The 144179-nt window shown below is 40.6% G+C and overlaps 3 protein-coding genes across 5 annotated transcripts in view; 2 read left to right on the top strand and 1 right to left on the bottom strand.

Annotated features, from left to right (window-relative positions):
* The first annotated feature begins 9818 nt into the window (after window positions 1-9818).
* On the top strand, window positions 9819-54776 carry ZC3H12C (zinc finger CCCH-type containing 12C). Of its 2 annotated transcripts, none has more exons than XM_033052764.1 (6): window positions 9819-9896; window positions 29108-29874; window positions 42874-43013; window positions 45690-45924; window positions 46802-46908; window positions 47642-54776. In XM_033052764.1, exons 2-6 carry the CDS (start codon window positions 29180-29182, stop codon window positions 49036-49038), a joined length of 2574 nt encoding a protein of 857 aa, XP_032908655.1. In that variant the 5' UTR covers window positions 9819-9896; window positions 29108-29179; the 3' UTR covers window positions 49039-54776. The 2 variants fall into 2 exon arrangements, with proteins under 2 accessions (XP_032908655.1, XP_032908654.1); XM_033052763.2 differs by lacking the exon at window positions 9819-9896 and adding an exon at window positions 23797-23923.
* Window positions 54777-62492: 7716 nt separating this feature from the next.
* On the bottom strand, window positions 62493-107785 carry RDX (radixin). 2 transcript variants are annotated; one of them, XM_033051324.1, is made up of 15 exons: window positions 107696-107785; window positions 99622-99693; window positions 90861-90944; window positions 85109-85204; window positions 82675-82949; window positions 81421-81504; window positions 80829-80975; window positions 79336-79432; window positions 78543-78706; window positions 77787-77917; window positions 75559-75719; window positions 74551-74643; window positions 73469-73711; window positions 72318-72478; window positions 62493-63185 (listed from the first exon to the last, which is right to left on the bottom strand). In XM_033051324.1, exons 2-15 carry the CDS (start codon window positions 99631-99633, stop codon window positions 63149-63151), a joined length of 1785 nt encoding a protein of 594 aa, XP_032907215.1. In that variant the 5' UTR covers window positions 99634-99693; window positions 107696-107785; the 3' UTR covers window positions 62493-63148. The 2 variants fall into 2 exon arrangements, with proteins under 2 accessions (XP_032907215.1, XP_032907216.1); XM_033051325.1 differs by lacking the exons at window positions 62493-63185; window positions 82675-82949; window positions 85109-85204; window positions 99622-99693; window positions 107696-107785 and having other exon boundaries at window positions 70040-72478; window positions 90861-90919.
* Window positions 107786-137838: 30053 nt separating this feature from the next.
* FDX1 (ferredoxin 1) overlaps window positions 137839-144179 on the top strand; it is a 16524-nt gene continuing 10183 nt past the window's right edge. The window contains exons 1-2 of the mRNA XM_033052601.2: window positions 137839-138002; window positions 143592-143716. Coding sequence (XP_032908492.1) covers window positions 137839-138002; window positions 143592-143716 — 289 coding nt within the window. The remainder of the gene's footprint in view (window positions 138003-143591; window positions 143717-144179) is intronic.

Here is a 144179-nt window from a genome sequence, read left to right on the forward strand (position 1 = left end):
ACACGAGTTTATTTCATGCGAAAGGGGGTCAGGCAGGATTCTCTCAGAACAAAGGGTAGACACCTATATTTATAGGTTCAAGAAGGATCCAACTACAACCAATAGAAGTTTATACAAAGACCAGAAACTGACCAATTGAACATCCTAATTTCTAACCAATTATCTTCCGAAGTGTTAGGAGAGTAACCAAATTCCTAAGGCATCTGGCTCAGCCTTGGTATCTAGGATATCTTATCTATTACAGCAAATTCCAAGGGCCAGAGGAAGATGGCTTTGGAGAAATTGTATCTTCCACACATCAGGAGTGCTCTTTTCATCTCAGACAGGTCTGAAGGCCCATCTGTAGGCAAAGAACAAGCCATATCTCCATTTCTAGCAGAAACTTAGAAGCCTACAGAATTTGTAGATATATACCTGTAGACACACATTTGAAAGGCATGTCACAGGGAAACTATGAAAACAGTACAGACCAGTCAGTACTAGAGAATTTTGCCTACAGAGTATAAGGTGTCTGCATCAACACACATTATCTAGAAGTAGGACAAACACCTTCAGCACTAACTTACATGGAGATGATCCTTCTGTGAAGTATAATGATGGGCCAAATAATGTCACTTCTCGTACTGTTTTCTATGATTTCTATGATCCTGCTTATAATCACAAAATCATAAAATGATTTGTGTGGGAGGGACCTTAAATACCATCTACTTCAAATCCCTCTGCTGTGGGGGGGACACCTTCCACCAGACCAGGTTCCATCAACCCTAGCCTTGAACGTTTCCAGGGATGGGGCATCTACAACTTCTCTGGGCAATGCATGCCAGTGCCTCCCCACCATCACGGTAAAGGACATACAAAAGTGGCCAGGAAGTGGGGGAAAAGCCTCCAAGACACTCAAAGACTGAAGCAGAGTGAAGGTAAGTGTCTAAAGTCAATGTTGCCCCCCCAACTAAAATACAGATACTGTAAAATGTTCTGTTGGTTCAAGAATTGTTAAAGAAATCAAAGTGAAACAAAGTCTGACAATATGGATACTCAGTCCCAACCATCATAGCATTTCTCTCTCAAATATAATTAATTAATAAGTATTGAGACAATTCAATACTTGCTTGCTTTCAGGTCTTTGTTCAAAACAAGAGGGCAGAAGATTGTATAAATGGAGGGAATAAAGAAAGCAGAGAGTCTCACCTCCAAGGAGATGAGCATAAAGAACAGCAATCTTTAAGAGAAAAGATATTACTGCTTCCTCATTAATGATATGCAAAATCACTAAGAAAATGATAGCATGTTGTTAGCAGCTTTTGGGCAAATTGGACAGTTCCTGAAAAAACGTATTTTCACTGCAACCAAAAGCCATTTTGTTTATTTCTGGTAACTGTCATGTTCATTTCTGAGCCATTATGAAACAGAACTCTATAGGAAATAACATTAACCCCTCTCCAGAAAGGAAAAAAAAGCACAAGCATTGGTGTTTGGGGGGGAGGATTTTTGCATCAGTAAGATCAGGTTTCACCAGAATGAAGGAAACAAAATGGTATCACTTCAATTTAAAGAAACACCAACTTCTCATAGTTCAGAGGTATAAAACTTATAATAAAAATACTACCTGGTGAAACAGTAGAATGTGACTAAGAGTCATACTGGTTGCAGAAGAACAGAAAACAGCTTGTTCCTCTGTAATTCTCTGCCAAATTTTGCCAGCTGTGAAGAAAATAAAACATTTGAGTACGTGAAAATTATCTCCCAAGTGCTTTGTCATTTGAATTTTTAGCATTTAAAATATTTTCAGATAAACTAAAGGAAATTTCAGTGAAAATTTCTTCCTAAACAAGGAGTCAAAACCCCCAACTAAAGATGGAAGCACAAATTATTTTATTTAACAAAAATTCTGTAAAATGTATGAATACAAAACTGCTTAATGTATTAAGGTTTTTGTTTCAAAATTTGAAATGTTGCAGCAATGACTTTTGCTTGTTATTATTTCTAAATTTTAATTGCTTCAAAATACAAATAACCAATACTAAATACATGGCATGAGGTCATTTTACGCTCCCATATCCTTCTCACCTTATTCACTAAACCATAGCATGACAGCCACAATAGATGAATATACATAAAGAAAGACCTCCCTAAACTATTTTTTGACTGCTAGGTTACTCTACTCTACTAGTGTTTTCCACAGCCCAGAGGGGGTCAGAGGTATGAAGAATACCTCACCACTGGCTTTCTTCCTCTGCCTGTACAGTCTCACAGTTTCCCAGTAAGCTGCTGCTTGACTTCTACCCTTCTTGGTCTCCAGAAGCCAACACGTACACATCCTCCTGATTGAAGGGCTGTATAATACTCCTTTCAGACTTTTTCAAGCATCAAATTCATACTTTCTTGTGTTCTGCAGAGAACAAGATTCCCATGCTATTTTTCAATCATACTTCTGGATATGCTGACAACAGATACTTCTCCCTCTTGCTGATGCTCTGAAAATTTTGAAAACAGTGAGCATGACACCTGCTCTGACCCACTTCAGGGATGCCCTGTGATGTCTTCCACCTGCAGAAAGTAGTTTTGCATATGCTTAATTCATTCTCTGTCAGGCACACAAGGGAATTTCTTCACTCCTTCACCTTCCCCCAGCATTATTGACCATTTTTGTGGCTTTAAAGTACCTTAAGAGTTTGCATAGTTTTATCAGGATGCAGGAGAAGGTGATAATGGAGTCAGGCATCTGTCCATGCTTGACTGTGTCCAAGGATGCAAGAAGCAATCTTTTCTCTTTTTTTTTTTCCTTTTTTTTTAAGTTTACATTAAAAAAATCACTTACCAAAGGCAGATAGGAATCTCCTGCTTATTCTTTTGATCAGTGCTGTAAGATTGCAGAAGCACAGACCCACACAAGTCAAAGGATGTCAGAGACTTCTCAGTCAGCAGTCAAATTAACAACAAAGTAAGAATGCTCACTCTGGGGCACACGCCTCAGTCCAGACAAGGATCTTTTTCTGACAGTGGCTAGCTGAAGATGCTTTTTGCAAACACAAAAATTAAACAAATGTGTAAAGGCTCAATCAAAGCTAGAAGTTGGAACTGCCTTAAGGACAAACTGAAATATAGATCTCTACACTTTAGATTTTAACACCTCTAAATGGATATTCATTCTGTGGCCATATCCATTTCCTTTCTGAAAACTTGGATGGTTCCAGAGAATTTCTCATTTTGTGTCTCCCAAAACTACATGTGAAATTTTTATCTGACACTCCCCAGCTCAAATAAAAAGACAGAGGAATCATGTTGTGGAAGTCCTGTGTTCCCTTCGGTATGCCTTTTGTAGCTGCTGTGTGTGTGGAGCTCTGGCCTTTGTAGTTTTCTAAAGCCTAATCCTAGGTATGACCCTAATTCTAGGCCGAGCAGTAAACTCAGCTTTGGGCTTTTGGAAGCTGATGCCAAGCAGAAAGATGCTGAGGGAGCAATGTCATGGCAGTCATGTGTTCCCCTTGGCATGGCTTTTGTAGCTGCACAATCCCTGGAGCTCTGGGCTTTGTGCTTTTCTGAACCCTAACCCTAGAAGAAACCCTAACCCTAGGCAGAGCAGTAAAAGCAGCCTTGGGCTGAGGCTGGTGCCCAGTGGAAATGTGTGGAGGAAACCATTTGGTGGCAGTCTTGCATTCCCCTTAGGATGACTTTTGTAGCTGCACAGTCCCTGAAGCTCTGGGCTTTGTGATTTTCTGAACCCTACCCTGAGGTGGAACCCTAACCCTTAGGCGGAGCAGTAAAAGCAGCCTGGGGCTGAGGCTGGTGTCCAGCTGAAATGTGTGGAGGAAACCATGTTGTGGCAGTCCTGTGTTGTTACAGATACTCAATTCATGGGGTTTGTGCCATCCATTATTCACACACATCCCTCTCATGACCTCTCTTGGCTGTGTCCTTTTAGCAATAAAGAAACTTTTAGTCAAGGCTCATGGAAAAGATGTCCCATATCTCTGATTATCCATATTACTTTTTTCTAATTCTACTGTATGTCTTCTGAGGTGTGAATGGAAGAACTGCTTGTGGCATTAAAAACCTAGATTACCATAAATAGGGCATAATGACACTGTGTGTTTCCTATTCTTTTCTGAATATGTGTTTCTTTCAGCCACATTGACACTTCAATTCCTATATCCTTGGCTTTCCATTAAGTCAGTGGTTCTTCCTTTTAGCATTTCACTTGTATGACCTTGAGAAATCCAATATTATAATAAATTTTGTCACTTTTTCCCCTTCACCTATGAATAAGTGGACCAACCCAGGTACATGAGCAATACATGTTCTGCGTAGAAAAGCACACTATTTATCTTTAACAAAAAATCATTACAGAAAGAAAACCCTCATTCTCTGACAGGATAAAACAACTGTACAATTTTGCAAAATTGTCCTTAAGATGAAAAAGAGTAGGTTAAAACTTCTGATGGGCATTCTCTTAAAAAGCTCAGTAAATAAAGTATTTAGCATTGGCAATTGTTGCAACAGGTTTTTTTATGCCTAAACCATTGGTCTGCTCTGACAGAGATGCTGATTTAAGGCTATAAACACAAAAGTTTGTAGAAAAAAGTAATACCTACTTAGAAAACATGATCAGAAAAAAAAAAAACAACAACAAACAAACCAGAAAATCTATCAGGAATGTTGTCTGTTGAACAGATCTGCCAAGTAAATAAATACCAATTATTCTTGGTTATAAGCTATTTATTTTAAACTGAAATGTAGAAATGAATGGAGCTTTTTAAATATACAAGATATTTCAAAACCAAATCATGCCTAAAAAAACCTAACATAGTACAGTTTACATTAAAAACGTTTTGTGCTCCTGTGAGTGCAGATCAGAGAATGTGGGGTTACATGCATTAAACTGGTCTGGAATACAGTAACACTTTATGAATTAGGTAACTTTTTCTAGTATATGACTAGAGAATCTCAGATAAATGTTAACATTTTGTACAGTTTATGTAGAACATGTCTGAATAAACTGACTAAAATTTTGCTTCATGTTCGACTCACGTGTAATTATAATAACTATCTCTGCAGTAAAATGCAATGTAACTCATCAGTTTGTGTGTGTTGTGAGCTACCAAAAAAAAAAAACCGAGAAAAGCTTTGGTCTTCAACTCCACAGAAAGAAAAAAGAGACAAAACCTTATTTTGTCCTTCAGAGAACAGAGAGATGACCAGGGATCTGACTTGAAAAGAAAACAGAATGTACAATGGGACTGTATAAAGAAACGATGATTAACGAGAAGCTTCGGATTATATGTAATCACAGAAAAATAGGTCTGTAACAGACCTTGATTAGTCACTTAGTCCACCCTCCAATTCCAATGCCAGATCAATAGTACTTAATATTTGTCCAGTACGTACTTAAAGACATCCGGTAACAGACACACCATTACACCCTGTGATGTAAAGCTGTGCCTCACTAATGTTACCATTAGAAAAGCTTTTCCTCCTTGATGCAATTTAAATCCATTACATCTTACCCTACCCACTAAGAATAGATGATTCCCCTTCTCTTTGCAATGGCCTTTTAAGTATATGAAGAGTCTTAGCATGTCTGTCTTCTGCCTTCTTTTCTCTAGCCTGAACAACTCCAGCTTCCTCAGTTTTCCCAGTCCTCTATCCATCCTTGTTGCCAGCTGCAATGACTCCTGTTGGTTCACATAGTTCTTGAGCTGTGGTGCACAAAATTAGCCCTTCCACTGATGTCCTACCAATATTGCATAGAGCCCACTGAATTCTCCCCACATCTATATCTTCCTGGAGTATTTACTGGTTTTGCCAGGAGAACACATCCCTGACACATACTCAGCTTGAGACTTATCATAGACTGCAGATTCCTTTCTGGAAGATTACTTTTTCACCCCCTGTTCATTTCCTGAATTTGTGCAATTTTTTATACCTGTCTAGACTCATTGCTTTTGTGTCCCCAACCTGTGTCTTATGTTTTCTAGACTAGTTTTCTACACGTCAAGCTCCTAATCCCCTCTTTCAGCATGCCTACAATTCCTCACAGAACTGGATTTAGATTCCTACAGGATCCTACCTGGTAAGGCCATTTTGGCAGCAGCTATTGATACCTACCCGATAGGCATGGTTACCTACCTAGTTAAGACCCAGCTCCATAGCAGCTGCACACAGAATACATTGCCCTAGTTTTATCAGAACACCAAAGTGCAATACCAGACAGTGGAACACTACATTTCTGTATGACTCAGTTGCTGTGGTAACGTAAATTAACAAAATTTACATTGTTGTAGCAGCTTTGTCATATAAGTATGTAGGTTTTTCACACAAATAATGGTAGAAACAGCGTAAGATTCTTAGATGAAAAAATATCTGGACAAAATGTGATGGCTAAAAACGGTAAAATAATGCCAGGTGGAGGCTAAACAAAGCTGAAAAACCATCTGGTTATTTCAAGTATGTCAGTTTGGAATCAGGGACCATAATTGTGGTTAAGTGGAAGGAAAGGATAAGTGCCTACTTGCCAAAGGTACTCAAACAACCAATGCAGGAAGCCAACAAGAAATACACTTAATGTACAGGATCTTCAAGTAAAGGAGCAGTTACTTAAGAAGACAAAAGCAACAGGCACTGATACTGATACTATGCTGAAATTAGTTATCTGCTCCGGCATATCTGATAGTCTCAAGCACAAGGTGGATCAAGAGAGTTTGAGGGGTTACATTAGAATCAGATTGTTGTGGATAGACACACAATATAGGTTTCCCAGCCTGAGAGAGTGAGGAGTGGGTGCAGTTACAGGGACTGGCCAGTGCATTGGACAACTGAAGGAATAAAAGAGCCATTCCCTGTCTGAGGCAGAAAATATTCAAGTCACAGAAAATAGCTGAAATGCACAACATAATTGAGAAGGTAAAGAAATTCTGAAAAGATGCATGTGCATTTCCTATACAAAAAAGAGAGATATCTGATGTAGAGCTCGTAACGAAAGTTTGACTTGACAGAGATTGATAAGGAAGACAGAAGGGAAATCAGAGTTAACACATATAGGAGATCAGTTTCACAAAAAAAGTACTGCTTATAACTTTTTTGCTATTCCATGTTATGTTGTAGTTATGCCAATGCAGGTATTGGAAACAAAGGAGGTTCTGGTTTCCAAAGAGGGCAACTGGTCCCGTTTTCCCTTTTCTTACTTTTAAGTACTGACTAATCCTGTGAGTACATTCTCATTTATTAATGGCTTTTTTTTTCATTAGCTGACCAGGAAAGTGTTGTGAAGCATGTGAAAGTCCCAAAGAAGCCATGGAAATCCTGAGTTTCAGCAAAACCTGAAGAACAGTGATGTAGGAATGACTGGGGACATACAGTGGGGAAGGAAGAAAGAGATGTGGGAAGTTCTGAAGGCATATAAATCCCCAGCCCCTGACTGTCCTTCCCCAAGAAAGTCTTCTAACACTTACAGTCCCTCCTTTAAAAGTACTATTATAAAAGTACTATATTGTGGGCGTGTGGTCACAGCACAGAAAAATCCTGGTTTCTGACTGCAAGTCAGAATCCTGTTCCTATTTTGAGAAGCAAGTTGTTCCCTAAGGCATTGAGGAAATGAGGTTTTACGAACAAGCAGTGCAGTGACATCAAGCAGCTCGCTTCATTTTGAGTAGCCCTCCCATCTGAGCAGACGTAACTCATGCCTATGACTGGCATGTTTTACTCACTCACCATGTACTGCAGGCTTACAGAATCACAAGATCGTCTAAATGGGAGATGAGGTAAAAAAGACCCTTTAGACAAACTCGGGAGGAGTATACTACGGAGTATACTAAGAAAAAAAGGTTAGTGTGAAATTCTCGTGATTTTAAGTAGTTTCAAAATCAATTCCACATTGCTCTGTTCTCTTATTCTGATAACTGAGAATCATTTTCTCCAGCACTGCAGTGCTTTTAACTGACTCATATGCCCCTCAATCACCAGCAAAGGCTTCCATAACAAGCAGCAAAGCAGCATTGCAAGTGTCTCATTCTTTCATCTTGCTTTCACCAATTTCCCCTATTAAATTAATATTCATAGTCACTTTGGACATCATTCTGGCTTTGAAACAGCATCAGCCTACGGGCAACAAGCATTTTAATTTTTTAAGTAGAGGCCTCAAATTCCTTCTGTACAGCAAAGTAAATTAACCAGGGGATAGAGGTGGTCTTTTGCATCATGAACTCTCCAAACTCATGCCTAGGATGGGGATGAGATCCAGCGAAAAATTCAACAGACTTTGTGATTAATGAGTCAAAGGAACAACATCATGCCATCATTCTACAGGCTATGTCAGCTCTAAGAGGGAGGGTTTGTGGAAAATTATAAAGGAAAGTAACTATAGCCCTGTGCCTCCAGAGTAATTTGTACAGGCAAATCTATCACATTTTATTGAAAAAATAATCCCTGCAAAATGGCTCTTTGGGCTCATGTATCTGTGCAGGATTTGTGTAAACTGGACGCAAAATATTAAAAATTTAGCCCATCTTCCACTGGGTACCAGAAGAGGTTTTTTTAAATAAATTCCAACAGTAGAATAGGAGCGGGAAACAGTTATACATCTATATATACACACACACATTTGCAGCCTGTGAGTAGCAATGGCTGTATGTCTTATCTTGTATACGATATGCTCCATCAGCTACAAGCCGTAATCACACCACCAGACTTTCATTCATATCTTCCAAGCAGCTCCTGGCGCTCAGCCGCCTCGGCAGAAGCACAGAGGGCCGGGTGGGATGGTGAGAGGTAGATTACTTCAACTGCATTAAAGTAACTGCGGGGTGGGAGGAAACATCTCGTAATTAGAACACGGGACGGAAATTAAGGTCTCTCTGTCACAAAGGGAGTTCGTGATCCTTGGCGAAAAGCTTTCCGACCGCCCTCTCTCCACCTGCACAGCCGGGGCGGTGGGGCACAAGGACACTTGCACAGCGAGCGCCCGTGATCACCCGGAGGTTTTCTCCGATGGCGGCAGGACCTTTGCCGGGCCGGAGGACCAGCTGCCCAGGCCGCGCCGCCCAGGCCCTGCCCGCTGGCCCCAGCCGGTAACGCAGCGGCGTTTCGGGAGGGGGGCACCGCGGCAACCTTCGGGGATTCAGGGCGGAACCCACGGCGCGGGGGGCGAGCCGTGTCCCTCGGCTGCCCACCACCCGCGGCCGAGGCCGGGCCGGGCGGTTCCCCCCCGGGTTCCGTGGAGCCCCGGCACCAGGTGCCCCCGGCCGTGCCTGGCGGACGGCGGCGAGGGGCGGCCCGGCGGGGCCCCAAGGAACACCGTGGGGTGCGGGCGGCGGCGCCGCGGCAGGCGAGGTGAAGGCGACCTTGCGGCCGCTCCTCCCGCCGCAGCGGCGGCTGCCGGCGGGCTGCAGGTGGGTGCTGCGAGGCCGCGGGGGCTCGGCGGCTCCGGGAGGGCCCCGGCGATGGCGGCGGGGGAGCGCCGGGCCGCGGCCGCCGCGCTCCGCGTTCCCGCCCCGGCGCCGCCCATTGCTGGGGCCGGGCCGGCGTCGCGGCCCCGTGTTGACACACGCGCCGGCCCTGCCCCCGGCGCCTCCCCGAGGTCGCCCGGTGGAGGTCGCCCGGGCGGCGGAGGCCGCGGCGCGGTGGCGCTTCCCGGTGAGGGAGGAGACAGCCCCAGCCCTCTGCCCTGAGGGGCCGGCGGGGTCGCCCCGCGGCTCGGCAGGCCCCGTCCCTCCGGAAAGTTTTCCCCGAGCTGTTCGCTGCCGGGAGCGGCGGGGCGGCCGTGCCCCCCTGCCCGGCTCCGGTCTGGCCCGCCCGCCGCTGTGCCGCGCCCCGCCCGCGGCCGTGCCGGAGCTGCGGCTGCCCGGGGACACGCGAACCCGCGCGCACCGCGAGCCTGACAAGGAATTTAAAACTTGTTTCAGGTACTCTGCCTACCCTGCCGTTCCCCTGCTTCTAACTTTTGGGGTTGTTTTTGGGGATGTTTTGTTTTTAATGATTCTGTGAGGAAAGTGCGGATTTATTCCCTCCGCTTTTGTGTGAGAGGACAGGCTGCAGAATTTGGCTTGCTCTATTTATCGAACCGTAGTAAGTGTTGGTTTCACCGTTCTCAGATCTGGCTGTGGCTTCTAAGTCGTAATTTCTCGTGAAAATTAATTTTCAATCACCTGTGTGTTTTGGGCGTAATTCTGCAGGCATGTCTGAGTAGCGCCGGGCATGTAGGGTTGTATTTGTGGAGCGGTGACGCTATTTTATAGTGCCCCGGGGGAGGAAACTCCGCCGGGCTGTGCTTGGGCAGCACCTTCTGCAGCCAGACCTGGCCCGGGTCGCACTCCCCTGCCTGGCTCCGCTTTGGTAGCTCTGACAGGGCCAAACAGCCCTTAACTGTTGGTGTTGCCGAAAGTTGGGTTGAGTAAATCCATCCCCCTGAACGGCAGACCACATTTCTTGAACAACAGATGGATTGAAATGTCGTGTTTACTCTGTCTTGTCCTCTCGATCTGTATTTGCAAAGCGGAGACATAACTCATAATTGCGGCTCTTAGAGTTATGCAATTAACAACATACTTAAGATAGCAGTAGCACAGCCTTTTGATCTGGAAGGAAAATAAACCATTCAAGTATGTCTGTGTTTTCAAACTGGCAGGGTACTTCCTCTTCCAGTGTCTCCTTACCATGTAGCATTTGCCTATATAGCAAGCCAGTGAGCTGACAATAAGACTTCTTCATGGATTGTATTAAATGTATTTCAGTCAACTAAATTTTCTAACTGGCAGTGCTCCAGGGTGATACTACACTTCAACAGGGTGTAATCTGTCATGAATGACTCTGAGCTCAAGCATGTTGGCATTTTAAAGAGAATTTGTTATGTCAGTGTAAAACACATTCGCAACTATTTTAGGGAATTAGAGGGGAAATTTTCTGTTTTCCCTCTCTCTGCTCCTCCTTCTTTCTTCATTAATTAGACCACTTACTCTTGAAAATTCAAAAACTGACTTTTTGTTTTTTCCTGATGGATGTAGTTGAACCAAGTCAAAGTGTTTCATCTCTCTACAAATCTTACCATGGTTATTGCATCTTTATTACTACACCAGACTTCTGGGCAGCAGTCACCCAGTGGAGCTGCAATTACCATTACCATTTGCAATCCTTTTAAAAAGGCAGTTATTATTTATGAGATCCTGATAGACAGAACTCCACTAACAGTATTTTTACACATCTGCAAATCAAAACACACATTAAGAAATACTGTCTTAAAATGTGAATGCAGAGAAGTGGAGTTTATTGAAGGTATGCAATTTAAAAACAAACCCCATACTCTCAACCTGACAGAGCATGAAGGGATTATCCAGACTTGACTCATCTGTGCAGATTGTGCATTTCATGCTGACTGCTGTGCTGAACAACACTCTGCTGCAGTGATTTCACTGCCTCCTTCTCTGGGTTGTACTAACATTTAAAGACATTGGTGTTCCAGAGCTGTTGATATTTTTGAAGAAAACTAGGCTTGCAATTGGTGAGACTTGAAAAGATTGGAGATGTAGTTAGATATTTAATAAAACATATTGACTATATATTTACTGTTCAGTTTTACATAGGTAAATCAAAAACCTTACGAAATTTTCTTTTGTGAGGTCTGATACATGCTACGTGCAGTTGAAAGTACTCTTTAAGCAGTCTGAAGAAAAAGCAGTTCAAAGTCAATGTAAAGTGAAATGAGGAACTTGTTTGGCTCAGGTCAGTTTTTGTATTCAGAAATGGCTACAGCTAAGCAACTCCATTTGGTAGAAAAGAGATGTGTGATTTAGTTTGACTTCTTGCATTACAGAAGTCATAAAATCTTGTTTGGCATTTTCTACATCATCTGCCTAACTTCTATCTTGAACCAGTTATTAAAAAAAAAATCTGCCCTTGAGAACTAGAGTCTGTTTTTGGGGTTTTTTCCCTGGTTGTTCTTTATTTTTTAGTTAAACAAATCATAATCTGGATTTTGCTAGCCTCAGCCTCCAATGATCAATCTCTTCATAATCTGTATTTTAAATAATTCTTAAAAACTGAAATGCTTCAGAGGGAGTAACAGTAGTAAAAAAGGAGGAGAGAGGTTTATAGTAACTAGGAAAAGCTTCTGCTTTTACTCTTCTGTATTATTCTGCTACTTTTGCTGTTCTCTGAAGCAATGTCCCACATGTGGCTAGGTAGTCATAGATAAGAGTTTTTCTAAGTTATTCAAGAGATATTTCATCATTTAGTCATTTCCATAGTGTTTGTTGCCATGGGAGCTAGCCAGAGGCCTTATCAATGATGGAGGCGATTACACTTTGTTTTTTTGACTTGGGGTACTGAAAAGTATGTGTGAGCTACTGTAAGAAACAGATGTTGTACAAAGTTTGTAGTGAGTTGTTTCTGTGAAGAGACTGAAGTGTGCTCGGACTGAAGTTGTAGAGTGATGCTTTATATCTCTTACTATGTATAGTTATGTGTAAAATGCCTCGTGTCTCCAAGCTTGCTAAATATTTACAATAAATGTACTACTTCTACCATATGTTTGAATCAAGAAACCCATTAATTGAACAGACCCATATTTTTATGCTTGAAAGAATTGGCACTTCCTTTTAATTGCTAAATTATATGTTAAAAGTAGACTATAAAAAACCAGAGGTGAGATGGTGTAATAAGAATCAGAGTCATTTTTCTTACTTCCTGACCTCAAACTGTAGTAATTTTCAGTTAGAAAATAGATAGAAAATCAATTGTAATCTGCTATAATTGCCTTCCTGGTAGAGTTATGAGGCATTTCACTCCCTCTTCCCTCCCCTCTCCCCCATTCCTTTTTCTTCATGTCTTCTTTTTTTTTTTTTTTAATGTTTTTTTCCTCACTGTCTGTATTTTTTCCTCTGTATGTCTTGTGGAATAGGCAGATCTCCAGAGCTAGAGGAAGTTTTTCATTGAAAAGCTCTTAATCTTTCAATGTTTTTGTGTAACAGCTTGAGGCTCTCTCAAAGAGCCTGTTCCTTACCACGTTGTTTAGTGGTGAGTAGAAACTGACAGAGGTTTTCATAACCTTGGGGCTTTCTGCTTAGATGAACCAGACACTTCTCTTTTACCTATCAGGATTGATTACTTCAGGTTAGATCACATGTCTTGTGTAAAAAGCTTAGATTGCACGCACTACCAAAAATCCAAATCGTGTTTTACTTACCACGGGGTGCTCGGCTTGTCGTTTGACACAGACTTTCAAATTCTTCCAGGATGTTGTAGTACCCATTAGAATTATTTTAGTGCTTTGGTAAACTCAAACTCCATTCATTCTTGAGTCATAGCTGCAGAATGAGAATGCTTTGAAAACATACCTCAGTTTTAAGACTTGCACCTCTCCTGTCCCAACTCAAAAGGTCCAGACAAGACGTTTTCAAAGTTTCCCCTGGAGAGTAACGTAGCTCACCCTCTGCAGCTCTGAGCTTCATCATTCTTCCAGGCTTCTGCCATAGCATGCACCAGACTACCCCTCTTCATTGCTTGACCATTTTAAGGTGCCATTTGCTTGATTTATGATACCAGTGTAGCAGTTAAAATTTGCCATGCATCATGTTCCTCCCTGGGCAGGTGGGTGTCTATTTATATATTTATATGTACTTGCATGTCTGTACGGGTAGGTGGATACAGAATAGAATGCTGGACCGTCCCAGGTTCTGCTGTCCTTTACAGATAGAAACCTTCTATGTGCTCGTAAATGTAGCTCCCAGTACCTCTGCTTTAGACCAAAGTGATTTGGTTCTAAATTCTTTCAGGATAAAGATGTTCTTTGCATAAAATTTCTGCAGTATTATACTAAGTATTTAAAATGCGTTCTTTCTTAAAATTACAGTTTTCTTCAAGGTGGATAATGAGGAAACTAAAGCTTTATTCAGGAGGAGGAATTTTGCTTTATGAGAAGTTGGTATTTTGAGAAAAGAGTGGGTAGAGAGGAGGGAGGGGCAAGACATTCAGTGGATGGGAGTGCAGAAAAGTTTAATGGATGTTATTAATCCTCCCAATGGAAGAAATAGAGTAATTTCTTTTGGTATGAAAGGAATTTCTTGGGAGGTGGTTAAAAATTGCAGAGGAGTGCCAGAGATTGGAGAATCAGTGAAGCTGGAGGTGTTCAGTAAATGTGACACAGGTTATTGCAAATACCTGAAAAACATTTTGCTTACTGTGTGTAGCTAAAGCTCACAGTCTGGGGAACATCTTAAGGAGTAAAATCCTTGAGCCCTTTACTGCTTGACAGAAATTCACATGATAATTCCTAAGTGACCATTTGTGTGAGCCATGCTCCCCTATGAGCTGTAAAAATAATGTGCTAAGTTGTGAAATCAATGAATCAATCCCATGAAGCTTTGAAGTTTTATGATGAACTGAAAATTTCAGTGTTGCTATGACTTAGACCTTTCATCTTAGGATTAATGAAATTTGGTGGTTTGGCAGAGAATGTTTGGAAAAGGGACAGATTGCATTTCCTTTAGCAGAAGCTACTTTCCTAGTCTACTTTTTTTCTTTAAACTGTTAAGGTAGAAACGGGTATCCCATTCTTCCTCTCTCCGCTCTCCTAGTTACCATTATAGTTGTTGCCTTGACTCTCAACAGGTCTCTTCAATCCTTTGTCATCTGTAAAGCTTGTATTTGAATTGCTGAGTTATCTGATCTTTCCAGATTCGATGCATGACCTCATTCTTGATGAGAGACAGTTCTCTTATAAAAAAGTGCCATAAACCCTTTCATGGAGATCTCAACTTTAAGTGGAGAGCCTCAGAGCCTCATAGCTTGCCGCAACATCCTCTAAGGTTTTTCCACCTTAAAACATTTAACTAATTTGGAAACCTCAGATGATTTTTCCTTCAGCAGTAATTCCAGTACATGCTACTTGTCATGCCAGATCCACCTGTGGAAATGGTTTGTTCTGGCTAGGGAAGGACTGTGATGTACAAGTTCCCAGAGCTGTGCACCTGGGCTCACAAGTCTCTGTAGCAGCTGCTTCTGGGGTTTGTGCTGCCACTCTTGCTGGGCTGCCAGCTAGGCTTTTTCCATCCTTGCCAAGATGTGAGTTGGACTCATTAGAGTTTCTGAAACTGTCACCGTTGGGATTACAGTCTGGGTTTCTTGAAGTTCTTGAACTACAGCACTCATGCTTTCTGGTGAAAGATTAAAATCAGAGTTTTCTGCTTCAACTTTTGTTTCCCCGGCCACTTATTCACTTGTCTTTTCATGGCTTTTTACTGTAGCTGTTCTGTGGAAGAAAATAACATCTGGTATCATGCATACATTGGTGGGACTTTCATCTGGTTCCAGCAAAAGACTGTGTGACTAAATGTGTTTAAGTAGTGCCTACTTCCTGGAGCTTGACCTTACTGCCAGAACTCATTCAAAATCACAACTTCTGTGTGCGCTCTTTGCCGTCTTCTCTGATGACATCTTCTTCTTCTTCTTGTAAGTGAAACTTGGTAAACCACCCTTGCCTGATAATTTAGGGGAAGCTAAACGACAGATTTCACAGAGATTTAGTGTGTGTTTGCATTGTGAAATTATGCAGCCAGATTTTTCAGGAGTGAGAATAGTTGTTTTTTGATAAGTTTTAATGGTGCTGGTACAGTGCATGGTCTCTCCCTAAGGTTTTGTTCAGTACTTGATGATAGTCTGCCATCTGATTTGTTCATAAAACTGGCTACTCCAAGCTTTTATAAGGCTATGGTAACACTCTAAAATTCACATGGAATGCCTTGATAAATTTTGGACACATTAGGATGTTATAAATCAGTTAGGTTTTGATATATACGTATATTGCAAGAGAGATCTCAGATAAGCAAACTCATTAGTGTGAAATAAGCATCATCATCTTAAAGTTGATCTTTTTACTACTTCTGTGAGCAGTTTGAATTGTTCATCTGCCACTTAAATGCACTCATCATTATGCCTGTGAGATCTCTGACGAGAAAATGTTTGTAGTGGCCAGACTGAAAGCAGATGCCTCCAGTGGGCATTGTAAATAGGGTTTAGTTCATCTGCTGACATGGGATCCTTTTGTGGAAAGTAAAGCCTCATCCCTTGATAAGTGCAAGATGATGTTGCAGAAATAGATAATAAGGCTAAATAGGGCATATTAGCAAGAGGATCGCCATTGCACCAAGTGGAGTGATCATTTACCTCTTTTTGGCACTGTTGAGGTTGTTTTGGAGCACTGAGTCCAGTTTCGATCTCTAGAGGACAGGAGAGGACACTGCCTTACAGGGGCCTGTCTAGTGGATGGCTACCAAGTTCATTTGAGGGCTGGGGTACATTGTGTAACAAGGAGAGACGCTGGGAGAGCTGAGTTTGTTCAGCCTTCTTTAAGAAAAGACGGCGGGGATCTTATTGCTGTCTTCAGCTCTGTAACTTGTTTGGAGAAGAGAAGGTACTCTATTTGGAGGCTTGTACCGAAAGGACCAGAGGCAGCCGTTGGCAAGCTATAGTGAGATATTCTGACTGAAGATGAAGAAAAATGTCACCATGAGAATACTTATATACTGGTGCAGGTGTTTGGGGAAATTGTGGAGTCTGCAGCCTTGGAAATGCTCAAGAATTGACTTGGAAAAGACACAGAGCAGCCTACTGCAGCTGACCCTGTATTAAATGGGGGTGTATTGGACTAGCTGATCTCCAGAGATTCCTTCCAAACTAAATTATTTAATACTAAATGTTAATAACATCACCAGTTCTGAATGAAATATTCCCGTTTGCATGTCTTTATCATATCTGACTTCTTGACAAGGCCTGAAGAGCAAAGTATGAGCACTGGGGGCTCAAAAGGGCTCAAAATGTTTGCCTTATGAAAGAAATGCGTGTGTGAATTCACAGGTCTGAAAGCTAGCTGTCTTTTCAACTAAATACAAGAAAATTTGGTCAGCATATTAATTGCTACTTTAAAAGCTGCAGACATCTGAGCTCAGAATGACTTTGAGACTGCAAATAGCTGGAAAAATTATGTGGAATCACTAACATGGTTTGTCTCTTTCCGATGTACTAGGTTATTCAACATGAGCAAGCTGTTTTATTAATGTGTAAAATACTAGGATTTCAAAGCCTGTCTGTAGCTTAGTGTGGAGACTTTCTGATGGTCTTTAGTGAGTTCAGGAATACAGTAAATCTGAAGAAAAACTATACTTAAATGACAAGTACTAAGATAGACTTCTGTGCAGCTATTTTCTTTCATTCCAAGAACCTACGTTCATTTGGAGCTTTGATTTGCAGCTACAGTAACCCACTTTGTGTAAGATCTGGCTATTGTTGCCACTTGTCAGGTCTGTTAAAAGCTTCCTCAGAAAGTAAGAAACAGTTATGTGCTAAGTGTGTCTGGACAAACCACAGGATCATCTGTCTTCCCTTATTCTTAGCTTACTAAATCCGGGTAGAACATGGAACCTTAACATGTTCTCTGACTCTTTCATCCCAATAGAGAGTAAATGGCAAGGCTGAAAGTCGTGCAGAAAATCCGCTGCTGGCAGCTCTCTCGCAGAAGGCTTCAGGCCAAAAAGACAACTGCAGCCGTGTGGTACAGGCATAGGAATTGTGTCTCAAATAAGCATAACACTGTGAAGCCATTTAGGGCGACACAGAGTCCAGCAAACACCTTGAACTGTGTCCAGGAACCCTGGAGATTATGGGGCTCTATTGCCAGCAACATGGCCTGAAACACAACCTGGCCATGTCTCTAGACAGTTTGAGAGGCCTATTTTCCTCTGACGAACCTTTCAAACTCTTAACAATAGTCTGTGGCACAGATAAAAGATATTAAGTTGACTAACTAAGTGTATTTAAATGAAAATAATACTTTTTTTTCACATAACCATGTTAGTTTTGTTAGAGGATTTTCTTCTGACAGAACAAATTTGAATAAAAGTACTTTGCTAAGCATGATGGTATACACTTTGTACAGTTGTAGGCATTGTCTGGCCCCCCAGTATTGTCACAGGGAAAGTTAATTAGACAGCTCAAATTTTCATGCTCAGAAGGCATCTAGACAACGTGACTCTTTCTGGAAGTGGGAGGAGATAAAATTTAACATGTGTGTATTGAGGGAAACTTTTTTTTCCCCTAGAATGCTTTGTATCTCAGTGTCTGCTTCAATTCATAAATAATAAAATTTAAAAATAAATTAAACAATTACTATCTTAAAGTAAGCACAGTTCCCCCATTTGTTGCAGAAATGGACAGTGCATTTGACACTTGAAGTTTATGAGATGGTGTTGATGAGAGCAGTTGCCCAACAGCCACCTTAGGGCGTAGAAGGGGGTTTCAATGCTTTCTGGCTTGCAAATTCCTGAATACTTTTCAGTAGAGCTTTGTGTCTATTCCCAAAAAACCTCCCCAAGAATTTCTGGCCATGTGACTTCCTGCCCTCACACACAAGACTTACGTGATTGCCCATCTGTGTGCATGCTATGGTGTGCTTGTGCAGGTGTGGTTACAGTGGCTTGTATGTTTATGCTGGGGTTTAACCACATTTGAGTTGGAGCATCAACTTAAAGATGGGGAAATCATTGAGCCTATTGTATATTGTTGTGCTGGAGGCAGCCAGCAGTGGCCTGGTTGTGTTAGGAAGGGTGGTGTAGCAGGGCAAGGGAGGTGATCCTTCCCCTCTGCCTGGCACTGGTGACATAAATCTGAGCCCTCCAGTATAAGAGAGACATGGAGTTGCTGGAGTGAGTCTAATAAAGGGCCAGAAAGATGATGAAGGGACTGGAGCATCTCTAGGAAGGAAGGCTGGGAGAGCTGGGACTGTTCTGTCTGGAGAAGAGAAGGCTTGTGGGTTTCTTATCAATGTGTATAAATACCTGAAAGGTGTGTGCACAGCAGGCAGAGCCAGCCTCTTTTCAGTGGTGCCCGTAGATAGGATCAGAAGCAGTGGGCACAGTCTATTCCTTCTGAACATTAGGAAATGCGCTTTTACTGTGAAGATGACCAAGCACTGGCAGCTGCCCAGGGAAGTTGTGGAGTGTCCGTTCTTGGAGATGTTCAGATGCTGTCTGGACAGGGTCCAGCAACTGGCTCTTGGTGGTCCTGCTGGAGCAGGGGAGTTGGACTTGATGTCCTACAGAAATCTCTTCCAACTTCAGTGATTCTGTGATGCTGTGAAAGGAGCACAGCTTAGGAATCCATGCTTACAGTCAATATCTGCAAGTTACAGTACTGAGACAACGACCTTTTCAACATCCTCTTTGGTAAAGGTAGTAGAGGGGTTTTTTTTGTCACACTATCAAAACTATTTACTCTTAGAATCTGCTTCAGAAAATGCATTTCATTTGAGGTGCTATGTCTCAGTGTGGTAGTGAGAGGTGACGCCAGTGGTTTTTGGTGTCGCAGAATGCTGCTTTGTGCTTCCTGTGTACTTGGCTGGTGTTGGGCTCCTAACGTAGGCAAACTCTGCAGCTGCAGGCGGGTGCCTTGTCATGTTGTGATGAACAGCTCATGGTCACTGCCTTTGTCTACCAACAGAAAAGCAAAGACTGGATGTGTTTTACCCGTGCTTAGCAAAAAAAGTAATTGCTACTTATGATAAACCTTGGGGTTTTCTGCTTGTCTTTAAAACCTGAGAGGACACCCTGGTAAATTTTGCAATGGTTTGCTCAAGTCTTGCATGTAGCCAGTGTACTGATGATCTAATGGGATTATACCAGAAACTGTAGACATTCTGACCTTCTTTTAAGATGATGCCTTGCTGGAAAATGCATCTCTGCTTTTTTAATTTTAAGGATCGCTAAAGAGAGATGAGTATTTTTTTAAGGAGTGAAAGAAATCCTCACCACTTTATTTTAATGTATTTGAAAGTGCATGTTTTTCTACAGAACAATTGCCCTGCATTTGAAAATACAGTTGAACCTTGTTTTAAAATATGTTAAAATGTTTTAAAATATTTTGAAAGGTTAGTTATTCTCTAGGCAAAACATTACTCATCTTTATCATAGTATCACTTTTTTTTTGAATTCTAGGCACTCTTTATGGGTCATTTAATTCACTCCTTTGTGTGGCTGTAGAGTGGTGGGGTTTTGTCTGGTTTTGACTGTGAGTAGATCCAGTCTAGAGCACCACTTAACACTTCTCGAAACTAGGTGAGCTTCTTTCAAGTGTTCTACTTAAGTTAGTCTGTCTCTTCATTTAACTTGAAAAGAATACTTTTTTGTATTGCCACCTTGTAATTTACAAGTTAAGCATCTCCCTTGCAGCTCCCAAGTCCAACAGTAAACATAAGTTTTTTTTACTTTTTTGGGGCTGATTTTTGTCTGTAACCTATAGCCTTAATTTCTATTTCATAAATACAGTGGTATGTGATTGATTTTACTTGTGCAGGGTGTTCTTACAAAGGCATAATTTATTACAGGAGGCTTAGCACAAAGTTGTAAAATAAACATGTTATTGGGACAAATTGTCTTTCTAATTGCTGCAGTAATACCACTGGAGTTACAGAATATCAGAATGACCATTTTGTATGCTTGCATAAAATAATTTCTTATTTAATAAGGCTTTGTTTTCAGTGTGTTTGAAACAAGATTTGGCTGGAACTAACAGCTTTTTTGGGGTTTTTTTTAGGGTTTTTTTCTGCCTTACAGCAGTGCTTCCCTAATATCTTCAGCCTCTGCTTGTCTGAATTTTCCAGCTGCTCCAGCTCTCCCCGCTTTGCTCTCTCTGGTCCTTCCATTTGTGCTTTTCACACCACACTGGGCAGTGGGGAGGGCAGGGAGAATTGGGGATGCTCTCCTTCCCACCCCTAACCCAAACCAAGAGACACCCTGGTCTGTGCCTCTCTGCAGCATTCCATCCCCTTCTGGTGTGCCATCCTGAAATCTCCTTCCACCTTGGAGTCTTCAAGCTCATCACCTCCAGGCAATTCAGGATTTTGTGCTGGCTTACTGTTTAATCAAGTGGCACTAAGGACCTGACAAGCACTGTACAAAATGTCCCATACCTAGCAGCCACAAATGCAGGTTTTTATAGCTCGCTCACCTTGCAAGACCAGAAATTTGAAGGAGCTGTTACATTTGTTGTGTCTGGATTTAATTTACTACCTCTTTGTATTTTGGGCATCGCAATACGAAGCTATTGAACTTGTTACTGGATTTGGAGGTTTTAGCACAAGAAGAAGAACTTGCTTTGTCCTTTTGTGCTGTATACCTTGTGCTTGCTTTGTACCTGGTGATGCTCTTATAGCCTTTCACGGGTGTGATGGCAGAGCTCCACTGTTTCATACTGAGTGTCTTTGGTGAACTCATCGTTCCCACAAGGAAGCCTCATGCACTTGATAAACCTTAATATGAATCCTTTGCTGTCATTACAAACATGATGTAATAGGATGATCTGACACCTTGTAAACCTTCAACATCCCAACTTCTTTAGGGAGGAGCTGAGAAGATGCTTCCAGAAGAGGCAGCTGGTTTAAGTAACTGATATTGTGCACAAGATAGAATTAGAAAATGTCTTCTTAAGTTACACAACTGTATCTTGCTATAATATCTTCTGTAAATTTAACAATATAATGTAAGTCTTCAGATTGCATCTATTCTCATTTTGGTCATGGTGCTGCAGCGTGGTGTTTGCATGAGCTTTAATCTGAAGCTAAACTAAAGTTTATCCCTGGTTCCCTGAAGATATGCATTGGGTATGTAGAGAGCTGGGGATACACAAAACAGGGTGGTATTCATATTGTTGCTGTAGAGGACATAGAGGGGGCAGGTCTTTGCAAGGGAACTTCTTACAGCATTATTTTTAAGACAGTTTTCTAAGCTGGGTAATGCACTAGTTGTGCTGGTAGAGCAGTAAATGCAGCACTTCTCTGCCGTGGAGTTCTCTGTTATAGATGTGTGTATATAAAGGGTATCGTCTGCAAAGCAAGCATCTCTGCATTGCAAAAGAAATGCCTGGCTCTAATCAGGGAGATGACAAATGACTAGCCGAGTGATCCTGCTTGCATTTAGGTGCAGTTCTTGGACATAGGTGAACTGGACTGGCTTCCAATTTTGCCTACAGAAGTTTTAATATGCTTAATGTTATCCAATACCGGCAACTGAGGTAGTCTAAATACCACAGCAGGGACTGATTAGCTTTTTCAGATCACTGCTTTTATTCGCTGTTTGCAAAGAGGCTTAATCCAGTGCTGGGGATCAGGCATCCCACTGTGCTCGTGGGTAGCTTTCTCTCAGTCTTTGTGTTCACAGTGGCAGAAATTAGTGTGGAGTCTCCTTCTGCCTCCGACTTAAAAGCTCCAAAATTGTGGTGTTGGTAGTTGTTTTAAGGAGTGTTTAATGGACAGAGAAACTATAGTTGGGGTTTCTTCTTTGAAGTTTAGTATCTGGGGGCACCTGATAAGTACATCAGTGTAATAGCATGACAGTATGTAATTTCATTTACATACTGTGTTGAATTGCTTTAATATCCAAATAAAGCTTGGAAAGTTACTCGAAACAGTTCTAACAACCTATTCTCATTCTTTTCTTCTGTTAAATCACAGTAGATATTTCCCAGCAGTTTGCCTGTCCTCGCAAGCAGAGGAGGACAGCTGCCTCTGTGGTTCTTGCTTTTACTTATGTAATCATGCTGAAGTTCAGTAAATACGCTTTTCTAGTAGTCATTCAGATGAACATTTGCAAATGCAAAATCTCCTCCTTCTGTATGTTAACCTGTCTTCAGTTGAAGTTATCAGCAGTAGAAAATTCTTACTTGAAAGTCCACAGTGCGCCACCTTTTTTTATCAAGCATCAGACCTTGCTAGGATTATGTTACTAAATGTCTGTGTTGAGCAATGGAAATGCTGGGCAGTGAGGGGAGATGTGGACTGGAGTTTGTGTTTCTGTGTGAATTACTTCAATTGAAAATAAAAACAATAAAGAGTTGGCTATAGCCTAGCTCCAGACTTCTGTTCAGATATTCTATCATCAAGAAGAGATGGAAAGATCTTGGCATCTAGAAAAGATTTGTGAAAAAATAAAAGAGGAAGACAGTTCTGTTGCAAACAAATACAAGGGACTCCAGAACAAAAGAGTGGTTCACAGTTCCTTTCTATCAAATGTTCTAATGTTGCTTAAAAATATCCATTATTCCATATATTAATATTATGTGGTTTTAGTTTAAACACTTTCATCCCCTCCGTTGAAATTACCCACAAGTACCCTTAGAGTTGTGTGTAAATGCAAGTTTGTTGTAATTATTGACTAATGTAGAAAGGGGTCAGAAAATTCAGAAAGCAGTTCCTGAATGCATTTTAGTGTTTAGTGTGGGCTCCTTTCATACATGCTTGTGCTTTATTACCAATATGATTAATTTTGCTAACAAGAAAAGAGGACTACAATAGCTCCTGATAGATTTATTTTTCTTTAATATTTTTCCTGACAAAGAACTTTTTGTTTCCATAATAGAAGGGGTTATATTCCTTCAGACTGATATATTTTAATAGAAACTCACAATTTTTACTACTGAAAAATAATTCTTTTCTTTGTTTCATGAATTACAAACAATGAGGAGAAGCTGAAGTCTGCCCAAGCCAGGTGTTTCTTGTTGGCAGCCTGCTCCCTAATGACTCTGGCTCTCATACAGCAGCTGCCTGCTAGTCTCTTTTGTATGGCCTATTGTTGCTGCACACCCCTCGTTAATACACATGCTGCCCGGGGCAGACCCTGAGAATGACATCAACTTGCTTATCTTAGAAACCTCCGAACCTGATGCAGGGTGGGGAGGTTGCCTTGCATCTGCCCAGCCAACTAATTGTGAGCTCTGCGGGCCGTGATTGGCTCCGCGGCCGCTCAGTAGTAGGTTAAGCAAAGACATCGCGGGTCCATCTGTTCGTCCATTCATTGTTCTGCCTGCTTGCCTGAAGTCTGCAGCTGAAATCGTGTTAAGGAGTTGCTTCTGGAACAGCTACGAGAAACCAATGTCTGTGTGTTTTCCAGCCAACGTAAGTATAGGGGCTTCTCTCTGCACGAACGGGATGGCTCACCTTGCTGGTGTTGCAGCGCTATCAGTTTGCGTTTGGACAAGGAGCTGGCCTGCGTGGCGGCTGAGATTTGCACACTTTGGGTGTCTCTTGGATAAAAGAGGGACAGAAAAACACTTACGTGCTAAGATTGAGTGTATTAAAGAGCATTGATCTCACACAGTGCGTTCCATTAAGGAACTTTTGAAAGCATCAGTAATGGTGCATTTCTCAGAATTCAAAAATGGTAGCCAGTAGCCATCAATAGAACGAATTCTCTAGCCCACTGGGGAGAAGGAGAGGTTTCAACTTTTAAGTTACAGGTATTTACCTTTTTTTTTTTTTTTACAAATAAGCTATTATTTAAATTGTGACTGGTAGAAAAAGCTTGTAAAGAAAAACAAAACTAGAGACCTTTTCCATTATACTACACCTTGGGTGAAATCTACCGTGTTTGTAGAAATAGCCCATAATGGAGCTTCCCTATCTGAAGATTCTGTAGTGTTAGATTGAGCATCATGGTGCTCTCAGGTAGGAATGTGTTACAGTAAAAGGTTTTGAAAACCAGTTGTCACTGTGTCAGATCTAGTCTAGCTGTTTTTATAAAGTTTCTAATCTATTTTGTTTTATGTTTTGAGTTCATATGTTAGGCTGAAGAACAAACACTGTGTACTCCACGAGCCTGTATTCCAAGGATCCTGTTAAAAAAAAAAGTCCAAAACAAAGACCTTCATATATCAGTTGAGAGGGAAAGAGAGCATATAAAAGGGTTAAAAAGAGGTTTGCATTTCTACCACATGCCCTATTGTGTGAACATATGCATGAGTCTATTGAAAGTTTTCAGAAGATGGGCAGGCCACCAGTTGCTGGTCTCCTGCAGTTCCAGTAGACATCTGTTGCCCCAGAGCATTAACCAATCTGTTCAATGGGACATCCCTCCTTTGTTGGATAGAATGATGCAGACAACAGCACTCGCTCAAATACAATGGTAATTAAATACATAGAAACTACAGCAGTAGGTATTTATTACATATTCATTATTTTATTTGCATTGTTGCAGTATCTTTATCATTTGGATAACAGATACGTTCTTTTTTTTCTTTTCTAATCAACTCTGCACTTCTGTTTGTGACAAGCAGTGAGTGTTTCAACAAAAATATTTAAATATTTTACATTTTGTGTTTATAAGACTTAGAAAAAGTCTACCTGTGTGAAAACATGTTGAACTATTTCCTTGTAGAGTGTATCTTCAGAAACTTGTTGATGGTCTTTTGAGAATACACTTTTCTGTTATGCGTGCCACATGACTACTTTACCCTGTTATTTTCCTCTGTGAAATAAATTTGCATTAAATTACTTCTTTTATGCTCAACTGTAAGTGGAAAATATTCTGAATGCACAGTAAAAGATTAGGTGGTCTACTTGCCCACATCCCTTTGAGAAATATTTCTGTTTTGTGTGGAGGTGAACCGATGGGCTGGTTGTTGTTAATGGTTAGTGGAAAATAGTGGCAACTTGTAAGAAATGGTGAAAGATTATATTTCTGCAATGAAGTGCTCATCTGGATTATTACATTTATACTTGATAAATGTATGTCCAGTACTTTACACCTTTAACAGTGAACACAGTGTGAGATACTGCAGTTTCACACAGGCTACAGTTTAAAACTTATGTTATCATAGGTATGTCTAAATTGGGAGTTACCCATTTTTTTAACTTTCTCATAAATACAAATTCTTTTACTGAGCTGTGGTGAGCATAACTGAAAGGTGAAGACTTTCGTGTCTGGAATTTTTTGGACCATTTTTGTTTGTTTATCTCTCTCTTGAGTCCGAATTCATAGTAGATGCTTCTCTTAGCTATATTGCATTGTATCAGTCAGCATACGTTAAAACAATATGTGTGTAATAAAAGCTCCTTGTAAATAAAGGAGTTCTTAGCTGATGTTGCTCCTTAGATAAATGTGACCTTTTCTGGTTTTCATGAGCTTCATTGTCTTGTATATAGGTACACTAGTGTTTATTTGGAATACAAATTCATTCAAATTGACTGCCTGGCATGTTGCTCTTCACTAACCAAACCAAGACAAAATAATCAGCAGCATTCAACAGTGACATCTGATTTTCATGGTTCTAGTCAATGAATCTCATAAAGGACATCATGATGGGAGCACCAAAGTGTAATGTTTCTAAGACATGCTACTGGCCACAAATAGGATATACAAATTCCCAGGCATTGTAAAAATTTGTCTGAAAATAAGTGCAGTTTGCTTACAGGGTTTAGGCCAAATACCAGGAATAGTGTTCTGCTTATGCAAAACTATTTCAGAAATATTTAGCTTTGGGTTTACAGTACAAATACAAATATTGCTTTTAAAACATTAGCATAATGACTATATATTATCTGAGGGAGATGTTAAAGCTGCTGCTTCTATTATTCTGTTCTTTAAATAGTTTCTGAGAAACAGTAGAGTTCTTTGCAAAACAAGCAATTATATATTGGAGCATGATGGAGATTGACAGGAGAATTAAAGTAGGTAGATGTGAGGCTGATTATGTATATATTCCTAACAATGGGCCAAGCTCAGGCTATGGTCATTTTTCATATGCAGTTGATGTGCAAATCATCTAAAGTACGTTTCATATAATGCCTGATCTTCAGACACATTCATATGCTAGTGACTTCTTTGAATCACTGGAGGGTGTTATGATTGTAGTTGCTGTAAAGCACTTAAACTTCAAGAAAGAAGTGATTGGAGAATGACTTAAGTATTATTTTAACCAACACTAAAAAAAAAAAAAAAATCCTCTTTCTAATCTATGCACTTCAGGCTTTCAGTATTTCATGCTGTTAATATGCAAACTCTTCTTCCCCCCTTCCAGAAAAACCCTCCCTTCACTTTTAGTTCAATACTAAAATGACATTTCACAGTACACGGATTTAGGCAGTGACCCATTATCTCCCTGTATTCTGCAGCGGCAGTACATGAGCCAGCTCAACTTTTCAGCCCAGCTTAAAAGTATTGCCCATTAACTAGACTTCCTCGAGTCAGAGCAGATTGTGGGGTTGGTGGAACAATGATGTCGGGGCTTCCAGATTGGTTTGGCAGCTGCATTGTTCTCCGAGGGGAAACCAGACGCACTTAAGTCCCGCTCTCTTTCATGGGCTTTTGTTCATACCAAATTATTCTTTGGCTGTGCTAGTATTCATGATGGTATGTTAAAGGAGTGCATCCTAGCAACTAGAGGCTGGTTGCTAAGCAGCCTGGCTTCCAATAGGGGCTGCTTGTTTGCGATTTGTTTTAATTTTTGTGTGTGTGTGTCAGCTCTGCGAAGGCCACAGTGTTGGTTTTTTAACTGTATCTTTTTATTGTAATATTGTGATTTGTTACTACCTCTGTGCTATCAAGTGTATTATCTTAGTTAATAAATCACTGTGTGAAAAGGTCCGTTTCCTAAAATCTTGTTGTGTTTAATCTGTGGGTTGCTTGAAATCCTAAAGCTTTGTGTTAAGAGAAGGCAATAGTCATTAATACACTGCCTGAGAATTACAGCCCCACTGCCTTCTAACAAGATAAGATCTATGTTTTCTTCCCTATCAGTCTTGCTGGGAGTAAGGTGTTGGAGATGAAAGCACTGATGATAGATAAAATTTATTTATGTTAACTAGAAATGTTTAGGTAAAGTAAGATTTTGTGCCCCATAACCAGAACGCTCTATCACAATGGTAATGTCTTGGCACTCCCTGCCTATAGAATATACTTTTACTGAACCATGGATTGAATTGTTTGTTTGATTTTCTCTAATCTTAAGCTTGGATTAATTGCTCTCGTGCACACTCTCAAATCTTTATTGCAAGAAGAGGAAAGTACACTGTATTTTAAAAATACTGTGTTAATCTTAAATGCTCACCTGTAAGGGAATGGGAGAGTTGATGTATTTGCAGACAGAAATTTTAAGTTCAAGTGAAGTCCTTTTTGCTTTATATCCTGCTTTACAAGATGGAAGTGTGAAAGAACTCTTTGTTTCATAGTCTTTCCTTAATTTAAATTCTTTTTTTTCTTGTAAACTTGCAGTACAATTGGTCCATATGGTCTTTTTTTATTTATGAGAAATATTTTTTGTTTTATTTTCTTTATTGAAGCAGTTAGCAAAGATTCCTGTTTAAAAGAACACAGTAAGGGAAAGAAGTAGCAAGCTGCCTTTAAATGTAGGTTGTTGAAGTAATGTTTGTGATGAAGTGGGTAACTAAATTATGTATAACTACTGCTATGCAAAATTCCTCAAGAAAATCCAATATGGCAAGTATATGAAGTCCAGAAAACCGCAACGTTTTTTTTCCATTCCTCCTAAATGGCTCATATCTGTACATGTATAGTTTTGGTTTATCAAAAGGCTTGCACAAATCTAGTGCAGGAGCTGAAATCAGCTTGTGATTTTGTTGCCTTGGCTTGATGAATGGTCTTTTGGAATTAGTGCAAAGACTTCCATTGGCTTTATTGGCCATTAGATCAATCCATGTCCCTAAATGCTGTACGTGTTAGTAATACAACACTCTGTTGAGAGCAATTAGTCTTTCTTGACTTAATTATCACTTTATAAGGGAATTCAGAAATAGTTTGAATGTGTTCAGTTGAACTGATAGTGTCTTTGAGGGCCAATAAGTTTTTATTTAATCATGTTTTCTGTTACTAATAAGCCAGAGAATCTAGCACTGTGCTAATTTCTTTCTGTTCAACGTACTGTAAGGTATTTAGTTTGAAAACCTTTTCTAGTGTATTTTATAGTCACTTTTTTTTCATTGTTACTGCATACTCTAGAAGAAATATCTCATTGTTTTTAAATAATGACTGTACTCTGGTCTCTCTGCATTACAGTAGGTAAATTTGTAGTCTTTGGTTTTGTATTCTTTCATAAATCCGTTTCTAGGAATGTATAAGTAAAAACATTGGATACATTCAGAATACAGGTGGTTAGTTATTTACCCACTTAGCTATAGATATTCCTTGGGAAGAGTTTTTCCCACAAAAAGCCTTCCATATTTAAGAAAAGAAAAAAGTTCTATTTCTCTGCTGCAAGAGAATAAATGCAGTTCTGAGGAAGCATCAAGAAAATAGAAAACAAGTAATGCGTGTAACCAGTTGCAACATTTTTGTTTTCTCTTTAGGAATACGGAACACTTTATATTCAGGAATACAAGAAAAACAGCAAAGTGGAGTCAAGTACATGCAGCAGCTTCATGGGCTTGAAGGATCATCTGGGGCATGACTTAGGCCACCTTTATGTGGGGAGCACTGGCACACAAATAAATGCAATTGTACCTTGGTCGATGGCGGAGAAGCCAACGATGGATAAGGTTAATTCTAGGAAAGAAGACAGAGAAAAGGAGGCATCTGAAGAGACTTCTGGAAGCTCCAGCTGTGACTCCGAAGAAAGCACAAATTCTGATAATGATTCAGAGAGACTGAATAATTCTGCATTGGAGTCACATTTATTGCCTAAGACTCACCGACAGCTGTGCCGATCTCCTTGCTTAGAGCCTCATATACTAAAAAGAAATGAAATCTTGCAAGACTTTAGGATAGAAGAGGCTCAGATAGTACCTAAGGAAGTCAAAAAACCTCCGGATGTGGTGAAAGAATATCAAACCAAACTGGAGTTTGCACTTAAGTTGGGTTACTCTGAAGAGCAGGTTCAACTTGTACTAAATAAACTTGGTACTGATGCTTTAATAAATGATATTTTGGGAGAACTTGTCAAACTTGGGAATAAAACTGAGACTGATCAGTCTGTAACTAATGCTAACACTAGTGTAATGCGTGAAGCGTCTTCCATAGAGTCTCAGAGGTCAGAGTCTCCACTGCAGGAGGATGTGACAGAGGATGGAGACAACCTGAGGCCAATAGTTATTGATGGCAGCAATGTTGCAATGAGGTATGTGACCATGAAGGTTTTGCTTTTCTATTTAAAAGGAAACAGAAGGGTCTTGCCCATCAGTTCAAGCACTGATGTTTAGTGTGAATGCCTTAAACTGTATGCAGGGGCTCTTGTAATTGTCTTTGTCAATCACAGTGTGCTGATATTGTTACCAGGCTACAGGTCTGTAGGACTTCAGTGGTGTACTACTCACTGTTAGAACAACCAGAAGTTATGCTAATCTCCCTTTGTAGGCAGATGTCAAATCTCTCCTTCTCACTACCTCTCTAGTCCTTAGTTTTTGGTTGTCACCATGGCTACAGTCAGTTGCTGGATGGAGTTACATACAGAAAGTTACAGCAAATGTAATATTCCTTAAGATTATACAACAGTGATGTAAAATTAAGCATCTTAAGGAATATTTCTTAGTTGGCTAATCTGTGAGAACTGATCTGTCCATATTTGTCTTGGCTATCAGTTTTGGAGCTAGGTTTTATTGTCGTTAATTACTGAGTTTAGTGTGTCAAAGATGACTTTCACTTACCTGCCCATGGATAGCACATTTACTTACAGCATTCACTGATCCTCACCCAGTCATCTGGGTGCATAACAATAAATTTACCTGTGAAGGTGAGAGGTTCATGCTTCCTTGGTCATTAAAGCGAGAAGGAAATGGCAAAGAGATGTGCTGAGAGATTAGGGTTTTATGGCAATATAAATGATTAAATGATAAATTAATTGGTAACTGTTTCAGTAAGTCATAAGGATTATCTCGTTACTAACAGCAAGGTTTAGGAGGTCAGTTTTAGTTTTCTGACAGCTTGATGTGGTTTTCATTAGCTTAGGAGTAAAAGTTAATGCAAGACTTTCCCGAGGTAAAAAAAAACCCTGTCATTTCCATGTGACTTTTTTTTAACTTCTAATCTAGTAAAGTCCCTTTAAATGAAGTTTTTTAAAATTAAATTTAAACAATCACTTTTTTATACCAAATGTGATGGGTTTTGTTTTTTAAGTAGAGGATTTAGCACATAAGGCAAGGATATTTCTTTTTTTAATATGGTATATTCCTGTGAGTTCTTTCTGCTGGATGTGTCATTCCTTATCTATTGGTTCAACTTAGGCTCTAGAGGAGGCATGTCCAGTTGAACAAACATGATTGTGACACTCAACCAAGAAGTTATCCAGAGACTTCTAAAATGGATTTTTATTGTACTTCACATAAATCCAAAGTGGTTGTGTGTTAGCTAGTCAGCGCGGCTCAGACTTGGTGGGTGGACTTAGGTTCAACTTCTACAAACTGTACTGAACACATTCCAGAATTAGCTCCAGATCTGTAATTTTTCCTTAATATTTATTCAGCTATTAGCATAAATATTTAGGATCTGTCTTCCTATGTTCAACTTGCTTTCTTGACCACCTGCGTCAAATGAACCAACTATGAATGTATGTGATGCATGCTGCAGGGCCCTAGAACAGATTAAATCTATTAATAGAACAGTTGTTCTATATCCAAGAATCAAATTAACAGATCTTTACTTGTTTTCTACCAAATATAATCACAGAATCATTCCATTTGGAAAGGGCCTTTGGAGATCCCTACAGAGAGCCGTGTCATTTCAAGGCCATGTCCAGTTGGGTTTTAAATGTCTAAGGAGATGGAGACTCAGTGTATCTCTGGGCAAGTGTTTGAATGCCCTAATTGTGAGAAAGTTTCCTTATTTTATGTTTAAGCAACATTTCTTGTATTTTATTTTGTGCCCAGTGCCTCTTTTTCTGTCGCTGGACACCAGTGAGAAATCAGTTTCTGTTCCCTTTATTTCTTCCCATCGGGTATTTAGACTCATGGATAAGATCTTCCCAAGCCTTCTCCTTTCTAGGCTACACAATCCCAGATCTCCCAGCCCCTCCTCTACTTGTATGAACGGTGCTCCAGTCCCTTGTTGTGCTTCACTGGCCTTTCTCCAGTACTGTCTATGTCTGTCTTATATGGGGGAACCCAGAACTGATTCCAGCCCTCCATATGCACGAGTAGATAAGGATCTCCTCCCTCCACCTGCTGGCAGTGCTTTTCCTAATGCAGCCCAGGAGACTGTTAGCCTTCTGTGCTGCAAATGCACGTCAGTGCCTCATGGTCAGCTTGGTGTTCACCACAGCCCCAGTGTCCTTCACTTCAGAGTTGCTTTCCAGGTGATCAGCCTCCAGCCTGTACTGATGATTAGCATTAGACCTCTGCAGCTGCAGGATTGCCATGTCCCTCTGTTGAATTTGCTGTTGGCCAGTTGCTCTACCCTGACCAGGGTCCCTGTGAATGAGAGTACACCCGTCTGGTGTTCTCCTCCCAGCTGAGCATGCTCTGCAAACTTGCTGAGGGTGGGCTCTGTTTTATTATCTAGGTCATTATGGTCATTACGAAGATGTTAAGCAATGCATTCCCCTGTGTCAGTCCCTGGAATACACAGATACTGATTGACCTTCAACTGGACTTTCTGCCACTAATCACCTTTGAGTGCAGCAGTTCAATCAGATTTCAGTCCATATCTGCCCTCTAGCCTTGCCCCTACTTCTCTAGTTTGTCAGTGAGGCTGTGACAAGAGAAGGGTGTTACAAGAACAAAGCTGTCAGAAGCTTTGTTAAAGCCACAATAAACAGTGTGTCCACTGCTCTCCACATCCATCTCCTCACCTTAAAAGGCTGTGAGGCTGCTCAAGTATATTTCTTCTTCATAAATCCATGTTGACTGTTCCCAGTCACCTTCATCCACTCTACATCCAATACAGAAAGGGTATGCAGGACGATTTGCTCCATCACTTTTGCAAGGATCAGGGTGAGGCTGACCAGCTTTGTAGGTCCTTGAATTATCCTTTTTGCCCGCCTTTAAAATGAAAGGGATATTTGCCCTTTTCTAGACATTAGGAACACGCCCAATCACCACAACCTTTCAAAAATTGCCAAGAGAGGCCTTACAATGTCATTAGCCAGTTCCCTTAGCCCCTGTCAGGGCTCAGCAGCCTGGCAATATCCCATTTCAGTGTTCCCGAAGGTTGGCTGAGGGAAAGTCTTGTCGTGTTACCTTTGCCCAACTTCCTGCACATTGCTATGGGCCGGTCTTGAGCTTGGCATGGGTGATCCTTGAAAAATCCACCACTCTGTCCTGTGCACTGTTCTCTGCATGGGTTTCTCCTCAGTAGGCAAAAATCTGCTCTCCTCAATTCTGAGCTCGTAATCCTTCTTTTTGTCTTGTTCTTTCTTCACAGGATCTGCCTCTCATGGTCACTGCAGCAAAGGCGGCCCCTGACCTTCCCATCTCAGTCTTGCTCTCCCTTGTTTCTGGGTATGAGCCCTAGCTGGTGAACTTGTTAGGTACTCAACCACCCATGTTAAGAAGTTACCTCAAAAGCACTCCAGAAACTTCCTGGATTGCTGATGCCTTGCTGTGTTGGTCAGAACAAATGCATCTTTGCCAACTGGCTGGTTGGTCCAGTGCATTCCACCTTTTTCTAGAAATCAGTCCTTGATTAGGAAAGCCAGTCCCATGTATGTAAAAGATGAGTCTCGGCTGCTGATGCCAGTTGGGCAACCAGTTGTTTGCCCACAGGATCTGTCCTTTCCCCTTCAAGAAAATAGGTACTAGTAACTAAGAACTTCAGATACTGGAAAGATTTCTTCTTTTACATGCAGGAGAGACAGGAGTTCACTTGCTGTTTAATCTTCTTCAGATTTCTGTATGTAAATGGTCCAGGGTCCTGTTACAGGTAGCTATAAATTGTTATGCTTTTGTCTTTCCTCTTTGCTCTTCTAAGCTGTGGCCAATGAGTTCACTCTGGAATTGCTGAAGGGAAATGGGCTTGTGCCCTAAGACTGTGGATAGTCTTTTGAGAAGTGTTCTTGGAAGCTTTCTCACACATTATCACAGGAATTGTTAAACTGTGATCTGTATTCTTACTCCCATGTTGTTGTAATGCACATACTTGGTAATGCCATTTACTCTTATTTATCTTATTCTAGATAAGAGCTACTGATTTACATTTAAAGGATGTATTTGGGAGGGAAAGTTTTTGGAGAAGGTTAACGTGACTGATGTCCAATAATACAAGTAGGACGAGACAGCTGTCCTCTTCTGTAAGGATCAAACACTGTGCTACCTCTTGTCTCCATTCCATGACTAATTAAGGATGTAGTTTCACAAAACATCCAGTGAGTGACACAGAGTGATTTACTTTTAGGCTTGCCTCTGTCCCACTGCCAGGGATGTTTTCTTGTCTGTATCTCATCTAGTGACTGAGTGGCTGCAAAATGAGTTGATTCACATTTCTAATTCAGAGAACAGGGGTTATCAGAAAGGATTACAGTAATTTCACTATTATAAGCCGCACCATTTTGACTAAAATTTTGGTCCGAACCCAAAGTGCGGCTTATAATCAGGTGCAGCTTATATATGGACAAAGAATGAAAAGTTTCTGATTTAGTTTGGAGGACAGGTATCTGCTGAGAAAGGCAGGAGCTTCTCTTTTAAATGGAGAATGTAAACCCCCTCCCTCCAAATTATTACAATTTTGAAATCAAACAGCTCTCCGGCAAAGATATGGGAATTAGGAATAACAGTTCTTTTCTAGGGAAATTAAAATAGAAATACAGTACTACAAAGAAACAAACTCCAAACCCTGACAAAGTCAGAGTACAGCCTGACACCCCATCAGGCAGGGTGTTGGTAGCAGTCCCATTAAATGGTGGCTGCATCCTCCTGCAGTGACAGATGTGATTCAGTTGGAGCAGTGCTCCTGCAGAAGGTGCAGTTTCCCTCCGGAAGTCCAGTGGTGATGTGGAGAAATCCGGTTTTCCTCTGGAGTCCCGTGGAGAAAGGGGCTCCCTTAGTGTCCCAAAACCTCTGTTTTTATCTTGGTAAGAAATGTTGGACTCTTCCCCCTGGCTGGAGCAACTTTCAATGGGATGCAGTAATTTTATCAGTCCCACAGTGGGACTCAATGGGCCATGAGCAGAAAATGACTCGCTGGAGGAAGGATGGGTTGTGAAAAGATAAAGAACAATGCCCTGCCTGGTTTCAATGGATGGCCCATTGGCAGAATATCTGCCGTGGAGATAAGGATCACTGCCCCCACCCTGAACAGATGGTGATAGAATAGATACCTTTTATCACACCCTGTATTGTCATGTGTGGCTTATAATCAGGTGCGGCTTATGTACGGACAAAGAACGAAAAGTTGCTGGCACCCAGAAGTGTGGCTTATACTCAGTGCGGCTTATAATCATGAAATTACTGTTTTCCATTAGACGTATCCTGATGTTTTTGTCATTGGGAGAACAACTCGGTCCAACATGAAGGAGGAAGGATATGTCTGATTATGTGTCTGGATGTTCATATTTGTGAAACTGGTTGCATCTAATGAACTGATGGATTAATGAATTCCTTTAAAGCAGCACAGGAAAAGGCTTGGGTCAGAACAACTTATTCTGGCAAACCAGAGCCAGCATGTATGCCAGTCAAGTCTGGTGACTCTCCTGTTACAGACAAGCTGCTTTAGCAAGCTGTAGATTCAGAAATACCCAACACTCAATTTTTCTGCCTTTTGGTAACATTTGGAAAGATTTCCTTAAACTTTCGTATGACATTACTTGTCATTTGTGCCTTAAACTGTAAATGAGTCATCAAATGTATCTTGTGTCTATCAAGTTTAAAGCTCCAATATGGTCTAAATAATATGAATTGGCTGAAGTTTTAACAACAAAGAAAAAGCCCTCTTTCAGCTGAATAGCAGAGAGGAGGCTTTTGCAAGCTATGACTTAAAGAATTGGTATTTAGCTTCTATAGAATACTTCTAATCTGATCTTGTTTTGTTATTCTACCTTTCTTGGTGTTGACTTAATCCTTTTCCAGAAGAGGAAAGATGCCCACAGTTTAAACCTTAAATATCACGTTTTTTTGATAGAATGCTGTTGCAGGTGAGACTGACTTTTCAGTGAATATAAACTTAAAATGAGATCTGAACAGCAAATTAGGTAATCTCCTAGAGCTATTGTGGACCTTAACAGACCCTTCCCACAACAGGGAGTGAGTCTGAACTAAGTGGTAGAACCCAGAATTCAGTTGTGCCATACCTGAGCAGTGACCTATGTCAGTTTTCCAGAGAATTATGTAGTTCTAACTCTGCTTCATAAGGTGAGTTGGATGTTTTGCATGTAGATGATAATATTGTAAAGCAAAATCTTCATTTAGAACTTTGGTCTGTGTGAGTGAGAGAGGCATTTGTCCTCCATAGAAATGCACTCAGGACTTTATTTAGTGTAAGCTGCCCAGCATTGATACTAGGTAACACATTCCAGTCTCTAGTAGTTCTTATACCTCCCTGTGTGGTAGGATTTTAGCTACCCTACATTTTCCTTTTACGTAATTGCGGTAAGAAAAAGAAGGTGGTCTCTATCCATCTAACAACAGCATATTGTGAGCTCTTTGTCATCACTGTCACCCTTTCATCTGTCTGTTCTTCAGTGAGTTCTTGGACCTGTTCTGTCATGCATTTTTAGCTTCCTCAGCTGTGCCTCCCTAGTTTGAGATCAAGAGGGGAAGGTCCTGTTGTTCCATGAGGCAACAGAGGCAAGGTTTTAAGGTTCTCTTTTGACCCTTTAAAGCTTTCCTTTACTGCTAAGATTGAGAACAAAGGAGTTCATTCTGAAGAGAGATACATGGCAACATATTTGCACAGTCCTTTGCTTTTGCTTGTGCTTTTCAAGGATAAGGTTGGGATGTTGAAAATGGCCTAAAATTGGTTATTGCTGTGATACTTTTCTTTACTGGAATAAAAGTAAGGGTTTTGCCACCAAGAAATAAGGACTAAAGAAGGAAGTTGTTAGTTGCAAAAACAGTGAGACAGTTATAACCATTTTATTAATTTACTTCTGCTCCATATTAGTTTTCCCTGGATATGCTGGATGCCTTCAGACTTTCTTTGCTGAGTATGAAAAGAATGTTTCAAATATACATAAAACTTTATGGTGAAAACTTACTGGCAGAAAAAAAAGTCTGCTGTGCCTAGAGAGAGTGCAACATGAAGATAACACAGATGTAAAATTATTTATTTTACTTGCTTTATCCTTAGTCTTGGACAACAACTTTCAGAAGTTTATGGGCAAAAGAATAATAGTATTGTGATCATGTACTGTTTTGATTTGCAGATTGAAATCAGTTGATCTTGTTTTGGGCAGTTAGAGTCTTCTGAAAACTTCACCTGTGGGATTCCCAGGCCATGGAGGTGATGCATTTCAGCTTCCCTTTCTGGAAAACCTTGGCCTGTGTATTTAAATGGTCCTCGATGCTACATCATTGCACAAGGGAAAACACAGCATGAGATAAATAGTGTACTAATTTTTGGGAAGAGGAAGATGTTGATCTGGGGAGTTGGTTTTTAGTTTAATACATTCCCACTTTTAAGACAGGTATTTTACAATTTTCTTCCAGCTTTCATGCCCAGCCATCCCACCAGCTGTGGATGTTGTAGGTGCTTGGTGGCACCAGAAATATACACCCAGGCCTGAGCAGAGCCCCCAGTGCTATTCAGGAGTGGCATTCAGCTGGAGAAAGTGTCCCTGGGGTGCTTAACCAGTATTAGACATCTCTGTTCAGGTAACTGAGCCTTGGGCCCTTGTATTAACCCTGAGGCAGGGTAAAAGGTGCACTGTTATCCTGCCACACAGAAGGTTCTCCACTACTGAACATTGTGTAAGTCAAAGGATGGCTCAGTTGTCTTATCTCTGCCATATGGAGTTTTCATGTGACAATTTAATTGCTCATTTATTTTAGCAAACTAACAGTGTAGCTGCATTAGCTTCTCCTCAGATTGTGTTGCTGAGTTTGGTAGACATGGTTGTATTGTGGTACCTTGATTCAGACATTCATCTTTCAGTAGCATTATCTGTCTATTTTTTCGTTTATTTTGAGAAGTCACTTTAAGGAACAGATAAAAATAGGGTTTTTTACCAGCAAGTAACAATCACATGTGTAGGAGATTGTCACTGGCAGCTTTGAGTGTAGCTTCTCTTTGCCTGTTTTGACCTTGAGTGCTGAGTGCTTGGACAGAGACCCACGTGCAGTTCTGGCTGGAGACAGCACTGCTGCACTTGCAGAGTGCTCCTGCTTTGGAAGCCCTACAGGCAAAAGGTATCTTGAAATATGTGACAGCTTCCAAGGCTTTTTTCTTTAAAACACCTCAAAGCATTGAAGTAATTTGGGCTAATGGAAGAAAAACCAACATTTAGCACCAGTTCTATTTGCTTCATGTCAGCACCAAAATATACATATATAGAGTAAACAAATGCAGACTGATAGAAGGCTGAGGTTAATGAGAAATTGTTTGGGACAAATTATTTCTGTCATTAGGGGATTAGTAGAGTTTTAAAAAAAGTAATTAAAAAGGGATGAGGCTGTTAAAAAACCAGGCAACCAGGGTTATGAGTGACTGATATGATACAGGGTGGAAATTCTCTCTCTGTGCTATGGACTGAACATGCTTCCTCTCCTGATATGATAGAAGAAAATAGTTTGGTAACTCTGTCGTAACTCGTAATGGGCAGGTACATGTTTTAGTTCTGTTCTTGCTTTTAGTCAATATGCTCTTACATGGTGTGTGGATATGTCCAGATTTCAGTTGTATAAAAACCTGTATGCAACAGAGGTTATTGTAGACCTCACCTCTTGTCATCATTGTGCTTGTTTTCTGTAGCTTTCAGAATCTGAGTGTTGGTTTGGATATTGTGTTAGAGCACACTAAAAGTCTTGCAAGTATTCTAAAGAGTCTTTTAAGCATGTGTACCACAAGTCTTCCCAAGACTTGTCTCTAGGAAATCTAATTTAGGGTCTAGGAAGGTGACAGAAAATGAAAAGTGCTCTCATCAGAAGTTTTACACTTTTTGCTAATTCTCCTAGCTTAAAAAATGCTTGATTGATTTTTTTTTTTTCCCTCAGGAAACATGCTACTTTATTTTCTTTCATTTAAAAATAAAACTGCAACTATCAACAGATCAAATATAAAAGTGGTGGTAAAAAGAATAATTCATACATGATATGAAAAAGAAATAGGTGTTTCTTAAGGAATATACCTTTACCTTGCAACTGAGAGTGGTAGATGAAACATAGCAAACAGAACCAAAGTACTATAAACCCGGGCTACAGCTGTCAACCTGACTGGTCTGAGCTTTCTCATATTCCTCATAACTGGAAAGATATTTTAAAAGGAAGTTTCTTGACAAAGAAGTACAAACATTTCTCATCTCACAACTAAGAAGAAGGAAGAGAAGTCAGAAGCAGTAGCATGGTTTCAGTCTTTTCATATGACGTATCATAAAGCTGATTAAGTACAAAGATCGCCAAATGAAGAGCATTAAATCTGCATATTAACAAAACAAAATAACAAATTTTAATTGCACATCTCTTTCACACACTTTATCACTAATGATTTAAATTCCTTGGAATTTGTGTCCTCTCAGATCCAAGCTTGTCTGAAAAGAGTAAAGATTTATACAGGTTACAAATTCACTTGCTCAGCAGTGCAGAATAGCTGGTGTGCATTGTAATGCATTCCCCACTTCTGTTTCATACAGTCTAAGTGTATTTAAAATTTCTGTTCTGGATGAAAGAATTTTAATAATCTGTACTAGGCAATAGAAAACTAAGGAGCTGAACTGCCTGGCCCTTCCTCTGCCTTTAAAAACATGGCTTGAACTACAACCTGATGGAAAGCAATAGGAAAGAACATCCATTTTTTTCCAAGAGTCCAGGATTTGTTTCTTTAAATTATTTCTCATATTTCCAGAAAGAAACCTAGTGCTGCTAAAATGTAGCCTAACACAGCACTTTTTCACTGTCAGGAGTGAAAAGTGGATTTATCCTCTTGAAACCATGGAAATGGTGTAATCACAATACAGTGATTCCACTGGAATTTAATAGCTGCAACAAAATCTTCCTGACTGTTTTAAAATGGATTACAGTATGTTTATGGTTGCACCCAGCCTGGTGATAGCACAAGCAGTAACCTCTCGTCTCAGGTTTTGCAAAGGAGGCCTTATGGCTGCCCCCTGGGCATGAATGTGCATCAAGTGCCCCAGTCTTGTGTTGTTGAGGGAAGATGGAGTTAGACCATGGATGAAATACTGTTGGCCATTTTTGATATTCGTTGTGTGCCTGTGCACTTTAAGTGTGTCACATCTGTGTGTGGTTTGTTTTCCCATTCCTGGTAAGTTTTGAAATACACAGAGATACTACTCTTGCAGCCAAACAAGTACAAGGATAGTTGTATATGAAGCAATGCCTGGAAAAAAATACTGATCTGTGTTTTATCATTACAGTGTTATTATGATGCAATACTATATTGTGTGATCGTAGAAAACAGGGAATGCATTACTGCAGAGGCCTATAACTATAGCTAGGATATTGAGGACATAGATATATTGTTCGTGACAGTGTTCCTAGTGTACCCCTATAAAGGCACAGAAGATGGGCTTAAACTATCTTTTTAGTACCCCATGCCAACTAAAATCTACAAGCTTTGATCATTATGGCTGGCAACAATTGCAGTATCACAGTATATGCTTATGTTTGCAGGTACTGTCTCCAGTTTCATTAGAAGAGGAAGCACGACACTTTCTCACTTAAATCCAGTTAATGGTAGTGGGTTCTTCTTTTTATTTTTCCTTTTTTTTTCCTTTTGTTTGGGATCTGTGGCCTTCAACACAACCTTTGCTGAGAATGATGCTTTGTAAAAGGTGTTAGCCATGACTCATTCTCTCTTGAGACAGGTGCAAGTGTACACCACCTCCTTCACAGGTTTCTGAAATCAGAACATTTTTGCAAAAGTTTTCTCACTTTTTCTTCGGTGCTTTGTCTATTGCGCAATTACTGAAGCTCCCACAGTGTCAAGAAAGACACAGCAGTGTTACATTTTAGAAAAGTGGAAAAAGTGAGAGGGAAAAAGTTCTTAAATAACTTTCTGATATTTTATTTGCCTCAAAACATTCAAGGAGAAGGGACTTTTAAAATTCATGTGACTATCTGTCATGATACTGTCCCCTTCAGTAATCACAGACAAAGAACTGTGTTTTATCCTTCTGGAAAGCTGATTATGGCATACCTGCTATACAAGTGAAAGGTGATAGCTTGTTTCCATGCCCCTGTGTGTTTCTTCTGCTACACAGAGCTGCAGGGTTGGGAGAGACGTTGCAAATGTTGCTTGTCTCCTCTTGTGCATGGAGAACCTGGACAGGCCTCAGAGGAGCTGTCTAACTTGTTCTGTAAAGTGTCCAGTGGGGAGATCCAAAAATCCATGGCCAGACTGTCCTGCAGATCAGGGAGAAAGCTTTTACTGACGTGGTGCTTAACTGTTTCTTACTCTAGTTAAGGACTTTTCTGTCCTTATCCAGTGGGACTCTAGTGGGTTAGCTGTGGCTTGCCTCCTCCCAGCAGAATGGGAGAGAGGACAGGAGGAGCAGAAGCAAGAAAACCCATGGCTCAAAATAATGACAGGGAGATCACACATTAAGTGGTTTTTTATGTCAGGCAGACTCAGCTTGGGGAAATTCAATGTAATTTATAGCCAGTTAATATAAATATTTAATTCCAAATCAGGTACTGGGAAACGAAAAGAACAGGCATTAAAATATTCAGGGGGAAGACTGTCTCCCCTTTTCCAGGATTGCTTACTCCAAACATATGTCCTCCTCTCTGCCTCACCACAGGATTATTCTTACACCTTGTCACAGCTGCAGGTGGCAGTCCTTTCAGAGCAACTGTGAGCAGTGCAGGGGACTGAGGTCAGAATGTCACAATTTTTCTCTGCTACTCCTTCCTTCTTGCACTTTTTGTGTTCTCTAGTGTGCTAGTCCCTCTGGGGGTGTACCTGCTGCTCATGAAGCAGCTCCTCATGCTGTGGTGTTCCCTCATTCCTGTCTCCTGCACTGTGGGGCTGGCTAGAGCTGGGTGTGCCCATCATGGAGCAATCCCAAATTCTTTTCACAGCAGCCACCCTGCAGCTCTCTGCTCCCAGAACCTTTTTATGGACACCCATTGGTTGATTGCTGTCCTCCATTTCAGTTTTTTCTTATAGCTGAGGAACTGATTTGTTCTTCCACAAGCTGCTTTTTTTTCCCAGATAGCTAAATGTGCTTCCTTCACCCTTTCCCCATAGGTCTCTTTTCGCTTTCTTTTGGATTCTTTCCGTTTCATCTATGTCTTTTATAATGTCATGCCTGAAACTGGATGTAGAAGTAGGGCAAGGACTTGTCTGCCTTTAGAGAATGACATAATTGCATCTCTTGCTTTACCCCAGACAGTTATTGCACAACAGACACGTATTTTGTTTTGCTTGTGTCTGATCACAATTAATTATCTCTTCACAGCTTTTTAAATACACGTAATTTCTCCTTCTGAAGTACATACTAAGCACATTCTTAGTTTTGCCATGTTGATTTTGGACAGTCTCCCCAGTTTGCCTCATTTGTCCTGCTGAGTGCCTGCCATCCCCTTGGGCTTGGAGGCCTTCTCCTCTCTCTTTCCCTGTTCACACAGGACCTTGTGGAGCTCCTGCAGCAGCTGGGTGTGCTGTCCCTTCCCCTGCTGGTATGCTCACCTGTGCTCATCTGCTACTATTTCCTAGACACAGTGCACTCTTATATTGGTATTTTGGGCCTCCTGCTTTCCCTCATCAAGTCTTTGAGCTGCCTGTTATACCCCATATTTTGGTTGGGCTATGAGGATTTTTAAAAGCTCCTACTTATGTTTTTCTTTGTTTGTCGAATCTATGTACAGGTGATTGAATGTTTGGCAGATTTAGTAGCCCACTCCCACACCATTTTGGAAATGATGGCTGTGTTTGGGCAAGGCTCAGATAGACTCCCAGCTGCCTTTAGAAGCCATGGAGCAAGTGAAGAGCATGACTATGATACCTGCATTTTACTGAGTTCCATTTATGGTCATAGAAAAAGTCATCTAATAAAGAATTTTAATGTTTGTTTCAGCCACGGGAACAAAGAAGTATTTTCTTGTCGAGGAATCAAATTGGCAGTAGATTGGTTTTTGGAAAGAGGCCACAAGGATGTTACTGTGTTTGTGCCAGCATGGAGGAAAGAGCAGTCGAGACCAGATGCTCTTATAACAGGTAAGCTCCATCTTTGCTTGTTCAGTGCTTTGCCCAGCAGGAGTGCAACTGCTCAAATGAACAAACCTTCAGCAATGAAGGGCTGTAACAGAAAGTATCTTTGGTGTAGTAATTTCCTTGTGATCTATAGGCAGGAAAAAGACAAAGCAATGCCCTCTCCAAGTCCTCCTGTTCTGTTCTGCTCATCTGCTCAAGTTTCCATAATGTCACTACTTCTGATTAATGTAATTGCCTTTTTTAAAATCTGCTGTGTCCATGCAGCATTAGTAGCAAGTAGGTTTGAAGTTAGTAATTTGCTGGGTATTATTTCTTATGGTGAGCAGATGCTGCCAGACTGGCCTGTCACTGCCCATGCTTTGGGTTATGGGAATTACCTGGACAGAAAGGGAATGGTTCCCCTCTTTGTCATTGCTATTAGCAAATAGTCAACTTTTGAAAATTGTCATTTTGAATGTGTTTATCTAGAAAAACATTTGGTGTAGAGGTATTTATTTATTCCTTCATCAAACTAACAGATTCTTTGTGAAGGCTGGAGAGACATCCTCCAACTGCCCTAAAGTTGAAACGGAAAGGAATTGGGGGTAAAAAGCCCTATAAACTTGGAGAGGTGGAAGGAGTTTTTTTGTGGGGTAGGCGGGGCCCAACACAACTTTTAAAAAATCTGGAAAGATCTTCTCAACGCTTTATTCCATTTGCTTGATTGCTACTAGAATATAGCATATTAACACAAGGAAGCATTTGGAAAGCTGCTGTTACCCTGTTGGCACTGGCAGTGTGGAACCTTTCCCTTGAAGCCATTCTCTTTTGCTGTACTCGTGTTTGGGGTATGAGAAGAGCATTGGCTAAGTAATAAAAATTTGACCACTTAGAATTAAATTGTGGCATCTGCTTGAAGTGTGTGTATGGCTAAATGCCCCTAAAGGTATTTCAGGAAAGCAACAAGGCTGGAATTGACCTAGCCATGGTCAATTGTCTAGCAATGAAAAATCAGTTTTCCATGTATCATCATAGACCCTGAAAACGGGAGGAAGATCAGAGCAGGTTATTTTGTCTTCTGTAAAAATATTGCATCTTCTGTTTTCCTCTAAGGTTGCAGGAAGCCTGTGTGCTAGCAGGCATGTAAAATACCTGGTGCTGACACTCTGTTTGCAGAGGTTCGCACCTGAAATACGCGGCTGGAGCTTTGAAAAAGCCCTAGATGACAACATGGGGATGGTTCTAGGCTCTCAGCATTCATTCTCAGTCTCTTGGACTAAACAGCAGCCACATCTTTCTTACCAGTACCCACCAGTCATCACATGACAGATTTTTTTTGTTCTTTCTTAGCAGGGAAAAAAAAATCACCTTCTATCTCATGCTTATTTGTCATTTAGCACATTGTTGGGGGTTGAATACAAAAAGATTGTATTTCATTTAAAATCTTCTGCTTTTTCTACTAAGCAAATAAATGCTTGTATCAAATATATTTCTGATATGTAATATTAATGCTATATTTCTCCCTGTTGGAATCTTTGTTTTCCCAGATGGAACATGTTCCCTGTCAAGTTTCTTATGCTACAAAACAGTTGAGTTATTTGAGATCTTAACTATTACTAATAGCCATGACTCATATTCACTATGCAAGCATCTTCTGCTGTTTTAGATGTTGCCTAGTTTTTTTGTGCATTTTTCTTTCATAGCTTGTCTGCTCCAAGGAGAGTGATAGGTAGGAGAATCAGCATAAGGGGTAGGTGCCCCAGTACTAGGTGCAAACTCCTTCATAGCCTGAGGTCTGTTTTTCAAAGCTCCTTGGGATCTCCAGGTTCTACACAAGAAAAGGGAAAATAGAGTACTTCTGTGAGTGACAGATTGTGTAGAACAAGAAGGCATTATAAAATGCTAAATATGCTTATTTAGAAGGATTGAAGAGAAATCTGTTTGGCTTTGATAAGAACTTACGTATAAATGTGTAAACCATGTTCAAGGAAAGATGCAATCTAAACTATTACCGGTGTTAACAAAAAAACCAAACCAAAACAAATCACCACCATTTTTGCTGTTGATTATTAAATGACATCAGATGTCTTTCTGGTGAATGTTGTTGATATTTGTGGAGAACCTTGAGTGCTTGTACAGAATGTGGGTTTTCTAGTCCTTGTGTGTTCCCCTTCTGCTGGTGGGCAGAGGCTTTCGTAAGACAGTCTCATTAATGTGAGCTACTGGAATTCTTTCAAAAGGTGTTTCTTGCTGGGTTCTACAAAGAGATGAAAAAGGTCTGTTTTTACCAAGGAGCTCATTTAAGGGAAAATCGTGGCTGTACTTGGGTATAGTCTTCATATTCAGAGGTGTTTGAAATGACCCCTTCAGCTGGAGGAGTTTTGCACAGGCTTTTTGATAAAATGATTTTTTTTTTTGAGCCACAGGAACATGAACAAGGTCTCTTGTGTTAGTCTTACAGAAATGGTGTGGAGCAGGAGGTTTTGATTTGTTTTTAGGGTTTTTTGAAAGTATTGCCAGCTGACTACTAACTATAAGTTCAGATATCATACATGGGGCACCTTCTGCTGCACTATAACCATCTGAGACATTTTTAGTCCTAAATGCTTGGATTTTCTTCCTCAAGCCTAATATCTTTAGAGATTAAACAAACTTTCTTCTTTTCTTTCTTGTTTGACTTGTGATTCTTACTCATTGTAGATCAAGAAATCCTACGTAAACTAGAAAAGGAGAAGATTCTCGTGTTCACCCCATCCCGGCGCGTGCAAGGGAGAAGGGTGGTGTGCTACGATGACCGATTCATAGTGAAACTGGCCTTCGAGTCAGATGGCATCATTGTCTCCAATGATAACTACAGGGATCTAGCTAATGAAAAGCCCGAATGGAAGAAGTTCATAGACGAACGCTTGTTGATGTATTCTTTTGTTAATGACAAGTAAGTCATTCTGTCTTCACATGTGCCACTGAAATAATTGAGGAAGGGACAGTTTGAAGATTTGTACGATTTTTTTATCTTACACCCAAGTCATTAGGTACATATAGCAAAATAGGAGGAATAGTCAGTCATAAATTTGGTCTTCTGATTAAAAGTACTTGAAACTGTTTTTGTAGCGACATTTTTATGTCTGTTTATGCTATTTTTTCCTCTTTGGCGTATGCCAGTGTATATTTGATGTATGCTGTGGTATAATATTCCAGCTCTGTTGATACACTGGGCCAACATTTCTGAGTGCCTGTGATTAGACTTCTAAGTCCTAGAGTCATAGAAAAACCCAAGTTGGAATGAACTTTGGGAATCTGTAGTTCATCTACAGTAACTGTGCCCCAGCCTACAGATCAACTGCAGTTACTGCTGGTGGTTTCTTGTAGTGGGAGGGACTCAGTGCTCCCCCAAGCAGGCACTTATTGAGGTGCCTGAAGCTGATGCAAGAATCCTCAGCTGTCAGCACAGTTTTGCAAAGCCAATAGTAGTGTTTTAAGAAATGGCTGCCTGTATTGCAGCCCTTACTTTTGATTTTAGGATGGCTTGTTTGCAGCCCTGCTTTGCCACAAAGCGTCAGCTGAGCTGGGCCAAAGGTGTCTGTAAGGTGTCTAGGGGTGTCCACACAGTCTGTTCCTGTGACCTACCTCTAAGGCAGTACCTGCAGCAGAAAGATGGCCTTCCAAACCTGGAACCTGCTCTTGAGGTTCCTGGATTTAAAAACGTCAGGATGGCAGGTTATGGTGCAGCATAGTCATGAGGTTCTTGGTCATTGCACGAGAAGTATGAAAAAGCTTGTTTGCTTCCAAACTACTTTCTTCTTTCTTTATAGATTTATGCCTCCTGATGATCCTCTTGGCCGCCATGGTCCAAGTCTGGATAATTTTCTTAGGAAGAAGCCTATTGTGCCAGAACATAAGAAGCAACCATGTCCATATGGTAATTTGATTTAACCCATCCATTTTTTATGTACTGGGACTGGAGACCAAGCTCCTGCTTTATTTTAACACTGCCAAAACTGTTTAAAACTCCTTAATGTTGGTTGTAATGTTGTTATCTTAGCCTGAGATGGGTTGAAATGCTGAGCTGATGGTGGAAACTGAAACAATTTTTTTCATGTGCTACTTTAAAAACATTTCTGTGTACTAGTTGAACTAAAGGAGCAACTTAGTTAATCATTCATTGGAATAAATCCAAATCAACACCCAAATTCTGCAGGTTCCAGAAGCCCTTTTCTAATGTTATGAGATACTGAGGTTTTCTTCCAGAAAATTAATCGAGCTGTCTGAAGTTTAGTTACTGAGCATTCCTACAGGCATCTTGATGGAGGTGAAACCTGCTGTCCTTAACGGTTGTGGGACTTTCCTCTTAAGTTTCTCCCTGTGTATTGCCTTGGCCCAACACAGCAGGTGTGTACAGCCTCCCTGGCAGGGCCACAACCAGCTCAAAACATGGCTGGTAATGTTGGTCTGCATTCCCAGAGCACCAGCTGCAGGACACTACCACTGCCTCTTTTTTCCCCACAAAACAGGGGAAGAGCTCTTAGAGCACACCCTGTGTTGCACAAAACCCATCTTGTTTGGAAGATCTTTCAAATCAACAGTAAAACTTCAAATGAGGGGCATTTCTGTTATTTGACGTTTTTTAAATCTGACTATGTTTGTGTTAATAGGGAAGAAATGTACCTATGGACACAAATGCAAATACTATCATCCAGAAAGAGGAAATCAGCCTCAGCGATCTGTAGCTGATGAACTTCGTGCCATGTCTAGAAACACAGCTGCCAAAACTACGAGTGAAGGAGGACTGGTAAAAAGCAATAGTGTTCCCTGTAGCACTAAAAGTGATGGCACTTCAGAGCTGAAGCGTGCTGCTCCAAAGAGGCAATCGGATCCTAGTATACGGACTCAAGTCTATCAAGACTTGGAGGAAAAGCTTCCCACCAAAAACAAATTGGAAACCAGGTCTGTACCTTCTTTAGTTAGTATACCAAGTTCCTCTGCTGGAAAACCCCAAAGTACTGCACCTTTAACTAACGGCCTTCCATCCGGAGTTCACTTCCCACCTCAGGATCAAAGACCACAGGGACAGTATCCTACAGTGATGATGGCAACCAAAAATCATGGAACACCAATGCCTTATGACCAGTATCCAAAATGTGAATCTCCGGTGGATGTAGGGTATTACTCCATGCTGAGTGCGTATTCAAATCTCAGTATATCTGGACCGCGTAGTCCTGAAAGGCGCTTCTCCCTGGACACGGATTATCGGATTAGCTCTGTCGCTTCCGACTGCAGCAGCGAGGGGAGCGTCAGCTGCGGCAGCAGCGATTCCTACGTGGGTTACAGCGACCGCTCTTACATGAGCTCGCCCGACCCACAGCTAGAGGAGAACTTGAAGTGCCAGCACATGCACCCCCACGGCCGCCTTAATGCTCAGCCCTTCCTCCAGAGCTACCATGAGCCCCTCACTCGGGTGCAGAGCTATAGTCACGAAGAACCAAAGCATCACCACAAATCTCCCATTCCGTACATGGCTGTGCACCTGCAGCACCCGGCGGTCAGCGCTCGTTCCAGCTGTCCGAACGACTACTCCGCCTCTCAGAGCTCGCCTCATTCAAAGGCGCTGCACCTGGGGAGAGCCCTGGTGTCCACCAGGATAGACAGCATTTCGGACTCACGCCTGTACGAAAGCTCTCCACTGAGACACAGAAAGCCTTACTCTGGCCAGGAAGGGCTGGCGGGCTGGGATAGGCAGAGTTACGGGATGGATGCCTACGGCTACCGCCAGACATACTCCTTGCCCAGCAACCCCACGCAGCCGTGCTACGAGCAGTTCGCCTTCCAAAGCCTTCCCGAGCAGCAGGACCAGCCCTGGCGCATTCCTTACTGTGGAATCCCGCAAGACCCCCCAAGGCTCCAAGACACCCGGGAGAAGGTTTACATTAACCTCTGCAACATCTTCCCCGCTGACCTCGTGAGGATGGTGATGAAGAAGAACCCTCACGTGACGGACGCTCAGCAGCTCGCTGCGGCCATCTTGGTGGAGAAATCTCAGCTAGGTTATTGAGAGATGACGCATCTTTGTGGTGTCTCGTAGTTTTCAGCTCAGCTCTAACGCTGAGGGAGGTTTGCTACAATAGCATTTGGGATCTCCTTCTCAGCAAGGAGGTTATATAGTAATCCGTTTATGTGAAATACTGTATCATGGAGTCTGTATGTATAGCCCCATGCATTGGAAGTACCAGATAACTTTTGTGTTCTAGTTTGAAAATTTTTAAATGGCTATTTTCACATCTGGAGGATGTTCCAGTTTAAATTAATATATATATATATATATATAAAAGAAAAAAATCTGTGGTCTCTGGTTATAATCTTTGGTGCATCAGGGGTTTATATGCAGCACTTTCTTATCATTGTTACATTTTGTTGGGATTTTTGGTTTCCTTTTTTAACTTGCTGGATGCTTATCCTTGGGCTGTGAGATATTAACCTGCAGAAAGAGGATTTTGCTACTTCTGGCAAGCAATTTTCAAGCCAGTTTTCAAGCCAAGTTTCTGAACTTTTTACACCACCACGAGTATGTCTGATGTATGTTTGTTTGTTTGTTTTTGTGAGCTTTTTTGTGCTATGATGACCTGTTTGTAGAAAACAAAGATTTACTACAGCACTGACTTCATTTTTTGAAACAAATAATTAAGTTACCAGTTAACAGTGAAATGGGTAACAATATATTGATAATTTATAGTATTGCACTTTTTGTTGCTTTCTTTGTTTTGCTTAAATAGTTACATATTTTTGTTGATGCAGTCAATTAGTAAGATCAGATGCAAACAGAGGAGGAAAATTTTTTTTTTTTTTTTTACTAATTTATGGATGTGTTAAAAGCCTTATTGCCTGATTTTGAAAGGTACTGAGAATTTGCAGCTCTCTTGGAAGCTAAGAGAAATTGCAAATGCTCAGAGCCACCCCAAACCAGGCTGCCCTGTTTCAGTTCCCATGTGTTGTTACCCAATTCTGTATTTCTGGTCAGTAGATGGGGACCTGAAATCATAGGGCCCTGTTTAGTTGTTTTATATGTTTTTCCTTTGTATTGCTGCACAACTGTACTGGATAAAATATGCTTTTCATAAAATATTTACCTGTTTTTAAATGAATTTAATTATCTCAATGCAAGTTTTGTATTTAAGATACTCTTTGATTTTTCTTGCTATTTATCAAGGCTGGCCTGGAAAGGTTATGTGTGTTCAGGATATGCAACATTTATTAACTGCACTATGGTAATGATATTGTAGCTCAAAATAATAACTTAAACTTTTTTTTCTTTTTTGGCTGGGGATGGGGGGGTTATGGGGAGAGAAGATACCATATGTGTTCCTGGAGTTAGTTTTTCGCTTTTTGCATTGTGTAGGCCTGATTCTTGCCACAAATAGTGTAGTTTTAGAAACAGACAAGCCAAGTCTGTTTTAGCATTAGTAAGGGATATTTCTGGTTTAAAGTCATGGGTTTTACTAGCACCTCTTAAGCTTTTATATATAAATATATGGAAAATAGAAATAGTTTTTGCAATTGATGTACTTCCATGACATGATCAGTTGCTGACAGTTTCAGGTTTCCATCCATTGTAACAATGTTCAGTGTTAAAAAAGTCACTCGTTTACACTATTACAGGTGATAATTTTGGTACACTTGCTGGAGTTTTAAGTAAGGCCCTGAAGAACCAGAAAGTACCTTTTACTGTTGATACAAATTGTATCTTTTTAACTGAGAACTATTTTGGTTTGTAGATTAGAATCACAAATGTATAATTATAACTAGTCTTTTGGGCAACATTTTATCCCTTATTTAAAAATTAGAGATTTCAGAGGTAGACTAGATTAGACAAGTAAAAATAGGTATTTATTTAGGTGTCTGTCTCAGTTTCACATACTAAAAGGAAAAAATAAACTATTGGCATCTTCTTCCTTCTAAAATCTTTGTAGTGGGAACTCACTAAAATAAAGGTAAAATGCTGCCTGAAAATGATGTCCAAGCACCTTTGAATACGAAGACATTTTCACTACTTGTGTGACACTGTGTGTTGCAGCAAGTAGGGTTTGGGTATCCAGTAAATGCTTCTAAAGAGCATTGTGCTATAGACATATCCAATAATCTGAACCATGTTCAGCAAACCAATTCAGGACATGGTGCTCCTGCGCTCAGCTTCCACTGCCGGAGCGCTGCAGGTTCTGCCATTGCCTGTCCCCATGGCAAGGCCAGAGGGGCTCTACGCCATCTGTCCTGCGTTGTCTGTTTAGGGAGAAGACCTCTTCACCTGTGGCAACAGTTTTTCCCTGGATTTGGTTGGTCACCATCAGTAGAGCATGTTTTATGTAGAGATTGATGCAGCACTGACGCTGAGGTTTGGACTGGGAAATGGGTCTCATCTTAGTTGTACGCTAAGATTTGGTTAAATTGAATTACACTGAAGTACTACACCATAGTGTAGCTGCAGCTGTTTTAATAATGCAATTATTGTGTTTGTGTTTTTAATGGGTTTCTACGTTTATTTTTTATGTAGGTATTTACCTTCTGCCAAAGGTTCCAATTCCTTTAGGCATGAACTGAAACGTGCATATGTGACAGAAGTGTTTTGTGTTCTTTCCTGTGATGTGGGCACCAGGTTCCTCCTGCCATGCACACATCACAGTCTGGCCTAGAGCAGGGGCTCAGCAGGCTTAGCCATTGGGATATCAGTGCCCAGCCTGAGTTACCAGTGTTCATTGCCTCTGCACACAGCCAGGGCAGCACTGAATCCCCCAGAGGGTGGTGATCACTAGGGAATTCTCATGATAGGTTCTGTGCTTTGCACCCAAGCACCGAAAATGCTTTAAAAATACAAGAGCAGGAGTAATTTGGTGGATTTTAATGTTGTGCAATGATGTGCTAGTTCCCCTTAGACTCACTTATGTTGGGTAAAGAAAATTTACTGTGGACAAAAGGTTTGCCTTGATACTTCTTTTTGTTTTGCTGTGGTAACAGATGAAGGAATTGTGTGTGAACATCTCCATGATGAGATCAGTCTGTATATTTGACAACTCTAAAGAGTACACCAGTAACAAACATGGATGCAATGATACTGGTCAAATACTACCTTTGTCTATGTAATTGCATTGATGCAAATAACTGAACTGTAACCTCCTGTAATCCTTAAATAGCAGAGGTAATTCAGTCATACTGAATACCAGTATTGGCCCCAGCTGAGTGCCAGAGATGCAATGAAGGATTTAGTACCTTCAAGTTAGAGCTGTCCCTCAGCTGAGAAGAGGGCAAAATTTCCCTTTGTCTTCAGTACTTGAGAGTTGTTTTGATACCTAGCAGAAACTCTGTATTTTTAGATAAAATCCCAAGCTGTTATAACTGCATCAGTAATAATATATAGATATACAGTATTTTTAATGCACATACATTAGGCATCTGCCCACAACTGTTTTCAGTACAACATATTTCAAATATTTAGTGTTTTTTAAGAGTGTCATGTAGATAACTAACTTTGAGCTAAATATGCCCAGGCTATGACAGTATTAATCACTTTGTTGTTTTTTATTTTTTCACATATGTGTAATACATATATATATTTTATATATATTTGTATATATACACACATATATTTGGCGAGTGGGTTTAAGACACTGCTAATGGTCTGAGGTAAGATGATACCATTCCAGGTGCCCCATTTTCTTTGGTATGTCTGAATTGTAGCTTGGTTCTCCACTGCAGAGCAGCTCTGGGGAGAGCCAAAAGCCTGATGTGTTCGTGTGACGCCCCCAAAAGAGAAGAGGAGGCGTGTGGGGCTGGAAGCCCTCGAAGAAGACTTGTGCAGCCTCAGCAGGTGCAGAATGATGCTGAGATGTCAATGAACTGCTGTGAAAGTTGTAGCTAATGGTGAACACCTTTCCAAAAATATCAAAGCTGTGGGTGTGAACCGGAGTACCTCACTTGGAAGGGGACACTGTGGGGGCGTTTGCCCCAGCAGGGTGAGCACCAGATGACTGAATGCCTTGGGTGAGAGATACTGCAGCATCTTGCCACAGTAAGAGACCACCAAAACATTGACCAGTTTTACCAGCTGATGGTTTGACCAAGGTATTTTCAATGTGTAAAGCTTGAAAAATGAGACAAAATGCTTTCCTGCTCTCTGGAGCGTTTAGAAAAATACCCAACTAACTTTTCATTGCTACTGAAAATTTAAAAGACTGTGCAATTAAAAAGACCATTAAAAAAAACCTTAGAAATTATTTATTTTTATTTACAGTGTGACTTGCTAATTTATTCCTTGCATTATAAGGCCATGGTGGAATGCTGTTTGTTGAAGTTTTTTTATCATAGGAACTAAAACTGCTGAGAAGAAAAGCCAGTAGATTTATACTTAAAATTCTGTGGCCTTGTTTTGTTTTCTGTAAAAGGGCTGAGGTTTTATAAATGTCAAATCATATGTTTTATATACTTTGTAAATTTTAGAGAGGCATAGTTTAAGAATTTTGTTCAAATTAAATATGTTTGGGCACATTGTTTAGACTTATCATGTAACTAAACCTAGAATCATCTGTATTAAGTGGTTTTTCCAGCTAACCTTTTGCTCAGTGGCACGAGAGATGTTCAGATTTCATCTTGAGATGTTCTTTAATACATTTCTCAAGGTTTCATCAGAAGCTGCTGACCTAGACACCCAATCACAAAGGAAATTCACATTTGCATAGGAAGCATCTTTCAGAACACTGTGTTTTCCTTGCCGTGCAGTACAGGGAAATGTGCTGGTGCACATAAAGTCTCTCACAGATTAAGGCACACATACCATGTGTGGTTCATAGTTATGAGTGTGCTTGAAATAATTTTCCACCTTCCATTTTCAGGTCTTAAAGGGTCATAACTTGTGCTTGGAGTGTTTATTGCTCTGTCTCTCCTTTAAGCTGAATTATTGCAATAGTTCTCATTCCCTCTCACACTGAGTGGCCCTGGGAGGGCCCAGTCTCCCAAACACTGGCACGTACACCTGACTTGAGCAGAAGCAGAAGCAGGCTGGTTTGGTGGTGTGAGAGAAGACCAGAGTCAGACTGGTGTGTGTGTGTGTGAGTGCTGCTCCCAGCTGGGCTGGGACCTCGAGGAGCACAGCTGGAGAGCCACCTCCTCCCAAGCACAGGGGCGATCTCACTGGTGCTGACAGGTCATTCGGGCAGGATTGCACTTTGCAGGCATTGGGAACACCTACAAACCAAATTTACTTAGATGTTCAAGCACATATGTCCTCTGGTTTTCAAAGTATAACAACCTACTCTTCGCCTTACAAAACAAAACCTTTCTGCTTTTTTTACAGAACAACCAATTTCTTTTGGTCTCAGATAAATTAACCGCGTGAGATTGGCTGGTTGGTTACTTCTTATTTATCTAAATGACATTCTTAATGAAACTGAAATTTAAAAACTGCTTTCCCAGCATACAGTAGAGTATCCTGCAAGGAAGCAATGCAGATACAGCAGCAATAATTGTATTTTGTAGCTCTTTTCCCAGTCATTATCTCTGTATTTGTGTTGAGTAGGTGAGATTTTAATATTGTCCTAAAGTCCACTCTGGCAAAACCATTAGTTAAAAATAATGTTTGGGCTACTTGATAAAACAGTTGTCAAACTGGCTCTTCATTCCTTCACTGATTTTTCATTGTACTATTTCTGTGATGTGACTATTCACATCTTAAAACCACCTCTAAACCATACAAAAAACCATGTACATGAATTCTGCTTTTAGTGAAAAAATAAAGATTCATTTTCCTCATTGATGGGCTGGTTTTGTCTCATAAAAAAACAATCTCTAGAGCAGTTAGCAGTGAGTTATAGACAGCTTTGTGTTTCTACCTGCACAAAACCTGCAACAAAATTGCTCACTTCGAGTGAACTGGAGCAGTTTCAAAAATAGAATCCTAGGAAGGTTTGGTTTAGAAGGGACCTCAGAGATCATCCAGTCCCAACCTCCTTGCCATGGGCAGAGACACCTTTCACTGGACCTGGTCAGCCTAACCTTGGACATCACCAGGGATGGAGCACCCACAGCTTCCCAGGGCAGCCTGTTCCAGTACCTCACCAATGTCACAGTATTGCAGGTGGGGTCTCTCAAGGGCAGGATTCCCTTCCTCTCCTGCTGGACACAGGGAGGATACAAGTGACTTTCTGGGCTATGAGCACACATTGTTGACTCCTGTCCAGCTTTTCATCCACAAGAAACCCCAGATGTCCGCAGGGCTTTTTTCAGTAAGTTCCCCTGGTCTGTACTGATGTCTAGGGTTGCCCTGACCCAGGTGTACACAAGTCTGTAGCATCCAGACTTGTTGAACTTCCCTCTGGCTGGCATCGTATCCTCCAGACATGGCAGCTGCACCGCCCAACGTGGTGCCACGTGCAAACTTGCTGAGGGTGCTGTCAAGATAATAAAGAGCACCAGTCCCAGACAGAGCCATGAGGGACACCACCCATCACCTGCCTCCACCTGGACATTAAGGCATTGACCACAAACACCTGGCTGCATCATTCCAGGCAATTCCTTATCCCCTGATCAGTCCAGCCACCAAATACACATCTCTCTAATTGAGAGAGAAGGGTGTCATGTGGGACCATACATAAATATGTCATTATAGATTATCGGTTCATTTTTAATGTAGTAATTTGTATTTAATAGGCTCTTTCCCTTCATTCTGCTTATCAAGAAAAAAGCCTCTGGGGTTAAAAAGACACATCAGTCATTTAGAGTTGCAAATTTTGGATTTAGACATTGTGCCAGTGGACCTGGTCTCCTCTTGTGTACTGCTACCTTTGCTATTTACTTGTCTTCCATTGCATAATTTTTGTGGCCTAGCTCTGTATACTGCAGGGGTAAATAGAACAGAACAGAATTTAGAATAGAATAATTATGAACTATTTTAGTGAGTGCAAAGATTCAGAAGAAGGTGCTAAAAACTGTGGTAAAGTGAGTCTTCAAAATACATGGAGTTGTTGAGTTGTAATTTCTCCAAATTGCATTTGCCTGGCTAGGCCTGGCAGTCCCAGCTTGCTGGGACCCTTTTACTTTGCTCTCCAGCTGTGGGCACAGGAGCATCCTGACAGCACTGCAATGAGGAATGAAGTGGGGTGACATGAATACAGATAAAATGAATAGTTATCCTAAAAAAAGAAGGAACAACATAGTATTGTTTTTCATTTGTTGTGACTACTCTCAGTTTTCTCAATGCAAATGTTTTGCACAGCTGTGAAGGTGCCATTCCACTGCACCCAGCCTGAGTGCATCATCCCACAGCCACTGGAGTGAGACACCAAGGTCCTTCCCCAGCAGGTTGATGGAAGCACTGCAGCAGTGCACCTCTGGGAATGCTGATCTCCAGACTCATGGTGGTCACAAACCAGACCCATCACTACAGCTGCAGAGTGAAGAAGTGATGGGAAGCTGCGTGTGTAATGCCAGGGGTGGGAAGGACTTCCCTGGCTCCCTGGAGGAGGTGGCCCAGCCCAGGAGATAGCACTGATACCCTGCTTGGCTGGTGGTGGCTCCTCTGCAAGCTCTGGTGTGAGGCTGCTTGGCCTCTAACAGACCAGTCAGTGTTTGCATTGCATTTTTCTGATCTGCTGCTGGACACTGAGCACCGCTGTTGCCTTTTTGTCAGAATTCAGGCTGGGGCAGTACCGGCCCAGGTGTTCCCATTGCCTCCAGCTCAGCTGAGCCCTTATATTCTCCACATAGGAATACATTTTTTTTTCTGAATTATGCTGTTTGAATTGTCATAGCTACTTTTCCTTAACTCAGTGCTTGGAGCTTCAGCAGAAAGAAATCTGAGAGAACGATGCACCTCTCTGGTGGAAAGAAATGGATCGATGGTCCAAGTGAGGTTTCCTTGGCTGCTGATCTGCGCAGCCCAGAGCTGCTGGTTCCTTTGGCTAGGTGCTTGAAGTGTCTAAAGCATTCTTGTTTTGCTCTGCATGATGGATCCAGAAACCTTCTATTTGCAGTAGATGAGAAAATCAAATAACATCTCCTGCGTACTTTCCTTTACTATTTTTAAAAGTCCTATTATTCACCTGGCAAGAAAATGCAGTATCAGAGGGCAAAAATCCCTCAAATCACAAGTAAAGGAAGGGTTCACTTTATAGGCCCAGGGCTGTGAATCACTTCTGCTGCATTTCCAGGCTGAGCACAGCTGTCCCAAGGCCCTACAACTCTCATGATGCTCTGTCCTGCTCCACTTGCTCTGCAGTCTCCACTTCAGCAAGTTGTGTTGCTTTCCCTACAAGTCCCTATTCTCTCCAAGGCATTGTTTAGGGCAAAAGCAAAGGAAAAACCATATCATCAATTTCAGATGCAGAAGAAACTGATGGTGTTGCTGACACTGTGCTGTTCCAAAGCTCAGAGCTGTGACTCCTGAGAGCGGAAGAGCAGATGGTGGGGTTGGGTGGGTGACCAACCACAGCCAGCAGCTCATTGTGCCTGCAAAGGGCGAGAGGTAACAGGGCCTGGGGCATGTCCAGAGCTTGGACTGTAAGACCAGTACAAGATGGAATGAGCAGATTATAACCTTTTTCTGTGACTAAGTTGTCTGGCACACTGAAGTTATTTTCTAAAAAATAGCTGCCACTTCCCTGGTGGCATTGTTCACTTCCCTGACTCTCAACTGCAGGATTCTCCAGCTCTTGAGCTGTGGAATGCTGGGTGACCATCGTGCTCCTCTCTCCTGCAAGGGGGCCAAGCACCCCCAGAGCCCAGCTTCCAGCCACAGGTGGTTGTAAAGATCCACCCACTCCGTTCCACACTGGGTGCTCGCCAGCAGCAGTGTTAAACATTGAGGGAAGGGCAGTGGAAGTGCTGTGGCTGATCTTGACCAATGGACTGCTTTAAACATCTGTATTCCAGCTGTAACTCTTGTCTTCAGTGAGACCTCACAGCCACTACCACACTTACTTCCTTCCTCATTTTTGAAGAAACTGGTGTGCTGGATAATTAAGAGTTATAAAGCCACAATTGTGATTTGCCATGTCCCTAAACATGCTGGTTTCTTCTCGGATGAGTTGCTGGCACGGGTTGGATTTCAGATTTTAGATTGCTTCAAGAATGCCAAATACAGCCTTTTTTCTTTTTTTTTTCTCAAAACATTAAGCTGCTGGTGTTTGTATAATCTGGTTTAGTCTCTTTGGATGGGGCTCCTACCATCACCTGAGGCTTCTCCTCTGTAGCTCTGCTTTCTCCCTTGGGGTGATCAAGGACCGTGAGTTTCACCAATTCGGTCAGTTTTTTAAATTCCGTGAGATCTGCCTACCTCACCTGCAGGGCAGGCCTGGAGCCCCTGTCACCAGTTCACAAATCTCTCTTGCAAAAGCTTTAACAAAATATCTGTGAGCCTGGCAGTCATCACAGCAGCTGCTGATGCAGGTTGAAATGTTGTGACACTGGAGATAAAAGGGCTCTGTCACTCATCCTGGAGCTGAAACCTGAACTTGACAACCTGCTTGACCTTGTCTGGAGAAGCTGAGGAGAGGCTGCTGCACACACACAGAGGGATGCTCCCTGTGAGACCATTTCCAAGCAGGACAAAGTGGCACTTGGGCTGCTCTGGGCAGCATCCTCCAGCCTCATGGGATCTTTGAGCTCATTCTGTGCTGAAGAAATGGAAGGGACATTTAGAGATTGTGTGTTCTGGTGCATAAACTGCCCCTTTTGCTGTAACTGTAAAGAAAAAGCTGGCACAGAGCTGGGCACATTATGAGCACATGCATTAAATCATCCTGCTCCTCAGTGTCACAGCAGAGGATCTGTGTTCAGTAACCTCAGCACCCGCTCTTGGGACACCTGGTGTGGCACAGCCAGCAGCACAAGTGCTGAAAAATGGTTGAAGCTGCCTCCACCAAACAGCTTTGTCACACATCCTGTTTCACTCAGCCTTCCCAGCAGGCTTCCACAGTGTTACCAGCACAGGAAGGAGCTGCTGCCCTGCATTTCCCTGCCCATCCCTGGAGACACGTCTAACCCACAAGCCTGTTCAAGGAGAGCTTGGGAGAAACATCATGCTGAGGAAGATCTGCATAAATCCAGCTTTTAGAAGACCCAGGAGATCAGTCCTCTGGGAGTTCTGGAGGGTGGGACAGGGGTGTCCCACTCGCAGCATGGCCAGTGTGCTGGGATACACGTGAGCACTCGGTGGCAGTGGTGCAGAGGGTTCTGGTGCCACTCCATCTGATGGTCTCCATAGCAACAGTCGGGCTTTTTCTTTCCCAGCCAAACTGCCAGGAGCAGCAGGTAGATATGACGGAAATTCAACGCTGCTATTAATTTACATGAGCTGGGTGAAGCGTAAGCAAGAGGAGTGTGGGGGATAAGGAGCTGGCAGTGTTCTCCAGGCAGGTTCCTTACGCCAGCCAGGCTCACCTTACAGAGATCCCCAGCTGCACCTGGAACCAGAGCTGCAGCAGTGGTTTGGGTGACTCAACATCCCAGCCCTTGGGAAGCTGCTTGAAAGGGGGGAAATTGCATTGGGGTCTGGCCAGGGTGCCTGGGAGAAGGAATTTTTTTGGTTTAATCCAGCTCTACAAAGCTTTCAGGCATGAACAAATCTGGATTTTTACTTATGGTTTACCAATTTCAGGAATAGAAAGTCTATTTTCCCTGGTGAGGGGAAAAAAGTGAACTGAATTCAGTTCAGAACTGCCTGTCTCAGGCAGTGTTTTGCTACCTGCTCTCCCACTGCAGCCACCTGCAGCAGTTGTTGGGGACTCTGGCATGAGTCACATGTTTGCAGAGTGCCTATAACCACAGACCTGCTGGGGCTCAAACCCACTTAAACATTTCAGGTTTTTTGGGAGGTGCAGACCATGGTGATCCTCAGTACTGCCCCAGTGTTCTGCCCTGGTTGTGGTCACGATGGGAAGGAGAGGCAGATGGTTCAGGAACTGCAGAGAGGGATGATGTTATGTTTGTTTGTTTGTTTGTTTAGTACCTGATTACATGAGCTTCCCTTGGTTCCTCTGCGACAAAGTGATTTAATTAATGCTGAAACTCTGCGTACACAGGATGCGGCAAAGCTGTTCACAGTTGGCATGGGCTACATCTATAGAATTATTTCAGAAAAAGGAAAACGTCATCATGATAAAAATGGAAAGTGTTAGTGTGCCATGTGCTGCCAGGAAATGGGGCTGCTACCCTATTCTAAACCTGGAACAGACTTCTAATGAAAGTTAACTTGTTCACCCCACCCTTTAACACTTAAAACTCATTTAATGGAATACCCGCCCCCAGCTGAGGGCCAGCAAGTGATCACTAACTCTTCAGTGCACATCAGCTACAGAAAGCCAAGCAGCAGCAGAACTTCAGTCAGACCATCACAAAAACTGGGAATAAGCCCCCAAATGGCTGCAGGTTTACAACATTGCCCTCCGCAGTCAGGGCAGTGAGGTGGCTGAGCTGCGAGAGTAGGGATGCCTGCACCCCAGTGACTGCCTGCCCACCTGGCCAGGGCCACCTGCAGCCCACCTGGCCCCAAACCCACACCCTGCTGCAGGCACAGATGCAAAGAGCACTGGTGAATTTAGAGGAAAGACCCAGGATGAACTGCAAGGAGAAGCAAAGCTGCTGGCTGGCCATCAAGTGTGGAAACAGCATGGAGGAGAGAGGGACAAGGAAGGACACCACTATTTCAAGTAGCAGTCAAGTTGCTTCCTGCCTTACAGACCAGGCACTGCTCTTGGACACCAGCCATTCAAAGGCACAATTGAATTCACTCTCTCCTTCCTTGCAGGATAGCATTTTTCATCATACAACTCTGCTACAACATTTCAGACAGACCTTTACCTAGAGGTAAATTCCAATCTGCAATTCCAACATCACCATCACCAGGGCAAAATCCTGACTGCCGTGGAGGTGTCCGAGAAACCCCCTGGGTCTGACCAGAGGCAGGACCTCGCCCCCCTCCCCTTATCCCCAGGGCAGACTGCGACCATTTCGGCTCTCCCAAGTGGTCGCTGCAGAAGAGCAAGTGCTGTTCCCAGCCTGGGTCCTCCAGCAGCTGCCAGGACAGAGCTGCCACCCCTTCCCAAACCAGCTCCTGCTGGCAGCAGGTGTGAACCTGCATGTAACAGCTAATGAGCTGCCAATCTGACCTGTCAGAGCCACACCAGGCCAGATTGAGCAATGACACAATCAACAGTGAGAGGGAGCCCAAAGCTTTCACTATATCAGAACCTCTATTTTCTTGTTTCTGTTTTTAAACCTGGCTGCTAAGGTACATTTCATCTTGCCCAATTCCCCCTCTGCAGGACATCCACTAGAGAATTTCAACACTGATTAGAGAAGCTGAAAAGCATCCTAGGCAGCAAAGGCAGCTGGAACAGCTGTTCTTCAGGAACATTTTGTGGTGGTACTGAAGATATATTTGCATGAAAGGGTCTTAATACCTTGAACTGTTGGTACCTGAAGCATGCACAGTCCTAAAGAAGGCAGCTCCAAGCAGAAGCTATTGCAGAAACACTTGAAACACTTGGACGTAAAACTCATGGAGGCCACTGTGCCTTGGTCCGCTGAGCACCAGAACATCTCTAAGTCCCTACATGGGTCATGCAGGGAGAGGGAAGCTGAAGAAACTAGTTTAGTTAATCACTTAAGTGGTGAACAAGCCAGTCCCAAAACCCCAGTGCTGGCCTATGTGTGCAAATCAGACCCTGAAACTCCACAGCTTTGGATTTTACGTTCCTCTTGGTATCCTAAACCCAAACCTTGTCTTCCAAGGGCTGAGCCAGGGTCTTGCATCAGCTGGTGGTGTGCTGGTGTGCCAGAAAGAGGCAGGAGAAGCTTCCTTCTCGACAGCCCCTGTCTCTGCAAGGGTTTCAGCAGGAAGCTGGCCATGACCCACTGCCCATCCTACCCACCAGTCCCGAGGTGTGGGGGATGTGGCTCCAAACCCTGCCAGGATGGAGGGTCCAGGGCACACAGCCCCTCCTCCCTCAGCCAAGCTATAGAAGGTGCCTACAGGAGGCACAGCAGCAGCAGCCAGGCAGGTCGAGGTCCATGGGACACTTGCAGAGCCCCAGGGCAGCTTCCTCCTTGGGCAGTTTTTGGGCATGTGTCGGAGGTTTTGGCAGCTGCTGCTTCAGATCCAAGTCCTCTGATGGATTTACTGGCACAGTTCCCAGTGCAGAAGGCCATTGTGCAAGAAGGCACTGCAAGAAACACAAAGCTCACTCTGAAGAATATACCAAGGTTTGGTATATCCCCAGGGGATGCTAGCTGGATTTGAGAATAATTTGGGTGTCTATCTACTCAGTTAACAGCTTCCTTAATTACCAGCTGTTTTTTCCTTCAAGAGTAACCCAATAAAGCCTCTCATTGGCTTACCTGGTCATAGCACAAGACATTTACCTGGAAACTCTGCTTTGGATTGGTACCACAAAATGAATTAAAACTTCTGAGATGTGAAAGAAAATCCACTAGCACCACTGATCACCAAATGAATAATGATTCTTTGTATGAACATTAAAACCCATTTATTCAGGCTTTTGTGCAAGGTGCACAGTCCAGCAGTTATGTATACACAGTATGCACGTCCTGACAGCATACAAAAAAGGCAAGGAGTAACGGGTGCTTACACTGGGAATGTATGTACAGACATATTAAACTGGGATTTTTACATTAGAAAATTATCTGACATTGTTTAATTATCATCAAGATTATTAGAAATTGTGTAGAAAACCAATAAAACTTGGAAAGTATCTACTGTTATTTCCCTTTACCCAGGCTGGATATAAGTTAGGCTTCCCACACTATATCACTTGTGGACAAAGCCTACAGGATGCCCCAAGCAGTTTGGAGGGTCACATTACTCTAGCACATCCCATTACAAGTTAAAGATTAACACATTAGTATTATTTCCTGTTTTCCTGGAAAGAAAGCTTAAATACTTCAAATAGCTAATTTTCTCCTGGGAAAAGACAACAAAGGAAAGATTTAGAGACCATGAGAGAACCAAACAGTAATGAAATGTTTTAACAGCACTTCCTGGTCCTTCCAAAAACTCTTCACAGACCAGGCACCTAATTTAAAGCACTGTACACTGTCCAGATTTACAGAAGTGCAATAGCAGGCCTTGGCAGACCCCAGGTCTTCTGCAGATCTTTACCTTGCTCCTATCCTAAGGGTTGCAAGAGATCGTACTTTTGTAACCTGCACAGAAAGACACAGAGAGATCAAATAGATTTAGCAAAAGAATACTAAACAATAGATAGAAATATGCAGCAACATCATATGAGCCATACTTCACTCCAGTTATTCCATATTTAATTTCTGACTGAACTTTTTCTCTAAGGTGTCAGCAGAAAAAGGGAACATCAGAAACACACGATTCTTGTGGCCGAGGCACCCAGGGACACCCAGAACCCATCTTCACAGACTTTCAGCTTGAAGAGCAGGTCCAACTCTCTATGTACTCTTCTATGCCAAATTTTTGCACATAGCAGTTCAGTTTTGGTGCCAAATTTTAGCATTACAAAGAACCTAACTGACAATTCACCCAGGGAGTAATTTTAAAGGACCAATCCGCTCTTGCAGGTAAGACAAGAATGCAACACAAGTTGTGTTAAAACTGCTCCCAAAGATGGCTGAAATATAATAAAATAAAATAAAAATCTATAGGACGTATTTGTAGAACATTCAATCACAGCCAGTACGATTTCAGACATATTTTCCTTTTAGCACAGCACATGCGATTTGTTGCGCAAGCTCTGGAGCTCCGTTTATTCCATTTGTTCCTTGGCATGAGCCTTTTGGAGAAAAACTACGGACAGTATAAAGAATCTCACTCAAATTCATTTCTCTCCTAAAGTTTAAAGTTCTCTGGTGGAAATCTTTACAATGAGTCAAAACTTATTGAGTAGAGACGCATTTCAAAAAATGTATATTTTCCCTGTTCAGTTTTACAAAAAACCATTGTTGAAGTGGCTTGAAAATTGCTTTCCTTTTGGAGGACTCCCTTAAATACACTATGACTAGGCAAAGAATAACCAGTATTTTATATTCAACCTTCCTATGTGAACCTTCCTTTGTTGTGAACATTCACTCTGATTGTTTTAGAGAAAGAAACACTTCAGCTGTAAGTAGCAATATATCATAATAATCTTCAAAATTAATCAGGAAAAAGAGTAAAGAACCAGATTCTCTTTGATATTTGTAAGCATGGGGAATAAGCAGCTATTCAAAAGAAAGAAGCCTTCAATAGCTTTTTTTTTTTTTTTTTCATTTATGAGTGCAGGTACAGCATGTAACATGTAGGGACATCAAAATTCTATACCACAGCCTGTTTCCCTCACAGATCATTTTCTGGTGCAGAAAGTCAGCAAGAACTTCCAGGGCTTGGCCATAAGCAAATAAGGCATATGGTTAAGACTGGTGTTTAAAAGTCTGACAGCAACTCCTGGACATGGGTGGGGAGAAATAAAAGGTTTCTGTTAGTGAGTAAAACTGTAGGCTGGGAAGACACCACTGAAACCAGTGAAGTGTTTCCTGGTACTAAAAGGTTCCCAGGAACAGCTAGCTGGCTTTCACAGGTGGCTAAAATCAAACATGCAGATAAGTAGATTTAATTTTGAGATCAAGAACAAGACTGAACCATATTCACTCTGCCTGCTGAGATATTTTTTTTAATCATATATTAAGCATGGTTTTAAAAAGTCTCATTTTTAAAACTATTCAAAATCAAAGTTCCCATAGCAACTTGTACATTTCACTTTAATACAGCCATTACAAGGCCTGATGCCACATACTATATTAAAAATCTCCAGTTTAACAATGCTATATATACAGTTTTAATCTATATGTACATATATATACATACATGTAAATTATCAAGCTCAGTTAAACACAAACCATTATATCTTTCCCTCAGAAAATATCTTCTTCCATTAAGCTCCAGATTGGAAAGATAATATCAGTGTCATAGGCAAAACATAATTTTACAAAATTGCTGGAGAGGAAAAAAATAATTTTTATTCTTAAATTGGTGGAATAAGCAACAACAGAAGCAATTAAGGGAAACATGACTGAAGAATGCTTCAATATTTTCTTCTCCAGTACTCTTAAAATAATCCAGTGAGTGTAAATAAATTAAAAGCCACGTGAGCTTTAGAAAGTATTTTTCTATCATGAATTTAGTTTGAGAAGTCCACCTTGCCATACTTAGCTGTCTGCCTCCATTTTTTGCCTTGAGTCTAAGGTCTCATTAGTCAAAGTGCAACACATTTTTTTGCTAGGACTTCAGGCTTCAACTTACTTTCACAATGTCTTTTAACTAATAATTATGCAACATCTTCCTTCCCTGTCTTAATTTGCATTCTCATATTGAAACAAAGTTTCTTAATTGCATTGAAGCTCTCAGTGATGTAAACTGAAATCTGTTCTTCAGATTAAACAAAAGGCATGACACATTAGCAAGAAGAACAAAAAAAAAAAAAAAAAAGAAAACAATAAAACAAAGACAAGCCCAAACAAAGCAGTAAAGCAGCAAAGAGAAATGAGATGTAAGAGCCAGTTCAAAGACCAGGAGAAGCACATATGAAAGGGCCATCCCAAAGCATACAGAAGCCACTGCTAGAAAGAAGCAAGATTCCAGAATTTATTTTTCATGGCCCTCTATTAAAATGAACAGAGACAGGTATTTTTCCCCCCACATCTGCCACTGTTTTTTACAGACAGGGCAGGTTGAAGAACCATGGGATACCTGACTCCTGCTCTCAGGTATCTGTCCTTATGCTACAGAGTTCAGCTTTTACAAGAATGACCTGCAGAGAAGGTTCAAGCCAGACAGGAATATAACAATAAATAAGTTTTATTTAGGACTCCACAGGAAAAGCCGGCTATCTCATGGCTGTTTTTTTATTTTTTAATTTTTTTTAATTTTTACATCCAGGACACCTGTTGTGCAGAGAAGCAAAACTGCAGCACCATGCAATTATGCCGGACAGCTCTGCTATTTGAGCAGGAATAACCATCCTGCTCCAGTGCTTTCTCCTGCCTAGTCCAGACAGCCAGATGAGCTACACAATGAAAGCACAGAACTTCTCTCTCTCTCACATGCTCCCTTGTGCATGTGAGCAGAGCTAGGCTCAAAGCTAAACCTCATGAGTATAAAATACCATGATTCAGATTCTACATTAACACATTTGTTTTCTGACATTTTCTCCAGAAAGCTACCAACAATTATTAACTAGTCAATACAATTATTTATGCTATAAGGTGGCATATGCCATGCATGTCTGATAAGAGAACATGCACCCAAAATTAATCCAAGGACTATATTAAGAAGCAGCAGTAATAGTTCTAAGTTTGAAGATGATGAGTTCACTGGCTTTGCTGAAAACAACACTAAGATCCCAAATGCAGAAGAAGAAAGAGCTGTGTTTCCAAATGGTACGGAAAAGTACAACTGGCACTGAGCAGTGAGACATGCCGAAAACACTGTTCACAAGGGAAGAGATCCAAGAATTCAAAAGGTGAATTAAACTGAAGAAACACTATCAAGGATATGAAATAAACAGTGGAGTGCTGATTAATGGCATGAAGTTTTCTTATAGTTTTTAGATTTTTTTCTGATGTGTGAACAAGGTTGCCTGAATCTCAAACACTGAATCTGCTCACTTGGATGTAAATGAGTTTGTTCCCAGCAATAAAGGCAGCAGCAGGATTGACTCATCTGTGTATTCTGGATGTTATCTCTCAAGTTCGCTGAAGACTGAAATGCACTCGTCAGAAAAGTTTTGAGCCTCAATCTCAATGCAAATGAATCTCTTTCTGGCAACACAACTGCAATTACCATATTCACAGAGATTATTAATTAATCAGAAGTGATATTTGAATAAAAGTGTGGCTCATTGATATATTTTTAAAAATAATTTGACACAGTAGTCAACCATTCACAGCAAACTCCGTTTAGCAGAATGTTACTGAAGCCATAGAATAAGAAGTTAAATACTGTATCAAGTTTAAAGAAGAAATCGAGGGTGAATAAGAGGTGAAAGCTGAGGCTGTAGGAAGCTGTGGATACAAGATCCCACGGAGCTGAGAGTAGGCAGCGGAAGGGCTGTGGAGCGATTACTGTTTCACAGGGGCACACATGAGTTTCATGTTGCTGGAACAAACATTGGGGCAGCAGAACCCTGCCTGTGCACAGCTCCTGGCACTGCAGAAATGTGCTGGGGCAAAAATACCACACTGCAGAGGAAGTTATAACACAGAGGCCAGGCTGGGAGCACGTGGCCTTAAGAACTCCAAGACCTTTTAGTGCTGGGCAGCAGGCTTTCTAAAAGCCTTCAAATAATGGCAACTCCTCTGTAAACAAGATAGCTTAAAAGCAAACAAAGAAACAAAAAGCCCAAAAACAAATAAGCAGAAAAAGCAATGCAATTGTCCTACCTCTGAGCTTGATCTCTTTTCACCTGATCCACTTATCCAGAGCACAGGAAAACATTAACTCTTACGCACACGTGCATTAGGAACATTTGCACCAACCAGGCCGCTTCCTTCGATGTGTATTTCCATCTCCCCTCGTTTCTTCTGCTGCCTAAAGCCTACTGCTGTGAACAGAAACTCTTGACATATTATTTACAAAAGCCAATATAAACACCTTATGGAATACCAGCAATTCAAAATGCTCTGTTTCCTCCTGCTAACTTTGTCATTTCCTAAACTATGAGCTATGTGGGCATAATCTGTCTCTTCCTGAGGCACTGCTGCAAGTACTGTGGTCCCTTCTGAAGAAATTGGATAGCTTGGTGAGAAAGCCTTTTGGGCTTGGTGAGCCCACTTCATTCACATTGAACAAAACATATACATTTGATATGGCAGCAATCTCTTGGGTGGAAGGAAGAAAAAATAAAAAGCAAAGCAAAGCAAAGCTTCTTTAATAGCACTCCAAAGTGGCACTTTTTCCACTCAGACAGTAAAGCGAACACAAGTGACAAACTCCATGAATCAAAACAAAACCAGGCAACTGGCCTATGCATCTAAACTCAGCTCAATGAAATGCAAAGTACAACTTGCTCCAGAAAATCGGCTGCTAAATTTGCTAAAGAGATTATTGGTCACACACCTGCCACAGGACTGCACTGAACAGGAGTCCTCCACACAAGTAAATAAAGGAGAGAGTAAGGGAATCTAGTGCACATTTGCATTTGGGGTTTTCTGCCCTCCTTGAGCCCCTACCATCACATTAGCCCTTCAGCTTTAAGCTGCCCCTTGCTGCTGACTGGGTCCCCAAACTGGGAAAAGGAGCACCCAGAACTCCCCTGTGTGCAGTCCCATTTTGTGGGGAGGAAAGGCACTGGACTGTGCTGCTTCAGAACGGAGCAGTGGGACACGGCCCTTGGCAGGTGCCCACGGCTGCCAGCCAGAAGCATCTCCTCAGCCACCCAGGCAGCACAGCATTCCCACTGGGAAGCAGATTTTCTCCACCTAAAAACACAAGCAGCAGAATGTACCCTGAGGGGGTCAAAGAAATCACCACAGTTTGTATGCTGAGACATTGGTATGCACTAAGATTTTCTTATTTCCCAGTCAAGATAAATTAAATTATGACAACTTCTATCAGTAAATGAATTTTGCTCTTTTGTAAGGAACTTTTCTATTTTATGTTGCTATTTTTACTTCAAGTACATTTACAAACACCAGGATCAACACCTTAGCCCACTTGGATACATCATCTTTGTTAAAATCCCTGATGCCTTGGGCAGAACAACTTTTTAGATTATCCATATGTAAAGAGACATGGAAAATGCTTGCATAAAAGTTCTTCAAAAGTAAAAGGCTTTAATTATTTTAATATCTATATTTTCTTTAAATATTTAGAAAATATTTGTGATACTTCTTCTTCAGAAGTTTGAAATACCTCATTTAGTACAAACCTCATTTTTCCTCAGAGGTGCTCAAAGCAAGTAATTTGAAAAAGCCTAGAGAACATGTTTTAAGGAAAAAGCAAAATCACAGTAACGCTTTCCAAACTGTACAAGTGACAGTAAATGTAGGTTTTGACGTGTAGAATGGCCTAGTTCAAGAAGGCAGAATATCTTCCTGCACAATGAGGCATTCTGTGTAATAGTCTGTAAATAGCGGCACTATTTTGCATCCTTTTCACCTCAAGAGCATATTTTTGAAAAAACAATCTTTCAAAGCACTTACCTCCCCTTTCAAGCACAATATTGGGAAACTACATACCTATGCAGAAGCTCTCTAACAAGTGAGAAACCTCAGCAGGAAGGGCTCCAACAAGAGGGAAGTTTCAAACTAGAAATATGCACATTTACAAGTACCAAGTTTTAATTCCTCATGGCAATTCTACCCTATGGAGCAACAGAAAGGGTCACGTGCTTTGTACTAAGTGCAAGGCCAAACAAATTCAAGAATGGAATGGCACCTGAGAGGAGGTCTAATTTATGTGAGAACATTTTAGCAAGTTATTTGTACACCTATTTACATGGAACTGTTCCTGCCTTTTTCAAGTGTATTAGAGAAATTAAAAAGCCCATTAATTTGCCATTGTTTAAAACACATAACCATGCATGTGTTTGATAGCACTGTCCACTATAAGTTGCAGTAACAAAAAAAAAAAAGGACTAAAACCCAACAAACAGATCAAGGTTTTGTAATAATTGAGATATTGACCCATTAAACTAAATTTCATTTAAGCTGGGGCTAAGCAATATGTAGGCAGTGATTGAAAGTTCTTACATTACCCACAGAGCTCTTATATGGCCAAATTATCCTCCGTTCTCAAGAGAGCAAATTTGCTGTGATGATTCACATCCTGTTTTGAATCTATAAACACCAGTGCTTCCTCCTAACTGTATGTGGTAATTTCTTAAGCAAAATACCATCTATAGGGATACAATTTGATTTTTCATTTCATTCTGACCAGAGTGTGAAGCAAAAAGATGATAAAAATTTCTACACTGCTCTGGAAAAAGAGGCTATTGGAGTGTGCTCAGTAAAGCTCTCAGAAAAAAGGGCATTAAATAACAACAATGGACCTCAGAGAAATTAACTGTATCTCTTTATTGTTAACCAATGAATGTTATCCAAAATAGTAGATGTAATTGTAGCTTAATTGTACAACACAAAACATGATGCTAAAGGAAAAAGCATGTGGTAAATTACTTCACCAAGTAATCATTAGATGTAGTCTTAGTATTTCTGCACCAGTAAGTGTTCCCAACTGCAGGTGACAGCAGCTATTACCACTTTGTTCATTGTGAAAACCTGTATTACAAATGGTTGTTCCTGGTTGTTTGAATTAAAAAAAAAAACCAAAAAACAAAAAAACCCCACACAGTTTTATAAATGGATCTAATCCATTTAGCCCTACTCTACATGTTGTAGATTTATAAACAACAACCTTTACTGGTGTTTTCCCAACACTGAAACTGATGGATCAGTGTTAGTGCACACTTTTCAGGAAAAAATGAAAACTCACTGGAAGCACAGTATTTCACCTGCCATGGAAAACTGTTCAAATACTTCCAAAATTTGCTTAAGCTTCGGTGTATGAAGCCTGTGAAACAAAAACTGTTCTTAACAATGCACTGCAAGTTGAAACACCAACTTCCACCAAGCAGCATTTTGAAGCATGTGCACAGCATCTGCACATCAGTCTTCAAGGTCAAGCAGATATGTTTAGCCCCACAAATCAAAAATATATTAATGTATCTTTATTTAATTTTCATGATGTCACCCCACATAGCCAAACTTCTACTCCACAAAATAAAAAAAACAAACTTAGTCAGACTGTTCATGAGAAATTTAGACCTATTGTGCATGAAAAAAAATGTTTAATAAAATGGCAAATTTTAATAGATAAGTGTAAATTTATGTGTGCATAATATCAAATAGAAAAAAAGCTGAACCATCCTCAGAGAAACCTAGGTTCTTCCATGTTGACATTTACTGGGGTACTCTAACACAGGGAGTAACTCAAGTCCACGTTAACTGCGAAGTTATTACTAAAGTTCAATTTCTGAGCAAATTTCTCAAAAGAACAGATTTCCTTTTCAAGAGGGAAAGGACTTCATAATCTGACATCAGATACGACAATTAAAATACTAGCTTCACTGAAAACTGAAGCTACAAACACTTTTACTCCAATTCTGGGAAGTTTCATTTTGTATTTGAAACCCAAACTGACTGACACACATTCTACACCCCTCCCAGAATATAGTATACCAGTGACAGGTTACAGCTTTAAAACACACTAGATGCTTTTACAATTTTAACTCAACAGAAGGCAGTTAGACAGTATTTAGCACTATAAATCCATCATAAACTACAAAATAAAATCCTAGGAGTAAGGGCTCCTAGAAATCTTTGATGTTACTGTGTAGTGACAGTCAATTTAAACAGTTTTTTTCATGGTGTTTGAAGGACCAGTCATCATGTACATAGTAGTGAGGTAGGATACTGTCCCCTCCCTGGGACTGATGTTTTCATATGCTCCCTTGCCAGAAAGGTCCAGGTCTCCCTACTGCAAATAAAATAATTACAAGCAAATAGCACATTAAGCTTGTTTATTTTTTTCCCTCTTTGCTACATTGGAACATTTTGCACATCTAAAAGAATCACCTAGGAAAAGCAATATTACTCAAGCCTATCAGCAGCCATACGCTGCCCCACAGGTAGTGTTCCATTTAAAAGCATTTCCTGGAACTACCACCTGCCATCCAGACCTTTGTGAACAGGTAGGCAAAGAAAACCATCAATGATGACAGGACATGAAACACCAAAGAATTTCACATGAGAGGAAAAAAAACCCAAAACAAACACAAATCCCCCCAAAACAAAACAAGAAAAAAACACCCAAAACTGAAAGTGAGCAACACCAAACTCTTAATGGAGTAGCTACATTGAAAACTAATTTCAAACTTCGTACTTTAATTGTACCTATTCAGTTTAGGTACAGCTCCATTCTTCTTTCTATTTCCTATTGTTTAAGCAATATATACACTTGTCAGTCATTATATACTTCACATCTGTCTCCTAAGGGGGAAAAAAAACCCAAATAAACAATGAAATTGAAAACACAATGGGGAAAAACCTGCTATTAACATCCACACCCCTCCCCACTCAAAACCTAGGGTTAACAAACTGCCTTACTGTTGAATAGTTTCCCCTAAATTTGTCTTCTAGCCACTGCAGTCAACCTGGTATTAAGTGCTTTGGCAAAGTGGGGTGCAATCCATCAAATCTGCAAAGGCCTGCTTTTTTTTCTCTGTTGGTGGTTCAGCTTTACGAGGAACATATATGCAAAATACCAGCTCTCACATTGCTTCAAACTCATCAATACGCTGCTTTGTATTGCCTTGTCGGATTTGCCGGAGAGTCTTGTACTTATCGCGGCCTGCTTTAACATTCTCAGCATGAAGGACATCATTTTGTGTTTTCTTGGTTTCATCTCTGGCTTGAGCCAACTCTGAACTTAAAGCCTGTTGAATAAAATATTTAAATTTAAGTGCTTTGATGAATCCTTTAACAGTTCTGGAGTTTCTGATAACAACTATTCTACAACCTGGATAAAAACTTCTTGAATGCCAACCTATGGAATGTTTGTTGTACTCCTCAATAACTCAAGTTGTGAGGTCTATCAAATGCAGAAGGAAAAATAAGGAGAGCATAGGATTCTTTCCTTACATGAGTGTAAGCATCAAACTATTAAAAAAAAAAAAGCCTCATACACCATAAAATCCAAGAAGAAAGGGACCAGCAGAATAAAGCAGGAAAACCACCTTATTTTTCAATTTTTGTTTAACTAAAGACTTACCTCCCTGATCTGGTCAGCGACTGACCAAGCAAGAATACTACATGTACACACTACTAAGACAATGCTGCCAGACAAAGTAGCACCTTTCCTTTCCGTTTTCTTTCCAAATAAACATTTTGTAACCAGGAAAAGGGCTACCACTACTATAGATTATTAGGCTTTGAGGAGTAAGACACAGCCTGGGAGGAAATGCTCAACTTTCAGGGAAATAAGTAATCCAAAGTGGGTGTAATTTGAGTTTTTGCATTTGCAACACCTGTGAGTGGCTACAAACAAATACTTCCAAGCAAGCATCTGTTCATTCCACTTAATGAGTTTCAGTATTGAAAAAGGAAAGCACTGCAGAGTGCTGGAACACATGTAGAGTTCTGGAAACACATATATTATAAAATATAATTATTAGAAAACTTTACTGGCCAATGCAGCAGCATACTAACACTTTTAAGCTATAAAGCACAATCTTACATCCAATATTTCTATATATTCCACTTTCAGAACACTATGAATGATATTGGTTGGTAAACTGGTAATAAAACTAATAAATTATAAAGAAGTTGTGTCCTCGGCAGACCATAACATCAGTGAACTTTCTTACAAAAGAAGGGTGAAAACACAAAGCCTGAACTGCATTGATACAACTATGAATCTTCATTACCTGGAGCTGTTTCTTAACACGTTCATTTTTCTGTGTTTCTGTTACCCGCTCTTCCTCACTCCTGTGATTCATGACACCATCAGAAGACAGTTCTGCACTGGCTTCAGCATTGTTCTCATCATGTTCATCGTGCTCATTCTCTGTTGGAGGAATAACTGGTGGGGGTGGAGGTGGAGGAGGAGTAGACATCACAGATTTTAATTCTTCTTTGGTCTTTTCCAAGTCCTCTTGGGCTGCAAAAGCCTGAATACAGTAAACAGTACTTAGCATCTTTTAAAATGATTTATCAAGAGTCAGAAAAATAAAAAAAAAACATTTGAGATGTTCTCAAGACACATTAAACTGTTCTTTATAAGTGACATGACTAGCTTACACACTGAAAATTGTCAAAGACAGAGTAAAAACCAGATATAGCTCAAAATACGCTGTACTAGGATCCAGCTATTTACAGCAGTAGACAAGAGAAAAGTGAAGGAATAGGGCAATAATACCGATTGCTTTCCACCTTTCCTAGCCTCTTGAATTTCAAGGCTCAGGGATTTCCCACATCAAAGGTGATGTCTTCAAATTGCATACTTAACCAGAACTTATGACAATTTGTTCAAAACCTTTTGGAATCCATGCACAGTAACTATTCACATTCCATAGCTAATTATAGATTTTATGAAGAAATACTACTTTGCTTTAAATTTTTGTCCAGCTGCATTTCACATGCCTTTGTTAAACTGTTTTGGTTCATCTTTCCATCAATGATTTCATACACCTCCCTCCTGAGGCGTTTTCCTCTCTAACACAAAGCTCCAATCTATTTCATCATCACACAAAAGGAAGCCATTTCTAATCTTTGACCATCCCTTTGTGATGACAATTTCCCCCGCTTCATGACTACGTAATACCAAGAAATGAGTTAAACAGAAGCATAGGCTGGCTTCAGTAGACTGGAGGACAAAAACCTTTAAGAAAGGTTTTTCTGAAGCCTAAGGGAAAGCGAGATTTGACTCCATGGAATTCTAGTGAGATTTCCGCACTCATTTCCCTTAGTTTCTTTGAAGTTCTGACTTCATATAGAATGGGTTCATTACTTTGTGCTGCCATTCTGAAGCTTCCTCTTCTTTCTTTTTCTTGGCCTCCTCTAGAAGTGCAATCTTGGCTGTGAATTCAGCAATTTCTGCTGCCTGAAACAAACAAAAGAACAAAGTAGAAGTTTTAGTTTGGTATCAGTCTAGCTTTGCAGTGGAAGAAAGCAGAGCCTTTTGCTATGATCCAACTTGAAAAGAGTTAGTTACCATCCATCACTTCTCTGTAAAAAATAGAAATTTTAAGCATACATGACAGAGGGAATGAATCAGAGTACGCTTGGCTAATGGAAGTAAGTCCAGAAAAAAAATATTTATCTTCTGCACTTCCAAAGCTTGCTGAGAAACAGAAAGCTGTTGTTACAAACTAGCATTTCATTGTTTCAGTCTAATACAACTTCAATGGTCCCACCATTAAGATTATGGTTCTGGATCCTAATCTCAGTACTACTGAGATAAATCAGAATTATATGCTAACTTTACAAAAGATCAAAAGCTCATTTACAGTTGAGAAATAATTTCTTCTATTTTCATGCCTTTCTTGATTATTATGCACAAATCTTAAATTAGAAGTAATCTGACACAGAATGTGAGAAAGCAACAAAAATACCCCAACAAACCCCAATGTCAACAACTTCCCCCCACCACCATCAAGTTTCAGAACAGACCTGCCTCAGAGAACAGGCTTCCCAGTGGGCTGCAGAAGGAAGCTACTCTTGTTCTCAGCTGGATAAGCCTGAGACTATTAGAAAGAGAACGTAATGAGTGTTGCCAGTCTGAAAGGTGGCTGTCATCTTTTAATCTCCTACAGATCCAGAGTTTTACTTTTGTCTTGCAAAGTAGTCACAAGTCTAATGCAGTTTTCTAAAACAGTTCCCACAACATTCTCTAACAGTATCTCAAGTACTGCTGTGTTTCGATGTACTTCTTCATTTGACACAAACAAGGGTAAAGGCTAAATCTTCAACTGTCTTTTCCCAATTTGAACCTTATTTTAACCCCAAAGTTTCTTACTAGCTGCTCCTGGTTCTTCATTTGGTCAGCTGCCTGCTTGGCTAGAGCAGCTTTGGCTACTTCAGCTGCTCGACGCTCTTTTTCCAGACGTTCTGCTTCCTCTTTCGCACGCTTCCGTTCTTGATCCAGTTCTAGAGCTCTTCGAGTCTGTTCCTCTAGCTCTGCCAAGAAGAAAGTTTGCAGACAAAGTATCACTACCTAGCTCTTCCTCATATGTATCACAGATACCAGCTGTAATATGACCAAAATGAAGCAGCCTAGAACACTAACCAAGACTTACAAGAGTGCCTCAAGCTAAGAAAAGTTGTTGAGCACATTAGTCAGAGCTCTGTTCCATGTCTGGTTTCCCCCCCAAATTTAAGACATTCTTTGAATATACTTCATCTCACCTGACATTTCTGACAGCCTAGCATTTCAGAAGTGTCACCTTGCTGATAAAACTAAACATCCAAATGCACATGCTCCTACTGAGAGGCTATTTTATGTATATTTATGTACACTAAATCAAGAGAGCAAACAAATTCTTCTTTATTGAAATGCCTGACAGATTCTTTAATTGCAGCTGAAAATTTAGGCACATAACTCCAGCAAAATGACTTAAGACCCACTGGAAGGGTAAGCAAAATTCTTTGCACATCAGCAGAGGAAAATTTTAAATCAAGGGAGAGATAGCTGCCCAGCTGCCTGCATAGTAAAATATTGAAATCTAAAGGGCAGAACCTTAGTGAAATAGGAAGAAGTAATAATCTAGGAGTACTGCAAGGTTAGGTTTGCACAAAATTATTCTCTTCCTCTGATGAGAAAAAATAGGTGACTATGAAAAAAGTCTTTCTAAAGCTCTTTGTTGGTTTTAATAATAAAATTTCCGCTATGTTCTTTGCTAGGCACAGTTATCAACCAAAAATCCCCAAAAAACCTAAACAATTGCTCATGTTTTCCAGCAGTCCATCTGCCTTTACCATAAGCTTTAATACTATAAAAGCACCTCCCCAGGTAAGGTGACACTTGTTTCATCTTTGCACTTGTAGTTTTAAGTAGTAGTAATGTAACCATTATCCTTTAGTTGGTTTCCCAGGCCTACTACTACTTCAGTTAAAAAATGAATATGGGGTTCTACAAATGCAGTACCTAGAAATAAAGTAAAAGACAAAACTATTTAAAAACACTACTCAAGCAAATCCTCTGATGAAGATGAAGAACATGAAACCATCACAGACCATTTATATACTTTTCCATGTGTGCATAGAAGGCTAAAAAAGACCAGCAACACATTAACATTGTGTATTGCATCAGAAATTAGGCTATATTGCTCGGAAAGTTATGGGAAAATGTGTATTATCAAACCTCCAGAATCACCCTGACATTGTTTTGACCTGGGTGAAATAGCTCTCCCTAAATAATACCACGGCACAGTTGGTGTGTTACCTGTCTGGATGTGTCCAGCCTGTTCTGCATAGAAAGACTGAAAAATGCAGGGGTAGAGCTCAAGAGCAGTGCCAGGCACATGTAACTTATTTGCACAGAGTTAATCACTGATTCTCTTTATGATGCTTGAAGCCAAGAGTTAAGAAAAGAAAGGAGCAACAAAATTTTCATGAATGTGAACTAAACCTGAAGTTGGGAAAAAAAAAAAAAAGCATGGAGAGGAGGGACTGGGAAGTCATGGAGGCAGGGACTCCACAAGGTGATTAAACACAAAAATCTGATCTGTGGTGAAACTATGTTTTATCACTCATGACTGACAAGACTTTAATTTTCAATTTCTCAAATTTTACAAAGGAATAGGAAATGAGAAAGGAACAAGGAATTTCTAAATTAAAAGCCAAATCTAAAAAATCCTAGAGAAAGTACTTGGAATCATTCCCTCTAATTTCCCTGCTCCCCTCAACTCCAGGTGTTCAGCACCTTAAGCATTTCATAAGTCTGGGTTGAACTGTGTATATGCATTAATTTTCTTTTTACTAAATCAAAACTTTTGCTATATTAGAAATTTGTTTTATATTAAAAAGATACAGACAAAAGCATGCACACCATCATTTAAACACTGAAAAAGAACATCTCTCATATCAAATAAAACCCACTAAATTCTTGTCACTATTAGTAAAATAAACTTAGCTCCACAACCCTCACAAGCAACAAAACACACTGACATACAAAAAGAATCATGGAACTGAACTACCCAGCTGAACTAAACACTGTCACCAGATTTAAGAAATCTATGACCTCACCTTTCTGAGCTTTCATTGTTTGCTCCTCAATTTGTCTTAAGCGCTCCATTAATTCTTCCTTTTCACGCTCTATTCTTTCCTTTTCCTTTTCTGCTATCTCCCTTTTTTTCTTCTCATTTTCTAATTGTGCCCTGAAAAAAATAGTAAAAAGGTTTGGTTTTTTTTTTAACTCTCCAACATATTAAATGCTACTCTTTGGATGCAGGTAGCCAATTTTTCAGTTTACTAAGCTAGCCGGGAAGGACAATTTTAAATGTTTTCTAACTCAGTTTCTGCTTCAAAACACTGTAGAGAAAAACAATTTATGAACAGAACCGACAATCAACCTTGGTTATGGTTCAGCCAGGCAAATTCACAATTATATCTGCATTTTAGGCATGATGTTTCATCTGGGTTAGAAATGGCAACAGTATATTTTAAATACACAAAAGGTAAGCCAAGACATTCTTCAAGGAACTTGCTTTAAGTGTTCACCCGGAAAGTAAAAAATTCTCAAAGAATCAAGCAACAGAGAGGTAAGGCTTGCACAAAATACATAACAGGGAACAACAGTACAGCTACTATTACTGTGCTGAAAGCTCAAAAAAGAAAACGTTTTTATATTAAGACAGGGGTGCCGTGCCAATTCACAAACCTGCTTACATAGCGCAGAAAGAAAAGAAGCTCTCTCTTTTCTAGAATTCTAAGATATACGATATTCTATGACTTCTTAAAAAGGCAGAATTTTTTCCTGTTTCATGGAAGTTTGTTAATTACCTTTCCAATTGTTTCTGATGTTTCTCTTCTCTAGCTTGGGCCTTCATCTGCTGCACTTCAATTGTATCAGGTTTCCTCCTCCTCATGTACAATTCATGATTTCCCATACACAGTGCCAAAATTCGCTTGTTAATTCTCAGACGGGGTGCATAAAAAACAAAATCCTAGGAAAAAAGTAATTCCAGTATATCCATTAACCTTAAAAAAAAATCCACTTATGACAAGATTCAAAGCATTACTGCACTCTGGCATCGGTTAAATGAACACTTACAGGTATTTTGATATTTTAATCAAGCAAACACCATAATCTATAAATCTAGTTACTTTCAGAAACTTGTAAGATCAATTCAAAATTGCACCTGGAATACTCCAAAATTAGATGGTTTATATAAAATTATTTAAAACTTGAAAAAGTGAAACTATTCTCTATTCTAAAGTCATTTGACCTAGAAAGTCTCATGAAATGTGCTGTTGTAAAAAAAAAAAAAGAAAAAAAGAAAAACAGAGAAGGAAAGAAGTAGAGAATTTAGCATCTTATGCTGTCTTTTCAACACATTACAAAATATTTTTTGACTTAAAGCTCCCCAACAATTTAGGGGTATCAAACAGAATGATAAGAGAGAAAATAAACATACCATATTTCAAAATGAATGTCTTCTTTTGATTACTGACTATTCTATCAGTAAAAGTAATAAATGACACCAATATTTACTCATGTCTTAATGCCAGAGCAAGTCCCTGCAAGCTTAAATCCCTTCATATAGCAAGTGATACTATTTTACACACTACTTACAGGGGCCTTTTTGTCAATTGGCTTTATGACAAATTTTTTGTCGTTAAAAGAGATGTTTCTTATTTCGCTCCAAGGAAAACCAATCTTGGGTGTCAGCCTTCAAAGAAAAGTTCTCATTAGAAGCAGCAAGGACGTGCAAGTCCATATATGCATTAATTCAGTAAGACATATCTGTACCATTCTCACTATTACACTTAGTTACATTTAGAATATTACATTAACAACATTATGTCTTAATGTAAATATTAACAACACTTCCAGCATACTTTGGTAGATTTTTCTTTTCATAAATATTTAATCAAATTAATCACATTTTAATAAATTACATGGCATTGTAACAAAAGGCATTTTGATTTGTGACTTATTCTACTAGTATTACCTAGATGCTAAACATCATGATCCTTTAGTCATTGTTTATATGGCATTGGTAACTCTGTTTTCACTTGAAAGAGTAACTATTTAAATGTGAGAAACTGACATTCCAAATATTGAAATTAAAGTAACTTCCAGTCATGTTGTATTTCTGTTTAGCTCAGATTTGCGTTCTTACATTTTCAGAATTCAAGTTAAATTTATTTATTTTCGTTAAGATGCAAGGGAAATTCAGAAATTGTTAATGCTATGCATGAACTGCATAACAGTAAATATTTTTCTGTCAGCACAGAAGCTTCTTCAATTCATATTATCTTAATTACAAATATAAAAAAATATGTAAGTATTTGATTGCTAACTATCAGGAGACAGGAAATGGCAAAAACTTTCTCATAGTTCAACCTGATCTGAACATTTTGAATATTTCCTGCTTTCAGGAGTTATATTGCCATCTAATGGCAATTAAGGTTTACAGAATTTTGTTGCAGAGTATATACATCTACAGTTGACTGCTCCCATCTGCAGTTTGACATATCATGTGTAACTTCAAATCACTGTGAATGGTCTGTTGACATCAGATACTAATAAGAAGTGCTAGTAAAGAAAGAAAAGAGTAAGTCTGTTGTTCTATTTCTTAATTCTTCATATTTTCTACATTTCAGTTTTTCCCTCTTCAGAGGAAACAGATTATTTGATCTCTTTATCAGGACACATAAATGATCTATTTTCTTTGGTGTCTAAAAGGCTTCACTTTAACAAAAGTTTCTCATTAAATACATTGCTCAGCTTTAAAATGTCATTTCATCCTGACCAAAGGGAATGTTTTGAGTGAAAGGTACAGGAAGAAACCATATAAAGATGGTCTAGTTGCAGGAATGTATATAAAGCAATGCAAATTTCCACTTCCATAGAACTGCTCTTCCTTTCCCTTGTTTTGCATCCCTAATCTCTAAAATTCAAACATTCTAGCACTTAACATCTCTGTCTCTTCTACCTCTTACATAGATTAGAAGGAGAACTTGTTTTGCCAGATCTTGCTGAACACACAGTAAGGTGGGGGGTGTGCAATCTCAGATAGCAACTCCTCTGACAGCACTGCAAAATGAGTATTTCCCACTTACTTATCATCGTGCTCATAAATATTCAGACCCAAAGCATCAACTCCTAGCCACAATTCAGTTCCTTTTTTATTCTTTATTTCAAAATAGTTGACTCCATACATTTCCAAGTCTTGTGCTATCTTAAGATATTCCATCATAGAATCTTCCCTGATGAAGAAGAAAAATTGGTATAGTTTAGACAACAAATCATAAGAACATTGTAAGAATAAGGGAACTGCAAAATAAACAGCTGGGGTAAAATTTAGTTATGAATTAAATCTCTCTAAAATAATTTGACTCACATACTTAGAAGAGCTCTACACTCTAATATCCAACTAGAGTCCAATTATTGCACTTTATCTTTTTTCCCCATGGGCTAAGGAAATACTAAACATATTTTAGAGGCAGGCAACTGTGGACAATGGCAGTTGACAGCCTTACCAGAAATCATGTAGATAAAACCAACAACCCAACTGGAAACCCAACTCTCCTGGAAGTCTTTCATAACTACCTCCCCTGGTCGGAATAAAAGCAAGTCATTTGCAAACAAATGCTTCCCAAAATACATCCTAATAATAATGAAAGGTGTAGTGAACATTTTTTACATAATTACCTTAACATTCCCCTGTGTTCTTCATGCCAGTTCTGTATTCTTTCTTCCCACTGTTCTTTTGTCAGTTTGTGCTGTTCTAACACACTGTGAATAGAAATTGTTGCCATTAAATGGTACTGACAACAAACTTAACCTCTTTTGTTGCACAGCACATCATTTGCTTTAACGGAATACACTTAAAAATTACTTGCTATACACCGCTCATATTTAAAGCACAGAAACAGAAACTTTGTATTTCAACAAATTCCCTTCTAAAGGAGTGTGAAAGTCTCCTCTTTTTTCTTGGCATTCTATATTCTTTGTAATATAAAAGTCACACCACTGCATACCTCAGCTAAGTCATAAAATGTAGTGCTTACAACAGCTGAAAATGCATATCTATAGAATCCTCTGGCAACAATGCTGCAACTTAATCTCTATGTGTGCAAAGATATATTCAAGCTTTCATTCTGTTGTCATTTGAAAGAAAAGGTAAGATATTACAACAAGTTATCAGACATCCTTAGTGAGGGGTTTCTTTGGGTTTGTTTTTTTTTTCCTTTATGAATAAAATCAAGGGGAAGCAGCTTCAGAAAGCTGTTTGATCTTTAATGTACAAGAGGTTGCAATGATGGAATTATATTTTGGCCTACAAGAACTTTCAGTGTAGTAATGCAGTAAGAAATCAAATGCATATGAAACTTCATTACGCTTTCATTCAACGCACCTAGCATTTCAGAAGTTTCTGGAGAAACTGTTTTAAAGGACAATTAAAAAATCATCTGACCATTTGTCTACTGAGAAGGAACATCTTAAGTACGTGGATTTGTGTTGTACTCGGGCACTGCAACGTATTTTATTTGTAGTACACTTACTTTCGGGAAATTATTACAATTTATGGGTACAAAAACATAAAAACTGAAGAAACGGAGAGTCAAATGAATTTAAGTTACTTCTATACTGGGGTATTTTGATTTTAATTTAGCAGAAGAAGGCCTCCAGTAACATTATATGATCTTGGAGTACTTTGGAAATGTGTTCAACTAAATCTGTACAGATGTTTGTGGACAGGACAAGAAATACATCTCAAGAAACCTGCAGCTATGACTCTGGTTATTTAAAGTCTAAATTAGGATCTCTGAATTTTACTAGCAAAAAGAGGAACTCTAAGAAAGCCACTATTAAATGCACATTATCACTTAATGTTTTATTTATAAAAAACGCACTACAGTTAAGTTTATGTGCAGTTTTTGGTGCAAAACCCATCTCACTCACCGCTGGGGGAGAAGCCTGTCATTGGCTAAGTAGCCCAGTTTATGGATCTCCTTGCTGTAATCTCCATACTTGGACTGGACAGCATAAGAAGCCAGAAGAACTGCAGTTTCTGGTGGGCAATAGATTTCATCATTTAAGATCGACTCTTTGACTTGCAGGAAGAAAAGTCTCTGAGTTATTTCCTGAATTAACTCTTCAGATACATCCTCTGGAAAAAACTTGGCCCTGAATTTAAACTGCAAAGGATTTTCTTTCCTTACATCTTGCTGTGTTACCTGAGGGAGAGGAATGAAGAGAAAAACAAACGAAGTACTAAATGGTAAATTAAATGTGAATTAATAGCACTTAACTCTTTAGCTCCTCTACACTGAAACCCAGAGCTTCCTGACAAGCCCACTGTGGAACTCACTGAACAGGTCACATGGAGCAAACAAGTACATCAATTTGAATAAACCAGAAAATTTTGAAATGCTACTTAAAGGCTGATTAAGAGGGGCTTTTTTTGTAGGCTTGTGTGAATTTTTATTTATCACAATAAAGACCTGGAAACTAAGAAGTTGCAATAGACATTAAAAAGATCCAAATTATATCCAAGGATGATTTGCAGGAAATAATAAATTATGGTCTAACAATGACTCCTTAGCAAGAACTACAGCTCATTTATTCAATGTGAGTGTGAAGTTGGATTCTTTTAAAAGTCTTTCAACTATTGGAATAAATACATGTGCTTTTTTCCTGTGCAAAAACCTTAATTCCTTTAATCTTTTTAATTTTCTAGAATGAGTAAGCTTTAAAACTGATTTCTGCAAAGAAATCAGATATGGTTTTTAGATTTCCTCTGCTTCAGATTTCAACACTCATTTTCATGTGGAATTGTACTTCACTTGTGCTCAGTTTGCAGCACCAACTATGGCCAACGCAAAAACATTCAAAACTAATTTTAACATAAAATAGTGATTGTTAAAATGTACATTCATAGCAAAATCATTCTCATACATCCCAGTTCACACAATGTATAATAAAGTGCTTGAAGTGGGACGTATGTTTTATGTGCACTATTAGTCCCACTAAAACCTCTTTGTTACACATGAAATGATGTATCTGTTTGCTCAACTTGTAGGAAGTCTCAAAAACTGAATAAATACAACCTTTTAAATGCCTAAGACAGCATAAGTACATACATATTCAACATTTGAGATGACAGTTTTAAAGGTTTTGTTCACTTTTCATTATTGTTGTGCATTATTTACAGCCACAGCATTTCATCTCACCAGTGAAAAATTAGTTGTGCTCACCATAATAAAATCTTACTTACTTGCACATCTATTCTTTACCAGATTTTATCTGCATATACTGAAAATAGGTAAACAGTAATTTCAAAGTGAGAGACAGTAAATTTGATGGATTTCAGAATTAAGTGTTACAAGAATTTTTTAAAGAAAAAATAAATAACTGTCTTAGTCAAAATTTAAAAAATTAGCATGCCTTCAGCTGCTTCTGAACTGTAGCAGAAGCTTAATTTGCTCAAGGTTTTCATAGAGCAATGTCTTCTGCATTTTTCACAACTGATGCAATAAATCCCATAGTCTCCAACCACCTGAGACAAGCCATTACAGTTAATAAGGTATTTGTAGCACTACAATGTTTATTGTGTATAAAAGTATGAAATTCTAGGAGACAGATTTGGTGGTTAGCAGGCTTAACTCACTGGATTTACCACAGAAGAGAAGTAAAGATTATGTAAGTGCAGACAGTGGGACTTGCTCCTAAAACCCTCCTAATTTGCCTTGTAATCTTGAAGATAAGAAAAGTAATCTTAATTAGGTTGAACTAAAAAACAAGTATTTCCATTCTAAACGGTGACAAATAACCTGACAGCCAATAATAAAATAAGAAGTGACCATTCCAATCATAAATATAATTTAAAGTAAAATGACCCAGTTCCCAGTAACTGGAGATACAAGGTACTCAATCCCATTTGGAAAAGAAAAACTATTATCTTACAATCTACCTATTATATACCTAAAGTTTAGAAGATTATTTTGCCACGTTTAAAGATTCATAGCTGTATGCATACAAATTCCTGAAGCTCAAATACTTCCCATACAGATGCCCAAACTGTAAAACAATAATACTATTATGTTTTGCTACATAATAGAAATGAGAATGGGACAATCATATGAATTCAAGTTTTCCTAATGCATGCATGCATTCCACAGTACTGGAAACTATCTCTGTAAATTAAATATTGATGCAGCTTTGCATATTCTTTATAATTAATCTAACTTAACACTATTTTGTCATTTAAAGCACATGAAAAGCAAATTTTCAACTAAATTTGAAGGTAGCTATACTTCACTTAAAATATTAAATCAGCAAAGCTTATAAAATATATTTCAACTGTACACTTGGCTAAATATGTGGGAATTGTTACCTTTTTATTTAGCTTCAACCAAGTTGAGTAGCCTTTGCTGTCCACATACTGCAGCCCAAAAAACCAGACTTCACGAAGACCAACAGTTTTCACCACCTAAAGATAAACGAGCCATAATCATCAGTAATCACTACAATACATTTTTTTAAACTGGTATTGTGTAGTTTAATAAAGTCACATAAACAATTTAAAACTGGAATGTAATCAAATCATACAAGAACAAAAAATGATAAAATAGTAGCAAAACATCAGGTTCAGGGAACCCTGGAGTTCTAAATAAACTCAAACACTCCAAGCTACCAACTGGAGTGTGCAGTTCACTGTGTACATCAGCACCTGAGGAACAGAAGGTAGTAACAGGACCCTGAGGTTATAAAGTACATCTGGGAAATGACCTGCAGCCCTATGGAGAAGTGAGTACACTTCAACAGAAGACAACTGGTGAAACAATAATAAAGAGTAACATTTGTGTACAAGTATGATGCAATGAGGATGAACTGCCTCCTTCAAACAGTTCTGCCATCTTTTAAGAGTTAATGATAAAAGGGGTAAGGATGAGCTACCTAATTAAATGTACATGACTTTCTTGTAAGATTTCAGATCAAGTCTATCCCAAAAGCTACTAAAGAAGCAAAATTGTCCTTGAATAGAGAGAAGGTTGTTTCATGGATAGACTGCTTAAAAAGACAGACAAAAAACACAAGCTGTTTTCATAACAGAATTGTAGTTTAACCACTAGAGAAGTCCCCCAGGACTTCAAAAAAGGATGAAACTGATGTGACAAAAACCTGCTGCAAAAAACTCTCCATAAAGATTTATAACAGTAATACCTTAAAGATCTCTGAATAACCGCAATAAGATATTTAATAAAAGCAAAGCACTGTACATAAACAACAACAATTTACTTTATGTGAACAAAGTTCTTAGTAAAGCAAAAAGGTAAGAAAGCTATTACATTACTATACACATGTATGGTATTTACAAATCTCTACTTTTACATAAGACTGGTCACATCAACTTATAAAAAAGGATGCTGCAGCACTGGAAATGTTTCAGAAATGTTGAAAAGAATGATCAGTGACTTGGAACATTTTCTGCAGAGCTAAGACAAGAACTAGGGCTACTGACAGAAATAAGAAAGATATGATACAGGTCTATGAAACTTGCGTGGCATGTAGAAGGAAATAGGGAATGATCGGTCATTCTTTCTTATAACGTAAGAATTCAGAGAATCAACAGAAATCATGACATAGCAGGCTCAAAGCAAACAAAAAGAAGGACTTTTACTACAGAGTATAATGTAACTGTGGAACTATTTTACAAGTCTTTGGCACAGCAAAAGCATATGTGGATTTAATAAGCAATTAATCAGAAAGGTCCAGCAAAGATTATTAAATGACTGTAAACTCTGGCTCCAAAGATCATGTATGGTAGTACTTACATATGTCCTCAGGTTGGACCATGGTGCCAAGCTGCTTTACTGAAGGGTGTTTTATGGAAGCATTCGGATGCATGTGAAGTAAATAGAATTTTACACATAGATCCTCCTCCATTTTAAAGTAGTACTATCGGGTTGCAAAATTAAGATTTTGAAAATTAGAAAATGTCATAAGATAATTATGCAAACTTACTTCTGCTGCCTTGCATATTTGCATAATCACTTAACAACCATTCAAGTGTGCACCTTTTTTCCTCCTTTATCATTTCACTTTTAAACTCCAAAGCACAAAAAGGACAATATTTGTGGATCCAACCTGATTGATGCCTTGAGTGAACACACTTATTTCCTCTAGAATTCCCACGTTATTTCCTTTAGATCATAAGAAATGCTAAGAACAGGTGTATGTTACTAGTATGGTCCCGAGCAGCATTAAATTTGGTGCCCCAACTCAGGAATTGCAGACTTGCTGTTTCTTTTGGCACAGATCTCCTATCTAATGCTGATCAAACCACTTATGGCTTTATCAGATGACTGAGAATGCTCTTTACTTAGCAGCTGTCCAAGTTGAGCCCTTGTACCGTATCAGCTCTCTGAGCTGCAAAGAACTGCAGATGCTCAACAGCTCTGCCCGTAAGGCATAAGGAGACAAGTGCCTATGCTCACGTCAAAACATTCTGCTCTCAACCCACTAACCACAGCCCCTGAGATGCACATGATTTAAATACAGACAACCAGGGTACAGCAATGCAGAGCTATACAAGTTCAAAATCAACACTAAAACCAGCAGAATCCACAAATAAGGAAAATGCATTGCCTACACTGCGTCTCAGTTCAAAGGAAAGAGAAATAACCTTTCTGAAACTTGTACCAAGATAATCATGCACTTAAGCACTGCAGTAGCATGACATGAAAAGTACAGTAATTTCACGAATACAAGCCGCAGCAATTTGACAAAAATTTTGGTGGAAACCCGGAAGTGCGGCTAATAGTCGGGTGCGGCTAATATATTAATAATTTTCTGACATTTACAACCCCAGACGTGCCAGCCAGAGTGCCGAGCCAAGCACCGGCCAGTAAAAGCCGGCATTTCGCAATTGTTACAGTGTTACCGTGTTGCCCTGGCTCCCTGCAGGCAGCACGGGGGGCGGGGAGAGAGGCGGGAGAGCTCTCTTTCCTCCTCTGCTGCAGCCCAGGGGTGGGGAGGGGGGGGGGGGGGGGCGCCGCCATTGCCGCGGCCCCGGGAGCCTACGGGGGGGGGGGCGCCGCCATTGCCGCGGCCCGGGGAGCCGACGGGAGCCCCGCGCCGCCATTGCCGCGGCCCGGGGGGGGGGGGCGGGAAGTGCGCGCCGCCATTGCCGCGGCCCGGGGAGGAGGCGGGGTGCTTTGTCCGCGCCCGCCGCCGGCGCCACGGGCACGGGAAAGCTCCGTCCCCGCCCGCCGCCGCTGCCGTAGGAGCGGGGGAAGCTCCGTCCCTGCCTGCCACCGTGGGGCAGCGCCGACCCGGGGTGACCGAGCCCAGGGGCAGCGGCGGCCGGCCCCGAGCGGCAGCACCGGGCTGGGCCACCTGGCCCCATCAGCGGCCCCTAGCGGGCCGAGCCTGCACAGCCTTAGCTCAGCCAGTAAACCCCGCCCTCCCGCGGTTCTGTTACTAATTGCACGCGGGTCCTCGCTGCGAACGACAGAGCGGCTTATATTCGTGTGCGGCTTATCTATGGACAAAAACCGAAATATTTGCCAACACCCAGAGATGCGGCTTATACTCAGTGCGGCTTGTATTCGTGAATTTACTGTAAGTAGAGAATGAAAAACTTAGGAGTTTGATTCTGGCTTAAAACTTCTATTAAGTAGCTTCAGGCAAGTGTTCATCACATACGGAAAGCAGATTTATCCACCACATCCCACAACTTGACTATTAATAGGCAATAAAAACTTCTTGAAGAAAAGCAACCTGTATGTTTGGGCAATGCATAACAACCTAACAAAGACTTCATACAGACACCTTCCACATGATTGTAAAAAAGGCTTTGGAGACATCTGGAAAGGACAGTGGGGTACAACATGAAATAAGAGACAACCCTCACATTCCTTCTGAATGGCAGCTAAAGTGAACCAAAAGCTACTAATGCACAGTGCTAACAAAACAACTTCCTCATGTTTACCACCGGTGTGTGGAAACATATCACTCACAGGGTTCTTCCTCTCCCAGGAAAGTTATAGATGCTTAACTGGTTGACTACAGGAGGACAGACCCCCTTCTTGCCTATTCTGACCACTGACAGGATAGACAGAGGGACCAATGGTAAGTATGTTAGAACATCTTCTGAAATGCATGTAAAAAAAAAAAAAAAGCTTGTGGAATAAATAAGAAGTTACTGAGTTTGACAGTGGAAGAGAAAGGAGAAAGTCACAGATTTCAAATGCTGAATTATTTTCTGCTAGCAGATGAAGATGATGAGAACATACATATGGAATGGGAAACAAATCAACAGTTACTCCAGAAAATACCAATTAAAAGCTTAAAAGAACACTGGTTGGCAAAAGGTTGAAAGGTTGTTGACCGAAAATGCAGAGGAGCACTAAGTAACAGCTGAATTCAGGGAGAGGTTATTTTCTGCAAACAAGAACCAACCTGCTTGTCACGTTCACCACTTCTGTGTAAACCTTGAAGTCAATCCTTTCAGTAACATTGCTATTCAATTCTCTTTCTATAGAGAAACAGGATAACTTTCTGTCTGAAAATTTCATGTTGGTTTCACAAAACAGCTCAGCTCTTGATGTTACACTGTGGAACTCACACATGAATTTAAGATCAGGTTAAATATGTTTCTCAAACACAACTACTCTGGTCGATTTTTCCTGAGTTAAACTGAGAAAAATTTAGAACTCCAGAGATAAGAGTTGGTGAGATGTTAAACACCACACAGAGAACTGAGGAACAAAGAAGAGAGCATGAAACAAATTCAGAACTGTATCTTTGTTTCCTGTTTGCGAATGGCCCAATTTGGATGAGCCTGATTACCTGGGCACAAGACATTACACAGCAGAATGTCACCCCACCCAACAGTGCATGGCAGAAGATAGCAAAGGCTGGCAGAAGACAAGTAACAGCTTGAGCCTTCTATGCCACAGAATACCATACTTTTATTTGATGATGATGATGCTGGTTAGACAGAAAGCAAGACAGCCTCTTTTTTCAAGAAGTCTTTCTAAGAGTCATGAAGCTTATTCCTTCGCAGGGCCTGAAGATATACTGCTACTGATGTTAGAGTCAGTCATTTCAAACAAAAACTGCAATTTCATTTATCCAAAAGTTCAGTATTAAACAATAAATATTGTCTTCTTTTCAATTTATATAATAAGATTTAATTGATCAACTAAAAGTTTAAAGAACCTTTTCGATGTGTTACTTTCAGTACTCATCACATACTTCAAGCATCTATAGTGGAATGGACAAAAACAACTGCAAGTCTTACCTGTTGATCTACTTAAACTATATTTGAAGAGTAATTTCAGATATCTCCACATTTCCTAAATAAAGGCATGCATCTTGGATCCAGACAATAAAACACATTTATTGGTATCTTGTTGGAAAACGACACAACATATTGACAAGGTTCTACTCTTAAGGCTTCCTGTAACACCCCACAACAGAGGTCCAAAACTTATTTCAAGATTCTGATGACCATCACGAGTGCAAGAACAATCCTGTTTAAGAAATCGTTCGCTTGGTCCATTTGACTGACGTACAGCACGCACCATCAAGTGACAGTGCGCAGTTCTGGTATGTCTGCAATCCATATGCACATTAAGGTCATCATTTTCAACTATTCTTTTTTCCTTTCCATGTTCTTAAAACATAAATTCCAAAGTGGTTCATAGGAAACCAGTATTTAGTTCTAATATTTGGGAAGTGAAAAATCATCTTATAGCATCTATTGCTGGAAAGCAATTGTATTAGCTTTCATTAAGGAACTTACTGTTACATACATATACCTAAAATATGCATTTCTAACAACCATATTGCAGTAGCACCTAGAATATTAGACATAAAACCCACAGTTAATTGCAAAGTAGTTCCATACACAATTTCTGAAGCCTCAATAGAGTAACTTATTTAGAGAATTGTCTTTGAATTCAATATGTTCCATCAGAAGTAATGAGGAAATTCACACTAACTCAGAGCACAGTTTAGCTTACATAAGGAAAAACAATTTGCACATGAGAACACTATCACTTTTTCAGACTATGCCTTAATAACAACAATACTCTTATGTGCTTGTACTCATATATACATAGAGACATGTAAGTTACCTGATCAAAGAGCTGCTTGCCTGTTGTATTGGGCTGGATGGCAAATTCCAACTCTGCATCCATTGTGGTTACTCTGACATTGATCTACAGAACACAAGGAAATATTTAAATCATACTGTAACAGTGTGATGCTTTATGTCCTGCGATTAGCCTGTAGGAAACAGTAAGTTCAACAATTTTAATGGTCTTGTGTACACACAGAACATAGCAGTAAGAAAACTAGAAAATTTGAATCTGAAAAATTCTCATCTTTATTTAGTGTAAAAGCATAATCTGGATAGCATTTACTAGTAGGTTGGAAGGTTAAATTAGAGAACAAAGCTCAAAATTAATTTAACAGGAAAGCTGACACCACTACTGAACAGCTGAAGAACACTGAAACATTCAGCTATTGGGCACTATCTTTCAGAGGGCTTCCCAAATGCATGCAAAAGAAAAAGTTCTTGGTCATATATGTATCATTTTAAGGTATTTATGCCAAGCAATATAAAAAGACAAGAAGCCCCCTCCTTGCCATTTCTAAAATCAAGCAGTTTGGTGGTGAAACTATTTAGGACCAGAGCTTGTACATCCCAGGACAGACTAGAAGCAGGTTTTCATCAGTGGAAAGAAAAACTACAGAAGTTAGCTCTTAGTGCCAACCTCCTTCAACTCCCTTACTACAGGACTAAAAAATGATCCCCATTCAGTGAACCTCCTCCTGAAAGGAAGGACCATCTTCCAGATGACTCCTGACAATCACTGGGTTTATTTGTTATAAAGCAAGAAGTAAATACTGCAGGAAATAACTGGAAGCTTTACTTGGAAGTACAAGTCTTTTTCAATTTTTCTTCAGCTGGTACATACAGAAGTGAGAATTTCCATGAAACACAACAAAAAATTAAATGCATAGCACTGTCTTCTCAGTGTTAGAATGGTCCTCCACTCTTACTGCCAGGCTATCACATTTTATTCATCTTCAGTGCACAGGAATATAAAGTGTTAAAGGTCAAATATACCTTCTTATAAATGCAAAAAGACTGAACTCACATAGATATATTCTAATTTCTCCCTGCTGTAAAAAGGGAACAGGAATAAATTAGGACTTGTATTACAGGTTCTTACACTACTTGATCCATGCATGTGCGAACCATTTCCATTAACTATTTCCCTAATTCTGCCACCAGGTGGAATACTTTGAGAAGTGATTGTCTGGAAAAGAAGACAAAACATGGAAGGGAGAACAAAGGTGGGGAAAAGAAAACTGCAGAGCAGTCTGTCCTCATGCAACAGATGAAGCTTGATCACTGCTCCCTTCAGCTCAAGGTAAACACGAGGGGGATATACAAAATGAGTAGCAGGAGCCTGAGGACCTCTAGGTTATACACTTGCAAACACGAATGATAGAGGGGGCTTACCCAACTTTACTGTGTGTGCAAACACTGATAAAGAACAAGAGTTGAAGACTTTGGAGTAAAAGATAGTTTTGTTTTATTGCAAAAAAAAAAAAAATTCAAATATAGGGTGTGTGTCAGAAAGCGGGAAAAAGATGTTTTCTGCACATTCTCTCAGTCTGTCCATTTCAAGAGAAGAAAAAAAAAACTCTTACAGAACATAACTCCTCTAACAAAATAACTAATTTTAAATGGTAGGTCTAACTCACTGCCAGTTGCACTAGTTTAAGCATGAGGAATTGCCCCTTAATTACAAAACTTTAATTTTTTAGAAAAGTTTTTCTATTTAAAAAATGAAGCCTTCTTTAGGGCAGTCACAAGAAAGTAAGTTACAAAGAAGGCCAAAAAATAATTTTATTAAATGCCAAAGTGCTCTGTCTAACAGCACCATTGCCAAAACAAGAAGTGTCACAGAAGAGCTACAAAGCACAGCAAGTTCAAAATGAATTGCAGCAGCAGGCAGCAGAAACTTCTTATATAAATATCCTTACAACAAATGTCATCTACAAATGCAAGAAATACTACCTGAGAGTTTATCCTTCACAAGAACTAGAATACCCAACCAATAAAATAATAGCTGTAATACAATACAATACAGCTCTAAATTCTGTCTGCTTCTGGATTTTACCGTGCCAAAAAATCTGAGTGCTCTAAAAGTACAGAGCTTCTACACCTGCAATAGGTACAGACAGATAATAGGAGTACCTGGCCATTTATAAACATAACAGTAACTGCTTAAGCCTGCGGCATTTCTGTTTATCTCTGAACTTCCAATTAACAGATCACTCAGCAGCTAATCAATATTTACACATTCAATTCTAATGAGAAAGCTGCAAACTGAATGATGGTAATGTTAAAACACTACCTTTTGAGATCTGAATTATCTGAAAAGAGACAAAGTTAACAGTAGACAACCATTTTCTTTCCTAAGGAATTTGGACTGACTTTGCAGAAGCCTGGTATTTGCATGCCAAAAATCAAACTTGTAACATTGTTTTACACCCTCAATTATTTCTGGGCATGGAACACAAGCTACTTTTGTCAAAACCTGAAGACCCCAAAGGTCTACTTATCTAATTCAAATCCTGATCACAGGGCACCCTCCCAACAAAAATCAAACCTCTGGCATCAGTTGCATTATCTGTAAAATAAGTCCAGCAAACTGCATTAACAAGAGTCATAGGGGAAGTTCCCAAACAATAAATATGGCAGGAAATTGAAAAAACACAGGCAGAGAAAAAAGGTCCAGGAACTTCAGCAATGGTCAGCCACTCATCTGACCTCTGCTGGGTATGCAGCTACTTTGAAGCAATTCTCTTTACATGACATTGGTGACAGTGGGAAATGATCTGAACCACAAATTACAAGGACAGGCACTAATCTGAACCAACATCACCACGCAAATACAGAAACAGGAAGGAGCTCTCGCAATGGTGACAAGAGAAATGCATAAAGATTTCCTGTAGCAAGTACACATACCACAAGATCCATTCAGTGCCTACTTTTCAAACTTGCCCTCACCAGGATCCCACATTTTTGTAACAGAACCTGACAGCTCTCTTCACACTAGTTCAGCCAATTACTATCTCAAGTTTGCATATTAAATAGAATCACAGAGTAGTTTGGCTTGGAAGGGACCATTAAAGGTCATCTAGTTCAAAGCCCCTGCAATGAGCACGGACACCTTCCCCTATATCGGGCTGCCAGGAGATTCATCCAACCTGACATTGAACATTTCCAAGGATGGGGCATCTACCATCTCTCTGGGCAATTGTTAAGAGTTTCCCCTCCTGCATCATAAAAATTTTCTTGTTATATGTTTATAATTATTGTCATAGTTATATGTAGTTTGAATCTATACCCTTTTAGTTTGAAACCATTACCCTTGTCCTATTGCAACAGGCCCGGATAAAGTTTTAGTCCCCACCTTTCTTATAAGCTCCCTTTAAGTACTAAAAGGTCACAATAAGGTCTCTCCACATCTTACAGTTCCCCAGGTAGAACAGCCCCAACTCTCTCAGCCTTTCCTCAATAAGGAGGGATGCTCCACTCTTGACAACTATTGTTGTGATCTTCCTCTAGACCTGTTTCAACGTGGTCCCAACACCATGTTCTCCCTGTGCTGGGCCCCCAGAGCTGGATGCAGCACTGCAGGTGGGGTCTCAGCAGAGCAGAGCAAAGGGGCAGAATCCTCTCCCTGGCCCTGCTGCCCACGCTGCTTTGGATGCAGCCCAGGACATGTTTGGCTTTTGGGCACAATGATTGCTCATGTCCAGCCTCTCACCCACCAGCATCACCAAGTCCTTGTCAGCAGGGCTGCTCTCCATCTGTTCATCTCCCAGCCTGTGCTGACACCAGGGCACAGCCCAACCAAGGTGCAGCACCTTGGACTTGGTCTTGTTGAACCTCAGGAGGTTTACATTGTCCCACTTCTCGAGCTTGCCCAGCTCCTTGGCATCAGCAGCAGGCTGAGTTTATATGTATTTTACCAGACTTGCTTCAGAATGATTAAACACAGTCAAAGGAAAGGGAAGAGCACATACTAAAGAACTATGCGTTGATTGCTCTTTGCCAACGGAGTAACTGATGCTTTGAAAACAAATGTTGCTAATGGTTTATGAGGATATTTGCCACAGCTCACAAAATACTATTTATAGAAAAATATCTTACAGCAATTATCTATTAAATCATTTATCAAAGCAAATAAAGAATACAGTCAACGAACATATCTGGAACAACAAACATCCATGTGCACTTATTAAAAGCATTCACTTCATAAGGGAATCACATTTTTATTGCATTCTTTCACCTTTAAGGACTTGAAAATGTATTTCTGCATCTTCTTATAGTACCTAACTTCACCCCTCCACAATTTATGGGAATATCCACATCACCACATTAACCTTTGAACCTCTCCTCAAACAGATACAGTGCATGAAACACGCATCCTACCTGGCTGTAGGCTTAATAAACCAAAACTTACTACTACTGTACTTCAGCCATCCTTTGGAGATAGTAGTTATGGCACGTCAGCTTTCATCAGAACTCCCAAACTGAGTAGGTACTAATACTGAGAAAAAAAGCCATTGAAAATAACATGGAAATGGCTTCCAGAGGTTTAACTTTGGTTTAATAAATGCAATACAAATTAGTCATCTGCAAAAGCCACAAAAACCAGTCTGATTCATAAGAAAATTGCATGTGGCAAAAAAGGCTTGTTTAAAGAGCTTTCCCACACTTGTTCAGCCATTTACTATCTCAAGTTTGCATATTAAATTGTGTTAGGAGTAGCAGTGTATTAGTCCCCCTGCTTTACAGACTGCACATATATACACAGTACTCTCTTCATACCAACATCAAAGTAGATATTAGGAAGAGGTGACAGAAAAAACTTTATTAAGAAGGTAAGGTAAAAAGGTAAGGATTAAACGGCATTAGGAAGAAGAGGCGACAGAATAATGCCAAACAGATTTTACTAACAGATGAATCGAAAGAAAGCAGTCCTCCAAGCTGACATCAGTCATCTATTTATATTACAGAAATAAATCATAAATTCAATCATAATTCAAGTACTGCATTACACAGACTCAGAGATTTTCCTGTGTAACAACATTACTGTAGTAAAAAAACCCGAACTTACACACTACTTCAATTCAACCACCTTATTGAAATTAGTTTGATCTTGCAAATATTAGAATTTTAAACCACCATATTATTCCAGAATTTATTTACTCCTCTGAATATACAATATCATAAAATGTTGAATAAATTTAAAAATAATTCCTTCTTAGTATTAGTAACTTTGACATCTATCTCTGTTATTCCCCAGTGTAATGTTTGCTTTCTTTCATGCCTTGCAGTCTTGTACAAAAGTACTGCAAATTACCATCCAAACAAATGATAATTTAACTCCTTCTACACCCTATAAATGTAATATTTCAGTCAATTAAATCTAATCTTCTTAGCATATGAAATGATTAACAGTTATGTAACCCATGATGTCTAATTTTAGCTTCTATGTTTCTATCTTTGGTGCAGATCTGTGAGAAACCCATACAGCTGAGAAACATTACGTGTCTATTCTTTTAGGAAGAAAGCACTGAAAATAAGAGTCAACAAATATTCTGCTTTTCAGCAAGCTGAGAAGTAAGCATACTAAGAACAGCACTTGCAACAGCTCAAATTTTGATTACAGCAGCAAAAATGTAATTAAACAAAGAAGTCATCAGTTTTGTTCAGATGGATCACAACATGCTAAGTGAAACCAAAATTCACACTGCTAGGTAGAACTGAGAATTGTGTCTTTTAAAAACAAACTATTTGATTTTAGAAGTAGAGTAGATGCTGAGTAACAGCTCGAAAAACTGAAAAGCAACTTTGTCACAAACCCAGCCAAAATAAAGGAACAGACATTTTACTGAAGCAATCAAAAAATAAAATGTTTCAATTATGTATATTTTTCAGTCACATATTACTTTAATATCTCAGGACAATATACTAAAGTTGCTTTTACCCTTTCAAAACAGCCTTTTCACCCTAGCTATTTAACTTACTAGCCTCTAAGAAAAAAAATGCAAAACGCATAACCTTTTACTACCATGTATAAGAATCAGTCACAGGGCATGAAATTTATTTCAGACTGAGATGTTCAGGAAAAACGAAAAATGCTTGCTATAAAATTCCAATATGCCAAGACTTGCTACTGGTCTTCATTTACTTACTTTTTCTGGAATACTACACAATTTTTCAACATGAAAACAAAAAAGTGAACCCAAAATATATTTAATTCCCTTTTCTGTGGTTGAATGAGTACTGATTTCATTTAAATTGATCTATGACTTGTTTATTTTCTCAATTTAAAAATCATCCCAGAAACACATGAAGAATTTACAGTTGTACTGCACAAGTTTACATATTTACAAGTCTACCAGACTTTTCTGAAAACTGTCAATTGGATCATTACAGCAGAGCCTGAAAAAAGAACACCTAAATAGGCCACAGCAATACAGAAAGAGATAAAATAACACTGTCAAAAATCTCACCACTTAGGTTAACTGGGTTTTCTTAGCTCTTACCCACGATTATTTCATTCATTTTCAATTAAATTATTTCCAGCAATAAAGCTACAGAATACTGACTGTCTTATTGCAACAGCTGTCAAAAATAAGCAACAAGGAGTTAAAGCATAAATAGTTACTGGACTAGAAATGCATTTGGTTATTGTGGATTGTCCATAAAGACAACTCCCAAGAGCTCCAGTAAATATCCATAGCAAGAGACCTCCTACTGTCCAGTACTATCAAATCTGAGCAGAACAGCAAGACTCTTCAAAGAACGTCTGATTCATTAAACATAACTGTGGCTAGGCTCTTACAGTCTCCAAAGAAGAAAGAAGGAAAAATGGGGGAGGGGGAAGGAAGAGAGCTTCAAAGCCATCTATCATTTAAGAAGCAGATAGAACAAAACCTGAGGTTTGATTTTTATAGGTAATACGACTTAACCTTTTGCAAGTGTGCTACTTCTTCATTCAGTGATTATCAACTATAATTAGCAACCTGCAGTTTACAGGAAGACATTGAGAAATCTAATCAATCAAATTTCATTTATAATGGCTCCTTTCATTTGGCTTCCTTCTAGGATTTCACACACACTTATATCATCAAGAGACACATGAAATCTTTTTATAAGAAGTCCCTTATTTAAAAAAACCACTTTGGCACAAGGCCAGTTTCTTTGCCAAGATATGGTAGATAATATCCATTATTAGGGTGGATTGTGCACTCCTTCAATACCACTGCAATCTCAGCTCTAAGGATATTGCTTTCCTCATGAACAACCTAAAATTCTTATTTCCTTCAATTTTCTCTGGTCCTTAAAATAGAGAGAACCCCACCTGCATAAATTTCATGGTTCCAATCCCAGAATTCAAAAATAAGTTACCTCACCCAGGCTTTTTTTTTTCCTAGTCACCACTTCCGTGGGTCCATGGCTCTCCAGTTACATGGATCTGAAGGCCTCAGAAACTGCATCAGCTCACAGTGACATTTTGCTTCATTCAGTTTTCCAGTTGAGAAGCTCCATCAAAGGCAGTACTTAATTCTCATAACCAGCACTCAAACAGGTCAGAAAATAGCATGCTGCTAATTCATTTTCATTTATAGCACAGCTTTCTGTCACCAATGAGCAGGATACAAACAGCTACTTCCAGCTGGAAAGAGAGTTAACATACTGCCCCTAATCCATTGGCAGGAAAAGAAGAAATTACAGAAACAAGGTATGGCCATTTTGGTCATGATCAACTGCAAAGCACAAAACACAACTCCAAGCCCTTAGTCCCATGCCCACATTATTCATTGAGCTGTACCAGTTCCAAATACTGACACACAACACAGATTATTTACAGGAGTAATTTTTCATTAATATAAAAAACCTTTTATATACCTACATATAAAGATGTATGTGTGTATACACGCACACATTGACACATTCACTCTTAGCAATAGACTTGCCCTGCTCCTAATCTGCTACCAAAATGAAACATCAGTAAACAAAGAAAGCCCAAAGGCTCTTACTAAACCAACTGAGTTGAGTAGAAATAATCTGACAATTCAGTTCCCCTTCTGAATGCTTTGCTCACTGGATACAAGTGGAAGAGACAACCAAAAGTCAGATGAAATCCTAAGCTAGCAATATAACATTAACAGAAAAAGAACCAACCTACTTAATAATTTTCTCCTCAAAGACTTCTAGAATTAATATCAAAACAGAAGTTGGAGATCTTTTTTTCCCCTGGGTAGAAAGTGGATGAACCTTTATCTTAGTTGAAGTGAGAGGAACAGGAGATCACCAACACTGCTTATTTCCTCCCTCAAAACTTACTTCCGACATGATACCCTCTACCATGCTAAAACTACTATCTAACTTAGCGCAGACACTTTACACATGTCCTGTCTTCCCCTGCAAAATCCTGCAGCAAACCCTTCCACTGATTCTCACAGACACTGAGTCAGGCTCAAATTATGCCTCCAATAACTACTGTAAGTCAGCTCCTCTCAAAGTCAACAATTCCTGAAAAATAATTCCTCCTGCCAGCCACATGGGCTCCAAGTACTGCTCCCATTTCCAACTGTCCTCCATGCAACTTTCAGCACCAAGCTTTCCTGAGCATTTTTTCCACATGTTGGTACTAAACCATCTCAACTTCAATTGTACATGATCAAATCTTATAAAATCTAGAAAGGGCAGAGTCAAAACAACAGTTATAATATTATCTCTCTAAAATACAAAAACCTTCCTAGATTTTAGATGAATATAAACCTGCTACTTACTGGTTTCGGCATTTTTCTTGTTTTCTGTAGTCTCCTGTCCACTTAAATCTTCCAAAAACTCTTTGCCCCCTTCTGCCAAAAACAAAATTTAAAAGGTTGTTTTTTAAATTAATCAAAACTTAATCATAGTAAATAGTACAAACTCCTATGCAAGTAAGCAAGTGCTCTACAAATACAAAATACACTTCTCGGTGGGTGACATATAGGAAGAGCAACTAATGTAGCCAGTGCCAGAATCTACAAGTCTCTAAGCAGTAACATCCTTCCTAGTTTCTGCAGAACTTTTTTGCAGTAATGTTACACTAAAGATACAACAGTTCCCCAAGTGCTACAAATTCTCCTAAAGGTTCTGTTATCATACATTATCTACTATTAAAAACCTCTAACATTATTTACAAGAAACATCATGAAGACAAAAAAAAATACCCTTTAACAATTTTAAAGCATCAAAACTGTATTTCCTGGCTCTAGCATCATTTGTTTCTCTCAGCAAAGGCATGATAGTCATTTTTCCCAAATGAAAAGAAATGCAAGTACACCAACACAGTAGAAAAAGGAAGAAAACCTGCTGTGCTTAAAACAACAGAGCTTTTTTCTTTTAAAGCAGAAAGCTGTAACTTATGTCGATGTGGTAATGAAAGTATTCACTACTGCATTCTGTTCCAAAAAAAGTTTTTATGCCTTGAAAAATATGTTTGCAATGTTATTTGTAGATATCATCCTACCTCCTTTACAATTCCTTCTAACTCAGAAAGAGCAAGCAGCTAGTCACCTTCCTGCACAAATTTACAGTAATGACTTCCACAAATCAGACTGTTGCTGGTTTGCAAGGAGCATCAAAGACTGCAATGCCTTCAAAAATAATATTAACTGGAATCACACTTATACTAAGAAAAATGAGTCTGACATGCTAGTCAGAATAATCTGAGATTTCAGTATTATAACTCCACAGCTACAACAGATGAATAAAATCTTCAGAAATGCTTAAAAGAAAAATAAAAAGAGAAAAACATAATACTTGAGAGCAATCCAGTTATCAAAAACAAGCTTTTGTGTAAGTGATCTTTCATAAAGTATAAAAATAAAGTATTTTTATATAAATATTACAGAATAAGTTAATTTTCCCTGCCTCTTGATAATAAAAATACAGTAAATATTAGAAATATTTGCTCAGCAATTTAAGGTACACTAGCACTTTATTTTTTATTTCTTCTTCTAATTTGTAGAGACATGTTTGAAAAGAGAGACTAAAAAAACAAAGGATGAAAACGGAATTTAAGAAGTATAAATGTTGTTGGCTGGTAAAGAAAACAAATGTTAAGACTAAAGAAGTCAGGAAGAGAGATCAAATGGCATAGCTCAGATACGTACCAAAATTTTGTTTAACAGAAAATCAGCCTGAAAACATTAAAACACTATCTTCAAGTTACATTCATTATGATAGAACTAATCCAGTCCAACTCCAGAGGTATAATACTCTATGCCTAGCATACAGACAATTACATTCTAATTCTAGCTGATTTTTTTAATTACAGAAGATACTCTCGAGAACTGGACAGTATCAGTCATGTCCCAAATGCTGCCTGATGTGCCGTGCCAATTTAAACACTGCATTTCCATTTCTTTATTCAGACCTGCACAGAGCAGGGCGCTGGGTGGGAACCCACCAAAGGCTGGCATCCTGATTATCCAAACTTTACACCTTTCATACTTTTCAGCAAACAAAGAAATCACCGTTTATTGGCTTCCACGGCTCTCTTCTTGATCAACATTCTACTTTCTAAGGTTCAGTGATTCTCTCGCTTTTCCTGCCAATCACTCTGCACGCTAGGCCATTCCCCTCTGGAGTCCTGGGCTTAGGGAGTCAGCGGGCACCAAGCTGTGGTCAGTCACCCCCTGCCAGAATTACCTTTTTTCCACTTGGAGCTGAATCAGCACAGTTGCTGAGGTGGTTTTGTTTGTTTCTTCCTTAACTTGGGAGTTCTGCCAAATGTCCTTGTGGCTCTTGAATTCTGCAATCCCTGTGCCCTGTATCAATGGAACATCCTTCTTCCCTACTTTGCTAACGTTCTCCTGGGTCTGAGATGGCTGAAGAGTGTCAAGCCCTAAACCTTATCAAGGCAATTCTACTGACAACTCATTTATCTTTCTAACACCCGGCCATCAGCAGTAAGACTACTGTTCTAAGATAATGTTAAATATACTCTTGAACATTATGAATACACTTTTCCTTTATTCCTCTCCCGTGGTTTTCACCACAAAAGTTTCCTGGGGAGGGATTAAAAAAAAAAAAGGCTTTTGATAAAATCTGGCTTTTGATAGAAATTCAACAGCATGTTTGCCTTTCAGAGAAGAGACTGCCTCTTCTCCCTTCTTTCCCTAATGAACACCTTGGAAAAATACAAGAGAATAACAGAAACCAAAACAAGCTTGGCTCTAATTTGTGCTAACAGTTAGCAGGATTCTGAGCTGTAGTAATCCCTGTGCTCATCTCTGACAGCAGAGGCTCAATGCTTGAGAAACTGAAGGTAGATTGAAGCCCTAGAGTTACACTCAGTTAATTAACGATGCAAAAGCTAAATTAGATTCTCATCCACCATTTTGTAAGCATGCCAACTCAACAGTACCAAAAGGAACAGAAAGTAGTACAGCTACTTTCCTGTGCCTTTAGTTACACAGCACTGAAAAGAAGGGGTATGGTAAGATGACTGATAAGGGAGTCCAGTCTCCAGGAGAGCAAGGACAGCACATGGCACAGGACCAAGATCAAATGATTCCTTTCTGAGGTCTTTCTAAGAGACAACACATCTAGAAATTTCTACAATGACTGCCATACCCTCATGCATTTTATCTCTACAAATTCACTCATAAACACGTCCCAGATTTTTGCTTTGGGATTTACTCAAACATTTTCTTATAATACTATCAACAAACCATAAATTATTTATTTGAAAACTTACTTAAAAACCTTAAAGTAACTTTCAAAATCTGAAACGTGACTACAGAGTTTTACAGGTTAATCCTGACATCAAATCGCAATTGGGAGACACGTTTTTGAAAACAAGAGAACAAAGTTATCAGCAAAAAGCAAGAATCCTCTTATGTAAAACTCAATAAAAATCAAGTCTCACTGTTAGTCACACAGATTCCATGGGCCTGAGAAATTATCATAGTATGTGAGTAATAGGGGGGAAAAAAAATCTATGCAAAACAAACAGCACCCCATGTATTTTTGTTGAAGTGTTTGCTTGTAATATCTTTCACTAAATTTAATAAACTTCTATAATTTCTTTTAAAAAATGGCAAAATATAAATTTATAGCCAACTACGATGAACCTACTCCCATTTTTTTATATATAATACAAAAATTAGCCTGTGTCAGCCTGACTATACTTTCATATTTAAAATGCTGTACAATTTTGAAACAGTACATTCAAACTCATTGTAACTATTATATGTATATATAAATAAAGAAGTTCACACATCTTAAAACTGCAAATATTGACATCAAATAAGCATTAAAAAACAAAAGTCACCCTATCTTTCCCAATTATTGGCACCAGCTAACATTAAAAACAAAACAAATATGAGGGAAACACTGGGCCAAAAGAAACGAAAAATGTCAGCCAGGCAAAATATTGTGTATCTCCACTGTTATCACTGGAGTGTCAGTTCACTTTTGCTACTAATGCCAGTTCAGATAAATTTATATTTAAGAGATGCAAAATTTTAAACTTTGAAGCAACTAATTACTTATACTTACTTTTATCTTAACACTCATAGGAAATGGCATTGCAAATAGTGAAAAAAAACCCAAACCAACAGCAAAAAAGACTCCAGTCAACTGGGATTGGGAATGATATTCCTTTTGATTCCTGCATTCTGAAACCAGCTCGTGACCTACTAGGCATAAAAGCTCATCACTTCAGCATTTAAAATTCTAAAGGAAGGACTCTTCCAAGTCAGGATTAACAGGATTGTGACTTTGCAGACTTCCTACTGCTACAACACTCAGGACCTTCAGCATTGTATGCAGTAATCTGGACTCTGAACCAAAACGACAAAAGTATCAGCACGCTTCACATCCCAAACAGTCACCCAGAACATCAAGAACTCTCTTGAAATTAAAAGCTCCAATTTCAATTAATTTCACTACAAGGCAGTTGAGATTTTTAAATCAGTGTCATCCATGTTTCTAGTTATGCCACTGAAAGCAACAAATAAAGCAATTGTTGAAAGATGACAATGAAAGCTTTCTTCAGAAAATTATGGTGCATAAAATGCCTGATGCCAAAATTGTGTCAAATAATTTATGCAGCAGCTGTTTTCAAAAGAAACATTCATACACACAGCCATGGGTCTGAGGTCAGGTGAGGATGGGATAACAGGCAGAAACCTCGAGCAGGATGCTTGGCTGGTAGAGAAGCAACACTCAAAAGTAGGATCCCTATCTGACAGCTTAGGGCCTTCTCCCAGCAGCGGTCCCTCCAGCAGCATTGCTCTGAGCTTGAGCAAGAGGTTTAACATCTATTTCCCTAAATATGGATAGATGTCAGGGACCACAGAGCTTTACCTATAGCAATGTAACTAACTTGTTTATTAACAGAAACTTATCCAAAATTAATATACTTTTTCTTTTCAAAGTCTTATTCCATTCCATTTTTTGTGGTACCTAAAAGTTTTAGATTTTTGCAGGGGAAGTAATAGGCAACTCACAGGCCATTGGACCTGACTAACTGGTCTCAGATTTCTACAGAATTGTCTCTCTACTCCAAAGCAGTCTGTGAATGTCTGCAGGGCAATCATCTTTCACACTAACAGCTCCCTAATGACACACTTGCTGCAATCCAATAAAGAAGTTCATTTGCCACAGACTTTACTTCTGCATACATCTTCTTCAGACGGACAGAGCAACCGCCTACACAGCTGTCTGCAATATAAGCAAACCAGGGCAGGAACTAAAACAAGCCATTTATCTCACAGAAGTAAAAAAAAAACACCCACTAAAACTAAATTGTACACCTAATACGCAAAAATTAAGATTTGACCGGTGCTACACATCACATGCAGAGTTTTACATGCCAACTTTTTTTTATGTACTGTATCTTTTCCTTCTCAAAACCACCATCTCCCCAACCCTTCCTTCTTTGAAACACCCAAAATAGGCTTGCTGTCTCTGAAAAATAACTGCACTAGAACTAGTACAACTTTTGTATTCAATGTATCTATATGAAAATACATTTTGAAGAGTGAAGTACTTCTTCTAAACTGGACTTCCTGTGAACTTCAAAAGCAAAATGAAAATGAAATCCTGGAAGTTGCCAACACAGTACTCAACTAAAAGCAACTTCATACCAGTCATTTGTGCACTACTAGCAGTTTTGCCAGACAATAAACTGGTATGTTTTAGATGTGCTACACGATTAACATACACTTAATATTTACTGATTTAGTAACCTTAACTTCAAGTACCCACAAATGCACTACGGAAAATAATTCAAAGATTCTGAAGCGTCTAACAATGATAGAATGGTCAATCTTACACGTTGGAGTCACCATCAAAAATGGAAATCATGAATACAAATTGATGGAAGTGCTGCTTCCAAGCACAATAATCCTTTCTCTAATCATACACTTAGCAAAGAAATAGGACATATACCCAGAATTTTGGGTGTATCTCATCTCAAAGTCAAGCATTCTATTTTCTGAATGATGCTGTTAAGTCTCTTACAACTAGTTCCATTAAAAAAGGAAACCTATGAACTGGCCACTCATATCCTTCTCCATATAAACTAACTAGAGTTGTTAAATCACAATGTTGTAGCGTAAAGATTATTAACTGCCTTTTTGAGCCAATGTCATATTTCTTTTTCTTTGTATTACATGACTTGAAAGTTTCACTTCACAGAGGGATTAATAAATACCTCAAGTGGAAAGGAATAAAATATTTTTTTAATCCAAAGTACAGCTAAAAGCCTATTTGTAAAGTCAGCCAACAAATGCAGTTCTTCAGTGTTGAAAGAGTTTACCTAGGCCCCTTCAGCTCTGGAGTAAACTTGCTGAGCATGCAAGATACACTGGGTGGTGCTTTGATGCATCAGTATCTTCCTACAATCAGTTCTTTCTCCAGAAGTCTGTATCAAGCTTTGTTTACATTTACAAACTTGAAAATCCTCCCGTTCCTCTACTCCCACAGCCTTCTAATGCAATATAAAGCGATAGGAAGGCTTTGATGTATTTAACACGTCCAACAGAAAGACATAATGCCTTCAACAACTTTCCTCTTCACCTCTGCCAACAGAGGCACCCTTCTCAAAAAGTGGAGCGAGGCTGCTGAAGAAAGGCCGTTCACCTATCCTGGCAAAGGCTAAAGGAACTTTGCCAGGAACTGCCTTCTCACGTCATAACATCTACATGTCTTACCCTCCTGGTTTTGCAGCTCGTAGGTGGATCTAAATCCTTATTCTCTTTATGGCTTTACCCAATTTTCTGTGAAACAACCTTTTTCTGGCAGTACTATCACCATCAAGCCCTGCAATGCTCTCTGCTGCAATGGCAGAAACAGTATGAGCAGAACTCCTTGTCATCTCTACACACACTTTTACGCCTTTTGAGTCAGCACTCAATGAAAACTCTCTGGACAGCTCCAGACATGTCACACCATGTCATTTTTTCATGCATTTTCTAAAGCTGTTTCGCTTTTGCTCTCCAATTTCCCAACCTAATAGAACAACTGTGTCACTTCAGTACAAAGCTTGGAAATATGCCACTGCCTTGCAATTGCCATTTGCTGGGAGGCTGCTTATCTGGGAACATTGCACTGACCCGCAGTTTATTTTTCTCACAGTCCCTCTTATGCTAAATCAATAGATCAATAGAGGCAAGTCTATAATCCGATAAACAGTTACTACTTGTCCCATCTTTAATGATTAAAAAACAACTTCATCGCAGTAGCCATAATGTTACTGTACACCGACTCCACATCTTCCCTGGGAGCACACGTTGCCCAGCAGCGCTGTGCCAACGCGCCGAGAGCTGACAGCAACCACCGCATTCCCACAATCTTCTCCATGTGTTCTTCTCGGTGTGCAGGCGCACACGCATCCTCAAAAACGCTCCCGTGACACGGACACGGCCACAGCCATCTCCGATGGAAACAGAGGGACATACAGGGATACATCTGAAGCCTGACACGAACCAGCCACGGAGACAGAACTACTCAAAACTCAGAAATGCCACTCCCGTAACTCAGTTCTTGAAAAAATGGAATCTTTTTAAAAGCCTGTACCAGAAAGAGGAACACGAAATACTTGTCTAGGGTGTTACACAGACTGGAAAAGACAGCTTAATAGCACCTTACAACTAAAGTGATTAGTTGTGTTGGCATGGAGTCCAAAGAGTTGGGCTGGTTTTTTTTTTTTTGTGTTCAGATTTAGAAACTGACAAAAGACAAGTGAATTCCACAAAGTTGAAACTAAAACCCCTTATCCGCGCTAAACTTTAAGCGACGAGGTTAATTACAAATGCCCACGACTTGTACAAAACATTAATCCATTCAAAAAAACAATGCACAAAGGCTCATTCAGGGCCGCTGCGCCCATTACGTCGGTCAATACTTCAGGACTCTTAAAAACGCGCATTTGTCGAAAACAATAGACAGCAACAGATGCTCCACAGTACTTGTTTATGAAGTAATTCCTTATTATGCTCCCACACCGCCGCACTCAGCTGGCCCGACCCGACTGCCACATGTCTACTACGGTGTAACCTCCCGAGCCGCGCCGCTCGGGGACATGAATAATGCAGCGGAGGCTGCGCGGGCACGCCGGGGGCGCGCTCCCGGGGCTCCCCGGCGGAGCGGGGCGAGCCGGGGGTCGGCGAGCCGGGTCCCTGTCCCGGGTGGAGGCGTGCCCCGCACACGAGCAGCGCGGTGCCGCGCTCCCGCCGCCGCAACAAGTCTCCCGGTGCCCCCCGCCCACCGAGGGCTGCGGGCGGGCTGCCGCCCCCGCGCCGCCTCCTGGGAGCCCCGCTGGCAGCCGCCCGCGCGCCCCTCGCCTCAGCGCCCCCGCCTCACCTGGGACTCCGCTCCCTCCGCGGCACCGAGCGGAGGGGGGGGACGAGCCTCCGGGACAGGGTGCTTGGGGCGCGGCGCTTTCCGCTGCTGGCGAGGCGGTGTGTCCCCCCCCGCCGCCCCCTCGCAGCGGGGCCGGAGGCGCTGTGGGGCCGCCCCGCGCTGCTCGCCGGGGATGCGGCGCGGAGCGCGGCGGGCGCTGTGACAGCTCCGCAATATGGCGGCCGCCGCCGCCGTTCGGATTTTCCCCCCTATCAGATGTGGCTCTGCGCGCGCACTGCGCACGCGCGGCGCGGGCGGGCGGGCATGCGCGGCCCGCGGCGCGAAGCCTCTGCCCGGAGGGGCGCGGGGGCGGCGGCCGTGAGGGGCTCCCGTGAGGGGCGGGGACGGCTCCGGGACCGCGATGGCTCCGGGACTGGGACTCCTGGCGGGGGAGGGAGACAGAGTTCCCGTGAGGAGACGGCGGCGAGCGCTCGCCTTCTGAGACGGTGGCCCCTCCGTACGGAGTTCCGCGCCCCTCTGCACGCCCCCTGTGCTCGGGGGCCCCGCGCAGCCCTGCCCGCGCTATGTGAGCCTGTGGCAGCTGCTCCGGCGGCAGAGCTGCCCTCCAGGAACCCCCTGTTCGCTTGAGCAACGAGGGGATGAGGAAAAGCAGCTTTCCCGTTAGCGCGGGCGGGCGGGAAAGGAAAGCCTCAAAAAAGACGAACTAGGGAGGGGGAGTTGGCGGCGTGTTTATTTTATTTTTTTTTTCCCGGCCAAAGCCCCGCCAGGCATAGTGCCGCCTTTTTGGCAGGCGTGTGCTCCGGGGCGCGGTGGGCGGCCGGGTGTCTCGCCAGATAGAGCGGCTCGGAGCTGGCGACGCCGCCAGCCCCGAGGTGCGGCGGGCGGGAGCGGGGTGAATGGTGAGCCGAGGGCTGGGAAGGGTCGGCTCCTGAGATGTGATGGCTCCTGAGAACAGGGATGCCTTCAGGGAAAGAGCATGGAATGCAGACCGAGTGGAGAGCACCGATCCTCTTCCTCTGCTCCGTATCATCGCAGTGATGATGGGCGTTCTCATCGCTCAGTCGCGTGAAACAGCCGCGCTGGTGGATGGCTTCACACCTTTTTTTTTATATTTTTATTATTTTTTCTACAGTCCCAATGGGAACGTAGAAGAAAATAGCAGTAAGGAGAATCCTTCTGAAGGACAGAGAGGCTGAGGCAATCCCAGCCCCCACTGTACGTTCTCAGTTTATTTTTGTTTGCAGGAGCTGAAGGTGCTCCCTGAGCTCAGTGGCAACCCAAGCAGGGAGGCCAAGCAGCGAAGCTCGGTGCAAAGGGATCCACTCGAGCTACCGGCTCTGAGTCATGCAGCTGCTATTAATACACCGCGCCCTCTGGCTGTCTGATAAAGAGAGGTAGGGGGAAGAGCTACGAGGAATTTTCAATTAAAAGCTACTTCAAAAAGAATTATAAAAAATTCTAGGGTGAACTGGAGATGGGAGGAAGGGAAAGAGGAGGAAAGCAGCCTGGCAAACAAGGAATAGTCTCCCAGAGAATTTGTGGAAGCCTCACTGACTAGATTTTTTTTTTTTTTTTTTTTTTTTTTTTTTTTTTAAAAAATTTAAAGAACATTCCGATAAGGTAAATGACCAGATAATACAAACTATTATAAAATTAAATTTCATTATGGATAGAAGCTAGAACATAATTACTTTTTCCTCTAGACAGTTTAATTTGTGATATTTTTATGCATTTTGTTGTATATTTCAAACAGGCATTTATCTTGAGAGTCATCATCATAGAATCTGAACATCTCAATCTATTAAACATATATTCAGTGTCCTCACACCGGCCAAAATTTCATTTCCAGCTTTGTTTGTGCCATTTTGCTCCAAGGAAGAAATGACTGTGGCTAATTCCTTCTTGTCTCTGTTGTTCTTCATTGTGAAGAACATCCTCGTGTGAAACAGTATTTTGCAGTTCGTTAAACTTCTAAGGCATCTTGCAGCGTCAGCAGATACACAGTTTCACGGACCAGCCACCCTCAGTATGCATTGCACTGGTCCCTGTTCAGATGGCCTTTACCTGCCGGTCTGAGCAAGGGAAACGAAACAAGCAAACCAAGTGCAGAAAAACAAACCCTGTTTCATTCAGTCGCTTAAATAAATTGACTACGATTCATTGCAATGCACAGATAAAATGTGTTTAGTTGACCAAAGTAAAGGCTTTTTTCTCAAATAGTCCATTCTGGACTGGCTCAAATACAGGATTAGCACACTCGGGCTCAGTTTCATTACTGGTGTTGATAGCATGTGGAAGCCAGTTCCTTTCAGTTTGTGCATTATCACTGCTGGATATGCTTTATCTCTTATCCTGTTACACGAAGAATATTATTGCTCAGAAATGTCAAGGTAAATAATAGTCTTATCTTCCTTGTCAACAGTATAATGTGGTTTTCTTCTCACCTTGCTTCCTTAACAAGGTGTAAAATTGCAGTTTGTCTGATAAAACAGGGCAGTAAAAACAGAAGTGTAGTTAGAGATCATATTCTTTGTAGCCATGAAACTGAAACTACAGAAAGAACTACAGGCAATAAAGAGAGCTTTCAGATACCCCTATCAACTTAAATTACACAGTTCTTTAAGAGGTAGGTTATAAAGATAAAGCTAATGATAAGAATGCCGTAACTGCAAGACATAAAAGTTTATCTTTCAGCAGTAATATCAAAACCCAGCTCTTCATTAAAAAACAGATTTTAAACTTCTATTGCCTGATCTGAGAAATCAATCCTAGAATCCCTTTAGAAAGTAATGATTTTTGGGCCAAGGTTTCTCTTCTTCAATGCACCTGAAAAAGCATAAAGCATCAGTGAATACCCAGTTGTGTGTTAGAATCTACTTCTATTAAAGCCAAATGTACAGTTCAAGGGGCATTTACTAGACAAGGCATTTTGGAAAGGAAAAGAAAAAAAACACCATGAGAAATTTCTGATTTTCTTTTTTTATTTTCAAATGGTGTGCAAAAACACCTTGACTTTACCTAATTCAATTAAGATTTATGCCATCAACCGGGATAGAAGTGTAGTGCTGCTCATACCTTGCCCCTAACGTGAAGAGTTCTCTGTGGACTCAGCCTACACGCCTGGAAGGCAGCCATTCTGGGAATAATTATACATATGACTCAACACGAATACTCAGCTATTAATATGTTTACAGAAGCAGACCTGACATTGTCTAAAATTATTGCAGGGTAATTTTGCTCTTGCTAATTGCATGGTCTATAACCGAATTGGTTTTTCTTTTGTTAGTTTTTGAATAACAATAAAAGGATACATTGCCTTAATGGACATTAATAGTAATTATTTTCCTGAAAAGTATGTTGGATTGCCCTTTAAAGTCTTTGCTAGAAACAAACGGAATTTAAAATATTCTGTCTTTACCAGATAAATCCAATTCACAGATATTTCCAGTGAAGAAGTCCAGGAGTCCATGTCCAGGATAAATTCCTGCACGAGTGTTGTAATGAGGGAGGACAGACCTAGTGTGCAAAAAGTTCTATGGAAGGGGGATCCTCCCTCTTCAGAGACACACAGTGAACAGAAAGGATAAATCAGCACCTGAAAGCCTGGACAAAACACCTGAACAGCAGTGGGCAGGGTAATCTGCTACTGAGCTGCATTGTTGGCAACTGGCTCCTATGTCAGGCCATCCTTCCACCCACTGATTTAATCACCTGGCTAAGGAGATGGCCTCTAACACTGACAGTGAAGCCTGACTGGCCACATTTTCCCATTGAAAATCCAAAGCGTTGTTTGCAAAGGCTTTGTCCTGCAGCCCAATCAATTCCTGCCAGTGTAAGACTTAACATTTTTTCTCTTGCTGGCATTGCTCACCAGAAGCCTAAGACCTGGTTGAGTAAGAAGCCCAAAGGCTGATGGTCTGTCACACATGGTGACTTCTTCCAGTGACAGGTTTTTGGCTTTTTCCTGGTATTTAGTCTCTGGTACTACAGCAACGATACCACAGTTGTGTCCACCTATCTCAGAGTCAAATCTTAGTACCTTTTCTACTCAAGGCAGGAAGTGTCAGAATCACTTGTAGAGTATTGTTTTTATTTATGTGCCAAATATGGATCTCTGCAATTCATTCTAAATGAATCAGTATTTATCTCTTGGTAATAATTTGTTCATTTAACTTTTGTGCACAGTGTGTATTATGCAGCACTTAACATTTCATCTAGTATTTCAGTCATCTTTGTAATGTCATGATTTTTGGGTTTTTGCTTGTTTTGTTTTAAAAATCAGTAATTGTACAAGACACAGGTTAACAAATAAAGTTCGTTGCAGTTAAGGTTGGGGCAAGCTGTCTGATTTCTTGGACGTCACTGTTCTTGTGTCGTGTCACCCAAACATGCCTTCACTGATACATAAGGTTGGCATCTAACAGCTGACACTTAGCTGCAGTTCCTGCTTGTGTCCACTTAATATTTTTATCTCATTCATAGTTATAATTATTATGACAAGTACAAGTTGTTCTGCAGTGACAGCACTGTTTTTTTAGTGGCAGCGTTTATTTAGTTAGAATGTGGCAGTATCTGTGTCATGTCCGTAGCACTGGAAATCAAAGTCATTGATAACCATATTCACTTCAGTGAAATAATGTTATAATAAAATAAAATAGTATATAAGGTACTAAGCAGTTAAAGGCACCAATCCAAACTTTTTTGAAGAATGTATTTCCACAGGCAAAAAGAAAAATATTAATGTGATTACCAGGGAATTGGATGCAAGTGTTTGAAAACTTGAAAAATTTATATACCTGTTAGAACCAAAGCAAATGCTTTTGGGGATTGTGTTATTGTTGGGTTTGTGTTTTGTAGGTTTTTTTGTTTGTTTCTCCTAAGGTGGATGTACATTGTTCTGAGAGACAGTCATACACTTTGTGAATAAATAAAATAATAATAAAACTTAGAGCTTTTTATTAGGAATCCATCACTCGGCTATTTTTAGGTTCTGGTGCCTTCTGATTTTACTTCATTTACTTGCTTCTCTATTAACAATAGAAGAAATAAAATAAATAAGCAAAATCATAGAAGGAGTGTTACAACTTTTCAGGCAAAATATATTCTCAACATTTTGTCATCTCCCAGTTTTACAAAAATATAGATGTCAAAACTTCAAAATAGAAGTACATATTTCTTCACAAATCCAGCCTTTTTAAAATACAGGAATTTTCTGGAATACTTACATATATTGAGGGGGGAGGTGGGGGGAAGAGTGAAAATTGAAATAGGTTTGTGTTTTCCGGATATGGGACATTTTTGATGCCATTCCAGTAGCATCAGAAAAGATGAAAAAATGCCTAAAGGAAACACTACATCGTCTCTTTAAAGGGGATGTTCCACAAGAGTCTTCTCAATCAATTTTTGCCTAAATTGTATTCAGCTAAACCTTAATAATGAAACTGCTTTAAAAATAGCAAAAAGCCAAAAAAAGTCTAAGCATTAACATTATGTAAAGATGTAGCAAGAGACTGAATATAATTCCTCTCTTATTTTAAATGTTCTATGCCTCCACTGAAGTCACTGGCTTATTTCAGAGTTAATCTGCCAGTACTGAGTACAAGGCATTAAGTGCCCAGACATTCTAAACTTCTGAAGGAGTTTAGGAACAAGAAGGCTGAACTGATACTAGCAAAAACATGTGTCATTAAAACCAGCTACACAGCTCTGTTGCTGAAGCAGATATCCCCACAGATTAATTTTTTCCACCTCACAAGCATAAAAAGTGAGGAATATATCAAGGCACTTCCTTTGCTGAACCAGAACACTGAGAAACTTTATCATCAGCACACCTACAAAGATGTAATTTGGAGGCATGAAGGTAATTTGCCTTAAGAGGGCACAAGGTTTTGCAGCAGCAATGCTGCAATTTAAACTTATCAGATCAAATCACTGAAGTTCATCAAAGGAAACAAGGCAGGGAAAAGAGAATGGTAAGATAATGCTAGGGTGCTAAGATCCTCAATGTGCTATGTCTCCCAGTATATTTTTAAAGGTTGTTGCTTTTTCATTTCACTGTGTATGAAGAAAGTCTGAAAGATTTAAGAGTATTTATTTGCCTTGGAAAAAAAAACACTAAAAGATGCAGTCTTTGACTACCCTTAAGGATACCTCAAAGGCAGTTGAAGAACTAGGTGGGTTACAATATAACAAGTACCAAAAACTGTGACGTGATTAAACTGAAATGGGAAATTAGTCCCCTTAAGAATTTAGATTCTGCTAATGGTTTTCTGTTATCTGGTGAACAGAGATGGAAAGGATGGTACATAAGGGCAGATTTGATACTGCAGATGCTGCTGAAGTTGAAATTATAAAATGGTTAAGTTTCTGCACAAAACTAGATTGACTTAGGTTGTGCGTACTTGGAAACAGAGCCCTGTGACTGACTGACTTAGAGTAGCTGTAATCCTGTCCTGTGGCTAAGGCAAACTTTAGAGCTCTGCCTGGTGTGGATTCCTTGTGGACCAAGAAGTTACTAGATTGCTCACCCAGTCCTTCCCAGCTGGCAACACTTCAGTTGTATTTTTCTTCTTTCTTTATGGATATTTACATAAAATTTCTAGGATATTTTTTTTTCTGGGGCTCCTCCCTTTGTTGCATCTGGCTGTATTTGGCTAACAGGTTTTAAAGTTATCAAGTAAACTTGCAGAGGAACCAGCTTTGATGACAAAGCTGGGCTGAAAATAAAATTATAAAACTGAGATCCCCTATGAAAGCAGAAGAAATACCAACTATTTACCTTGTTAAACAATGAACAGGGTTTTGTTTTCCTATATTTTGAACTAATGTTCAGATTAGACTGTAGATAACACATTACTAAATTTGATATTTGGCATTAAATGCTACTTGCAGCCTACATTGAAACCAGCAGGTTTCGTTACAATTTTTCTGTCTGAAAGTTCAAAATTTTGTTACATCCCAGACTTGATTTCTGGGAATAGGTTGAACATCTGTCTGCCGCATGCATTTCCATAGCCCAACTGTTCATCTTTTGAGTTTAATTAGATGAGATGGAGCATTCCTCCAGCAAAGATGTCTGGTTTGCTCGTTTTTTGTTTCTTTTAAAACAAAATATATTCCTTGTATCCACTTAACAGATCAAGATGAGAGTTACTCTGGTTGCCCTGCTGATTGCTCATCATCTTCTATATGGAGTTTCTTCTACTCAGAGCCAGCCAAAATCATTGAGGCTTTGCATGAAAATAAAGGTTTAGTACCTTGAAGATCTGCCCTTTCTTGTTTCTTTACATAATTTCCTATGATTTAAGTACAGTTGAGATTTTTGTTTTCCTTCATTGCTTCAGCGGTGCCTGCAAACTTCATTTCTGTTGTCAATCTACACAAAAATGGGGAAATTTCTTCAGTGTTTGCGTAGAGGGAGCACAATGTCAAGTTTGCACAAGGCAGAGAAGATAAAAAACTAATACTGCATACTATATGTTAAAAACACTGTTTCCAGAAAAAGACAGAGCTATCAACATAGACAGTACAGTACTTGGTTATGATCAAGAAAATGTTTAAGATTAATGTATGTACAAATGATACAATCTTGGCTGAAATCTGTACAGCTCTGGTTGTTGCTGTCTAGAAGGCTACAGAATTCGGAGACATTTGAATACAGAATTGGCATGGAAAAAAGGCCTGTAACTGAATTAGAACATTTTGCCTAAGAAATTAAATAAATAAGAAGAGATGCAAATATGCAGGCCTGAGGCTTAGGAGAGGATAAAACAAACAAACAAAAAACCCTTGAAAAAACAAAGCCAACCCTTCTCTGAGCACTGTAGAGGAATGGAAAACCAAGAGGGGGTGAGTTCCATTTGCATCCTGTGGATACAAAAGGAGCTGAACAGAAAGGAACAGGCTTGAAACCTTCTTTTTGGAAGGATATGCTTTGTTGTATTTCCATTAACAATTCAGATGTGAAAAAACATGATATAAATTTGGAATTGTGATGTAATTGCAGTAATGTGTGAAAAGCCTGGGCAAATGAACTCAGTGTAAATGTGCTCAGGGCTAGCAGTCATCTGAATCTCAAACTTCCCTTTAAGCCTGGGGTTGCAGCAACTCCTAGAAAGGAAGACTCTATAAAAGACTATCTTCCTGGGGCAACAAGGGTTATTTGTGTCTTTACATGTTATCTCCTATGAAAAAGCACAAAATCACTAACAAGTGACTAACAAAAAGCAACAGCCATCAGAATGATGAGTAGGAAAGGACAGAAGAGGACTGGGAACAACCAACACAAATTACATGGTGTTGCTCCAACACACAATAGCCTGGATTGAGGCTGGTGGTAGATACTCTGGACTTGAAGTATAGTGCCCATGAACAAAGTATTACCTACGGGGGTAAGTAGCTGTCATCTGCCCTAGGAAACCAGGGGACCACTCTAAGTTATGATTGCTGTCTTTTAAGAAAAGTGTAATTGCTATCCCATTTCCCTTCCTTTACTGTCCTCCTTTCTAAATTCTGTTTTATTAGGCTGTTTGTGAATAGGAAATACAGTATTTCGAGGTCACTTTTTAATAGAGTCCCTTATAGATTCTTCTTCAAGGTGTAGCAAACAGATTGCAAACACAAAAATAGCACAGAGAACATGGTTTGAGAGCTTTCATTTTCTCAATCTTGTAGTACAAGAGGAGGCAGGCTGTGTAGCTGATGACTCTGAGTGTTGTCTTTTCATCAAATAACAACAGACTGTGAAACTCACTGCTCCAGGATGTTATGAAAGTCAAAACACAGCAGGAACCTAAGAGGCAGGACAATATTCTCTTGTCCTGGATTACCGTATTTTTGGATATTCTTGTTATTTACGTAAGAGTACTAAAAGAAAAAAGCAACTTGAAACATAGAGTTTAAACAAGTTAGTAGTTAGGATGAAGTCTCCATCACCCCAATTCTGTCGAAAATATGTTTGAGTTTGCTTTGGTTTTGCATCTTCTCAAAAGCATTGGGAATTGACAACAGTTGTAGATACATAGCTGGGCTAAATGAACATAATGCTGTATGGCAAGTTATAGGCTTCAATGAGCTCAACATTTTCTTAGAAATAAAACTAGGCTTAGCCCACAGAGAGAGCATTTGAGTGATCAAATTATACATGCCTCAAGGAAAAACAGACGAAGGAATCTCTAAGGTTTAATTCTGTAAAGCAAAGTTTCAAAGAGACTGCTGAAGAGCAAGTAATTGCTCCAAACTCTTTTTTTCTGAAAGGTCATTTTTGAGCTCCCTTTAGAAGCATATACCCTTTAGGGGAATGTAAGAAATACATGTTACACAACTGTTCAGAAAATCCTTCATCACTGTAGGAAGTCAGTTCTTTTAGGCTACTTAGGCTTTTGGGAAATTCATTTATGCAGAGATCCATTTCAGATGTTACTATACAACTATTGGGGCTTGGAAAACCCTGTTCACAAATGCAACAGACCATGAAAATGGTGAGATGGATTTCTGTTTATGGCACTTCTAAGAAATTTAGACTTTTATGTTAAACTGCAATAGCCAACTATAAAGATCATTGAAAGTGCTACCATTCCCTGTGGAAGGGTTTGTTGTGGTTCCACCCAAGATTCTTTTTAGTTCACTGTATTTGCAAAGGCTCATTTTGATGTTCATTCTCCCACACACCCAAAATCTGATGGCAGTAGTCCTTCTTTATGGAAGAAGAGAGTCCAGCTCTCACTGTAACCTGCTTCTCTTTCAACTAGCAGCATAGTCGCAATATTACTGTTCCAATGGTAGCAGAGCAGAACACAACATTTTTGCTTACGTGTCTTTTTCATTAGTAGTTGCATGATAAAACTGAAATACCACATCCTGCAAAATACAGCAAGGAAGGCTATTTTGTTAAGGTGGTTTTACAAGCAAAATCAAGATATGCCTGCAGTCTACATAAGGGCTTTTAATCCAGATATTGTGAGTAAAACCAGCAGCAGTACTGTCACATGCACATGTGGGCACATTCTCTGCCCACTTATGCACTTCTGCTGAACAGCTGCTGAAATTTCTTCATCAGAGCTAAAGCCTTCAGAGCAATCAATGCTTTAGAGATGGTTTAGGCCTTCTTCAAGATGCTAGTATAATGAGATGTCATTTGCTTTGCATTACATTTTCAAAATCCCTGGAAGAGATTTTTAATTGCCAATACTTTTGTTCATCAGTTTAAGATATTCAATGTGCTCATCTGCATCTTAATATATTCAGATATATCAGTTTAAAAAGTATTTGTGTAATACCTAATGTTGTCTATTACTTAAAAGCTCACTACATTCTATTGCAGTAAGATAAAATGCAGAGTAAAGTTAGTCTCAAGAGATCTGTAAGTCTCATTAGTAGTACTGATCATTTTTGTCAAAGAACTGCTCATATGTATTTTGGTTTGCAAAACTGGTGGTATAATTTTTTTCCAGATTCAGTGAAATCTAAACCACTGGACCAGTATTTTTCCTACAAAACAGGCAAAGCCAGAAAAAATCTGTGGGGAGAAAAAAAAGATAATTCAGCCAATCAAGGAAAGATTGATTAAAAGATACTGTTTATCCTAAATTTAGCTGTGACCACTATATGTCTTTACACAAGAGGTCAGAGCTATAGGAAAAGTCTGGGAAAAGAACACAGAATTTTCCCTATATTTTTTTCCTTGTGAAGTGGAGGCAGATAAACTTAAGACATTGATTTTACAGGGAAGGATGTGGGTAATTCTTGTTCCATATTTGGTCTGGGTGCCTGTGTCTCAGCTGCCTTTTGATGGATGCTCCACACTCGTCCTGCTGAAGAAATGTACTCTGTCTTGCATAAACCCAGCCTTGCAGCATGAGAGCGAGCCTCAGAGAAGCTCAGGGGCTGGTTCTCAGGAAGTACAGCCCAGCCTTGGCCACACTGCATCAGTAGAGAGACAGGATGCCCATGGGCTGCCTGTGAGCATTTCTGCAGGTGTCACACGAGCTGACATCTCCACGAGGGACAGGCGCATCTTGACGCAGGTTGTGTTCCAGAGTGGTGCTGGAGGGTAAGCGTGGTTCTAACTGCTAAGTTCTGTTTACTCCTACTAAAATATGACACTCTCAGATAAAAGCATGAAAATTTGTGGCCTTGTGTTTGAATGGAAGTATTTCAGTTTCAGTAAAATGTGAGTGTTTGTAATAAAACAGATGTAAAAATACAAGTATTTTCCCTGTAGCTGTTGTGTGACCACCTGCTCTTTCATGCAAAGGGACTGTTCACATGTTCTGTGCCAGGAATTTCCATCTTTCACACCTCTAAACTATTAACCTAGAATAAGTAGATACAAAAGGAAACAAATTCAGTCCAATTAATTGGATGTCCCAGCTGGAAAATCATGGAGACGCAAGTGCTCCTGCAAGGACTGCAACAATGGGGGCAGGAAACAGCCCACGCACTCCTACCCTCCCTCAATCAACAAACAGGCATTTCTGGAAAAGCATTTGCTTCTACATTATATAACAGCATAGTTCAAATTTCTCCTTAGCAAGACAGCAGACTACAGATAAAAGCTGACAAGTGCAAAAACCACCCGTCCTGAAATCACAACTGCAGCTCAGTGAGACCAAGATGTTACAAGGAAACTGTGACAGACATTTGCTTTTAAGGTTACTAAAAAAAGTATCACGATTTATACCCAGAGGGTATAAAAGCTGGAGCTAGACATTCATTTACTTGTCTTGTCCTTGCACAGGCCTCCGCAGCGGGGCTGTAAGCCTGGCTCTGAGCTGGTGCAGCACAGCAGTAACTTCTGCTGACTTCACAGCTGGGCCTGCTGAAATCACAGAACTTGGCCTGGTTCAAGACTTGAGAGCTGCGTGGCTCTGTTAGCCCTGTTTGCATATGGAAAACAGAAGTGTATAAAAGAGCTCTCCTTCAGCAGTTTGGAGCCACCACGGCTTGCTGACTCCAACCTTGTGCCCGCACCTTGGCTAGGAGCCCTCGGAGCGGCGCGGGAGAAACTACTGCATGCTGTGTCTGCGCCAGCACAGCGCTCTGCCTTGAAATAAGAGCCGGCAGGCAAAGCCAGTGGAGCACATTGGAAGCATTGTTTTATTGCTGCTCTGCTGCTGAGATTGCTGAACGGCCACGAAGATGCCTGGCGCTGCTGCCGCACCGTTCCCGCAGGACGTGACCCGCTGCAGGAGATGGATGCACGCTGTGAATCCCTGGAGTGCAGCAGCAGCTCATGCCAGTGCTGAGGAACTGGGAATATCAGCAGAGTTCTCTCTATGCAGCTGAGTTTCCAGCAGCTGGACTAGTGCCAGCTAAACTTGCACAATTTAAAAGTCAAACAGAATTTCTACTTGGACTAAACCCGCATAGAAACTGGTCCCAGGGAAGCAGAGTGGGCCCTTGGCTCCTCACCCCAGCCCTGCTGGCCCATACCACCAGCAGGGTCCCACAGCTTTGGATCATTTTATTCATTTCCCACGCTTAAAGGTTCTTGACTGCACGCAGCAATCTTGGATTACAAAGGGGCATAGGCTACATCTCAACTGTTTTAAGTGCTGCCAAGAAAAAAGGGGACTTGGGTCAAGCCCAAGCTAGTCAAGCACAGAATTGTCAAACCAAGGCTTTCAATAAATTGCTTCCCAGAAAGTCATGAGACTGGCATTAAAAAAACAAAACTCAAGAGGACTTTATAATAGTTTGGTGCTCTCTTTATATCTTTTCCACGTTCTTATATTCAGGTTTCTCTTCAAGCCTGGGAAGAGAACTTGCTTCAGTTTAGAGTTTCAATTTCTAGCTAATTACCAGATCTTGAAATGACATAAAAGAAGAATTTTACTACAGTATTTTAAAAATCACAAAATTTAGCAACTTTGAAAACACTTTGATCATACTCCTGAAGTGCTATACATACTTCTAGGATCAGAGAGAAGGATCCTTGTTTGTAACTCCAGTTACACTGTCAGAGGAGGAGCATAACTGATAAGATTATTACAGCCTGTATTCCCATGAAGTCCCAAATGTGCAAGTGCTTATCTGTAATCTTACAGCTGGTTTTGCAACCTCTTTTATATTGCTAGGATGTAACCCATATGACCATTCACATCCATAAATGTTTGCAGCATCACATGGTGTGATTCTTGTCTTGTGGAGGGCCAGGATAAATGATCCTTATGGGTCCCTTCTAACTCAGGGTATTCTATGAATCAATAATTCCAACCTTGTCCTTCTCCACATGTACATTAGATACATGGAAGTATCTAATTTGGCCTCTCACACAAATGCTGGTGTATACTTCAAGAAGCTGAGCCCCAGTATTGCTTTATACACTGATCAGCATTTTTATTTTTGTCATGTCGCTCATGACTTCCAATGTCTGTGAAAAAGAGCAACAAAGTTTATTTGAAATTGTAGCCTTTGACCAGACAACTTTTTGACATATATCCATTTCATTCAGCCTCTTTCCAGCCTTCCACATTTTCTGCTGTAAAAATCTGATGAACACTTTTGCTCCTATTTACGGCTGGTATGTGCAGCATGTCCAGGACGAGACAGAGCCCAAGTTCACTGTGCCTCCTGGTGGACACACAACCCCCTGCCTCAGTGCACTCACTACTTCTGAGCATCACTCTTTCTCTAAGAATATTATACTAAAGCCCTTTTCATGTGTACTTGAGCTGCTTCCCACTACAAACCAATAGACTGCCACAAAGAGGAAATTAATTCCTTTATAGAGGTTTGTACAAAGAGGTATTTTTCAAAGGTAGGAAAGATCAGCTTGCAGTGATATACATCATTCATTCAGTTGCTACCAACAGCACAGTAGGACTTGAGCATCTAGAGCAATGGACAGCCTCGCTTGATGGAGAGATTTTACTTACACTTTGTCCCACATGCTCTTACAAAACAACTGTATGGACTTGTGGGAAGAGAGTGGGAATGTGTTACTGAGAATTCATAACAGCATTATCCAGAGAAGAGAAGTGGATACCAGCAGACAAGAGGAGAGCATGTCAGGCTGTAATTCATTGCCAATACCAATCTTGGGCAGTTGGAAATGCCTTTTTATTTAAATGGAGACTCTAATTACTGTCCTGACCATGATCTGTGACACTGGTAGCAGTGAAAAAGATTGGCCTGGCCCAAATTTACTAGGGACATTGTTGTGGATTTTGTACTGGCCTGTCCTGTCCTCCAGTAAGAACAAGTTCAACTTCAGGGTGTTACTATACATATGAAAATTAGAAAAGCATCAGACCAAAAGAACAGCCTGTTTTTTGTTAGACCAAAAATCCCTAAAGCCCTGTATTTTGTCTGCAGCAACTGTAAAAGTTGCCTCCTGGGAAAGAAACTAAAAATGAAGCAAACATTGCCCAGAATGTCTTCCCATCTATCAACAACATGCAGGTGAAGGATTTCAGACGTGAGCTGGATGTGGTGCTTTTGTATTTCATAGTGGTTTTCCCTTCCATGACATTGTATCGTTGCATTCGAAACCTGCATCAAGGTCCCCTGTTAATGGAGACAAATAACCACAATGGAAATGTGGCTCTAACTCGGTGCATACAAATTCTGGTTTGTTTTGAAAATTTCACATTATACTGAATTGTTAAAAAACCGGTATGATCATGGACAAAGACATGTAACTAATTAAAGTTAGAAAGTGGTGTGTTTATTCACAGGCGGGCAGTACAGGAGTTGTCTCCAAAAGGTGTGACCACCCCAAACAAGGTTCTTTGCCCTCTATTTATTTCCCAAGATCTTACATACAATACATATGCATAACCCCAGCATCTCCCATCCCCATCTGATATTAAAATGAGGTTATTAGTCCTTCACGCGTGTGCAATCCTTCTCTTGAATTGGGTCGGTGGTCTCAAAGTGGGTCAGGGGTCTCAAAGAATGAAGTCAGGAGAGTCTTCATCAGGTCTCGGTGACCCTCTGGCACGATCCAAGGCTCCGTGCTTCGTGATGCAGTCCAGGTGCTGGCCATTATTCTTACTGGTTTCAGTCTGTTCTTATCACGGTTCAGTTACTCCACTTTCTCCTATACGTAAGCTCGTAACAGCAAACAATGTAACAGTTAGCTCTAGCTTAAGCATCCAGTAATCATTAACCTACCATTTGCCTACCTAACTTACATCTCGGTCATGGAAATTGCTTCTACCCTTAGCCAAAATCTTAACTTTTTAAAATCATTATTCAATACTGTCCATGTACTTTTTCAGCTTATCATAGGAAGGAACGGTTGCTGTGAAATGTTATGCATAACATGAAGTTGAAGAATTTCAGAAATTCAAAAGAGGAAGAAAAGTTTTCCTGTGGAAAATCTCATGCATCTTTCTATTGATACGTGGAAAAGACTTTACAGCTTGTGAGAAATTAAAGTTATAAAGATATACATTTATTCATCGCTGAGGTGCATGGGGGATAGCTCTTCTTAAAGCATGCACTCCGAAATTTCAAACTACTGCTCTATTTATTCCCTAAAAGCCTAGGACTACACCATGTGCCTAATACATATTTCATGTCCTAGTCCTGCCTACCCTCACTCCACATTAAAATGAACCAAAAGTCCTTTTGTGCTTGTGCTTCCCCAATTCAGGGGTTGTTGGGGGTCTCTGACGAAGGCTTCCAAACTCTTCATCACACTTGAACTTTTCAACTTTGTCTCTGGAGCATGTGTCTTAGCCTCTTGGACACATTCTAGGCCTTGAGATTAGCTCTCGCTGGTTGAAGGTTTTGGATTTATCACTTATCATTGGCAGCCTTGCACCCCTCACCCTGTTTGCAAGCTCTGACTCTGTTTATCACAAACCAGTCTTCCTGTCCTCCCAATTTTGCAAGCAGAGTAAATGTCAGGCATTCCTCATTGTCTTGGTTAGATAATTTTGATAAACTATTCCTTATTCCTCAATTCTCTGTCTCACTATTAAAGAGTATCAAGACTTTCAGGCAACTAACCGTAAAATCCCCTACTCAGAGATGCAAATTCTCATGCAGATTTCACTATTATGTATGTCAGAACCATGGCTTTGAAGCAATGGATTATTTACAGTTTAGCAGAATTTCTTAGCATTAATTCATCTTCCTGTCACAAGTTAGACACAACTCCTTGGCTTCCCTCTCTGAGTGGATAACAAACATCAGATTCTCTGGCTTATTCCTAGAGTGCCATCTCTTTGAAGGACAAAACTCCAAACATTTCGATCTGTTTCCAGCTGTATTTCAGGTGCTACAGAGAAACCAGCAAAGATGGAACAATTGCAAACAGAACACTTCCCCGCTCTCCTGCACCACAGTTTCCAGATGCTCACCTGAGACACGAATTTTGGAAAAGTTAAGATTTTAGCTAAAGAGCAGATAGGTAGATAGGCTTTGCTGGAAATAGTTAAGAGTTAGTAGTTAGTTAAAAGAAGCCAAATTTGAGATGGTTACCCCAGATTTAAATAACTAACTGCTTGTCATTTTATGTTTGTTTAGCTGTGTTTGTAACAAGAAATGGAGAAAGTGATAAATAGACCTAAAGGAACACAAACAATTGCAAACCTTTTACATCTGGAAACCCATTCAAAAGTCACAGAGAGAGGAAATTGGAGTTCTCCCAGAGCTCATTTGTATTGCCATCTATGGGAGGGATAGAAAGCTCAGAAAGAGGAAGACTCACCTTACTTCCTCTTTTTACAATCCCTCCCCATAAAAAGGAATTCTGCCCCAATTCAGGAGCAAACTACGCATGCTTAATAGCCTTTCAAGCTAACTACCATAGGAAGCAGGGAATGGGAGGTGTTAGTGTTATGAATATCTAAATATTTAAACCCTTTGTCAATAAACATGCTCTGGAACTGCTTGTAACTTTGCAGTGCGATTTAGGGGACTACCCCATGCAGCTGGGGTAAACATACACTTTCTGACTCTACACTTTTAGAGAATCTATCCGTCACAGCTGGATATCGATATTAGATCAGTATCCATATTTCATAAATCATATGGCTCTGGTTTTACCTGCGGTTTAGAAGTGGCACAGTGGTTTGCAGTTTGAGGTATCGGCTGCAAGTTTTGGTGGATGGGTGATCCCATTTTGGACCTCAGAGTACGGTAAAAACCAAGGTTTGTGCTTGAGAGTGCGGGTGGATTTTTGGTTTTGCGGTTTTGTGTGTTCGGGCTGTGAATGAGCGGTGCGCTGCGTGTATTTTAGTTTGTAAGGACTTGTGGTATGCGCTTTGGTTTGTGTGTTTTTGGGAGTGTGTTGGCAGTGTATTGTGTGTGGTTTGGACTTATGAGTGGTTAAGTTGTGGAAGAGCTTTGAAATTTGCGCTTTATTAGCGAAGGGATACATACTCCCAGGCGGGTGGAGGAACTAGAGCGCTTACCTTAGGCTCAGATTGTGCGAACTGGGCTCTGTGTGTGTGTGTGAGTTTTGGCTGTGTGTGCGCAAGCAGCAGGGTTTCGAACAGCGAATTCCCAGGTGAGAGCGGCAGTTGTGCGTGTTTTTGCTGTTTGTTTTGTGTTTAAAAGGAGCGAGTAGTGGAGGGGGTCTCAAACTATGTCCGGCACAGCCCCGGGTTTTGCAGCTGTGAGCTGCGGCTCTCGGTCCCGGCTCAACCCGGGAAGTTTTGGCTGTGGGTGCTTGTTTTAACTGCGAGAAAACGCAGTTAGTTGTTTGTGAGGCTTTAGGAACGTGTGGGGTGGTGTTCTGACAAAGTGTTGGTAGTCCCTAGCAGCAGAGTGAAGCGGAGATGCGAGCTTCTCCCCAGGTGTGTGGTGTGTGGAGTGAGCATTTCAGGAGAATATTGCCATTTTGTGTTGAAAAGGTGTAACCCCATGGTTTTTTGCTAGCGATTTGAGCTTTGAGCCTCATTTTTGAGGCAACGCTGCCATCCTGTGTCAAAAGTTATAATTCCATAGCCTAGTTGATTTGGTTCACTGCTAACCCTTTTTCCTTTAGTTAGTTTTACCTTTTCCCCTTTTTATTTTTTATTTATAGGAATAGAAGATACAGGGAGCGGGAACCCAAAGAACTTCCCTGTCCAAGAGGGAGCTGGGACTGCCACCCCAGGGTTGTGTTTCATTGTGGAGCTTGCCAGGTTGTGGGTCAGACGAGTATTTGGGTGAAGGATACCTCTAGCAGGGGAATTTGTGATCTTTGTCGTACAGAGGAACAAAAGGCTATCCAGATAGCTATACGGATTTTATTGGTGACTGGCACACACATTAGAGAAAGGGATTTCAGGAAACCAGCAGAGATCCTTAAGGTTGAGTGTGCTCAGATTTGTACCTTTGTACCAGATTACTACCAGGTGAAGCTTCGGAGTTGGGGCAAGATTAAAAAGCGTTGGAAGAAGAGGAACTCTCAGCATGGGGGCAAGTGAGCGCAAAGAGATTCCTAAAGTTAGCCCCTTGGGATGTATTTTGACACATCGGAAAGAGCTGGTGGGCTATGGTGGTACAGAAACCAAGAAAGAGCTTGTTAAGTTTTGCACACGATGGTGGCCACTTTATAGACTTGAAGAGGGGGTGAAATGGCCATCAGCTGGGACGTTTGACTATGAAACTTTATTACAGCTAATGCTTTTACTTAGGCATGAACAGAAGTGGCAGGAGGTTACCTATGCTGATATGTTTTTCACCCTTCGGAATCACCCCGAGTGGCAGAGGAACTGTGGGATTAGGCCACCCTCTGACCCCTTTGTATTGACTCTCAAAAAGGACCATAAAGCTAGCAGGGAAAAACTCAAGCGATGTTGTAGTGCATGTTCCATAAACCAAAGATGCATGCATCCTGACAAGGTGTACCAAACAGAGGCTTCCCCACCAACTCCCGAACCACGAGAGCCAAGCCGACTGCACGCACCGTTACCCCCCAGTGACAGTGAGGAGGAAGGGCCCTCCCCACAGGGTCCTACAGCATCAAGGACCCAGAAACAAACTAGAGAGGTCATACAAGCACCTCTAAGGGAAGCAGTAGCCCCTGAAGGGACAAAAACACTAATTAAAGTTCCCTTTTTAACACTGGATCTGGAAGCCTGGGAAAAGATTGCTAAGAGTTATCAGAGTGATCCAATGGGTGTTGCTAGGAGATTGAGGTTTATGATTAAACAGCATAATCTTGATTGGGATGACATGCAGCTACTGCTTGATGCTTTAACAGAGACAGAGAAGCAAATGGTTTTGAAAGTAGCTAGGGATCTGGCTGAGGATGATGGTAGAAAAACACAGGAGGACATTAAGGATGTACTTCCCCTTCAGGATCCAGGTTGGGATCGTAAGCCGGAGGGATTAGGGCGGCTAAGGAGATATCAAGAATTGATAGTGAAGGGGCTGGAAAGAGCAGTCCCTAGGCCATCCCTATATGCTATTAAACAAGGTCCCTCTCAAACACCTACTGAATTTCTAGATCAGTTGCTAGAGGCAATGCGCTTGCATACCACCTTGGATCCTCAATGTGATGAAGGAACACAGCACTTGGTAAACCTGTTTGTAGGGCAATCTACAGGAGACATCAGGCAAAAGCTTCAGAAGATCCAGGGCCCAGCAAGCCGGGACTTAGAGACTTTGCTGGATGAAGTGTGGAGAGTTTTCAGCAGTCGGGAAGAGAGATATATTCAGGGGATGAGGAAATTAGCAGTAAGAGTAAGGGCGGAAGAAAAGGGGAAACGTGGGCAAGGACCACCCCGACTAGGAAAAGACCAATGTGCATTTTGTAAGAAATTTGGGCACTGGAAGAACCAATGTCCAGAACGAAGAAGCAGTGGCGAACAGAGAAGAGGTGACAGAAGAGAAGTGTGGTTGCTCATGTAAAGGACGACTGATGAGGACCAGAGAACCCTACCCTAGGGGATCCTCTGGTTTTTGTCAAACTGGGGAACAAAGAGAAAGAGGCGGAATTTTTAGTAGACACAGGAGCAACATATTTGGTGTTCAGTAAAGCCCTGATACCTATAACAAATGATTACATAATGGTAAGGGGGCAACTGGCCAATCTGAAAGAGCATACTTTTGCAAACCACTGAAATATAAATTGGGGAAACAGTGGGGAATTCATCGATTTTTTTATACATGCCTAAAGCTCCATCTGCACATTTGGGCAGGGATCTGCTAGAGCAGCTGGAAGCAAAAATAATATTTAAAAATGGGGAAATTAGTTTTGAGGTAAAAGATCAACAATATGAGGAATTGTTAAGCTTAATGCTAATAACCAAAGAAATTAGAGCTGCAAATGAAGCAGAAAATATTAAGAAAATAAGGGATCAGGTATTTCCTGGGGTGTGGGCCTCTAATATACCAGGGAGAACAAAGAGTGCTCTACCAGTGAAAATCAGGATCAAAGAGGGAAAATAATCAGTAAGGGTCAAACAATATCTCTTCAGAAAGGAAGACAGAGAAGGGATCAGTCCAATTACTGAGAACTTTTTGCAGATAGGGGCACTAAAAGAGTGTCAACCTGATTTAAATACTCCTATTTTGCCTGTGAAAAAGCTCAATGGGTATACAGGTTAGCACAAGATTTAAGGGCTGTTAATAAGATAACTGAAGACTTGTACCCAGTGATTGCCAACCCCTACACTTTGTTAGCCCGCTTAACACCTGAACTAACCTGGTTTGCCATTTTAGATCTGAAGGATGCTGTCTTTTGCCTCCCTCTCTATGAGGCCAGCCAGAAAATTTTTGCATTTGAATGGGAGTGTCCCAAAACTGGACATAAAACTCAGCTCACATGGTGTGCACTACCCCAGGGGTTCAAGAACTCCCCTACCATATTTGGAGAACAGCTGGCAAAGGATTTGGAGTCTTGGGAACCCCCACCAGGAGAAGGATAACTGCTTCAGTACGTGGAAGACCTCTTTATAGCCACCCGGACCCAGGAGGTTTGTGTGGATTGGATGGTAAGCGTCCTAAACTTTTTGGGCCTGCAGAGGTATCAGGTATCCCAAAAGAAAGCCCAGATGGTGAAACAAACAGTTATTTACCTGGGCTATGAAGTGAGTGCTGGACAAATTACCATGGGGCAAGCCCACAAGGAATATGCCAAACCCTGACACCCCAGACAGTAAAAGAACTGAGAACCTTTCTAGGCATGACGGGGTGGTGCAGACTGTGGATTTATAACTATGGATTGTTCGTTAAAACCCCGTATGCCTCAATCATGGAAGGGAGCAGGGATCTTCAGTGGACAACAGAAGCAACACGAGCCTTCAACCAACTAAAGAAGGCTCTTTTGTCAGCTCCAGCCCTGGGACTTCCAGATGTGAGTAAACTACTTTTTTTTTGTTTTCACACAAGAAGCAGTGGATTGTATTGGGAATACTCGCACAGAACTTGGGTCCGTATGGAAGGGCAGTCACCTCCCTCTCCAAACAGCTGGACACAGCAGCCAAGGGGTGGCCAGGGTGCCTCAGAGCAGTGAACATCCAAGAGGCATGCAAGTTCACCCTAGGCCAGAAGATGACCATGCCAGTATCCCACACAGCGTCTGCAGTCCTGGAGGCAAAAGGGGGATATTGGCTTTCTCCACAAAGATTTCTAAAGTACTAGGTCATACTGGTAGAAAGAAGATGATGTTGAAATTGTGGTAACTAACACGGTGAACCCAGCTTCTTTCCTCAGCAGGAGCATGGGAGAACCAGTGATCCATGACTGCCTGGAGACCACTGAAGCCACCTACTCCAGTCGCCCGAATCTGAAAAACACCCCTCTCAAGGACGCTGAGAACTGGTTCACTGATAGACTATCATCAGTGGAAAAAGACATGCTGGGTATGTGGTTACCACCAGTAGAGAGGTAATAGAGTCTGGACCATTGCCAACAAAACCTCTGCACAAAAAGCTGAAATAATCGCCTTAACCTGGGCCTTAGAGCTGGCAAAAAAGAAAATAAATCCATTTAGACAAACTCCAGGTATGCATTTGGGGTGGTTCATGCACACGGAGCCATTTGGAAAGAGAGAGGACTGTTGAACTCACGGGGGAAGAGTATTAAACATGCACAAGCGATACTGAAGCTGTTAGATGCAGTTCAGTTACCTGAGAGGATAGCTGTTACGCACATCAAGGCACACCAAAAAGTGAGCTCTGGATTGGAAGAGGGAAATATGCTGGCAGACAGGGAGGCAAAAGACACAGCCAAAGGTAATGTATTCGATGAGATAGTTGAGGCAACATTGATTCCAGACGGAAAAATTTCTCTTGAAGGTAAGCCAGTATATAACAAAAAGGACAGGAAACTTATTAAGGTAGAAAACACAAGTTATAATCAGGAGGAGTGGGCTGTAACAGAAGAAGGACAACTTGTGGTACCCTCCTATTTTTTGTGGTCATTAGTGCAGAAAGAACATGGGAAAACACATTGGGGAATAGACACCCTGTATAACCATTTCAAAGGTAGGATCATGGCTAAAAAATTACAGGGCACAGTAGTACAGATAAATTGTGAGTGCAGTCTTTGCGTCTGAACTATTCCTAAGAACACTCCAAGGCCTATAGTTGGACAGATTGGGAAAGGTTGTGGACCGGGCAGCAATGGCAAATTGATTTTATGGAATTACCCAGGAAAGGGACACCCCTATTACCTATTGGTGTTAATAGATACCTTTTCAGGGTGGCCAGAAGCCTTCCCTACCAGCACAACTAAGGCAAAAGAGGTGACCAAAGCACTGTTGCAAGAGATAATACCACCTTTTGGAGTTCCAGCCACCATATCCTCAGATAGAGGGCCATACTTTATTTCAAAAATTGTGCAGCAAATTAGCCACCACCTGGGGATAGATTGGGAATTGCATACCCCATATCATCCTCAATCCAGTGGCCAGGTGGAAAAGATGAACCATTTGATCAAACAACAAATTATAAGACTGGGCCAAGAAGTGAATTTGCCCTGTCCCCAGGCTCTTCCATTGGCGTTAGTGCAAATTTTGGACAAAACCGAGAGCAAAAGAGAAATTAAGCTCTTTTCAAATATTCTATGTGAGACCATATGTGGTTCAAAAGGGAACAACGTCCATTCAAAAGCAGGAGAAGAAATCCTACACAAATATGTGGTGGCCCTGAATAAACAATTTAAAGAAATTGAAAAATATGTGGCTGGGGCCCAAAGCAGAGAATGAGATGGGCCAGTACATGACGTACAACCTGGGGATTATGTATAGGTTAAGTCTTTTGCAGAGAAGACCCTGCAACCACAGAGGGAAGGACCATCACAGGTGCTCCTCACCACTTTCACTGTGGTCAAGATTAAAGAACAGAAGGCTTGGATCCATCACTCCCAAGCAAAGAAGGCCCCCGAAAGAATTTGGAGGGTCGCACTGAGTGACAAAGAGCTGAATGGGCTCACAGTTTTCATGGACATAATGCGAAAGCTTGTGACTCTTGTAGTCATTGCCACAACTATAATATGAGTCAAAACAACACCACGTGGGTATAATGTAACTAGGATACTTCAAAGGTTATAATCCCTACTCTCACAGGGCTTTGAGTAAAATGCTAAGAGTCAAGTATGTGGGAAGGGAAAAATGTTTGGGGATGTGAATACGCATTCGTACAGGATGGGTTCCATGAGGCTCACCATCCATCTATGGAACTCAGCTGGTCCTGGATGCTGTGACAAATGCTTAACCACATGTCCTGAGTTTAGACTCAAAATTGAAGTGTGTGAGACTTTAACATTACCAAGGTATGTACTGAGTTTCATAAGGATAAGGCCAAGACAGCTCCACCAGTGTCAAAGAAAGCTCTAACAACCCAAACTTCAATTATTTTAGAAGAAGAGGAACCGTTTACAACTCCCACAATTACTAAAATTGGGCCATGTACTATTAAGAAAATAGGAATTCAGAGGCTATTGACTAACCCAGAATGGTCTCTAAAACGAGTAGAATTGGGAATGCAGTTAAATGCTTCTGCCATCTGGCTGGAATGTGCCCTATTTCTCAAAACTTCTTTTACGGATTGAACCACTTGACTTCAAAACCGTATGCTCTCTAATTTCAGAAAAAATAGAGATTTTACTGGGTTATTAGGGATGGGATTGGGAGTTTTAAATACAATGGCTTTGGAAGTGTTAATGAACAAATTGACCACGATGGGGAGCAATTAGGTTAAATTACAGCAGCCTTTGCAATCCTCTTTGTTGACACTAGGTAAAAATCACTGGAAATTGTCCAAAATATTACCAGAATGGAAAAACATAGCAGGACCATGAAGTGATAATTAACGTGCTAGGCACAGCTAGTGAAAACATCTCCTTGGCTCTTGGGTGTACTCAAGCACAAATGTAGATGCAGTCAGTGGCTGCTGCAGTTACCAAGGAAGGGGGAGAAGGAACATTCCCTGCTGAAATTTGTAAAATTATTTGGGATAATGCCTGTGATATGGAGAGAGAACTTCAGTCTTGGCGGGTTTTAGTCAATTTCCCCTATGACCCTGAAATGAATGTGGTGACAGCCTTTGTTTTAACTATACACAATGCATCAGTGAGCATGATACATCCAATAGTCACTCTAGGACTAAATCATGAGGGGACTGTATTGTATCCTTCTGAACACAGAATGTGGGCACAAGAAATTAAAGGGAAGAGGCAAACCATCAACCTAGAGCCCTGTTCTATGAGGAAACAATTGGGATACATATGGGAGGGGACTTTGGAATATGATAAAGATATTTGTTTGGACATGGACCAAAGCATTTGTCACTTTGAAATGCATCCAATCAGCCAGATGACTTCATTTGTGTATACAGAACAAGGTTATGTCTGTCTCAGGACAGCATGTCCCACCATAATGATAGACCTAATAGTGAATGAAACTCAATTTATGTGTTTGTAATTTTGTTAAAATTGAAGGATGTGACTTTTCTTATCAGGCACCTGTAATATCACGTGAGTATATAAAGGCAAACCTAGTTACAGAAAATACTGCCTGTGCCTGTAGGAACGAATTTGACCCTAGTCACTCAGTTGTTGAAACATCACGCATTGAATGAAATTTTAAAAGAAATTCAAGATGCAGGGAAAAAGACTTTGATCATGATACACCATGACATGGAGACCATAAAAAGGATTTTTAAACTCTTTGAAGAACACTTGTCTTATTATTGGTGAGATGTGCTTTTTGGATGGTCACCAACAGCAACCAGTGCCTTGATTCACCCCATCATTGTGCTGCTTATTTCAGTTAGCATAAGTTTGATCCTGTCTATTGTACTACTTGTTTGGAATTGGAGGATGCTACGACAAGTGGCAGCCTTAGCATCATTATCAAAGGCGTATGGCTTGGTCTTGAGAGATACTAGCTGTACAGCTTGGGTAGATGAAGAAAAATCTGTATATTGAGTAACATAATTTACTCATTTTAAAGAAGAAGTGGGGAATGAGACACGAATTTTAGAAAAGTTAAGATTTTAGCTAAAGATAGGTTTGTTGGAATTAATTAGAGCAGATAGATAGATAGGCTTTGCTGGAAATACTTAAGAGTTAGTAGTTAGTTAAAAGAAGCTAGATTTGAGATGGTTATCCCAGTATGAAATAACATTGCTTGTCATTTTTATGTTTGTTTAGCTATGCTTGTAATCAAAAATCTGGAATTGCTTGTAGCTTTGCTGTGTGTATTAGAGGACTACCCCACACAGCTGCCTAATGTCAAATTAAATATACACTTTCTAACTCCAAAGAGTCTTTTGTCCATCATAGTTGGATATTGATATTAGATCAATATCCATATTTAATAAATCACACCAACAAAGTGCCAAAATTCCCAGATCTCCCTTCAGCTACAGAATCACTTGGCAGCTGCAGACACTTTCATGGTACTTGGATTACCATGGATTACCTGCATTACCTCTCCTTCACATTCCTGCCTTTTTTCAAGCATGGGTTACTTCAGACCTCACCGCTCTTAAGTCCTGTGCTCCTGCTCTGAGGGTAACAGAGCCTGTGTCCCACTCACTCAGCTGCAGATGGAAACTCCATGGGTTTATGGCTGGATGGATTCTTTTCTTTCTCTGGATCTCCCTGAATATTTTAACTGAAAGGGATGATTTGATATAATTTTATTTCCAAGAAAATCCTGGTTAAAACACATGTTCACAGAGAACTTGACAGCGACCAGAAAAGCTAATGGTATATAGAAGTCTGATTACTTGGTGGATTTTTTCATTTTCAAAATCTCTAAAAAAATAAATTTGGATTTCTATTTTGTAAATAATCATTCATGACATGTTTCTTTTAGACAGAAAGGACAGGACTCAGAGAGACCCTCTAGTAATTTATACAAATTATCTGCTGATAATGATACACATATTTGATGTTTGTATCATTCTGAATTTTGGAATTCTCTGTCCAAAAAAAGAATATGTGGTACCTTTGCTTAGCAGCATAAACCAATCCAAGTTGGGACTGCTTTTCTCCCAGGATTCATCTTGTTCTGCACAGTGGGTCTTCAGGCTGGTTGATGGAAGTGAAATGCCTGGAAACTGCTGCTTGCTTTCTTCTTTTTCCTTTCAGTTTTTCTTTTTTTTTTCTGGTTGGTTGTTTTCTGTTTGGTTGTTTTTGTTCGGTTTTTTTTTTTTTGTTGTTGTTGTTGTTTGGTTGGTTTTTTCCTTTTTAGTTTCTGCAAAAATCGCATGTATGAATCCACCCCACACCTGATTCATAAATCCTACAACAGCAAAAGAGAGGGACAGGTAGGGAGAAGAAGGACCATGTCAGCTTCAAGCAAGATTTCCCAGGTCCAACTTACAAAGCTGGGCAAGAAAAGGAATGATGAAGCTGAGGACAGACGGTTATGTCAACACCCATGCCCTAATTCTTTTGCTGAAACTGTTTGCCATCTAGTGGTTGGTTGGCCTCCCATAAATACAATCTTAAAAATAGTAAAGACTTGGAGGATATAATTACAAAAAATACAAAAAAAAGCTCCCTAATGTGCAATACTAAAAACAAAACAAACAAACAAACCAAAAAAAAAGCAAAACAAGAAATGATGAAGTGCCTTTTGCGAAGTGTTTAACATTAGAACAAATATCCCACAGAGACAAGGAACAGAAACTTGCCCACAAGCAAGGTGAGATACAAAGAGATAATGGGTACACATGTTCTGTATTTTTTCTCTTCTATTTCACTCTGCTACTCTTATTTCATCAAGAAGTCCTGACCTAAATTGCTTCACCATTTTCTTCAAGCTTGTCCACCCAAGATTGTACATTATATAGAAATTAAATTAGGGGATTTCTGTATTTAGGGGTGGTGGATGTCAGGGAGCAGCAAGATTTGGCTGCTTTGCAACCAGGTGTGCCAGAAACAAAGCACAATACCAAGGCAGGTGAAAGCAGTCACTTAATCAAGGAACCAGGATGTGGAGCAGCACCCCAGGGCCAAGATTAGGTCAAAAGACAACGGTCAGGGTCAGACACAGCCCATATGGGCACCCAGCAGGGCTGCAGTGGCAAGGCAGGTCCAAGGCCAAGGCAGGATGCCAGGTCAGCAAGTGTGGATGAGGGCCAGACTCATGGAGATGTGAGATAGTAGGTACAGAGCTGCTGTGAGGGCCAGCACAAAGCCACAGGTAAGAAGTGACTCTCAAGCGACAGACAGGCCCTTGCTACTGGCTTTTTTCACAGCTGCTCTTATCAGTGAAGAAACTGACCTTGGACTCTGCCAATTAAACTTCTGCAAAGGGGTAACGTGCTCAGGGCCACAGCAGTCAGAGAGCTAGAACAGAGCTATGGAACATGTCCAATGCAAGGGAAGCGGGTTCATCGAATTGGCCTTTTTTGTTGAAATAGCATATGAGAGAAAACCCCACATGAAAGTAGACTGAAGCTAAGTTCAAAGACCTTACTCTGTTCTGTTTGGGCAAGCCAAGGACTCTTGCTGTTAAGGATCAGGGTCATACTATTAGGGACACTCTGTGAGACCTGAGGTGAATGCACTAACTAGTCACTTGTGTTTAACAACGGGGAATTCAAGCTAACATATGCACAAATGGCTCAGTAGGACAGCCAGGAGAAAAGTGTGAGTTTCCTGTATGATGGAAGAATTACAGTAATTTCACGACCATAAGGTGCACTGGATTATAAGGTGCACCCCCTGGGGAGTCGGTAAAATTCGCAACTTTGTAGATCAGATAAGGCGCACCGGACTATAGGGCGCACTTTTTTTTTTTTGCAGCGAGGCTCCGCCCCCAGCTCCCCCCGCGTGGTTGCTGGACGAGGCCCCGCCTCAACCCGGCAGCCATTGGCCCCTGGGCCCGCCTCCACCCAGCTGCCATGGCACTGCCGGCTCCTCCCACGGCTCACAGCTCACACTTCTGGGTTGGCAAATTTCGCAACTTTGTACATCGGATAAGGCGCACCGGACTATAAGGCGCACTTCCGGGTTCGAGGGAAAATTTTAGTCAAAAGGGTGCGCCTTATAGTCATGAAATTACTGTAGTAACAACAGTGGCTAAAATAAAAGGGCTGGAGGAGGTACAACAAATGATGGGTGAACGTCACAAGGAACAGAAACTGTTTTAATCTGTGAGCAGCCCTGACATAACTATTGCTATACTCAGAATTAAACTAATAAAAGAAATTATTTGAAAATTGATAAATATTTAGGCTTTCTCCACTTCCAAGGAATGAAATTTTGGGACTTTTTCAGTGCAATTAATACAAGCAAGAAAACTTTAAGAAATGGATAAATACTTCTTTATTTAGTTGAATGTGACAGGAAAAGCTTACATTGTAAGGTACAGAGGGTCCCTTTCAGGCTTATTTCCTGCATTAACCATTAATTTACCACGAGCAGCTGTCTGGTTGAAGTCAAACTAGATTACGTCATGTGCTCTTTTGCCTTTACAGTATTAGACACCCAGCTGGAACTGTGCATATTTAGTTGCATACTGCCTAAGATTATAGGTATATAACCCCATGCTATAGTGACAGCATTGAAATAATCTGCATTATTCATGGCCACGTTCTCTTGTGGTGCAAAAGAGTGAAACCCAATGAAAATGAGATCAGTGTGGTTTATGGATCACTTGGTTTATGGACAGACAGTTTGGAGGCTCTTGACAGTTCCACTGGGACATTTCCACCAGAACCTACTCCTCCTTAAAGAAAATACAGAAGTTCAAGTTATATAGTGTATTATTTCCCTCTTCAATCTTATTCTGATACAACAAAATTATAAGGCATCAAGAATAACCTTTGCAACCTCAAGTGTATGAGGTATCATTCCCTCTTTCCTTATTCACTTCCATTCCCATTTGAAAGAAATATTTCAAAGTAATTGTTACATTTTTTCCTTATTTACGCAGAACTCTACGCTTAGGGTGTGGTAGCATGAAGGATATCTACATAACCATCCGATCAAAACTACCAGAGACAAGTTAAGCTTGCATGTGCAGTCTGTGATTTCTCAGGAAATTGCAAAATTTCCTGTGGCACATGCTGGTACTTCAGCCATGTACCATGAATGTTCACCCCCTGCCAAGGAGCAGCACTGCAGTCCATTTGCTGATGCCCGTGTTTTAGAGGCTGGATCCTCGGTCTTAAGAGTAATGAGGAACTGGGAATTTCTCCATGGTCCTGCCAGGACAGCATAAGCAGACGGCTCAGACTCCCCCGCTGCCAGCTCCGCTTCCCTGGGAGTTTCACATTATTATGAGCTTTTTCAGAGGAGTTCCCAGTAGCATCGACCATTTGCCCAGCCTTGATCTGGAGCCCACTGCCCCACAGGCCGGGCCTCCCAAAGGGGCATTTGGGCAGTAGCGACGGCCCTTTGGGTGACTCCTCCGCCGCGTGCCAGGGCCGAGCCCTTGCTGTGACAAGAAATCCCTCGTGTACCCAGCCGGGCAGAGGGTCAGCACACGCTGGGCTCCATGACCCCGCTCTCCCGGGAAGCGCAGACACAGCGCATGGGCCGGGGGCGGTGGGGGACGGCCGAGGGTCCTGAGGGCACCTGAGGGCAGCGGGGAGGCGGCCCTCGTGCCAGCCCCGCCCCGCCGCGCTCTGCCGCGCACTTTGCGTAACCCCGCGGTCACGCCGGCGGGGGCGGGCCGCGCGCTGCGTAAACGGCTGCGAGAATCGCCGCCACGCGCGCTGCAGGCGTAAGCGGCGGGACTTTACCCCCGCCCCGCCGCCGCCGAGCCCCAGCGCTCCCGTCCCGCCGCCATGGCCGCCCCGGGGCCGGCGCGGCTCCTCCGGGCCGCCGCCGCTTCCTCCCGCCGCTGGCTGTTCTCCTCCACCTCGCCGGCAGCCGGGCCGAGGCTGGGCTGCGGCAGCGCTGCCGGGAGGTCAGCACGGCCGCTCAGCCTCTCTGCCCGGGCGGTGCTCAGGTAAGGGGGTCACGGCCGTGAGGCGCCAGGCGGGCTCCCCAGGACGGCGGCCCGCAGGAGCCGGGCCGGGCCGGGGCTCGGCGCTGCGGGCAGCCGGGGCCAGCGGCTGCCTGTGGCACGGGCCGCCCGGGGCGGGATGACCTTCCCGCGGTGCCCCTGGAGGGTCCCGGCCCCCTCCGCCCCGCGCCGGCTGCTTGGCGGTGGCACCGGAGCGCCGCAGGGTCCCCTCGCCGAGCTGTGCCCGGGAGGGCTGTGCCCTGGGGGGCTGTGCCCGGGCCGGCGCTGCGGGTTGGCTCGGGCGAGGCCCCGCACTGGCCCCCCGCGCGGGGCAGGCTCAGGGTCGGTGTGACCTGGAACCCCGTTGAAATGGCTTGTAGCGTTATTGAACGCTAAACCACCGTTCCTGGTGCCCAGACTGGTTTTCTAAGAGGTTATGACCTTACTAAAGTTGCACTTGTTTTTCTTTTTTTTTTTCTGTTGTTTGGTTTTGGGTTTTTTTTCCCCATCAAAGTCTGTCTGGGCTTGTGGTAGAAGTACAGTACATATCAGAGAGATCCTACTACCTAAAGTGTCTTTTGCCTTTGCCATAGTGCTTTGGTACTGAGGAGCACTTTTGCATCTTTTTTCAGGGAACGACTGACACTTAGGACTGACAGGGACATGGCACTCAGTGCCATGATTGAGTTGACATGCTCGTGTTTGGTAATACCTTAGACTTGATCATCTCAGAGGTCTTTTCCAACCTGATTCTGTGGCCCGATCCAAATGTGCAGAGCTTCTCTCCTCACCAGTATGTATGAGTAGGTATTTCAGAATGCATTGCATCTCTGGGCATTTAATAATACACAGTCCACAGCTGAGGTTTTGATGCTTATTACAGGTAGTCACAGATTGTTTATGCACAGTCTTCTGGCCTGGAGTTTGCATATTCAAAGATAGGTCAGAGTCTACAGGTAACTTTCAGTATTTAAAATGTAGAAGTTTTAAAAGCCTGATGTACTTGGTTGCCAGAGAAGTTTCCTAGACTTGGAACAGGACCCACAATCAGCAGCCCAGCATCAGGGGTGTAGCCTGGCCTGTTTCCAGAAGATTGGGATAGTGCCCTTGACATCAAAGCTGGCTCAGTAGTTTGCTTTTAAACTCTCCTGTAGGTGATCTTTGACTTTGTTCTAGCAGATACTTTTAATTTGGAGAGAGATACTAAACTTTTCTAGCCTATAACTCCCATAGGAGATGAGTAAGTTGTTAGTCGGATCTTTTCTCTGAGGGATCCTGCTGGTAATAAAGATGTGAGGTATTGATAAGTTTTTTTAAAAGGTATTAAAATAATTGAAAAATGAATCCTATAAAGGGAAAGCACTTCTTTACCTAATAGTAATGTAAGACCTGTAATCCCCTCATGTATTTCACAAACAGGCTGAATACAGACTGGAATTTATTTGCATTCATTTTGCAAGCGCACCAGAAAAAAAAAGCTTATGCAAAAAGTGTTCCCAATGTTGTTTATATACTCAGTGTCATAACCTGGCTGAGTTGGGAGAAAGGAAAGTTCTTGTGTATTATTGTTTTCTCCATTTATGTGTGAGTTAACTTTCTCTGGGCATGATATTTGAGACCTTTATATAATCAGGCAGTGTTATTTCATTGTTTATGTGTGTAAAATGAGCTGTATTTGTGTCTAGAGGATGAATACTTCACTATACAAAACATTACCTGAGGTGATTCCTGTGAGCAGAGGTTTCCATGGGTTTCAGTGGAGCATCAGGCATTATGTTTTCATTTCCCTTTCCTCCTTGCTCTTGCTCCTTTTTTATCCCTTATCCTTCCTTTTAATTTCGTGGTGAACAGTAGTTATTTCAGAGTTCTTTTATACCAGTCTGGTTATCTGTACGATGTTTTTGGTGCACAGCATAATAATTGCATGCTTTAAAGATTAGTTCAGATTTATAACTTCTGTTGATTGAGGCCTGTACAATAGTTTAATTCATGGAACTCCTCGGGTAATTAGGGCTGTTAGATTTGTTGGATCTGAGAATAACTGAGCTGGTCTCACCATGTGCAATACCAGGTTGTTGTTATGTTGTTTGGAGGAATGTAAGAGGTGATTCTTAACTTGAAAGTAATAGCTGAAGATTCAAAAGGACAGTTCTTCTAAGGGGGAAGAAGGAGTTGTCAAGATTTTTGCAGTGTTTACTGTTATTTGCATGAGAGGGACAACAAACAGCACTTGCAGTTCTCTGGTGCTCTTCTGTGCCTTTGGAGTATGCCTGATTATCCTTGATAAAAAATGCTGATAGTACTGTAGCAACCATATGAAGAAATTAATTGTATTTTAGACCTGGTGAAAAGCGTTTATCTGAGCATGAATTGGGATATTTATGCTTCATGCAGATAACACAAAATAAATTGTGTTTTTCCTGATAATCCCGTGGGTACTTATACTTGCATAGACCTGGCTCATGTTTCATGTTAATTGCTTGTGACTGGTTTGCAGCATGTTGATATTTGGAGAGCTGTTTTTCTTGATGCAAACAATGTCTGGGTGGACAAAACCCATGTTGTTTGAAATTTATAAAACCTAAATATTCTTTCATGTGGGTGAGATTTTTTTTTTTTAAATGGTATCCCCCAGTCATTGAGAAGATTGGCTCAGTGTGTGTTTTGGGTGTCTGACTAGTCTGATTATTAAATACACACACTTCTGACAATATTTTCACCAAGTACAGCACCAGAAAATTTTTCTTTTAAATATTTTGGCTAAGTGAAGAGTGATGGAATGTGGCAATAGCAAAAAAACCCAGATCTACTGAAAGATTTAAGAAGGCTATATCTAACTTTACACAAATAAATAAATTTTAGTTTGTTATAAATCGGGGTGGATTAGGTCCTGCCAAAAGATTAATTTCTGTGTCAGTTTTTAACAAAAGTCAGTGACCTGGGGGTGATACTTCCATCTGTCCCCTTGGTGCATGCCGCACCACGAGGCATGCACAGCCACAGTGCAGGTCCTCAACTGGCTGAAGCAAACATCACATTGCCCTACAAGGGCATCCCGCTGCTGTTTCCTTGTTTTTGTTGTGGGCAGTGGTACTTTTGTCAATTTTGCATTCTGGTCCAGTTGGGTCTACTTTGCTTTTGTGGTTGATTTTCATCCACATTAGCAAAAAGAGTAGACTTGTAGTACTGGTGCGAGGATGATGGCAGGGTGATTTGGAGTGGGCATCATCTGAACCCACGTTTTTATACTGTAAAGAGATCAGTTTAGTCTGATCATGAAACCCAAATTGTGTCATTTCAGCATAAAGTTGCAGTAACACAGCCATTCTAAACTGGTGTAGATTTCATCTGAGGGTCAGATCTGACTCTGCTGGTGCTGACATCTGTGGGGTTATTGACCTGGGCTTTCAGCCAGTGCATTCCCAGACCGAGGTTACTGCAGGACAGTGCGAGCGCTGGAGAGATGAGGAACAAAGGAGCAGGGTGGGACTGTTCTTCTTTATCAGATTCAAGTGTTACCACAGGTGAAGATAGTTTCAAGTGTGTTTTGAAAACTGGGAGGGAGTTGACTTGTCATTTAAAAATGTTCCAGGGATCTAATGGATGCCCAAACATCTTACTGTTTGTTCAATGGTACTTGCAAGTGCCTAATCCTATAATAAAGCGTATGTTTAGGATATTGGAATAAATGTTCAGTACTTGCCATGTCTATACCTCGGGCAGAGCATACCCAGAAATGCAAGTACGTATTGCATCGTGTCTCCTGTCAGTGTTGTTTTTTGTCATGTTGACAGAAATATCTCAGCAAAGGAGAGTGTACTTTGAGCTCTAGAAGGGCTTTTTGAGGCAGTTTAAAATTACACCGTCAGACGTTAACTTAGGCTCTCAGAATGTGAATACGTACCTTTCCAGATGCAGTCTAAATCCATCAGTCTCAAACTCCCAGAGGAGGTGGCGAGTTTTGTACTAGTTTATCTAAGTGGGTGCTTGTTTCCTTGGTTCTGCCGTGGGAGGTGTTAACATAGCCGAGGAGCAAAATGAAAAGCAGAGTGGTTTCTTAAACCCCCATAGAATGGTTTGCTGGTGGTCCTTGGATATCACAGGTGACTGTGCAGCATAAATCATATTTTATAAAGATATTTATTTAAGATTTCTGACTTTTTTTTTATAGTACATACTTCTGCAGGTCAGCAAGGTCATTCCTTTGTTATCAATTATAGTTTTGGAATGAATTTGTAGTTAATAGTAGCTTGTGGCTGCCTTCTGGGGAGTGGACTGAGGTATGATAAAAGAATTGAACATGACATCCTAATGAATCATCACGGAACTTACTCGTGCCAGTAAAACTTGTGGCAAATGTAAGAAGTCCATAGCAACAAACACTTGCTGTTTCATAACAAGCCAGGACTCAGATTGCTAAAACCACATTGTTTTACAGCCAGTTACAAAAATAATTTGTTCACTGATTTTTCAGCATGAGCACTTTGAAATTTTTTCTTTACTATTCAGATGTACAGGTTAGAGTTTTCCAGGGGGTGACTTGATTTGCAAGTTTGCATATTTTTCATATGGCATAAATCACAGTTACGAAGAAGAGTATGGGTAATATGAAGCATGTGGTTCTTAAACATGGATTTCACATGGAAACATAAATTTTTGAATTTGCTTTTTAGTTGTTCTATTTTTATCTGTCATCTCTTGGCAGATTTCTTCACTGTTCATCCAACAACTTTGTTTTGCTCACTTACTGTAGGAAAGAAGATAGTTTGTTTAAAACTGAACATCCTGCATTTTATTAGTATATTTGAAGCTTTTCTTCAATTTGTGTGTGAAATAAAATAATATGGAATGTAAAAAAAATAAATTTAATGTTTAAAAACTCTAGTCTGAAGACATTTTTGTGCAGACTGCAAGTGAATTTTTTTCTTAAATGAACAATTGTCTGGGAAAAGAAAAACCAGAAATATGTAAAACCTTATTTCCTTGAAACCAGTGTAAAAACTTTGTACTTGACTAGAATTAATATTTGCAAGATAAAATCTTCAGAGAATCTGTGCCTAAACCCAGCAGAATGCTCTTGGAGTATTTCCATTTGTGGGAGGAGAGAAGAATTAAGTTTCATAACTAATAAAGTAAAATATCTAAAACTCTAAGCAGAAATGGGAAAATTTAGAATTTATCCTAAGTGATAATTGAGACCAACAAAAAATTCATAAATCCAAAGCAAGAGTTCACAGAAAGGTGGGGAGAAAAGCATTTAAAATAAGCTCCTTTATTTGTTAAAAATACAAATACTGTGTCTAAAATAAACTGACTGTCTTTGAAAGACAAAACATCTGGATCCCATATAGCTTGTAGTGACAAAACAAACACCAAGGTTTGCTTTTTTTTCTTATTTTTCATGGTCTTTGTTCAATGTACAGCAGTAAGAGCCTGTACATGTTACAGCTTTTGAAAGCCAGTGACTTAGGTTTCTCTTTTCTTGGAGCTGACAGTAGTAATATCAGCTAGTATTTTAGTAATATTCAATCAACTCTAAAGTGTTAAAAATTCTAGAATGATTTAATTGTATTCTATAATTTTCTTTTTCAGCTCAGAAGATAAAATAACTGTTCATTTCATAAACCGTGATGGTGACAAACTAACAGCCAAGGGAAAACCTGGAGATTCACTGCTGGATGTTGTTGTTGACAATAATCTAGACATAGATGGTTTTGGTAAGTAGATTCACTGAATGTTTTATTTGGTGTCTAGAAATTATGTTCCTTTTTATGCATAAATATTTACAGTATCATTTAGATTGGAAAAAACCCTGAAGATCATTGAGTCCAACTGTAAATGAATATTTTATATATAAAACCTAGCTGTACTTCACTTGGATTTGCTCCCTTTTTTTCCTCCTGCAGGTGCATAGAATAATTTGGTTCAAGTTTTAGAGAAAGAGTTGGGGTAATCTTGGCTTGAGTGTTGAAGAGGGGAATATGCACAGAGTGGTGTCAAAGTGGAGTCTGAAACATGTCTGTGATACAGACCTCTTCTGAGCTGAAAAGTTCTTTTCTGGAGGCAACACATAACTGGTATATTTCTGACAGTGTCTGGTTACTTCTGCAGTGCCAGACTGTCTCAGTTTATTATCAGGCTTTTTGTAGCACCGTATCTAGAGCAGAGCAGTGCAAAGTG

Source organism: Catharus ustulatus, chromosome 2 (assembly GCF_009819885.2).
Source record: "Catharus ustulatus isolate bCatUst1 chromosome 2, bCatUst1.pri.v2, whole genome shotgun sequence".
Taxonomy (NCBI): Eukaryota; Metazoa; Chordata; class Aves; order Passeriformes; family Turdidae; genus Catharus; species Catharus ustulatus.

What these genes read in the sequence shown, in the direction of transcription:
- ZC3H12C (XM_033052763.2), top strand. Translation starts at nt 23,900, where the DNA reads ATGTCTGTGTGTTTTCCAGCCAAC. An exon ending in GGCAGCAATGTTGCAATGAG is followed by an intron (nt 29,875 to 42,873) that starts GTATGTGACCAT and finishes TGTTTGTTTCAG; the next exon opens with CCACGGGAACAAAGAAGTAT. An exon ending in GAAGCAACCATGTCCATATG is followed by an intron (nt 46,909 to 47,641) that starts GTAATTTGATTT and finishes TTGTGTTAATAG; the next exon opens with GGAAGAAATGTACCTATGGA.
- RDX (XM_033051324.1), bottom strand. An exon ending in GCAAGCAGCTCTTTGATCAG is followed by an intron (nt 85,205 to 90,860) that starts GTAACTTACATG and finishes GTTTATCTTTAG; the next exon opens with GTGGTGAAAACTGTTGGTCT. An exon ending in TGAAGAACCAGGAGCAGCTA is followed by an intron (nt 74,644 to 75,558) that starts GTAAGAAACTTT and finishes TGTTTGTTTCAG; the next exon opens with GCAGCAGAAATTGCTGAATT.